At 47.3% G+C, this 144,179-nt stretch overlaps 1 non-coding gene and 1 pseudogene across 1 annotated transcript; both read left to right on the top strand.

The window, feature by feature from the left end:
* Nucleotides 1-28,478: 28,478 nt before the first annotated feature.
* Nucleotides 28,479-122,470, top strand: LOC112872959 (annotated as a pseudogene).
* On the top strand, nt 80,903-80,975 carry TRNAF-GAA. The gene has a single exon. It is a non-coding gene; the product is annotated as a tRNA-Phe (tRNA).
* Nucleotides 122,471-144,179: the final 21,709 nt, after the last annotated feature.

The following is a 144,179-nucleotide window of genomic DNA, read 5'->3' as shown; positions in this document are numbered from 1 at the left end:
AAGCGCAGGGAATGGACCTTCACCATAGTCCAAGTGAAGTATCTGCTTCTCATAGTGGGGCTCAGGTGGTGGTGGGCTTGGGGCGACTGCTGGCTCCGTGTTGTCGGTCAAAACCCACTGGTGAGCAGCGACAGGCAACACGAGGAGCCGGGAGGCTCCCGGGACTGCTAGCGGGCCCCGATTCCTCGGTCAACGGCCTGAGATCCGGCACACGTCCTAGCTTCTAGGTCGCTAGGCGTGCCACCTGACCTTGTACTTGATCAGGAAGGTGTTATGCGTTAGTTTCCTGCATGCATAGACACGTATAAACATTAGTCCGAGCCGTGATCGGCTCATCGGATGATTCCCGGTATCGGCTGTAAAGAGCCGATTGTGTTCAGTACCGGATCGGATCTAATAATATAGCAAACATGTCCAGTGGTAATATGAATCTTGCTTCATGAGCATCGAGTTAATCCAATCTACGATGGTTAAAGCTCTCACAACATAATCGGAACATCCTGTATGTAATCGAGCCTAACAGATACAGAAGGTGAGAAAATAGCAACCTAAGCAGAGGCCTAAAAACCAACTAAAAGCCGATTCCCGGAACAATCCCTTCATACGCTATTATAAAGTACCTAGGACACTGCCGGAACATTCAATCCATTTGCAGGGCCTAATCATGCAGATATTGAACTAAATCCCCAATTGACAAAGATTAACCAGAACATATTAGATCTACTAAACAGATATGAAACAAGGCACTGCTCTTATACCCTAAATTGGGTACAGGGCAATCAAGCGTTTACAAGTAACAAGCAAAGCACGATTAACATGTGGAAAAGCTGATGCTTACTCTATAAATGCTAAGGTAACTAGTGTTACTCGCCATCAACAACGCTTCAGAACGAGGAACACAAAAAGTAAATAAGTAAGAACGATGCTACCGTGATCATGCAGAACGTGATCGGGGTCGCACGGCGCTTACCCGAGAAACCCTAGAATAGGGATGGCAATGCGCCGAGAGTTGTTGATGAATGATTCTATGTCTATTATTTACCCAAGGTACATATTTATAGTCCGTAGACTTGCCTCTCATAACCAATCCTAACTAAACACGACACAAATCTTAACTATCTCTATCTAAACTGTTTAAACATACATGCCTATCTAGATAAACGGCCAACCTTGGCCCCAAACACCTGCATAAGGTCTGATTCGCAAGCCCATTATGACTACCCTTCAAGCCCATCTTGCTCCACGTCAATAACACATGCCCACCTTTCTAGCCCGCCTAAATTATGGAAATAACACATGTCCCCCTGGTTTCGGCAATAATTATTCCGAAACCATTTCCTTTTTAATTGCCTCGTCTCTTCAACTTTCAAAATCCGTACATGTGTGCCTCTTCAACTTCCAGAGGATGTGACTGCTCTGCATCAGGCTCCTTGGAAATTGTTGTGGTGCCGATTCACCTTCCACTTCGCCTTTATAAACCTACCCCCGGTAACTTTCTCTTAATCATCTTCTCTCTTCAGCCATTAGTAACCACACATAACCCAATTTTTCTTCCTCTCATAATGGCCTCTTCTTCTTCCTCTGCCTCTTCTGCCATCTCCTTTGAATCTGAATCCTCCCGAGAGCCTACTCCAGAATATGATCCTATAGCCGCCTACGAGATCCTTGCCACCTGCATTGGGATGCAGGGGAATAGGACTTCAGATCTTGGTCAGAGGATGATGAGTCCCTGACCGATGGCGAAGATCTCCTGCTACTCCTTGGTAACGAGCTGGAGGAAGATGATGAAGATGATGCATCCTGGGAAGAAGACCACTCTTCCTCTTCGGAAGAAGAAGCCGATTCCTCCTCAACTGAGGAAGATTCGATGACAGGAAACTTCCTCCTTGGCGGATCATCAGAAGATGTGTTGAAGACAACAAAGAAACCAAAGATGACGGCAACTTCACCAGCAGCAGCAGCGGAGATGATGATTGCGACGACAACAACAGCAGCGACGATAGCGATGTCAACATGGCTCCGCCAACCAAGCGCCGCAAGACCTCCGGTGTCTATTGGTGGTAGACTGTAGCACCAAACCGATAGATCGGCTCTAGGAGCAATCGGCTCCTCTTTTGTATTTACTCCCTTATTGTAAATAAGATCTTCTTTTCCAACCACGATTTCTTCAAAAGCTGATCCGTTAAAAGCTGATGGCAACGCATCGGTCCGTTCCCTCAAAATATACCGATCCGGATTTGAACTGGTTCTTCAATTCATTTCATTTTCCGCCTAAATCTAGATCCTTCTCCAAAATAGATCTCTGAAGATTCGCCAAATCCAAGTTATTTTCCAAAACCCCTTTGCTCATAAACCCTAGCCACAAAATTCACCCCTGAGCCTCAGAACACGCACTCAATCTTGCACCGCCAACCCTAGATCTATTCCCTGAGTTCTCGACCTTCATCAAGGTTCCCGATGGCGGAGTCTTCGAACACTGATGCGAATGTCTTTGGTCTGAAGATAAAACTCCGAACTTTGTTAATTCAATACAGTAATTACGAGATTCCCTACGCTATTGAATGACCCTTCTTTGATTATTTTGGCTTTCGTGAATTTGTTTAGGCTTCCGATATCCTCCTGCCGCATCCTTCTTCCCCCAATTCTTTCTGTCTTGGGCCTCATTCTTTTGAGAAGCCTGTAGATCTAATTTCTTGCGAGGCTAATCGAATTCCATTCATGACCCAAGACATAGATCTAGACTCCTGGTCTGACAGCCTTCGTGCCTGGCCGAACCCTCCCGAGGGCTAGGTAACTTGGTATAACAGAGTGGTGAACACCTACCAGCCTACATGGGAGTCCATAGGGATAGCCAATGCTCTGTCTCTATCTCTATCCCCTCTTAAAAAGGATGAGAACCTTCTGAAGACCATCGGCTACTTTTGGTCCGATGTTTTGAACTGTTTTCTCTTTGGACACGGTCCGATGACTCCAACCCTTCTGGACGTGATGATGATCACTGGTCTGGACATATCATCAACCTGTCCCTCTGCTTATAGACTATCTGAAGTTCCTTTCAAGCTATCTTCCAAAGCAGAGTGCACGAACTGGGGCGCATACCTGAATCAACACCTGAAAACCAAAGGCCCTGTGACTGAGAAGGAACACACAGCTTTCTTGAACCTTTGGCTAGAACACTACCTCTTCTGTGGTCCTTCCCTTGCTCCAACCAAGAATTATCTTCCTCTAGCGTATGAGCTGGCCAAAGGTCATACTGTTGGCCTTGGTAAATTATTCCTTGGAGAAATCTACAGATACCTTCATCTGATGTCCTTGAGCCTTCTTTCCCAGAAAAAACTTAAAACTGGTGGTCCCTGGTGGTTCATCCAACTGTGAGCTCACCTTTACTTTCAAGATTTTATCCCAAATTTCCCCCCTCTGGCCAACAATTCTTTCCCAGACCAGAGTGGGCGGCAGATCCGATGCACAAGCTTTGGCCAGGCCTTGTATAGTCTCCCTGGCGGCAAGTTGAATCCTTCAGATGCTTCTCAATGGTTTAGAATTTTCTACAAGGGCCTGGACAACCCCATCTTCCTTCCTTATGCTGAGTCTAAAATTTTTGAGAGCCCGGCCACGTTTCAGCTAGCTGACTTTGCCGATGATGTTGACACCCGGCGCTTGTATTCTATCATGATTCGCCGTTGCCTCCTCCCAGTTGGCATGAGCACTTCCAACCGAATCATCAAACCGGGATATGAGTTTTATCAGCCAGTTGCAGCAGCCCGGGAATTTGGTCTTGGGCAAGTCCTCCACACTTCCTTCTTCATCATTTGACATCAAACAGGGTAGACCTACCTGACGCCATCACCACCCAAAGATGCTACAGCTTATTTTCAGATCTTCTCATCCCAATTCCTGTTGACCTCGCATTCATTTCTTAGGCTGTCGGCTTCGAGGATTGGTGGTCGATTTGGAAGACCCATATCTTCCGGAGAGCCCTGGGTCCGATGCTGCAGCAGATTCATGCTGAGTATGAAGTCCCTGAGGAAGAGGTATTACTGTCAGCCCATCAATCTTCCTTCTGACTTCGCTGAATTCCTTTCTGATTCCATTTGCTCCATTTTGCAACAAGAAGATGGTCCAGAGCCCAAGAACGATGATGGATCTAACTTTCAGTTCTTGCTAGTTGCCCCTGTGGTTCTCTTTGGCAAAAACGCACCTCACTGTTCAAAAAGCATCATGCGGATACAGCCCAGCACCACGAAGTTGACCCCCAAACAGAAACAGTCTTCTGATGCTGTTGCCCCCCGAGCCCGTACTAAGGTGAGGAAGATGCTCGTCAGGAAAATTCGGAAGGAAGTTGGGCCATCTTCTACCAGTCAAGAAGCTCCGATTGCTGGCCAGGTTTGGATCATCCCTCTCATAGTTGATCCATTGCGCTTGTACATTTTAACTTGATTTCGCTTCCTTTTATTGCAGTCCGTTGTTGTGGAGATTTCTAGTGGGGAGGAACCCATGTGCCCAAAAGACTCAGCTCCAGAAGCTCCGGAAGATTTTCTGGCACTGGTCAGCGGCCTGGTTACCCTTCAAGATCTGCAGGAGCGAGTCGCTGCCGTGCTGGACGTCGGTCCCTCTCTGGAGGGGCCTGCTATCACTTTGTTGTCTGTCAGCCTTCCTCTGAAAGGGGTACAACTGCAAGAGCCGACCGCTGCTTCATTGGCTGTCACTCCTCCTTCTGAAAGGGTAAATTCCCAAGAGCCGATCATTGCTTCACCCGCTGTCATCATTCCTTCTTCAGAAAAGTCGCGTCCTCAGGAGCGGATCAGTACTCCATCGGCTGTCGCCACTCCTCTTTTATATATGCGGGCTGATTGCACGCATCGGCCTTCTTTCCTTGTTCCTATCTTGGCACATGTCACCAGCTTCATATGTATGGGCCATCGGGTTCTGTCGGTTCATACCCTTCCGCACAGCCTCGGCTCTCTTTTATTCGGGCTCGTTGATCATATCGACTTACAGCCTGATGTATGGCATCGGCTTTACTGCTCACCATCCCACATGCTCGGGAAGTATTTCTTGAGATGTTGACGGTTGACCGCCACCGGGAACTTGACGCCATCTAATTCTTCAAGCATATATGCATTCCCAGATGACTTGGTCAACCTTGTAAGGCCCATGCTAGTTTGGAGACCACTTGCCATACGCCGCATCTTTGGTCCCCAATGGTAGCACTGCTTCCCAAACCAAATCTCTGACTCAGAATTCCTTTGGCTTGACTTTCTTCTTGTATGTGCGGGCTACTTTGGCTTTATTTTCCTTGATCTTTTCAAGTGACCAAAGTCTGAGCTCCATGAGGTCCTCCACATTATCATTAATTAGGGTAGCATACTCTTCAGCTGTTAAGTCATTCTGGAACTCTATGCGCCTTGAACCAACTGTAATTTCCCACGGTAAAACAGCCTCCTGTCCGTACACTAGGTGGTAAGGAGAGGTATTCGTTGCTCCATGGCAGGAGATACGTTATGCCCACAAGGCCTCTGATAAAACCTCATGCCAGCACCTGGGATATTCATCAATCTTTCTCTTGATCAACTTGGTGAGGCTCTGGTTGGATGCTTCAGCTTGTCCATTTGCTTGGGCATAATATGGAGATGACCTGATCAACTTGACGCCCATGTCAGCGGCGAATTTCTTGAATTCTTCTGAAATAAAGACCGAGCCTCCATCTGTTGTAATGGTCTGAGGGATCCCGAACCTATGAATGACATGCTCCTTGACAAAATTGATAACATCTTTGGATGCCACCGACCTCATGGGAACTGCCTCTACCCACTTGGTAAAGTAGTCCGTGATGGCCAAAATAAATTGGTGGCCTTTGCTGGATGGAGGATTAATTTTGCCGATCATGTCCATCCCCCAGCCTCTGAACGGCCATGGTTTGATAATGGGATTCATCGCTGACACTGGTACCATCTGAATCTTCTTGAACCTCTGACACGCTTGACATCCTTTATAATATTTGAAGCAATCTTCAAGCATGGTGGGCCAGTAATACCCTGATCGCCTAATCAGCCACTTCATCTTGTGAGCCGATTAGTGAGTCCCACAAGTTTCTTTGTGGACTTCATGTAAGAGCTGATTGGACTCGATCGGCCGTAGGCACTTGAGCAGCAGTCCTTCCAAAGTCCTGTAGAATATGTCATCTCCTATCAGAACATATCTCATAGCCTTGTAGCGTATCCTCTTGGGTGCCCCCCGAGCCGAATCCTTCAAATAATTGAAGATATCGGCTCCCCAATCTTCTTGGTCCAGTAGGTGCACCTGAAGATCGGTTCCATCTGCTACAGCTTTGTACCCCGAAGCCATCTGTGCCAAATCATTGGCCTCAGAATTTCGCGCCCTAGGTATCCAGTAGAAATTTATGTACCTGAACTGGGTCATCAGCTCTTGACATTGTACCCATAACGGGAAAAGCAACTCGCTCTCACATCTATAATCTTCTGTGAGTTGAGAGATTACCAATTTCGAGTCCCCAAAAATTTCCACTGCTTCAGCCCCGGCCTCCAGAAGCAATTCCATACCTTTACACACCGCTTCATATTCTGCGAGGTTATTGGTGCAAGTGGTGGACAATCTGATTGAAAAAGAATATGTTGCCCCCCGAGGCGATACAAGCAAGATACCTATGCCACATCCATCTCCACAAACTGACCCGTCAAAGTACATGGCCCATGCTCGTACAGAAAGTACCGCTATATTAGTATTAACTCTTTTTGCAATAAGATCCACCAATGCTTGTCCTTTGACCACTTTTGCGGGTTGATACCGGATGTCGAACTCTGACAATGCAAACATCCATTTTCCCAATCGACCTTTTAACATGGGAGCCGATAACATATGTTTTATTACATCCGATTTGCAGATAATAATTACCTCAGCTGATAGCAGGATATGGCGAAGCTTGGTGCATGTGAAGAACAAACAAAGGCACAATTTTTCAATATCAGGATACCTTGTCTCCGCGTCTAGCATCCTTCTGCTGAGGTAAAACACAACCCTCTCTTTGTTATCATGTACTTGTATCACTACTGATGCGATGGAGGTATAACCTACTGACAGGTACACGTAAAACGGCCTATCTTGTTGGGGTGGGACAAGCACAGGTGGTTTTAACAGATACTCCTTGATCTCTTCAAATGCCCATTGCTGCTCTGCCCCCCAGCGAAACTCTTCACTGGCTTTAATTTTCACCAACTCCAAAAAAGGTTCAATCCGCCTGAAAAGATTGGAAATAAACCTCCTAACAAAGTTAATTTTACCAATGAGCTGCTGGAGCTCCCTCTTCGTAGTAGGTGGCACCATTGTGTGCGCGGCTTCCTGACTTTTTAGGCCAATCTTGATTGCCCTTTCATGAACCAAAAAATCCAAAAACTGACCAGCCGATACGCCAAAAGCGCACTTCTTCGGATTCATTCTAAGCCCGAACCTTCTAGTTCGTTCCAAAACCTATCTTAAGTCCTCCAAGTGTCCTTCAATCGACACAGACTTCACCACAACATCATCAATATAAATTTCTACCAACTTACCAATCAAGTCATGAAAAATGTAGTTCATGGCACGTTGATACGTAGCACCAGCATTCTTCAACCCAAAAGTCATAACCACATATTCGAACAGACCCACTGCCGCAGGTACTCTAAATGCAGTTTTGTTTATATCCTCAGGAGCCATAAAGATCTGATTATAACCGGCGTTGTAATCCATGAAACTCAGGATCTTGTGATCGGCAGCCGCATTAATTGACGTCTCTGCTACAGGCATCAGATATTCATCCTTTGGAGTAGCCCTGTTGAGGTCTCAGAAGTCCACGCAGACTCACCATCGGCCGTCCTTCTTCTGCACAGGTACAACACTCGAAATCCACTCAGCATACCGGCAAGGTCTAATAAATCCTGCTTCTATCATTTTCTCCACTTTCTTTTTAACTTCAACCAGGAACTCAGCCTTCATCTATCGTGTCCATTGCTGGAACAGCCGAAATCCACTCGTGAGAGGGAGTCGATGCTCTACTATACTTCTGTCCAACCTAGGCATCTCCGTGTAATCCGAGGCGAAGCAATCTGCGTATTCCTTTAGCAAAGCTATCATCGGCTCTCGTAAACATGGGTGTAACTTTTTGCTGACAAATGTTGGTCGTGGCTTATCCCCAGGACCAATATCTATTTTTTCGAGTTCGTCAGCCGATGTAAACCCATATCCTAGTTTCCCATCATCTATTAAATCTACACTACAGATGGACAAAGAAGATAATAAAAAGAGTTTGGGCCGATCGTCGAGATCGGACGCTTTAATTCCTTCATTGCTTTTTGAAATATTACAGTAATAGTATGGCCGGCCGACAAAGCGGGCCTTCCTGCAACTGCTATGTTCAACACTCAAAATCAAAGGTTTACACTTTATTCCTTGGGGCCGATTGCGGGAATCGGCCTCATTAAGTGCGTCGGAGCATCTCGTCCTCCGTGACTCATCTACTCTGTATGTCCAGTGGATAAGACCAGCCTCGCCCCATTTTTTGTAGCTTCAATGCGGTCGCAGCCTTCCAAACTGATCCCTGAGATCGGCTCCTGGTCCTCCGCGTCCCAAGTTGTGACAGTTCATGTGTTTGTAAACTAGATATAACTTGTTAGTGTGAAGTATGTGTTTGTTTGTATAAAGCTTATGTGTGTTTATGTGAAATTTTTGAAAATTTAAAAGTGTAAGTAAAAAGGGTATTTTTGTAATTATAGAAAAACCTAGGGTTGTTTTTGCAAAATGTATTTGGATTAGGGTAATTTCAAAATAAGAGAAATATATTCTTCTTACTTTATGTCTTGTAAAAATATATATATTTATCCAAAAGTTTCATTGGAAATGTGTATGTTGAAGTGTGTAAAAATTTTGGGTAAAATGGTAAAAACAAGGGTGTTTGTGTAATTTTATAAAAGTACAAGTCCTTTTATGCAAGTTTCTAATTTACAAAAGTAACTTTCAAAATTACTCAGGACTAAAGTGTAAAAGTGCAAGTCATCATGACATATATATCCAACCATTATGACGAGTCTATCTCGTCATTATGACGTGTCATAAATGCTTGCATTTAGGTCCTGAAATTTTATAAATTACATTTCTGGGACAAAAGTAATTCAAATCCGACTTTTGTTCAAAGATTCACGTGTAAAAATATAAATTTTGAGTTTTTGAACTTGAGCCCTAAAGCAATGTTGTAGAGTTTGAAAAACTCTCCAACTTTCGTTTTGGGCATTTATTTATTTGGGTTTTAAATCAACGGGAAATTTTATTTTACAGGCAGGCCCTTGTAGTTTTCTGTATTTACGCAAAGGTCCTTGGGGAAGTCTGTTCATCCTTCTCCTCCTCTGTTTCCTTATCCTGGCGTCTCCCTTCTTCTGTTTTTCTTCTCCATTGGCAGACCTATCCCCTTCTCTTTCTCATCCACTCCTTTTCTCTCTCCACCTCCACTCGGTTCGGCAGCAGGCGGCCCGGGCTCTAGGCGGCGCAAGGCGCCGGGCAGCTCGGCTTGGCGCGGAGGCGCTGCGCAAGGCGCGGTCCCAGGCGCAGGCGCGCGAGCGCTGGCTCGCTGGGCGCGCCGCGCGGCGGGGCCAGAGCCCAAGCGGCGCCGGGCGGAGCCGAGCGAGCGCACGGGCTCGGGCGACGGCCGGAGCTCGGGGGCGCGCGGGAGATGCGGCGCTAGCAGCACCAGCGAGCCCAGGAGTGCGTGGCGCGGCGACGGAGCGCTGGAGGCCAGCGGGTGCGGCTCATGGCGCGGGCACCAGCGCACGGCGGGAGCGGCTGGAGGCGGGCCCAGGCGGCGCGCACGCTGGGCGTTGAGGCGGCAGCAGGCGCTGGGCCAGGCGTGCGGCTCAGGCCGCAGCGGGCCGGGCGAGCGCGGGAGTTGGAGCGCAGCGGTTCGGAAGGCTGCAGTCGAGCGGCGGCGTGGCGTGACACTGCACAGAGGAACGCGCGCGTGTTCCGCAAGCTGGCGGCGTGCGGGTGTAACGCCAACACGTGAGCGACACCGAGCGGGTGACGCAAGCGTGCGCGCGTCATTTAGTTGGCGGTGTGAACAGATGTTGAGCGGCCAGAGCAGAACGGACCCATGAGCGCGAGCAGGCGATACCGAAGTGTGACGTGCCGAGTAACGGCACGCGCAGGAGGAGTTGTGGTGGAGAACTATTGTGCGAGATACAGGAACGCGATGGCCGTCTCGAGGACGCAGCTCAGGTGTTCGACGAAATGTCGATACGCGTGGTGCTGGAGAACGCGAAGGTCCTGCTGTTGAGCGAGGCGTCAAGGGTGCAGGACGCCGTAGGGCGGATGTTGCAACGGCGTGCAGGAAGGTCGCACGTAGTGCGGGAGGTGCGGCGGTGCGACGATTCGGGGCGGACCCGCCCAAGGGGCAGTAGAGCCGCGCGTAGAAGACGTCGAAGGCCGTTGAGGAGAAAGCAGTGGACGAGATCAGGCGGCGCTGTGAACTTTTCGTGGAGGGTTTGGAGGTGGTCAGGTGCAAGCAGACCATGGCCCTCGCAGAGGCAGAGAGGGCGAGTGTGGCGCGGCAAGGCGAAAGCGAAGGTCCGGACGGATTTGGACTAGCACGTCCACGGATACGAGCGAGAGTGCTCTACCGGTGACCGGCTCGACTCGAATCAGCAAGCGCGTGCATATACAAGACAACAGGCCATCTCCCACCCACGGCAACCTTTTCCAACAAGCTTCTTCGTCACTCACGACATCTCGTCATCAGCGAGTTCATCTTATCGCCGATCCTGTTCATCGCGGGAATTCACTTTCCGCCCATTCTTCCTCCACATCCAAAACTACCCCAAGGTTTGCCCTGATTCGCTGAATCCTCTTAATGCCGGCGACTCCTTTGCCGGAATATCGTCGTTAACTTCCTGTTATCTGTTTTCCCGGACCAGGGACTTGATTGCTTTGGTTTAGAAAGTTCTAGGATGCTTTCTGTAAGATTTCCAGAGCTTTCTTTATTTCAAATCGATGAACTTCTACATTTTATAGATTTCCATAAGAAGTTCATAAAAAATGTAAAATCAGTTTTGTTTAAAATCCTAAGTCAAACCCTCCAAGTTTTATGTTGTGCTCCTGAATTGAAAATCTTGATTTGTGGTCTAGGTTAAATGTTAGGAAATGAGTGCTTTATTATACCCTGGGTTGTGTGCATGTGTTGTAGCTAAATATAGATCATAGGATATATGTCTCAAGTGCAGATGTGTGATATCTAGTAATCTTTTCATAACAAATGCTCATATCCTTACCATCAAGACATTGTCCTTGTCTTGATCGCCGTTTCTTTAAGGTCCTTTTTGTATGAGGATCCTTGTTAGTTTGGGTGTATCTGCTGCTTAGTCAATACATCTCGGCAGCTGTGCTTCGTGTCAGGCTATTAGCTCAGCCGCTAAGCATCAGTTTCCTTGAGTCTAGGATGTTTCTGTGTAACAGCTGTCAGTCGATACTTCTACCATCGGCTGATTAGCTGATACGGTTGTTACCTTTCTAGTATCAGCTACTGTCGATACAATTCTTTTATCTGTCCTATATCGACTGCACAGAGTCGATGTATCGGGGAAAACACACACGATCTTAGGGTTTTTGCCATCGGCCGACTCAAGCCGATTTTGGTTGCTTTTCCATATCAGTCAAACACAGCCGATCGATCCTTAGTTTCCCCATCCTTATCCACACACTTCCATCAGTCGATTTATCGACTGAGAGATCGGCTATATATCTATCGACCATATACCCTTAACCATACTCCAATCGGCTATACGTCACTCAATTGTTGTGCTGACGTAATCGAGTCGATATAACCACACCTAGTTAACTAGAATATCACTTAAGCACATCTCAGTTAAGACAACTGCTTTAGAAATCATCCTTCTGCTAAGGTAATCGATGCTTTCATCGATCATCCAGGAAACCGATGCACCTTTCCATCGGCTAAACCTCTGTTGTTTCCAATCGGCTCTGTGGTAATCTTCAACGAGTAGCCGATTCTAGTTAGTTGTCCCTCTAAAGCTCTGTTTAAGTTTAGCTTCAAATCTTTTTGGTTGTTATATGAGTAGTATGTTACATGAATGTTGGATTGCAACTTTATTGTGAAGTAAAATAGTTTTGTGTGCACGCTTGAATGTAATGTTGCATTACATGTAGATACGACTACTTCGGCAACGGTACCTACGAGATCTCCCAGGAGTCTGCGGAGGATATTCCTGAAGATCAAGTGAACGTCACCAAGGAACTGACTGAAGCCCTGAACCAAAGTTCGGAAGATATTGACATTTCTGACTTCAGTCCCACCAGTAAAGGCAAGCCCCGGACATATCCCACTACTTTATGTACACTACAATCTATGTCTATTTATCTTACTATGCATTAAGTCTAGGAGTTGAAATGAAACCCTAGTTGCATGATCTCTTAGGAATCCAATGTATTGAACCCAAGTCCGTATCGGATAGATGCTCCGCTAATAGGACCGGTAGAAGTCGGGTGATTTCCTGTCACTCGCGCGATATAGGAGTTGCCTGTTTACTATTCTGCAACCACTATAAGGATGACGAACAGGGTCATGTGCTGTATCATGACCTGGAAGTTTGCCCTGTCTGTTTCGATAAAAAGTTTTAAGGCCGAAATGTATGGTAGTGGTGGCTAAGTTTTTGAAAGTACTAGCCACATGCCGCGAAATATGGTAAGCGGTAAGCCTAGTACCCGATTGGCCCGGCAAATGGACGCGCTCCCACCACTCGACTTTTATTTTATGTTTACACGCACCGACGTGTGGGAGTACGTTCTGCAAGGCAGACAGGAATACGGGTTTTGTAGTCGCGCTACAGACGTATGTCCTGTACACATTGGGTGTGCGTACGGTCCTGCAGTCGCTTGTGGTGGCCCCGATCCATAACCCAGAATATGAGGGAAACGGTTGCTTCGGAACACCCTGTTGGTATTCCAAGCGTGTGTGTTAGGTTTACCTTGCAAGGTTAAATTCGATTCGAATCGTCCGCCTCTCACGAGGATTGAGACTGCTTATCCCTTCTGCCACATTGAGTAAAAAGTGTAATTGTTGATGAGATAATCTTGATGGATGATAATCACTACCTTGCTTGCTTAGTGTAGGTGCTAATCTAGAATAAATACTCAACTAGAAAATGAAAGCTAAAACTTGAAAATAGTACATACTCTTTGTAACTTTTCAGCTGAAAATAAACCCAGAGCCTTTACAATACCTCCATGAGTCTAGTTATGGGCTAAATTATACCCAATCCCGGGTAAGCCTTGCTGAGTATTAGTATACTCAGCCTTGCTAGTTTTATGTTTTTCAGGCAAAGCCTTTGAAGATCCTACTCTTCCCCTGTCTTGGCCCTGTGCTCTCCCAGATGATTGGTCCGTCGAATGGGATCCGTCCTCGGCCAACACCGATGATTTCGAGTGATGTCGTGCCTGGGCTTAGCATGACATCTGTCTTGACGACGTGCTGTAACCATCGCGTATGTTTTCCGCTGCTAGAAACCATAGCCTTAACAGTTTGTAATGTCTTTTCTAAATTTAAAAATTCGTACTTCTTTTGGAAACTCTTGTAATGTAATTCTCTGTGATGTAAAATGTGATGGTGATTGTATCTCTGGACTCACCTTCGTGTGAGGTAACCTTATTTGATCCTGTATCGGTGGTTTATCGGGACGTTACCCGACAGGCCAAGGGATTATACCATTTGAAGTACGTTGGAGCCCTCTAGAGTGGACTTGCGTACTTGAGCCGGTATAATTCAGATTGGTTCTGCCACACAAGTGCTCATGGCAGCATGTGATATCTCAATCGAGTCATCTGCGTGAACCACCTATACCTCATCTCTGTCCCACTAAATTAGACACTGATGCATTGTGGAAGGGATGCAGCAGTTGGTATGGATCCAATCCCTGCCAAGCAAGACACTGTATGTGCTCTTGCTGTTGATGATGAAGAAAGAAGTCAGGATAGTCTTATTCCCAATGGTCAGATCCACACTAAGAACACCTTGAGCTTCTGATGTCTGTCCGTTGAAATCACTTAAAGTGACGTTGGTTTTGATCAGATCCCTAGTCGACCGCCCTAAACGGCGAAGTACTGAGTACGACGTTATATTAACTGCCACTCCTGTGTCAACCAACATCTTGTTGACGGGTTGGCCGTTTATGTAAACTTTGAGATATAAGGCCTTCAAATGCTTGTAGTTCTTTGCTTGTGGTTTCTCAAATATTACCGGCCGTGGCCCCAAGTCAAGCTGGGCTACCAATAACTCCTCATGGGCTCGAGCGTGGAACTCTTCAGGGAGCACAAATACCATATGTGTATCAGCCGATGTCCTCACATCGGCTCTTGTCGACTTCAGCCACCACTCCTTCCTGGGAGGGCGCGACTCCCTTTTCTACACATGGTGGACCTTATCTGCCAAATCCGGGCACGCCTTTCTTAGTGACTCGAGATATCTAGCCTCAGCTTCTTCCAGGCTGCGCAACCCTGCGTTTCTGAGAACGATTGAGCCCATCAGGGCACCATCGCCGACAATGATATTTATCTTCTTCTTCAAAGTCCACCCTCCTTTGTGGTGATTGAATCTGCTCCTGTTGAGTTGGAACAGGTCCCAAACGCTGGAAAACCGAGACCCCCTTTGCATCTGGTTTCACAGATCTGCACTCTGGGCAGTCTCTGGTAGTAGGTAATCGACTCATGCCAGAATCCCAACAATACCTAAAGAACGGGCAATACCAATGATCACGCGCGTCTTCATGTTTCTTCAAACGCTTTCCGGTATAGCGCTCATACTCCTCTTCCTCTGATTCTCGCCGGAGATGCTACTGGTACTGGTACTAGTACTGGTACTCGTATTTCTTGAGGAGATCAGAAGAAGTTGGCCGCTAATTCCTAACATGCCTCACCTGCTCCTCTGTGATATATCCCTTTTCTCCTTTTTGGGGCCCATCGCAAGGATCAGCCTCTTCATTCTTGTTTTGGTGGTGTGACGCTAACCCGTCCATAATGATTCGGAGCGTGAAATCCAATTGCCGTGTCACAGTGCGGTCATAACCTTCCACCATGTTCACGCTCGGGAAGGGCTGGGTATCGACTTTCATGGCGGTTTGGCCTAAAATTAATCGGCCTTGCTCGATAGCCGATTGGATCTGCCGACGGAGTTCCTTGCAATTGCTTGTGTTGTGGGTAAAAGAGTCATGCCACTTGCAATATGATCTCCCCTTCAGTTCTTGCGCTATAGGAGGCTTATAACCCTCAGGCAACTTCAACTGTTTTTCTTTCAATAACAGATCAAATTCTGTTCAACTTTGCTCATGTCGAAGTTGAAACCTTTCGCCCTCCTTGTTGTTTCACCCACTTATAGGACATGGGGTTTGCACCGCGAGTCCATTCTATGACTGCCACTTCCTGCTCATCCCCAGAGTCATCAGCTTCCTCTGTGTCGATCAATGCCACTTGACGCTTGAACTTATCTTGGTATAGCTCTGGGTGGCGCTGCTCATGCGTTGTTAGCTTTTGCACCAAATGTGCCAAAGAAGTAAACTCCAACTGGAAAGCTAGATCCCTGATCAGCTTTAGTAATCCTAAAGATGCCAACTCGACCGCTTCCTTCTCCAAAATCCGAGTCGAGTAACACCGGTTCTCCACCTCTGTGAAGCGTCGAATATATTCCGCCACGGTTTCCCACGCTTCTGCCGCACTTGCGCCAAGTCAGCAATTCCTGCTTCTGTAGCCTTCGAGTGATACTGAATATGAAATTGTTCTTCCAACTGCTTCCAAGTGCGGATGGAACCAGGGCCTAATGATGTATACCACCCAAAGGCTGGCCCTGTGAGAGATTGCGAGAAAAACCTCACTTGCAAGGGATCCGACACCGAGATCATCCCTAATTGCGTTAAGTATCGGCTCACATGCTTGATAGAGCTGGATCCTTCTCTCCACTGAATTTAGTGAATTCAGGAAGCCGATACTTAGGCGGTAGGGGAATTAAGTCATAATCACTAGGATACGGCTTTAGTATAGCCGATCACCCTCCTCTTTGGTAGAATGCCAAACTGATCTCTCAAGATGGCACTGATCTGTTCCGCCATCTATGTTCCTAGGGCTGAGTGCGCACTATCGTGACTCGGTTCGGTGGCATAGGCTGCTAGCCAAGCTTGTTTGTCTGCATCCATTCCAGGAACTCCTCCAGCCGCCCTCTACACTGAGTGTACCACATTATTGCTAGCTGGTATATAGGCACACATATATCCATGCAGGATCTCCTTGGGCAGCTCACTGAAGAATTGATGATCTACAGGATCACCTGCCGCCTTGTAAACAACATAGGCTGGAGAACCATGTGATTTTGCAGCCGCAAGTGTATAAGGCAATGGTGGCCTGGCCTAGAATGGCAATTCTCCCTTGTAACTCCCCAAGGTAGGTCCTGTTGGAGAGTGTTGATGCTTCATAATTTCCTGGACCACGCGCAGTGCAACACGCTCGAAAGCATTAACCAAACTCTCAGAATGTCGGTGTAGCGAATGGGCTACCACATAGTTTACTTCCTGTCATAGAGCTCTGGTACGATCTTCTGATGGGGTGGACAGATCCACTCCATCAAGGGCGCCTTCGGGTGAAAATCCTTTCCACCTGACGCTGTGGTGGTGGGTCTTCTCGAAGGAGCCGATAAGATCGGCTTCGAAGTGAGCTTTAATCTCATCATATTTCTGCTTATGTTTAGCAGGCAGCTCCTCGTAGGTGATCGGCTCGGCCCTCGTCATCCCCCAACCAAAGTTGATGGAGTTGATGAAGACGGTGAAGATGGCGAAGGTGATGAAGATAGTCACACCGAGCGTGCCAGAATGTGTTGTCGGTCAAAACCCACCGGCGAGTAGCGACAGGCAACACGAGGAGCCGGGAGGCTCCCGGGACTGTTGGTGGGCCCCGATCCCTCGATCAACGGCCCGAGATTCGGCACACGTCCTAGCTTCCAGGTCGCTAGGTGTGCCACCGACCTTGTACCTGATCAGGAAGGTGTTATGCGTTAGTTTCTTGTATGCACAGACACGTATAAACGTTAGTCGGAGCTGTGATCGGCTCATCTGATGATTCCCGGTATCGGCTGTAAAGAGCCGATTGTGTTAAGTTCCGAATAGGATCTAATAATACAGCAAACATGTCCAGTGGTAATATGAATCTTGCTTCATGAGCATCGAGTTAATCCAATCTACGATGGTTAAAGCTCTCACAACATAATTGGAATATCCTGTACGTAATCGAGCCTAACAAATACGGAAAGTGAGAAAACAACAACCTAAGCAGAGGCCTAAAAACCAACTAAAAGCCGATTCCCAGAACAATCCCTTCTTACGCTCTTATAAAGTACCCAAGACACTGCCGGAACATTCAATCCATTTATAGGGCCTAATCATGCAGATATTGAACTAAATCCCCAATTGACGAAGATTAACCAGAACAAATTAGATCTACTAAACAAATATGAAACAAGGAACTGCTCTTATACCCTAAATTGGGTACAGGGCAATCAAGCGTTTACAAGTAACAAGCAAAGCACGATTAACATGTGGAAAAGCCGATGCTTACTCTATAAACGCTAAGGTAACTAGTGTTACTCGCCATCAACAACGTTTCAGAATGAGGAACACGAAAAGTAAATAAGTGAGAATGATGCTACCCCGATCACGTAGAACGTGATCGGGGTCGCACGACGCTTACCCGAGAAACCCTAGAATAGGGATGGTGATGCGCCGAGAGTTGTTGATGAATGATTCTATATCTATTATTTACCCAAGGTACATATTTATAGTCTGTAGACTTGCCTCTCATAACCAATCATAACTAAAGACGACACAAATCTTAACTATCTCTATCTAAACTGCTTAAATATACATGCCTATCTAGATACACGGCCAACCTTGGCCCCAAATACCTACATAAGGTCCGATTCGCAAGCCCATTATGACTATCCTTCAAGCCCATCTTGCTCCACGGCCCACCTTTCTGGCCCGCCTAAATTATGGCGATAACACTCTGGGTCATCATCTGGGTCATCGTCACCGCCATCGGGTGCACCGAAGTCGTCTTCACCATCTTCATCCTCATCTCCACCTGCGGCACCTGGTTCAGCACCGTCTCCTCCTGCAGGGCCCTCATTGCTACCACTTGAGACCTCAGAGTGGTCCTCTGGCAACTCCATGGGCTCCTCCTCAGTGTCGGTATCCACCCATCCCCCATTAGGATGGTTGTAGTAGTAGTCATCCTCCTTGTCAGACACCTCCTGCGGGTGATGGATCGGATGCGGCGGTCCACGGGTGCTTTTGCGGGCGGTTTGCTTGTTTCTAGCGATCTGTAACAAAAGTGAGGGCAGCGCAAGATAGAGGACATTTAGAAAATGCTATGGGTGACCTTAAAGCAAGATTGCATATTGTAAAATATCAGCACACTTGGGAGACAAGCATGAGTTCAAGGAGAAAAAGTAGTGATATAACCAAGAAATAAGCAGTTTTTAAAAGCAAACAAGCAGAAGCTAGGTTACTAAGCAAGATGAGTCTTAAAATTCGACCATTACTAACTAGGCTAACATTCTACAGTCATCACTGCTCTGGTACCAGTTCTGTCACACTTGGTTTGGAAAAGCTAACCGAATGCATTCCATATGTGCGCCAGAATCAAGTTCCGCACATACAGTAGACATCACAAGCGAATATCCAAAATAATGCATTAACAAAATAGAGTATAATAGTACTTTATTACATGACCAACAGTCTTAATCTTAAATGAATAAATAAACATCGATAAATAGTAGCGGACTTCAACTTCATAGGCAGATGACTGGGAGACATACGTCTAGTACTCTTCGAAATCTTCAGGAAACACCAGACAATTATCTTGTTCTGAGCAGCATTGTTTTAATAAAGCATGTGTGAGTACACTTATGGTTGGTACTCAGCAAGTGGAGTAAATTATATGACATACAAGGCTATGATCAAAGAAAAGCTGACATGGTCTGACTGAGATAAGCATTTTTAGTTGGTCAAATTTAAATTAGGCAAGCATTAGCTAAGTATAAATATATACCAACCCTTAAACAAACTATCTGAGGTAAATTAATCCACAACACAAATAAGTAAATAAATAAACAAGAACCATCGATTAGATCATCTTTAAGTTTAATTATCATGTGAGTGTCCAAGCCGCTCTTAACCGTGAGCACGACTGATATATCAGTTTTCACTCTGCAGAGGTTGTACACTTTACCCACAATTTGTGTTTTCCTTGATGCCCGGGTTTGCAAGGCCCTTAAACACTTCCAAGGTGAGTGGTAGGGATTCACTACGAGGCCTTTACAAAGATTCCCTAACTTATGACAATCCGCTAAGGTTTCAAGTCAAAGCGGTCATAACTCTCCCTAATGAGGCAGACGCCTTACCCTGGACATATCACACCCTCAAGAGGACCGAGCTCTACCCCGACGATGCAACCCCTCTTGCCCTTTCAGTAAGATTATCATAATCTAGAGTCTCTAATTAATTAGCCAAGACCAGAGCCATATAGTATTGTGGTTGCACTATTTTTCTTGGTGGTTCTCCATGTTCCAATTAATTCAATAATCTTATTTATCATCAGTCAAATATTTCAGAACATGAGTAAACCAGTGTATCATGATATCCAGGTTATCTAACCAAAATCTAAGTAAAAACAACTAGCGTAACTACAACATAAATATAAATAACCTAGGTTTAATCAAGGAAGTTCAAATGAAACTAGGCATATCCTTAACTTGGGATCCATCATATTCTAGACACATGCATGGATATAAAGTAAAGGTGTATTTGTAATGTTATTGGGATTGAAGCATGATCAAGGACCACTTGCCTTGGTTAACAAACTGCTGCTGCTCGGGGACATCTTTGAAGCTCGGCTCTTGCGGACCCTCGAACTTCGTATCGTCTATCATAGCACATAGATACATACAAGCAAACAAATACAATAAATAAGAAACAGTACACCAATCCATGTAAACAGAGCAAAATAATGTAATAAAGCTACTATATATGTCGTAAGGATCGCGTGAGCGCATGAATTGACGAAAACGGAGTTAAAACGGAGAAATTAGGGCTAAAACATGATCCTAGGGCTTATTTGTAGAAGATTTAAAACTAAAAGTGCTCTAACAGAAGAAACTGAGGACTAGATCATAATTAAACCTTAGACTTAGGGGTTAGATTGTAAAATAGAAAGATCTAGGATTGCGGGTTCTATATTTGAAAAATCAGGGGCCTAATCAGAAGAAAAAGGATCTATTCGTGAATACTTTTGAACTAACATGGACTGCAGGTTGATTTTCGGAAAACTTAAGGGCTAAACCACAAAAAATCCATGGGTTGATCAGTATTAGATCTATTTGACTCGGGTTGAAATGGATCTGGACCGTCTGTGACACTCAGGTAATTAGCATGGTCACATCCTAAAGTCTTGATGTGTTTTTATGTGCAAAGTTTAGCAAAAGGTGTGTTTAATATGTGCAAGGTTATGGAAAAAGTGATGTTTATGTAACTAATTTTAATAGGGGTCCTTTTATGCAAAATGGGTGGAAATAGAGGGAAAAGTTTAAAAGTAAGAGGGTTGTTTTGCAAAAAGTGGTATCTGTGGTTAAATTGCAAAAATATGTAGGATTACCATTGGGTATATATGTAAAAGTATTTTTACCCATGGGATTTACATAAAATATGAGATTTTTACTAAGTCTAAAATATCTTCAAAACTGTTGCTCAAATGCAGATGAACCTTAAAGAGAAGTTGTAGAGTTTGAAAACCCATGCACTTTTGCTTTTTGGACCATCTTCATTTGAGCACTGGTTTAAAAGTTGCAAGCTCTTTACAGTCAGGTCCCTGCTTTTCTCTGAAATTGCAAATCAGTCCCCAGTTCAGTTCCTCCCCCTTCTTCCTCCTGGCGCCTCTGCTCTCTACTCTGCCTCCTGGTTCCTCCTGCCGCCGGCGCAGAGCTTTGGTCTAGGCCACCGCCGGCCATCTCCTGTGCCTCCCCCGCCCACGCGTCTGTCCCCTGCTCAACCACCGCTCTAGCCCCCTCCTGTTGGCGTCTTGCCCGCGCGCCACGGCGTCCGCGCGATGCCAGCGCTGCTCGCCGGCGGCTCTGTCGCCGCCGAGCCGGTGCGGTTCATTCCCCCCCGTAGCTCCCGCAAACCAAGGCTCTGCTCGTTGTGCCCTCCCTTCTCACCCTGTTTGCCTATAAAAGGGGCGCTCCAAACTCTCACACGCGTGCACAGAAACCCGCCGCCCTCCATCAATGCCGCCATGACCTCGGTGCCTCGTGGAGCTTCCCCCTCCGCCCTTTTCCTCCCCAAATTGACAGCACCCCTACCTTCCCCGTCCCCCACCGCACCTCCCTAGCCCAGCCCCTTCTTCCCCTGGATGCCGGAGCCCCATCACCGCCGCACGCCTCCGGCCGCCGGCTCGGCCTTCCGCGGGCAGCCCTCCTCCGGCCGCCTCAAGTCCCTCCAAGACCACCGGTGGGTAGCCCGAAGTCCCCTCGTGCTCTCCCTCCCCTTCCCCCTCACCGCCGGCGACCCCCACGGCCGGAATTTGGCCGGACCCGAGCTCCTCCCCGCCGGCCATGGCCGTGGATCCAATTGCTCTATATATTTTCTTTTCAAGGGGTTATCTGCTAAATGTAGGGGCTGGTTTGTAAGAGGGTAATTGTTATTTCATGTGAGTGTGTTTTCTATCTTGCAAAATTCGTAGTAATTCACAAAAAAATCCAAAAATGGCAAAACTAGTTTTGTTAGAAACTAGATTTCAAACTCTATAACTTTTGTTAATAGAGTATAGTTTGAAACAAAATACTTTTACCTTTATTTTAAACCTAAGATTAAGGGATAGTATATGCTTAACTTTGATATTTCATGCCTTGTTACTTATGATGTTGGCATAAATGTTCTATAAGCTTTAGGTAACTTTGTGCAAAGTTTCAAACTCAAATTTGATTTAAATTTAACTTCTTTTATTTTGAACTTTCAAATTTGAAAGATTAACTAAACCTAATGTATAACCTTTCCTAATTGAAATTTATGGTCATTCTCTAATGTGATATTTTAAAATGTTTAATTTATAATCAAATTTCCAAAACCTATAGTCTTTTATTTAAAAGTTTTGAATTTAAATTTTAGTTCATTTCAAATTTAATTTAAATGATTTAGTTCTTATTTGCAACCAAACTCCGCAATATCTTTGTGATTCCTTTATAAATAGTGTTTCAAATCTAAACCTTCTTATTTTATGAATTCTTGTGTGTTAATTGGATGAGTTACAATATTTGAAATGTGAAATCTTAAATTTAAATTTCACCTTATTTAATTTATTGCATCTCATATAGAATCAACGACGCTCGACGACGGGGACTACGAATTGGTCTTAGGACAAGACCAAAGCTCTCCAGAAAACCCAACGCAAGTCGTCGAGGGACTAACTGAAGCCCCGAACCCAAGTTCGGAAACTTCTGACACTCCTGCCCCCACCCCCACTTCAGAAGGCAAGCCCCGGACATACCCTACTACTTTACTTACGCTGCAATCTATGTCTATCTATATTATACCCTGCATTAAGTCTAGGAATTGAAGTGAAACCCTAGATGCATGAATCCTAGGAATCCACTGTAATGCTCCCAAGTCCTTACCGGATAAATGCTCCACTAATAGGACCGGTAGAAGTCGAGTGATTTCCTATCACTTGCGCGATATAGGAGTTGCATGTTTACATTCCTGCAACCACTATAAGGATGACGGACAGGGTCATGTGTTGTATCATGACCTGGAAATTTACCCTGTCTGTTTCGTTAAAAGTTGATAAGGTCGATATGTGTGGTAGTGGTGGCTAAGCGTTTGAAAGTACTAGCCACATGCCGCGAAATATGGTAAGCGGTAAGCCTAGTACCCGAGTGGCCCGGCGAATGGACATGTCTCCACCACTCGATTTTTATTTTATGTTTACACGCACTGACGTGTGGGAGTACGTTCTGCAAGGCAGACAGGAATACGGGTTTTGTAGTCGCGCTACAGACGTATGTCCTGTACATATTGGGTGTACGTACGGTCCTGCGGTCGCTTGTGGTGGCCCTGATCCATAACCCGGAATATGAGGGAAACGGTTGCTTCGGAACACCCTGTTGGTATTCCAAGCGTGTGTGTTAGGTTTACCTTGCAAGGTTGAATCTCGATTCAGGAATCGTCCGCCTCTCACGATGCATGAGATTGCTTATCCCTTTTACCACATTGAGTAAAAAGTGTAACTGTGATGAGATAATCTTGGTGGATGATAATATCTATCATGCTTGTTTAGTATAGGTGCTAACCTAGAATGGCTAATCAAGCTAGAATCTGAAAGCTAAAACTTGAAAATAGTTTATACTCTCTGTTGCTTTTCAGCTAAACATAAACCTAGAGCCTCTATAATGCCTGCATGTGTCTAGTTACGGGCTAAAGTATACCCAATCCCGGGTAAGCCTTGCTGAGTATTAGAATACTCAGCCTTGCCAATATCTATTTCAGGTATGACCTACGAGAATCCCACGGACAACCTTGTGTGGCCAACGTCCGTTCCTTTTGGCTGGTCCATGGAATGGGACCCGTCCCCGGCCGGCAGTGACCCTCCGGAGTGACACCAGACCCTGGGCTAAGCTTGGTGTCCGCCTTCGCGACGTGTGTGGTCGCGTGAACTTTTTCTTCCGCTGTGAAGTTGGACAAGCTGTTATGCTTGTCAGTTTGAACATGGTTTGTATAAATTTACTTTTTTGTGAACACAGTTTGTAATAATGTATGTGTGGCTGTAAAATTAAAAGTTGATGAACTTTTCTGTGATGTGAACTCGCCTTCGTGCGAGGTAAACCTGCTTCGATCCTGTTGAACCGTGGTTGTATCGGGCGGAGACCCGACAGACCAAGGGATTGTTTCGTTTGAAGTGCGTCGAACTGTTTGCAGTTGTACGGCGATCATTAGCGCACTTGAGCCGGAATAATTCAGGCGGTTCTGCCACACCGTCGGATCTAGATCTAAGGGTGGGGATGCGGCTGCCGGTGCGGGCGGTGGCACGGGGCGCTGGCGGTGAGGTTAGCGCGGCGGCGGGCGACTGTATCTCGCCGGAGAAACACGTTCACGCGTTCCCGGCCATGGCTAAGGTTTGGATCTGGACTGGGAGGTAGCACGCGCGAAGGGGATTCCAATTGGGGGGTTAAGAAGGTGAGACGGCGGCCGGCGGTGAGAGGCGGCCCGGGATCCTCGGTAATGTCGTGCGGGCACGGGGAAGTGCGAGGGAAAGAAGAAGCGGCTGAGCGTCCTCACCACCACATGGAGCTTCTAGAGTACTCATTCGTCGGTGAAGAGCAATGGACCGGCGGTGCGGCGAGCTCCCGAGGCGCGTCAATGGCGGCGGCGGAGCGAGCTCTCGGGGCTAGGGTTTTGTGTGCAAAGGCGGCGGATGAGTGTTGGGGCTGCTAGGGCTCGGATCCGTGCCTTAAATAGGGGCAGCGGTGGCTCCTAGGTGTGCGGGCCCGAGGCGGATTGCGGCGGGGTCGAGCGGGACTCGAGTATCAGTCCGGGTCCGGCGTGGGGGGAGGAAGAAGGGCCTGACAGGCGGGCCCCGCTTATCAGCGTGAGAGAGGGAAGGAAGGAGGGGGCGCGCGGGAGGCTTTGGGCCGGGGGCGCTCAGCTGGGCCCGGAAGAGAGAGAGGGAGGCGCGGGGAGAGACGGGCCGCGCAAGGGAGGGAGAGGAGAAAGGGGCCGGGCTAGTTGGGCCGCGCAGGGCAGAGAAAAAGTGAAGGAAAAATGGGAAAGGGAGGTGGGCCGGCTCAAGAGAGAAAGAGAGGGAGAGAGAAAAAAAGAGAAATGCAAATTCAAATGCTTTTGAATTTGAATTTGAAATTTAAATCCAAATGAACACAACCAATAAAATAATGCAAAGGGCATGAAATGCACAACACCTATGTTTCCTTATATTTCTTTTTATAGATAAATAAAATACTATTAAGTGGAGGTAAATGTTCTAAATTCTAAAGAACTGGAATGAAACCTTTTGAATTCTAATAGAAATCTAGCAAGGTTTGTTTAAACTCCTAGTTTCAAAATTAGGGTGTTACAACTATATTTTTTATTTCTACTCTATAAAATAAGTGTAACACATTAGTCTTCAAAAAATTGCAGTGCCCAAATTAATACATTTTGTCACCCAAGTTGACGATGAGAGCCACAAACTTTTCATCGAGGCCGATATCCACAACTATACTGTCATGGCCAATAGATTTCTTGTTGACCAAAGTATGGGTGAGTATGATCTCTTAGATGTCTATTCCTAGAATATAATAATTTGTAGTATTTAATTTTTTCATTCCATACGCATATAGGATGTTTGTAGTATTTAATCTTTTTAAGCAATGCAAGAGGTTACCCATGGGAATCAACACTAGAAGGTGATTTAGTAGTATTTTATCATTAACTAATTAATTATTATTATTATAATATTATTATTGACTCTCTCTCTATATTTATGTGTGTGGATATCTATATATATGAATTACATATGCTACATCATCAACAGTTTTAGTTTTCTATTGCAGATGTTAGAGTTGGCATGTGTACGGACTCTGTTTTGCGTGATGGCATCAAAGTTGCGGTTGTCGCTCGAGCTGAAGAGCTAAAGAAGTTCCATGAAGTACCACGCTTGGGTGCTGAAGGCCATAAATCTGCAATGAAATACATGTACGAGTACATGAGATGCTGTGCGAGTCTTCATGGAATCAAAACTGAAGAAAGTTCGTACGAGAACATGGATTAGTTTAGATTTAGAATGGAGTGGTTTGCTATGTTTTTAATTATTAATATACAGTTTAGTTCTTTTAGTAGAATTTAGCTGTTTTAGTAGTCTTTACTATTACGATGTAATCCAACTTTGCTTTGTTATATCTTATTAGATTATTATATAATTAGTGCATTTGTTAAACATATATAATTTTGATTTGCACTTATTGTTGGTTGAAGTTGATTGAAGGAAATAAAGTAAAATCTTGGTTATTTATGGAACATAAAATATTCCTTTCCCATCTTACAGACACGCTCCCATATAGAAAATTACTTGGTGTAACGAAACTTTGTTATTTATTAATGAGATTTTTTTAGTAGTATATAGGATGTTTGTAGTATTTAATCTCTTTAAGCAATGCAAGAGGTTACCCATAGGAATCAACACTAGAAGGTGATTTAGTAGTATTTTATCATTAACTAATTAATTATTAATATTATTATTATTGACTCTCTCTCTCTCTCTATCTTTATGTGTGTGCATATCTATATATATGAATTACATATGCTACATCATCAACAGTTTTAGTTTTCTATTGCAGATGTTAGAGTTGGCATGTGTATGGATCTTGTTTTGCGTGATGGCATCAAAGTTGCGGTTGTCGCTCGAACTGAAGAGCTAAAGAAGTTCCATGAAGTACCTCGCTTGGGTGCTGAAGGCCATAAATCTGCAATGAAATACATGTACGAGTACATGAAATGCTGTGCGAGTCTTTATGGAATCAAAACTGAAGAAACTTCATACGAGAACGTGGATTAGTATAGATTTAAAATGGAGTGGTTTGCTATTGTCGGAGGAAATCTCCAGCCGGGTGGCGGAAAGCACCCGCCTAATCCTAGTTAAGGATGGGTTTGGAGGGGACTTAGGAGCGCTCGATCGGTGGTCGGATGAACGCAGGAAGGACGCGGGGATTTAGAGTGGTTCGGGCCGCCGGAGCGTAATACCCTACGTCCACTTTGGTGTTGTATTGACTGTGTAAGCCTGGGTGGAAAACTAGCGTGAGCTTGTCTGGAACTTGTGTTCGTGTGTATGAACCTTGTCTTCTAACAAGTACACTCTCCCTTTTATAGTTCAAGGGAGATGCCTACACTATGCGGGACCCCGACAGGTGGGCCCGGCCAATAGGAGCCTACTCTATGTGATATGGAGATCTCGATCTCCAGCCCCTCACTGTAGTCTTCGCGGTTGGGAAGATAATGTGCGTATTATCAGCCTGGATACGATCACGCGCTGCCTTGCAGGCACAGTGACTGCTGTCAGTGTTACTCAATAGTGGAGCCGTGCCGCCACTGTTGAGTGAGAACCTGTCAGGCAAAGGAGCAGCGCTCACCCGCCGTGCTGTTGCCTCCGCGCACACTGTAGCAGCGCACGCCTCGGCTCTCCTGTTGCAGGTCATCATCACGCACGCACGCAGCGCCGTGACGGGACTGTACGCCGCTTACGCACAGTAACGGTGATACGACGCGCCGCCTTGGAAACAGGCGGGCTTACCGTGGTGTCAGCCTACCTGCCCCGTGTGTCAGGGGCAGGCCACACTTTTTGTCTTGGGCGCGCCCGGCCCAGCTACCGCATTAAATGCTGGTAGGTGGGTTGAAGACCCAAGATGGGCGTCCTGCCTCGGGCACGCGGTAGGGCCAGCCCCGCCCCCACCATGAGGGCGGCACGTGGTGGCACCGGACCCCTTCCCGGGGGAAGGGGAATCCGGGCCCCCGAGGCCAGTTGGAGTAGTGAGACCTGTGATGGTCCGGCCATCACACGCGACGGCCCCGGACCTCCCTGGGGAGTCCGGGTCCGTGGGAGCTACCCGAGAGCTCTCCTGCCTCCCTGGGCACGTGGAGGCCCCAGACCTCTTAGAGCACCGGGAAGGTCTGGAGACCATGGTTCCAGCTGTCAGGCTCGGGCCGTATGCCACGTCACCCAGAAGGCGAGGGGGAGATCACGTATGGTGATACGCTAAAGGGCCTGGACACCCTAGCAGGAGGTACCCCTGTCCGTATGTACTGACAGAGGCCCCCGGGCCCACCTCGGGTGAGGGATGAACCCGCAGGTGGGGCAAGATCCCAGCATTGCACCGGGTGGACAGCTTGTTCCCGCCGGGGAAGGGCATGGATGTCCTTTCCCACAAGGCGGGATCCCCGAGGAGCCCGTCCCCCGCCCACGCCGTGCGTGTCGGGCGGTTCAGATTCTTGTCTTATTCGAGCCTGTCCCGCGGCTCGGGCGGTTCGGATTCCACCTTTCCCCTTTTCTTCCAGCGGTCACGCCTTTGACTGGAGGGCCCGGGCCCACCGGTCATTGGGTGTGAGAGGAGGGGGCCTGGTGCAGGCAACCGTTCGACTTCTCCTCGGTCGTCGCGGAGCGCAAGAGGGCAATAGCCTTTTGCATAAAAGGTAAGCGCTGAAGGGAACGGCTACCTTTTCACTCTTGCCACCAAAAGATGTCGTTGCGCCCCTTCGCCTTCGCAATCTTCCTTGCGATCAGCTCCCTTGAGCTCAGCTTCCTTCTCTTCCCTGCTCCCTTGCGATCCATCCTTAGCGACCTCAACATCCATCGCGATGTCTTCGCTTCCTTTCCCGCGCCGCTTCCAGAGCCAGACTCAGCTGGACTCGGTGCGCCGCCTTCTAGGATGGTCTGTGCCGGTGCAAGCCGGGAAGATTAGGGCTGGCAAGATCCCCCTCCGCGACCTTGCCGCGGGGGAGTTCGTTCTCTTCAACTCATACATCATGTGCGGGTTGGTTCCTCCGATCTCCTCCTTCTTCCTCCTGCTCCTGGAGGAGTTCGGCCTCCAACTTCATCATCTCAACCCCCACTCCATTCTCCTTGTGGCGGTCTTCGCCCACCTTATGGAGATGTTCGTGGGAGTGCGTCCCTGCACCACCATTTTCCGGCATTTCTATGCCTTGGTTGGGACCGGGAGGAGCAAGCACGAGGTCGGCGCTTACTACTTCCAGCTCCGGCACGGGATGGCGAACTCCTACATCGCCGCCTTCTCCAGCTCCAAGTGGGAGGACTGGCGTGAAGGCTGGGTCATCGCGGTAGCCGACCCCCACGACCGCCTGGAGCTGCCAACAGACGCACCCCAGAGTGACCGGAGCACCTGGAAGGGCAAGCCAACGATACCGAAGGACCTCGGCCCGGTATTTGAGGGGGTCAAGAATCTCCAACGGAGCGGCCTGACATCCTTGATGGTGCTGGGCGACTTCCTCAAGCGGCGGCTCGCTCCCCTGCAGCAGCGAACCAGGATGGCCTGCATGTACACGGGGACAAACGACTGCTGCAGGATCGCGCGCGGGCCCGGCACCGAATTCACCAGGGCGGAGCTGGAGGCGGCGCTCCGGGTGATGACTGGTGAGGCATTTAGCCTAGAGTCCCTGGTCCTCCCGAGCGGGGTCAAGGCCCTGTGCGAGGACCAGGCGTTGCGGTCATCAATCCTGGCGTCGATGCCGACCCTGGACGAGGGTGGCCTAGCGGTCCGGCAACTGGGAGGCGACCCCAACCGCGGGCTCCAGATCCCTGGCGCCACACCGAATCGCCAGCAACATACCAGCGAATGTCCCGGGGAGCCAAAACCCGGAGGTCCGGCCCCCGGCAGGAAAGGGAAGGAGAAGGTGCCGGTGCCGGTGCTGGAGCACCGGCACAAGGACAATGCGGGTGCTGCCTCAGCCCAAAGGTGCGATGAGGCTCAGGGGGCAGCACCCGCGCAGAGCAGCTAGGCCGAAGGGAGCAAGTCCCGGAGGCTCCAGCGTGGCGATGGCTCCTTGGTCGGGGAGCCGACGCCCAAGCACCAGAAGTCGGCGGGGGCAGAGGAGCACAGCGGAGCTCCACCACCTCGGCCATAACGCCAGCAACCGGAGAGGAGACCGGAGGAACCGCGACGGCCTCCTCCGTGGTAGCAGACTCCTCCACCACCACCGCCGACACGGCGTCCGGCAACACCACCACCACCATCCGAGCCCAGGCCACAGACCCCTCCACCGCCGCCAGAAGCACCGGTGGCCGGGGACACCCGCCAAAGGTCCAGGGAGTCCTCAGCAGGGAAGAAGGTCCCCCCTTCCGCCCGGGGCAGATGGGAGTGGTACGACTTCGCGTAAGTAGTCTTGTTAGAGTTTTTCATTCTCCCTATTAACTTCTGGGCCTTAACCATATCGGTGATACGACAGGCCCCAATCTTCAAATGCACCAACTAGGGGATCCGGCCCCCAGCCAGTGCCGGAATCTTCGGTGTCGGCTCCAGCAGGACCCCCGCCTGGGACACCTCCAGAAGCCCCCGGACCTAGGGGTCCGGAGCCGGAGGCCACCACATCGCCACGACCCGAAGCCGCCCCCCAGGAGAAGGCCGCCAGACCCGCTGCGGCGACCGAAGCTCCGGCAGCAGCACCGGGTGTTGAGGCCGGGCCCTCTCTAGCTGAGCCAGCAGCAGAGGGGGCCGCTGCCACGGCGGAGGCTGCAGCGCCGGAGGCAGCGGAGGCGGCGGAGACAGCGGCACTGGAGGCTGCTGAGGCCGTCAGCACCGCTACTCCACCAGCGGAGGAGGGGGAACCGGAGGTGGTGCTGGGAAGGCGTCTCCTCCCGAGCACAGCGGAGATCCCTCTCCCCCGGCTCTTTGCCAAATGCCAGCAGGCTCAGGAGGAGCTGGAGGCTGGCATTCGCCGGGAATGGGAGAAGCTGCAGGCGGAGCATCTCCGGCTCTCCAACTGGGAGCACCGCCTAGGGAACCGCATCAAGTCTGCCTCCGCCCGCCACGCCGATGAGCGCGCCAAGCTCATGCTAGAGCGCGAGCTCCTGCAGGAGCAACTGTCACACCCGATTTATAAAGAACATAAATTGAGCAATCATATATGCGCCAGGATCAAGTCACGCATATATACAACAGAATCATCAAGATATCACAACACATATCACGAATAACATTAATATAAATCGTAAATGAATTATTTTATTACAACCGAATCAAGAATCGGTTCAAGAGTTGCGGAAGCAAAAAAGAGATAAACGTAGAGCTGGGTGCCACAGGGACGTCGACTGGGAGACAAACGCCTAGAAGTCATCGAAGCCGCTGACGTAATCCTCCGCGTTGCCGGGCATTGAGCAGCAGTCGAAGATATCCAAGAGAATAGAAGAGTGGAGAGGCAAGTGTGAGTACAAACTCATACTCAACAAGTATAACACAAACTATGAGGCTCTAAGGTTAGCTGACTCAACTGCATTAGCTTTTAGACTTGGCAAAATTTTATTAAAACTAATTACTACAAGTGGATGAATTACCATAAATCTGAATTGCATAAGAAATTAATCAATATTAATTAAGAACTACTGAGAACCATCCAAACCACCAAGATAACCCCACTAATCAGACGGAGGATCTGGGCCGCTCATGACTGTGAGCACAGCTGATATATCAGTTTTACACTCTTGAGAGGTTGCACAACTTTACCCACAAGTCGTGAGCTACGCTAGTTGTTTATCACACTTCCTTAGGTGAGATAGCTAGCAAGCACACTACGAGACCATTACAAAGGATCACGTTGGTAAGCTGTAACCGCTAAGGATTCTGGATCAGCAACGATGGGGCCCACCTCCGGGGGTACAAGCACACAGCACAGACCAAGCCAGAGGAGCAGGGACCATTGAAGCCTACCACCCCTCTTGCCCACGCAGTTAAGTTACTCCCGAACCAACACGACCTAATTAGTAAGTCAAGACCATCCCATTCCAATCTTGTGGTTGCGCGGTTGTCCCAGGTTGTCGCTCTATGAACCGGTCCTTATGGAGAGTGGCGAACCAAGCACTAAGCACCGTGCTGGCCCCCTAAACTATGTTTCTATCAAAAACATCTTTTAAGGAGACGTGAGCCACTCAAGCACACAGCACAGAGGGCCACTCTCAGGATTAAGTTGCATAGATCCATTAATCAAATTTAATTAAAAAGGACCAACATAGGTGAGAGCGCAGCACCTAGCAAAACTAACCACAATGCAACCCAAGGATATATATATAAGGATAAAGGTGGCTAGGAAATCCTTATAGGCATACACAATTAAAATGCAATATGAAATTTGTATTAAAAAGTGATAGGAGGTTCATGTTATACTTTCCTTCCTTGTACTCTCCCGGCTGCTACTCAAACTGCTCGGAAGATGGCTGCTCCTGGTACTGCTTCGAAGGCTCGACGTCTACTCACGATCATCAAGCATGGTCCACACATGCACACATGCACAACAATAGCAAACTATAAGAAAACAGTACACCAATACAGTAGAACAGCACACAAAACTAGCCTAGAACTATTCTATGCATTACAACGATCTCAAGAGCACGAAAACCAACTAAAACAGAGCTAAGACGCGAAAACTAGACTTAAAACAAGGTTCAGGGGCTTTTCTGTAAGAAAGCAGGAAAACCAGGGGTTTCTGCGCAAAAAACTGAGGGCCTAAACCTAATTAAACCATAGACACAGGGGCTAACCTGCAAAAACTCTAGGGAAGGGCTGAAATACCTAAATCTAGAAAGCTCAGGGGGTCAAAAGGGAATAAAAGGACCTATCTGCAAATATCTTTCAACTACGGGTGGGCTGCGGGTTGATTCTTCAAAAGGGCAAGGACTCTTTAGATAAAAAAAACCGGACTGAAAGGGTATCTCCAGATCTGGGCCTTTGGATCGCCATCTAACGCCTCAGATTAGATCTATTACGCGAAGGGGTACGCGCTCACCATGGCCACCCGATCTAAATCGAACGGACCGAACCTATACTTAAATGGATCTAATCCAGACCGCCCATTCTAAATCTGACGGCTCTGCCTCTCACTCAACCTGAACCGGTATCGCTTGACCCGAACCACCGGATCTCGATCGCACGGTCCCGATGAAAAGGCTCTAGATCTAATCCTAGGCATCCATCTTCGATCGAGCGGCACAGGATCCACGCAGGCGCCAGCGGCGGCGGGACTCACCAGAGACTAAGCTCCGTGGCGGCGCGCGGCTCGGCTCGCCGGAGCTCGGCGTTCCCGTCGATCTGGTGGGCCATTCTTCACGACTCCAGGCTGGAAGGCATCACCACGGCCTGGGGAGCATGCCTAGGTGGAACAGAAGCGGCCTACCCTATTCTAGCGACGAGTCGACGGCGAGGGGCGGCTCGGGGCGGCGGATTCGCCGGCGTGCATGCAGTTTAGGCACTGCGGCCAGCTAAGGACCACGACGTCTAGTGCAAAAGAACCAGGGAGCGAAGAGGAAGCTCACCGAGGGCTCGCGGTGCCCGGAGCGTGGCCGAGGACGGCCGGCGGCAAGGTCCTGCGAAGGCGACGCTCGGGGTGATCGCGGACGGGCCGAGGTGGGACTGCTTCAGATCTGCTGGTCCCTCAAATTGGAGCACACGGGCCCTGCAGAGGTGCTCAGGGGGTCAGCCCGGCCGGATACCTACCGACGACGAGAAATTGTTGCGGCGGGGCAACTCACCGGCGAAAGTTCCCTCGGGAAAATCCATCGTTACCGAGGTGTAGAGCTCCAATGCTGAGCTCGAGGAGCTTTAGGATGGCGAGGTGGAGCTTTTGCGGGGGATGCGGTGGTCTAGGGTGCGGCGGAACGGTGGTTCGACGGTGAGGCCGAGGGTGTTTGTGCGGTGGAGGAAAAGGTCGGCGGCGCTAGGGTTTTCGGGGAGCGCTGCGGCTAGGGTTAGGGCACGGGGTAAAAGGGGGGTCGACAGGGGCAATTAAGGGCAGAGGCGGAGGTCTCGGCATGCGGGCCCGGGGAGAGGAGATCGCCGGGGATCTCGGGTAGCCAGCGCGCGAGGAGGAAGAAAGGAAAGGAGAGGGAGGGGACTGACGAGTGGGACCGAGACGGCAGAGAGAGAGACGAAAGAACGGGCACGGCTCGGACGGGGGAAAAAGGGCACCGACAGGCGGGGCCCGCGCATCAGCGAGAGAAAAGAGAGAGGGGGCGCGACCGGGCTGGGGCGGTAGGCTGGACCGGCGCGAAGCCCACGCGGGGAGGAAAAAGAAGCTAGGCCGCGGGAATGACTTTGGGCCGGGGAAATAGGGAGAGAGGAGAAGGGCCCGCGGGAAAAGAAGGGGAGAGAGCCACTGGGCCGCCGGCTCGGCCGCGGGAGAAGGGAAAAGAGAGGGCCCGAGAGAAGAAGAGAGAGGGGTTGGGTTGGGCTGGCTCTTTCCTTTTTATTTTCCTTTTCTACACTTAAACTAAATCAAACAAATCTTTTTGAATTCAAATAAATTTGAATTCAAACCCTATACACTCAACACAATTAAACAATGCTCCAGCATGAATGCACAAACAAGTTGATCTTATATTAAAATTTTATTTTCTTGTGTTATAAAATTACTTTAAATGCCACAAAATTAAAGAAAACCCTGGAAAATTTATTTGAGCCAAAATAAATTCATTAAAATTAGGAAAAATTACATTAGGGTGTTACAAACCTACTCCCCTTACAGGAATCTCGTCCCGAGATTCAGATAGGCTAGCTAGCAAAGAGATCAGGATATGTCTTTCTCAACTCATCTTCTCGCTCCCAAGTAGCCTCATCCTCCGTGTGGTGACTCCACTGAACACAGCACATCTTGATCCTCTTGTTTCTGGTAACTCTCTCGGATGTCTCCAGAATCTTCACCAGATGCTCGATGTAAGTCAGATCCTCCTGCACATCTAACCCTTCTATCGGTGCTTGCTCCTCTGGCACCCTCAAGCACTTCTTCAGCTGGGACACGTGAAACACATCGTGCACCCCTGAGAGGTTGGGAGGCAACTCCAAACGATATGCCACCTCACCCTTCCGTTCCAACACCTTGAACGGACCGATGTATCGAGGGGCTAGCTTCCCTCTCATATTAAACCTGCGAATCCCTCTCATCGGCGAGACCTTCAGATATACATAATCTCCCACTGCAAAGGTCAGATCTCGGCGACGAACATCCGCATAGCTCTTCTGACGAGTATGAGCGACCCTCAGATTCTCTCGCACCTGCTGTACCAGCTGCTCTGCATCCTCAATAATCTTCGGACCAAATACTTGCCTCTCACCAATCTGATCCCAGTACAGCGGGGTCCTGCACTTCCGACCGTACAAAGCCTCAAAAGGAGACTTCTTCAGACTTGCCTGATAACTGTTGTTATACGAAAACTCTGCATAAGGCAAGCACTTATCCCAGCTGGTACCGTACTGAATAGCACAAGCTCGAAGCATATCCTCCAACACTTGGTTGGTCCTCTCTGTCTGCCCATCTGTCTGAGGATGATAAGCGGTACTGAAGCGCAACTTTGTATCCAACGAATCATGCAGCTGCTCCCAGAACCATGAAGTGAACTGAGATCCTCGATAAGATATAATCTTCTTCGAAACTCCATGCAGACAGACAATCCTGGAGATGTACAACTTGGCAAGTCTAGCACCGGAGTAGGTAGTGTTCACCGGGATGAAGTGGGCAACCTTCGTCAACCGGTCCACTACTACCCATATGGAGTTGTACCCTTTCTGAGTACGGGGCAAACCAACAATGAAGTCCATGGTGATCTCCTCCCATTTCCACTCTGGAATCTTCAACGGCTGCAATAACCCTGCTGGCCTCTGATGCTCTGCCTTGACACGCTGACAAGTGTCACAGATAGCCACCTACTCCGCAACGGAACGTTTCATCCCGTACCACCAGAATCGTTCCTTCAGGTCGTAATACATCTTTGTGCTGCCAGGATGGATAGAATATGCTGTATCATGAGCCTCACTCAGAATCAACTTTCTGAGGTCATTCACATCCGGCACACATATACGACCCTTGTACCACAAGGTACCCTGATCATCCTCTCTGAAATGAGGGGCTTTGCCAATCTTGAGCAGCTCACGAATCTCCTGCAGCTTCTTATCATCCTTCTGATGCTGCCTAATCTCTACCTCTAGAGTGGGTTCTGCCTCGAATGCTGCACTCAAAGTATGATGCAAGAAACCCAGACTCAGCTGCTCAAACTCCTCGCATAACTCTGAAGGCATCTGAAAAGCCACGGCCATGTTGACATAGCTCTTCCTGCTCAGAGCATCTGCCACGACATTAGCCTTACCCGGATGATAGTGAATCTCCAGGTCATAATCCTTGACTAGCTCTAGCCATCTTCGATGCCGCATATTCAGCTCACTCTACGTGAAAATGTACTTGAGGCTCTTGTGATTAGTGTAAATGTCACACTGCTGCCCAAACAAGTAATGCCTCCATATCTTCAGAGCATGCACAACTGCGGCCAACTCGAGGTCATGGGTGGGATAGTTTAGCTCGTGCCGGCGTAACTGCCGTGAAGCATAAGCTATGACCTTGCCTTCCTGCATCAAAACACAACCAAGACCATCCCTCGAAGCATCACAATACACTGTGAACCTCTTGCTCTGGTCTGGCAGAATAAGAATCGGCGCCGTGGTCAACCTCTTCGTCAACTCATCGAAAGCTACCTGATGCTCACCAGTCCGAGAGAAATCCACACCCTTCTCCAGCAAAGAAGTCAAAGGCTTCGCAATCTTGGAGAAATTCTCGATGAACCTCCGATAATAACCTGCTAAGCCCAGAAAGGAACGAATCTCCTTCACCGTCTGTGGTATCTTCCACTCGAGCACATCCTTCACCTTGCCCGGATCTACCGCGATGCCTCCCTTGGAGATGATATGACTGAGGAAAGGAACCTCGTCAATCCAGAACTCACACTTACTGAGCTTGGCATACAGCTAATGCTCTCGCAACCTCTGCAACACCAACCTCAGATGCTTCTCATGTTCTACCTCCGACTTGGAATATACCAGGATATCGTCGATGAATATCACCATGAAAGTATCCAGGTAATCCATGAAAACCTTGTTCATCAAGTGCATGAAGAAAGCCGGAGCATTGGTCAAACCAAAAGACATGACCGTGTACTCGTATAGCCCATACTTGCAGGTGAATGCCGTCTTCGGGATATCCTCTGGACGAATCTTCAACTGATGATAACCCAAACGCAGATCAATCTTCGAGAACACACAAGCACCCTGAAGCTGATCGAAAAGATCCTCAATACGGGGCAGTGGATGCTTGTTCTTGATAGTAACTGCATTCAGATCCCGATAATCGACACACATCCTCTTCGCACCATCCTTCTTCTCTACGAGCAAGGCAGGAAAAGCCCAAGGAGAGAAGCTGCGACGGATATAGCCCTTGGCTAGCAACTCATCGATGGTCTTCTTGACTTCCTCGTGCTCAACAGGTGACATACGATAGGGCCTCTTAGCAATAGGAGCTATGCCAGGCAAGAGATCAATAGAAAACTCAATGTCGCGATCAGGCGGCATACCTGGCAAATCATCCGGAAAGACATCCAGGAATTCAGACACCACGCGAATACCATCCGTGGGTCTAGCCTCCATCTGATGAAGAAATTCAGAAGGCTCTGTGGCACCAACAGTGACCTCTTGACCATCCGGTGCTGACAGAAGAACAGTTCTCTGAGCACAATCTATCCGGACTCCCCACTTAGCAAGAGTCTCCATCCCGAGGATCACATCAATGCCCTTGGTGTCTAGCACCATCAGATTCGCACTGACTCTACCCCCCTTATGGCCACACTGACTCTGGGACAGAAGACATGAGACCTCAACTGTCCTCCCGGTGAAGATACTAACATACACCTCTTTAATGTGCTAGTAGGAATATCATGATGCTCAACAAAAGACTGGGTGATGAAAGAATGCGTAGCACCAGTATCAAAAAGCAATGTAGCAGGATGGGTGTTGACCATGAACGTACCAATCACCACGTTAGGAGCCTCGGCCGCTGACTCGGCCGTCACGTGGTTCACCCTGCCCTGAGCTGGGGCCTTGGGCGGTGCTGCACGCCCCTGCTGTCTTGCCTGCGCCTTCCGAGGACAGACGTTGGTGTAGTGGCCAACCTCGCCGCAGTGGTAGCAGGCCCGGGGAAGGGCTGCAGCCTGCTGCCCAGAAGGAGGAGTGGGCGCTCCCTGCCTCTGAGCTGGTGGAGCTGGAGGCGCCGGAAGCCTCTGACCCTGCCCTGCCTGCTGCTGAGGACGGGGAGGATACTGCTGCCGCTGCTGGTACTGCTGGGGGTGCTGATATCGGGGCCGAGTGTTGCTGCCCGACGAAGAGGGAGCCATCTTCCTCTTCTTATCCTCAATCTCCCGGCGCTTACGCTCGGTGTTGAGGGCAGCATCAACCAGATGGTCGAAACTGTCGAAGCGGAGGTTCAGGAGCGCATACTGGATGTGATCATCCAGCCCCTCCTTGAAATACTCCTGCTTATCGCTATCACGAGCGATGTCAGCAGGGGCATAACGGGCCAGCTGAAGGAAACGGTCACGGTACTCCGTCACCGTCATAGATCCCTGAAATAACGAACACAGATAACAAGGGTAAAAATTGCTCAATACGTCAGGCTTACGAAAAGAGATCAAGGATAGATTGAAGCTCGAAAGAAGTTGCAGGGAATTCCATTCAAATTTACCTGCTTAAGGGCACGGAACTCCTTCTGCTTCATCTTCATAATGCCCTCAGGAATGTGGTGGCTCCTGAAGCGCTCACAGAACTGGTCCCATGTCAGAGCCTCATGGTCCTGGGCCGGGTAGGACTCCCACCAGTCAAGAGCGGAGCCTCGCAGCTGCCCTGCTGCGTACAGAACCCGCTCCCGGTCGTCGCACTGGGCAACAACCAACTGGCGCTCCACCGAACGAAGCCAGTCGTCTGCCTGGAGTGGGTCCGTGGCGTGAGAGAAGGTCGGAGGATGACCTCTCAGGAAATCCGCACGCCTGTCATGGGGCTGAGGCGGCGGAGGAGGTGGTGGCTGGGCGTGAATCTGCTGCAGAGCCTGAACGGTGTTGTTCAGGGTCGCCATCATCTACATCTGGAGCTGAAAGAACTGCTCCGGGGTCAGTGGTGGCGGCATCGGCAGCGGCTGACCAGTACCCTGGTTGTTCTGCTCCTACTGGTCAGAACCGGAACCGGTGCGCCTGGTGTTCACCATCTGATTGCAACAAACGAAATTTATGAGAAGAAGATATTGTGCAGCTGCGGAAATGAAATTCCGTCAAGATATGGCAGAGAGAAAAGAATATAGGTGTTACCCCCAACGATCTAACTCAATTTTATTATTTAGTTCAAGTTGGGTTAGGGTTGACTTGCATGAACAAATTTAACTACTAGACTATGCAATCAACCAAAAATCCAAATCAAACACTTGCACAATAACAAGCATTCAATATTCACAACTTAGTCGAGTTTATCACACCACTCGACTAACACACTCGTTCTAGCGTATTTTCATCGGGACAACCTAAACTTATAGCTTATAGGGTTAGATTACTCAGGCCAACGTCTACGGAGACTCAAGCTATTTCTCAGAAAAGTTAGGAGAGATAGCAAATCAAAGGGCTTAGGACTCAAGGAATAGAGGCAGGAAATGATTTTAGGAGGTTTGCGGAAGCAAGCAAGAGAAAAAAAGTCCTAAACTCATCCAGTTCTATCTAAGCTTCGTTCTACAGTCGAACCTGGCTCTGATACCAATTCTATCACACCCAATTTATAAAGAACATAAATCGAGCAATCATATATGCGCTAGGATCAAGTCACGCATATATACAACAGAATCATCAAGATATTACAACACATATCACAAATAACATTAATATAAATCATAAATGAATTATTTTATTACAACCGAATCAAGAATCGGCTCAAGAGTTGCGGAAGCGAAAAAGAGATACACGTAGAGCTAGGCGCCACAGGGACATCGACTGGGAGACAAACGCCTAGAAGTCGTCGAAGCCGCTGACGTAATCCTCCGCGTTGCCGGGCACTGAGCAACAGTCGAAGATATCCAAGAGAACAGAAGAGTGGAGAGGCAAGTGTGAGTACAAACTCATACTCAACAAGTATAACACAAACTATGAGGCTCTAAGGTTAGCTGACTCAACTGCATTAGCTTTTAGACTTTGCAAAATTTTATTAAAGCTAATTACTACAAGTGGATGAATTACCATAAACCCGAATTGCATAAGAAATTAATCAATATTAATTAAGAATTACTGAGAACCATCCAAACCACCAAGATAACCCCACTAGTCAGACGGAGGATCTGGGCCGCTCATGACTGTGAGCACAGCTGATATATCAGTTTTACACTCTCGAGAGGTTGCACAACTTTACCCACAAGTCGTGAGCTACGCTAGTTGTTTATCACACTTCCTTAGGTGAGATAGCTAGTAAGCACACTACGAGACCGTTACAAAGGATCACGTTGGTAAGGTGTAACCACTAAGGATTCTGGATCAGCGACGATGGGGCCCACCTCCAGGGGTACAAGCACACAGCACAGACCAAGCCGGAGGAGCAGGGACCATTGAAGCCTACCACCCCTCTTGCCTACGCAGCTAAGTTACTCCCGAACCAACACGACCTAATTAGTAAGTCAAGACCGTCCCATTCCAGTCTTGTGGTTGCATGGTTGTCCCAGGTTGTCGCTCTATGAACCGGTCCTTATGGAGAGTGGCCAACCAAGCACTAAGCACCGTGCTGGCCCCCTAAACCATGTTTCTATCAAAAACATCTTTTAAGGAGACGTGAGCCACTCAAGCACACAACACAGAGGGCCACTCTCAGGATTAAGTTGCATAGATCCATTAATCAAATTTAATTAAAAAGGACCAACATAGGTGAGAGCGCAGCACCTAGCCAAACTAACCACAATGCAACCCAAGGATATATATATAAGGATAAAGGTGGCTAGGAAATCCTTATAGGCATACAGAATTAAAATGCAATATGAAATTTGTATTAAAAAGTGATAGGAGGTTCATGTTATACTTGCCTTCCTCGTACTCTCCCGGCTGCTGCTCAAACTGCTCGGAAGATGGCTGCTCCTGGTACTGCTCCGAAGGCTCGACGTCTACTCACGATCATCAAGCATGGTCCACACATACACACATGCACAACAATAGCAAACTATAAGAAAACAGTACACCAATACAGTAGAACAGCACACAAAACTAGCCTAGAACTATTCTATGCATTACAACGATCTCAAGAGCACGAAAACCAACTAAAACAGAGCTAAGACGCGAAAACTAGACTTAAAACAAGGTTCAGGGGCTTTTCTGTAAGAAAGCAGGAAAACCAGGGGTTTCTGCGCAAAAAACTGAGGGCCTAAACCTAATTAAACCATAGACACAGGGGCTAACCTGCAAAAACTCTAGGGAAGGGCTGAAAAACCTAAATCTAGAAAGCTCAGGGGGTCAAAAGGGAATAAAAGGACCTATCTGCAAATATCTTTGAACTACGGGTGGACTGCGGGTTGATTCTTCAAAAGGGCAAGGACTCTTTAGATAAAAAAATGGGTTGAAAGGGTATCTCCAGATCTGGGCCTTTGGATCGCCATCTAATGGCTCAGATTAGATCTATTACGCGAAGGGGTACGCGCTCACCACGGCCACCCGATCTAAATCGAACGGACCGAACCTATACTTAAACGGATCTGATCCAGACCGCCCATTCTAAATCTGACGGCTCTGCCTCTCACTCAACCTGAACCGGTATCGCTTGACCCGAACCACTGGATCTCGATCGCACGGTCCCGATGAAAAGGCTCTAGATCTAATCCTAGGCGTCCATCTTCGATCAAGCGGCACAGGATCCACGCAGGCGCCAGCGGCGGCGGGACTCACCAGAGGCTAAGCTCCGTGGCGGCGCGCGGCTCGGCTCACCGGAGCTCGGCGTTCCCGTCGATCTGGTGGGCCATTCTTCACGACTCCAGGCTGGAAGGCATCACCACGGCCTGGGGAGCACGCCTAGGGGGAACAGAAGCGGCCTACCCTATTCTAGCGACGAGTCGACGGCGAGGGGTGGCTCGGAGCGGCGGATTCACCGGCGTGCAAGCGGTTTAGGCACTGCGGCCAGCTAAGGACCACAACGCCTAGTGCAAAAGAACCAGGGAGCGAAGAGGAAGCTCACCGAGGGCTCGTGGTGCCCGGAGCGTGGCGGAGGATGGCCGGCGGCGAGGTCCTGCGGAGGCGACGCTCGGGGTGATCGCGGATGAGCCGAGGTGGGACTGCTTCAGATCTGCTGGTCCCCCAAATCAAAGCACACAGGCCCTGCAGAGGTGCTCAGGGGGTCAGCCCGGCCAGATACCTACCGATGACGAGAAATTGTTGCGGCGGGGCAACTCACCGGAGAAAGTTCCCTCAGGAAATTCCGTCGTTACCGAGGCGTAGAGCTCCAATGCTGAGCTCGAGGAGCTTTAGGATGGCGAGGTGGAGCTTTTGCGGGGGATGCTGTGGTCCGGGGCGCGGCGGAACGGTGGTTCGACGGTGAGGCCGAGGGTGTTTGTGCGGCGGAGGAAAAGGTCGGCGGCACTGGGGTTTTCGGGGAGCGCTGCGGCTAGGGTTAGGGCATGGGGTAAAAGGGGGGTCGACAGGGGCAATTAAGGGCAGAGGCGGAGGTCTCGGCGTGCGGGCCCGGGGAGAGTAGATCGCCGGGGATCTCGGGTAGCCAGCGCGCGAGGAGGAAGAAAGGAAAGGAGAGGGAGGGGACTGACGAGTGGGACCGAGACGGCAGAGAGAGAGAGGAAAGAACGGGCGCGGCTCGGACGGCGGAAAAAGGGCGCCGACAGGCGGGGCCCGCGCATCAGCGAGAGAAAAGAGAGAGGGGGCGCGACCGGGCTGGGGCGGTAGGCTGGACCGGCGTGAAGCCCACGCGGGGAGGAAAAAGAAGCTGGGCCCCGGGAATTACTTTGGGCCGGGGAAAAAGGGAGAGAGGAGAAGGGCCCGCGGGAAAAGAAGGGGAGAGAGCCACTGGGCCGCCGGCTGGGCCGCGGGAGAAGGGAAAAGAGAGGGCCCGAGAGAAGAATAGAGAGGGGTTGGGTTGGGCTGGCTCTTTCCTTTTTCTTTTCCTTTTCTACACTTAAACTAAATCAAACAAATCTATTTGAATTCAAATAAATTTGAATTCAAACCCTATACACTCAACACAATTAAACAATGCTCCAGAATGAATGCACAAACAAGTTGATCTTATATTAAATTTTTATTTTCTTGTGTTATAAAATTACTTTAAATGCCACAAAATTAAAGAAAACCCTAGAAATTTTATTTGAGCCAAAATAAATTCATTATAATTAGGGAAAATTACATTAGGGTGTTACAGCAACTGCAGCAGGCTCGCGACCGGGAGGTGGCAGCGTTCCAACGTGAGAGAGCGGCCACGCGGCGGGAAGCACTAGCCCTCGAGCGGGAGATCGCGGCGGAGGAGAAGGTGCTGGCGGCAGCAGACAGGGAGCAGACCGCCCTGGAGCTAGCCGACCAGGCCAAGAGGGCGGCGGCAGCGGTCAAGGCGCAAGAGACCGCCCTTGCAGAACTGGGGACAGCCGCAGCGAAGAAAGAAGAATGGCTGGCCGCCCGCGAAGCAGAGGATGTGGCCCGGATCCAGGAGCTCCAGAAGCGGGAAGAGGCCGTGGAGGAGGAGCTAGCACCCAGGACCCGGAGGCTCCAGGAGTGCGAGGTGGCACTCCAGGAGAGGGAAGCCAAGGTGGAGGAACTCCTAGCAGAGCGGAGCGCCGGCATCGACCAGATCACAAGATGGGTCGGTGCAATGAACCCTTTGCTAGAAGCACTCGGAGCCAACCCCATCCGGGTGTCGGAGGCTCCTTCACCACTTGGCGCCACCCTCCAGGTGCTAGACTCCACCGCCGAGCGGCTGCGGGACGTGGAGGCCAGCATACAGGACCTCCTGGAGACGGAAGGGCATGCAGTTGCTCGGGGGATGGCAGAGTACATCCTTACCAGCTTCCGGAGCCACGACCCCACCATCCAACTGACTCCTATCCTGGTCGGACCCCTCCGGGCAACGGTAGCCACCGCGCAAGAAGGAGTCATGAGGCGGCCGACATGGTCGTGGCACGCATCCGACGCCGCCCCGAACCTGCAGAGAGTGGGGGTGCCGCCGGACAGTAGTGCTAGTATCTTTTTGTTGTTTCTTTTGTAATATAACTTTTGTTATTGTAAGATAACTTTGTAATGTTGTGCACACTATCAGTAATGCATTTAGGTATTCCGTGTGTCTACTTTTTTGCGAAAAACTTAGCTGTTTTCCTGGTTGTCGATCTGTAAAGGGTTCTTAAGCGCACCGAGGTCCCGTGGCCCCCTGGGAGGTAGTCGTGATAGGTCAGGACTAGCTGCCATAGAATCAAGGTCCTGCACATGACTTAGGATCGACGCTTAGTAGACATCCCCACAAGGTCCCGATCTGGCCAGCGAAGGCTTCCTGAGTTGCATAGCGGGTCAGAGCGCCGGGGCCTAGGTTCAGGGATTAAAGGGCTCCCGGTCCCCGAGTCTATGGTTCGAGGTGCAACGGTACTAGCCCTAGGGGGGTAGGGCATGTAGGCTTAGTGTACGGAACTAGGCTAAGCGGCTACACGACCCTGGACCCCAGCAAAGAACGAGCACGTAGCATATCAACTCAAGAAAGGCCTTAGGCACAACACAGACACGAAAAACCACGTGGGGGGTTAGCGTAATCGCGAAGCAAAGAGAAATAGAATCGCATAGACTTCAAGGACACACTAAGAACAAATTTTTCCTTAATGAATTGGTACAGAAGAGTTGTGCGACGTACGCCAGGTGCCGGGTTTACGAGGGCGGACCTCCACCGCCCTAGTCCGCACGTTGATGCTACCAATTACAAAGGAAAAATTTCCTCTCAACTAGGTCCTAAGGGTAGAACTTACGGAGGTGCTCAATGTTCCATGGATTGGGTAGTTGCATGCCTTCCTCCATAGCCAGGCGAACAGATCCGGGTCGACACACCTTTGTCACCTTGAAGGGCCCCTCCCAGCTGGGGGAGAGCTTGTGCAGGCCCTCTCGGTTTAGGATCCGCCTCAAGACTAGGTCACCGATCCGTAGCTCCCTACTGCGCATGAACCGTTGGTGGTAGCGCCGGAGCGCTTGGTTGTACCATGCGTTTCGGACTGCTGCTCGCCATCTGCGCTCGTCGACGAGGTCCACATCTTGGCGATGCTGCTGTTCCTGCAAATCCTCATCAAAAGACTGGACTCGTAGAGAGCCCATGGTGATCTCCGGGGGAAGGCACGCTTCAGCCCCGTAGACCAAGAAGAAAGGGGTTTCCCCTGTTGCCCGGCAGGGTGTGGTCCGGTTTCCCCACAGCACACTTGGAAGCTCATCAATCCACCTTGCGCCATGTTTCTCAAGATCGCAGTAGGTCCGGATCTTGAGTCCTCTGAGGATCTTAGCATTAGCCCACTCGACTTGGCCATTGCTCCTGGGATGCGCCATTGAGGCAAAACAGAGCTGGATGCCAATGTCCTCACAGTACTCTTGAAAGTACTGGCTTGTGAACTGAGTCCCATTGTCGGTGATGACCTGGTTCGGAACCCCGAACCGGCACACAATTGACTTGAGGAAAGCGGTTGCTGACGCCTTGGTGATGTTGACCACTGGGGTTGCCTCCGGCCACTTGGTGAATTTGTCAATGGCGACATAGAGGTACCGGTACCCGCCGACGGCCCTAGGGAAAGGTCGCAAGATATCCAACCCCCATACAGCAAAGGGCCAAGAGGGAGGGATCATCTGCAGCGCCTGAGCTGGAGTGTGTATCTGCTTTGCATGGAACTAGCACGCTTTGCAGGACCTTAACAACTCAGCTGCATCCTGGAGCGCTGTCGGCCAGTAAAAGCCATGCTGGAAGGCTTTACCGACCAGCGTGCGGGATGAAGAATGACTTTCGCACTCGCCTCCATGGATCTTCGCGAGCAAGTCGCGGCCTCTTCCTGGGTAATGCACTGCATGAGGATGCCATTGGCGCCACGGCGGTAGAGATCCCCTTCTACCACTGTGTATCGCTTAGCCATCCGGACTATGCGTTCAGCAGATGCTTGGTCTTCAGGAAGGAAATTATCTTTCAGGTAGTCCCGGACCTTAGAGATCCATGCATCGGGACCTTCCTGAGAATTTGGGCATGGCTCCCTGAGGTCTTCGGGACCCTCAAGGGAGCACACGACCCTTGGCGGGCTCCACGGATGGAGCGCCGCCGGGACCGCTAGCTTCGTGGTGCTAGTCCGACCCCCTTCGCCCAGGTCGGTAGGCTGGGCGGAAGGCGTCAGCAGACATCTCTAGAAGACGCCCACAGGCACGGGTGCCTGAGTCGATGCGCTCGCGGAGAGTGTGTCAGCTGCTAAGTGGCCCTCGCGTGGAACATGTTGCAATTCCAGCACATCGAAGTCCTTCTCCAGCCTCTTCACATGAATGAGGTAGGCTGCGAGCTGGGGATTGTTGCAGCAACATTCCCCCCTGACTTGCCTGATGATGAGTTGGGAATCTCCTTTGACCAGGAGTTCCCGGACCCCCAGGGACAGAGCCGCCGTGAGTCCAAAGATTAAGGCCTCATACTCTGCCATGTTGTTGGTGGCCTCAAAGTCGAGGTGCACCATATACTTCAGTTGCTCGCCGTGTGGGTCGATGAGGATCACGCCAGCCCCTGCTCCCTTGCTGCGGGCGGACCCGTCAAAGAAGAGTGTCCAGTGGGGTCCAGTGGACACTGGAGCCCTAACTTCTGGACGTGGGGGGTCCGAGCCTTCACCCGGACCCCCAGGGACGCTGGGCGATGGCGTCCACTCCGTGACAAAGTCAGCAAGGACCTGACTCTTGACGGCATGGCGTGGCTGGAAGTCGAGCTGGAATCCAGCGAGCTCAGCTACCCACTTGGCGATATTGCCTGTGGCGTTGGAATGGTGGAGGATGGCCCTCAATGGGTAGGAGGTTACCACCACGATCTTGTGGGCCTGGAAGTAGTGGCGGAGTTTCCTGGACGCAACGAGTATAGCATAAAGAAGCTTATGCGTCTCAGGATACCTAGCCTTTGCCTCATGAAGGGCCTCACTAACGTAGTAGACCGGCTTCTGGACGGTCCTGACTCTGCCAGCCGGAGCGGATCCTTCTGCTTGAGCTGGGGACCCATCGGACCCCATGTTGTTTAGTGCTTTTCTGGGTCGGAACCCGGTCGGACCCTCCCAAGTAGGGCCGGCTGCTGGAGCGGTGGAGGCCGGACCTCCTTCTCCTGCAGGGGGTCCGCGGGGGCCCCCTGCGGGAGATGCTTGGACCTCTCAGTGACCAACACCATGCTGATCACTTCGGCCGTTGCTGCAAGATAGAGAAACAGTGTCTCACCTGGGTCCGGTGCAACCAGGACCGGCAAGGAGGTGAGGTACTGCTTCATTTCTTGGAAGGCACGTTCCGCCTCTTCAGTCCATGAAAATGGACCGGACCCCCTCATCAGTTTGAAGAAGGGAAGTGCCCTCTCCGCCAGCCTCGAGATGAAGTGGCTGAGGGCCGCAAGGGACCCCATCAACCTCTGGACGTCCTTGAGGCGCGCAGGGGGTCTCATTGCCTCGATCACCCGGACCTTGTTCGGGTTGGCCTCGATCCCCCGATGGGAGACCAGGAAACCAAGGAGCTTTCCCGCCGATACGCCGAAGACGCATTTCTCGGGGTTGAGCTTGGTGGAGGTTGCTCACAGCTTGTCGAAGACTTGAGCTAAATTTTCTAGGAGGGAATTTGATTCTCTAGTCTTGACAACGATGTCATCAACATACACCACAACTATTTCTCTAACCAAGTCACCTAAAGTGATGTTCATTGCACAAGCAAAGGTGGGTAGAGCATTAAGCAATCTATAAGGCATTACTATATAACAATAAAGACCATCCACTGTTACAAAAGCTGTATGCTTTCTATCATCTTCAGCCATTTTGATTTGGTGAAAACTAGAATAGGCATCTATGAAGGACAACAAATCACACCCGGAGGTGGAGTCTACAATTTGGTCTATACGCGGAAGTGGATATGGGTCTTTTGGACATGCCTTATTAAGATTGGTGTAGTCGATGCACATCCGAAGCTTCCCATTTGCCTTCGGGACCACGACAGGGTTGGCCAACCACACTGGGTGGTAGACCTCCTCAATGAAACCAGCCTGTAGCAGCTTGCGGACCTCTTCACGGATGAAGTTTTGCCGCTCGATGGACTGCTTGCGTGGCTTCTGCCGGACCGGCCTGGCGTCAGGGTGGATCCTCAGATGGTGCTCAATCACTTCACTAGGGATCCCGGGCATCTGTGACTGTTTCCAGGCGAACACGTCGACATTTGCCCGGAGGAAGGCGATGAGCGCGCTTTCCTATTTCTTTCCCAGGTTCCCACCGATGCAGGTGGTCTGGGAGGCCTCCGCTCTGACCTGGACAGTCTTCACGGGTACATCGTCCGTGTCGGACGGACGGACCTTAGGTGCCTTGGCCAGAGCCTTGGCACGTGAGGTGGAGGGGTTGGACCCTTGGGCGCCATGTTCTCCGGGCAGTCCGACGGCCCGAAGGTGATGGTAGTGTTCTTCCACCGCTGGTGGGGCGCCGCCTTTGGCGTCGCCGGCTTCACCGAGAGGACATCTCGGCGAAGGGTCTTGACGTCCCGCCGGGAGACGAGCTCCGAACTGCCGCCGTACATCACGTACAGCTTCTTGCGGCACTCGTCACCACCGGACTCGGAGTCGGACTGGTGGAAGAGACCCTTAAGGTCCTTGTTGGGGGTTTGGTACCCCAACTCCCTCTCCGCGGCGGCCGCATCAGCGTCGGAGACCTTCTCCTTGCTGGACCGCCTCGGAGGGTTGGAGCCTTCCCTTGAGGCTTGGTCACGCCTCTTGCTGAGGCACTCCGCGAGCTTCTGGATCTCGCGGCACTCGGTGGCGCTGTGGCGAGCCCCAGGGTGAACAGGGCACGACCCGAGGTCGGTGCGCTGTTGCCGTGGGCGCTTGCCACGGGGGTTCTGGCCCCCGGTCGTTGCCGCAGCAACGGCCGGTCCCCCGATCCATGACTTGTCAAAGCCACGGCTCTTCTTGTTCTTCTTCTAGCCGCTGCCAGGGGCAGCGACACTGGGCCCACTCATCTGAGCGGGACCTGCCTGGGTTGCAGAGTGCCATGCACAGCCTTCTGCTGCCCTGACGCATTTGTCCGCCAAAGCGAACAAGGTGGTTACGGTTTCCACCTGGTGGGTCGCCAGCTTCTCCAGCATCTTCTCATCACGGACCCCCTGTCGGAAAGCCATGATAATAGACGCGTCGGAGATACGCGGAATCGTTCCACGTACCTTGGTGAAGCGGGAGATGAAGGCCCGGAGGGTTTCTCCGAGTTGCTGCCTCACAGCGTGGAGGTGGGCCTCCACTCCGTGCTACTGATACGCACTGGCAAAGTTTACCGTGAACTGTGCGCACAGCTCCCCCCAGGATCGGATGGATCCCGGAGTAAGGTTCATGAGCCAGGTCCGGGCTGGCCCGATCAAGGCTACATGAAAGTAACTTGCCATGACGGCATTGTTACCTCCAGCCGCCGTCATGGTGGTGATGTAGACCTGCAGGAATTCTGATGGGTTAGAGGACCCATCATACTTTTCCGGCAGGTGTGGCCGAAACTTGGACGGCCAGGCGGCCGCACGAAGGTGATCTGCGAGCGCGGCGCAGCCCACCCCGGACACCGGTGCCTGGACAGGTCCCTGCGGGGCCGGAACTGTGGCAGAACCGCCTGAATTATTCCGGTTCAAGTGCGCTAATGATCGCCGTACAACTGCAATCAGCTCAACGCACTTCAAACGGAACAATCCCTTGATCTGTCGGGTCCCCGCCTGATACAACCACGGTTCAATAGGATCGAAGCAGGTTTACCTCGCACGAAGGCGAGTTCACATCACAGAATAGCTCATCAACTTTTAATTTACAGACATTCATACGTTATTACAAACCGGGTTCAACATAAGTAAATTTATACAAACGGTGTTTAAACTGACAAGCGTAACATCTTGTCCAAATTCACAGCGGAAAGAAAAGTTTATGCGACTACACACGTCGTGAAGGCGGACACCAAGCTTAGCCCAGGGCCTGGTGTCACTCCGGAGGGTCACTGCCGGCCGGGGACGGGTCCCACTCCACGGACCAGCCATAAGGAACGGACGTTGGCCACACAAGGTTGTCCGTGGGATTCTCGAAGGTCGTACCTGAAACAGATATTGGCAAGGCTGAGTATTCTAATACTCAGCAAGGCTTACCCGAGTTTGGGTATACTTTAACCCGTATCTAGACTCATGAAGGCATTATAAGGGGCTCTGGGTTTATTTTCAGCTGAAAAGCAACAGAGAGTATAACTTACCTTCAAGTTTTAGCTTTCAGATTCTAGTTTGATTAGCCATTCTAGGTAAGCACCTATACTAAACAAGCAAGATATAGGTTATCATCCATCAGGATTATTCCATCAGCAATTACACTTTTTACTCGATGTGGCAGAAGGGATAAGCAATCTCAATCCTCGTGAGAGGCGGATGATCCGAATCGAATTTAACCTTGCAAGGTAAACCTAACTCACACGCTCGGAATACCAATAGGGCGTTCCAAGCAACCGTTTCCCTCATATTCCGGGTTATGGATCAGGGCCACCACAAGCGACTGCAGGACCGTACGCACATCACTCGTGCAGGACATACGTCTGTAGCGCAACTACAAAACCCGTATTCCTGTCTGCCATGCAGAACGTACTCCCACACGTTGGTGCGTGTAAACATAAAATAAAAGTCGAGTGGTGGAGACAAGTCCATTTTCCGGGCCATTCGGGTACTAGGCTTACCGCTTACCATATTTCGCGGCATGTGGCTAGTACTTTCAAAAGCTTAGCCACCACTGCCACACATTTCGACCTTAAGACTTTTATCAAAACAGACAGGGTAATCCTCAGGTCATGATACAGCACTTGACCCTATCCATCATCCTTATAGTGGTGGCAGAATTGTAAACATGCAACTCCTATATCACGCGAGTGACAGGAAATCACCCGACTTTTACCGGCCCTATTTAGCAGAGCATCTAGCCGATATGGACTCAGGTTCAATACATTGGTTCCTAGTATCAATGCACCTAGGGTTTTCATTACAACTCCTAAACGTAATGCAAGATATATAATATAATAATGAAATTGTAATAGATTGAAATACTGGGATATGCACTGGGGCTTGCCTTCTTGAGTGGGGTTGGGGGCAGGAGTGTCAGAGGCTTCCGAACTCAGGTTCGGGGCTTCAGTTAGTCCCTCGACGACTTGCGTTGGGTCTTCTGAAAAGCCTTGGTCTTGTCCTAAGACCAACTCGTAATCTCCGTCGTCAAGCGTCGTTGATTCTATATGAGATGCAATAAATTAAGTAAGGTAAAATTTAAATTTAAGATTTTATATTTCAAACGTTATAACTTATCCAATTAACACACAAAAATTCATAAAATAAAGAGAGTTTACGTTTGAAACACTATTTATAAAAGAATCATAAAGACATTGCTGAGTTTGTTGCAAACAAGTACTAAAACATTTAAATTTGAATTTGAAATGAACCAAAACAAATTCAAAACTTTAAATAAAAGATCATAGGTTTTGGAAATTTGATTATACATTAAACATCAAATAATATCACATTAGAGAAAGACAATCGATCTTAATTAGAAAGGGTTATACAATAGGTTTAGTTAATATCTCAAATTTGCATGTCTAAATTAAAAGAAGTTAAATTTAAAACAAATTTGAGTTTGAAATTTTGCACAAAGCTACGCATAGCTTATAGAGTATACATGCCAAAATTCATGAGCAACAAAGCAAGAAATATAAAGGTTAAGCATAAACTACCCCTTTATCTTAGGTTTAAAATAGGGGTAAAAGTATTTTGTTTCAAGCTAAACTTCATTAACAGAAGTTATAGAGTTTGAAACCTAGTTTCTAACAAAACTAGTTTTGCCATTTTTGAAATTTTCTGTGAATTGCTATGAATTTTACAAAACAGAACATGCACACACATGAAATAACAACCCTTCCTATTACAAACCAGCCCCTACGTTTAACAGATAACCCCCTGGAAAAACTTCAATCGTTGCAATCAAGTCCAATGGCCATGGCCGGCGGTGGGGGCTCGGGTCCGGCCAAAATTCCGGCCATGGGGTCGACGGCGGTAAGGGGCAAGGGGAGGAAGAGCATGAGGAGACCTCAGGCTACCCACCGATGGTCTTGGAGGGGCTCGAGGTGGCCGGAGATGGGCTGCCCACGGGAGGCCGAGCCGGCGGCCGGAGGTGAGTGGTGGCGGTGGTGCTCCGGCGTCCAGGGGAGGAAGGGCCGGGCTGGGGAAGACGCAGTGGAGGATGGGGGAGCTGATGGCGCTACTGGTTTGGGGAGGGAGAGGGCGGAGGTGCGAGCTCCACGGTGGACCGAGGTCTCGGCGGCGCTAATGGAGGACGGCGTGGTTCTGTGCGCGCGCGAGGAGGTCCGGGGCGGCCTTTTATAGGCAATTGAGGTGGGAAAGGGGAGCACGGCGAGCAGGGCATCGATTTGAGGTTGCTACGGGGGGGGGGGGGGGGAGGGTGAACCACATATGCTCGGCGGCGACAGAGGCGCTGGCGAGCGGCGTTGCGGTGCCGCAAGGCGGCGTGGCGCACAGGCGAGGCGCCAGCAGGGGGGGTTAGGGCGGTGGAAGGACAGGGAGGTGACGCGTGGACGAGGGGAGAAACAGGAGGTGGGCGCCGGCGACCAAGAGCGGCTCACTGTGCCGGCGGCAGAGGCACCAGAAGCAGAGCAGAGGGGGCAGGGGCGCCAGGAAGAAGAAGGGGGAAAGAATAGAGCCAGGGACTGTTTCGCAATATCAGAGAAAAGCAGGGACCTCACTGTAAAGAGCTTGCAGCTTTTAAACCAGTGCTCAAATGGAGATGGTCCAAAAAGCAAAAGTGCATAGTTTTTCAAACTCTACAACTTCTCTTTAAGGTTCATCTGCAGTTGAGCAATATTTTTGAAAATACTATAAACTTAGTAATATTTTCAAATTTTATGTAAGTCCTATGGATAAAATTACTTTTACATATATACCCAAGGGTAATTTCTCATATTTTTGCAATTTAACCCCAGTTACCACCTTTTGCAAAACAACCCTCATACTTTTAAACTTTTCCCTCCATTTCTACCCATTTTGCATAAAAGGACCTCTAGTTAAATTTAATTACATAAATATCACTTTTTCCTTAACATTGCACATAATAAACACACCTTTGCCATACTTTGGACATAAAAGCATACCAAAACTCTAGATTGTGACCAAGCTAATTAGCTGAGTGTCACAGGAACCACCGCAGCGAATTCGGCATCGAGGTCGCCACCCTCGATACTGAGCCGGCGACCACGCGCCCGCTCGATGGAGACACGGGCGTCCTGTCCCGCACATCTACGGTTGAGCTCCGCCCGGAGGTCTTCGGTCCGTGCACTCCTCACTGATGGAGAGTGCACAGAACCGGATGCGCCGCCTTGATGGCAGCGCTGCCTGGAGACAGACGCCCCCGCTGAACATGGGGAAGTCTGCGCCAGGTTGAGAAGGCGGTTGACGTCGTCACGCCATTGCCTCTGGGCATCGGGCGAGGCCGCCTCACCAGGGGGGTTGCGAAGCAACTCCCTGGCTGCCATGAGCGGCCCATTCGGTGCAGGCACCGATTGGGCCACAGAGGCCCGCACCGCAGTGCGCTGTGGAGCTGCTCACGCCGCCCTGGATGTAGGACGATGGGAAACGTGTGGCGTGGTGGACGCCACTTCCTCACCCAACTGGGGGTCGTGGTGACAATCTTCCTGCGCCATTGAGGTCGTGAAGGTTGACCGAGCGCAAACCAAACCTAAACCCCCTACCTGGCGCGCCAAATGTCGGAGGAAATCTCCAGCCGGGTGGCGGAAAGCACCCGCCTAATCCTAGTTAAGGATGGGTTTGGAGGGGACTTAGGAGCGCTCGATCGGTGGTCGGATGAACGCAGGAAGGACGTGGGGATTTAGAGTGGTTTGGGCCGCCGGAAAGTAATACCCTACATCCACTTTGGTGTTGTATTGCCTGTGTAAGCCTGGGTGGAAAACTAGCGTGAGCTTGTCTGGAACTTGTGTTCGTGTGTATGAACCTTGTCTTCTAACGAGTACACTCTCCCTTTTATAGTTCAAGGGAGGTGCCTATACTGTGCGGGACCCCGACAGGTGGGCCCGGCCAACAGGAGCCTACTCTATGTGATATGGAGATCTCCATCTCCAGCCCCTCACTGTAGTCTTCGCGGTTGGGAAGATAATGTGCGTATCCTCAGCCTGGATACGGTCACGCGCTACCTTGCAGGCACAGTGAATGCTGTCAGTGTTACTCAACAGTGGAGCCGTGCCGCCACTGTTGAGTGAGAACCTGTCAGGCGAAGGAGCAGCGCTGACCCGCCGCACCGTTGCCTCCGCGCACACTGTAGGGCCAGCCTACAGGGCCAGCCCCGCCCCCACCATGGGGGCGGCACGTGGTGGCACCAGACCCCTTCCCGGGGGAAGGGGAATCCGGGCCTCCGAGGCCAGTGGGAGCGGTGAGACCTGTGATGGTCCGGCCATCACACGTGGCGGCCCCGGACCTCCTTGGGGAGTCCGGGTCCGTGGGAGCTACCCGAGAGCTCTCCTGCCTCCCTAGGCACGTGGAGGCCCCAGACCTCTCAGAGCACAGGGAATGTCCGGAGACCATGGTCCCAGCTGTCAGGCCCGGGCCGTATGCCACGTCACCCAGAAGGCGAGGGGGAGATCACGTATGGTGATACGCTAAAGGGCCTGGACACCCTAGCAGGAGGTACCCCTGTCCGTATGTACTGACAGCTATGTTATTAATTGTTAATATATAATTTAGTTCTTTTAGTAGAATTTAGCTGTTTTAGTAGTCTTTACGATTACGATGTAATCCAACTTTGCTTTGTTATATGTTATTACATTATTATATAATATAATTATATAATTAGTGCATTTGTTAAACATATATAATTTTGATTTGCACTTATTGTTGGTTGAGGTTGATTGAATTTTTTTAAAATATAAAGTAAAATCTTGGTTATTTATGGAACATAAAGCATTCCTTTCCCATATTGTAGACAGGCACATAACTCCCATATATAGAATTACTTGGTGCAACGAAACTTTTTGTTTTATTAACAAGATTTTTTTCATAGTAGTTTGACGCAATCCAATCATTTTTAAATAATTGGACTTTAAACACGTGCCACAGGCACATGCACATGCACATCCACTAGTTTTCTTAGAAAAATGTTATTTTCATTTTAGCTTAGATTTTCATCTTATTTTTGGGGAAAAAGACAAAACTTGTATTGATGTATTCGTGTATATAAGATAATTATTTTTATGTGTTACTTCACAATGACGCACGTGGAGCAAACAGATTAAACTGAAAATAAAAGCAAAAAAATAACTGAAAAAATGAGAAAAAACTAAATTGCATGGGATTTGAACCGTGGTTTGAAGGGGTAGACTTGGAAGCTTTACCACCGCGCACATTTACTTGTGCTTGTATTTAATTCATTTATAGAGCATCAATAAAAAAAGATGGAGAATGACGCAGGCTCAACCCCACTAGGCTACGTCTCCGGTTGCGGCAGATGTGGATGTTATAAACAAAAGCATCATAGTGCTTATGTGGCAAAAATTTGAAGGGCGGGCATAATGGATCCCGCGACCTCACCCACCAGGGAAGCAAGTCTTACCACTTACCACCGAGTCACTAACTTGATTGTGATAAGAATCAGCATTAAAACTTATTTGTACAAACTAAGCCATGTGAATTGAAATGAAGAACACATGTATGCATGATGCATCTCTCTTTTTAATCCGGAATTAAAATTTGTAATTGGTATGTCATCCTCGTATGAACTCCAAATTTGAAGGTTTTTGTTTCTCAATTTTTGTAAAATCATAATCTTTCATTTAATGGTGTTTTTTATGTAAATTGCTATTTCTTAGATATTTTTCATATGGCTTATTTTTCTTACACTTCAAATTTGGTAATAACAATTTGTAGTGTAACTTTATATTTCCTAATATTATGGTAAAGATAAGGTTGTGTCCAAATATGAGATGCATACAAGTTAAAAAATATTACGAGGTATTCAAATCTTAAAATTTGACTTGAGTTATTAGAAACTATGTATGAGACGTATCCTTTTTGAACAATGTATGGTCCGTGTCAGCACCACGGAAATGGGGTCCCCCCAGCGTGGACAAATCAAAGGATAAATGGGCTAAAAGGCCCTCCTGGCCTATTAGCAGTAATGGGCCAAACTGAGGCGCCTCCTAACGGATCCGAAACCGTGGGAGGCCAAAAGCCTCCCCGGGATGAGGCGGTTCCTTCATGGAGAAGGGATCGTCTGATGGTGCATTTAATGTGCCCGCCCTGCTACAACCGGGCGAAGCTCGTGGGCGGCGCGCCTTCCCCATAAAACAACATAATTATGGGGGAGGCGTGCTCTCAGACAGCACGGCGATCAAGATAGAGGGAGCCTCCCCTCCCAAGTCGCGTCATCTGGCGATGGGCGGTGGGGTGGCCCCCACCACTCACACCTCCCGTCACATCGGATAGACATGGAGAGGAGCGCCTACGGCCCCGGTTGTAACACCCTAACGTAAATTTCCTAATTTTTAATGAGTTTATTTTGGCTTAAATAAAATTTCTAAGGTTTTTCTTGATTTATCTTGCATTTAAATTAATTTTATACTATAAGTAATTAAAATTTATTTTAGGTTCAACATGTTTGTGCATTCATGCTGGTGCATCTCTTTTGTTTGATTGAATAGTTAAGTTGAATTCAAGTCTCATTTGAATTCAAATAGAATTGAGTTAGTTTGAAAAAGAAAAGAAGAAAAGGAGAGAGAAAAAGAGAAGTCAGCCAGCCCAGCCCGCAGCCCGGCCTGCCCTTCTCCCCCTCCTCCCTCTTGGGCCTGCTTCTTTTCCCCGTGGCCCAGCAGTCGCCCTGGCCCAAGTCACCAGCCCGAGCGCTCCCTCTCTCCCTGGTCGCTCGGTCCCGCATGTCAGCGCCTCCCCTCCCTTCTCTCCTTCCTTCTTCGTCCCCGCGCACCGGCCGCCCGAAATCTCCGACGAGCCCTAGCGCCAGGCCCGCACGCCAAGATCCCCTGCCCGGCCTTTATCTGGCTCCCGCGGACCCCCCTGCATCTCATCTCCTACCCCGCAGCCGCCCCAAACCCTAGCGCCGCTGCCCCGTCCTGCTCCGCCGCACCAAGCCTCTGCACCACCGTGCACTCGTCGCTCCGGTGCACCCCAGCTGCAGCCAAGACCGCAGCAGCTCCGCCTCGTCGCCAAGAAGTTCCCCGAGGCTTCCACCCTCGACCTCGAGCCCTGCTGCGCCGGAATCGAGCTCGAGGACCGCCGCCGGTATCCTGCCCCGCTCACGCAATTCCTTGACGCCAGTGATCCCCGGACCCCCCCAAGCCCCATAGAACCTTCGAAGGATCTACACGAGTCAATCCACGGTGACCAGAAGGCCGGAGACGCCTGCGTCAGTCCTCCCTGCGAGCACCGCCCGTCCCCGGCGCTCTGCCCTCGTCGCCGGCGAGCTTGCGCTGCTTCTCTGGCCCGTTCAAGCCCTCGGTGAGCACCACATCATCCTCCTAGTCGTCTTGCGCTAGATGTTGTGGACCAAGGCTCGCTCTTGCGGCCGGAACGCGCGCGCCGGCGATACGCCGCCTGAGGCCTCCCCGAGCCCCCGCATTAGCCCTAGGTGAATTACCCATGTCACGTAGGCTATCCCTGACCAGAGCTCGAGTAGTTTTGACCCCCGGAGCATCGGATTTGAGGAGCTCTGGCCAGCTCGAGCCGCGTGCCGCTGCGGGAAGTAGAGTCCGGCGATCTAGCGCCGCCCCCTCCCTCGCGTTGCACGCCAGCCGCCCGATCTACAGCGGATGATGAAGATTAGACCGCGGATGGATAGGGTTCGGATCGTCAGATCGTGATCCAGCGGGCGGGATCTACTCGTACCGGTTCGGCTTGGCTATTTTGTTAAAGACTCCCTAGGTTCTTTCGGAAGCAACCCGCAGTCCACACCTATTCAAAAGAAATTCCAACTAGGTCCTGTTTTTAGCACCGGAGCCCCTTGAGCTTTCTGGAAATTGGGTCCACAGTCCCGCCCCTGTGTTTTCGCGGGTTAGACCCTAGATCTACCCTTTAATTATGTTTAGACCCTCGGTTTTTGCGCAGAACCCCTTAGAACCTCCTGTTTTCTTACAGTTAAGTCCCTGGATCCTACCTAGTTTCCGCGTCTTAGCTCCGTTTTAGATGATTTTCTCGCTCACGCGACCGTTGTAACGCGTAGAATAGTTTTAGCTTAGTTTTATGTGCTGTTTTACTGTATTGTTGTACTGTTTCTTATCTTTTTCCCTTGTTTGCATGTATGTGCTTATGTGGACCATGTTTGGACGTTTCATTCATGAGTAGATGTTGAGCCACCGGAAGAGTATCAGGAGCCACCTTCTGCAGAGCCCTTTGAGAAGCAGCAGGAGAACTTTGAGGAAGGCAAGTATAACATGAACATCCTATCACTTTTAAATACAATTTCATACTGCATTTTAATACTGTATGCCTATAAGGACTTCCTAGCCACTTTATCCTTTGTATATATACCTTGGGTTGCATTTTGGTTAGTTGTGCTAGGTGCTGTGCTCTCACATATAATGGTCCTTTGTAATTAAATTTGATTAATAGTATATGCAACTTGATTCTGAGAGTGGCTCTTTGTGCTGTGTGCTTGAGCGGCTCACGTCTCCTTAAAATATATTTTTGTTAGAAACATGGTTTAGGGGGCCAGCACGGTGCTTAGTGCTTGGTTGGCCACTCTCCATAAGGACCGGTTCATAGAGCGACAACCTGGGACAACCGCGCAACCACAAGACTGGAATGGGACGGTCTTGACTTACTAATTAGGTCATTTTGGTTTGGGAGTAACTTACCTGCGGGGCAAGAGGGGTGGTAAGATTCAATGGTCCCTGCTCCTCCGGCTTGGTCTGTGCTGTGTGCTTGTACCCCCGTGAGGTGGGCCCCATCGTTGCTGATCCAGAAACCTTAGCGGTTACACCTTACTAACGTGATCCTTTGTAACGGTCTCGTAGTGTGCTTGCTAGTCATCTCACCTAAGGAAGTGTGATGAACAACTAGCATAGCTCACAACTTGTGGGTAAAGTTGTGCAACCTGTCGAGAGTGTAAAACTAGTATACTAGCCGTGCTCATGGTCATGAGCGGCCCAGATCCTCCGTCTGATTAGCGGGATGTACCTTTGGTGGTTTGGCTTGGTTTTCAGTAGTCTCATGATTAAATTTGATTAATTATTATGTAACTTGGGTTATGGTAATTCATTCACTTGTAGTAAATAGCACTAATAAAATTTGCCAAGACTAAAAGCTAATGCAGTCGAGTCAGCTAACCCTAGAGCCTCATAATTCGTGTTATACTTGTTGAGTACAAGTTGTGTACTCACACTTTCCTTCTCTACTCTTCTGTTCTCTTCCGGGTATCTTCGACTACTGCTCAGTACTAGGCGACGTGGAGGACTACATCAGCGGACTTGACGATTTCTAGGCGTTGTCTCCCAGCTGATGTCCCTGTGGCGCCCTGTTCTTCAAGTATTTATTTACGCTTCCGCATTCCTTGAACTGATTTTTGATTCAGTTGTAATAAAGATAGTCATTTATGATTTATACGCTTTTATTTCGAGATACGTGTTGTGATATCTAGATGATTCTGTTGTATATATGCGTGACTTGATCCTGGCGCATATATGATTGCTCGGTTTATGTTCTTATAAATCGGGTGTGACAGAATTGGTATCAGAGCCGTGTCGACTGTAGGATGAAGCCTAGATCGAACTGGTTGAATTTAGGACTTCTTTTTCCTTGCCTTGCTTTCGCAAAACTCCCAAAATCATTTCTGCCTCTATTCCTTGAGTCTTAAAACCTTGATCTGCTCGCTCTCTCTCTTGTCCTCTCTGAGGATTAGTTTGATCTTTTCCATAGACGTTGGCCTGAACTCTTCTAACCCCATAAGTTTAGGCTATCTCGATGAAAGTGCGCTAGAACGAGTGTGTTAGTCGAGTAGTGTGATAAACTCGGCTAAGATGTGAATATTGAATGTTTGTGATTGTGCAAAATGTTTGATTTGGATATTTGGTTGATTGCATAGTCTAGTAGTTAAACTTATTCATGCAAATCGACTTTAACGCAGACTTGAATTAAATAATAAAAAAAAATTGAGTTAGATCGTTGGGGGTAAAATCGTACACTCTTTTCTCTCTACTTTATCTTGCCAGAGTTTTCTTTCCAGAATCGTACAATATCTGCCTCTTATAAGCTTTGTTCTGCCACAAATAGATGGTGAACACCAGGAGCACCGGCACCGGTTCTGGCCAGCAGGGGCAGAACAACCAGCCGCTGCCGATGCCTCCACCTCTGACTCCGGAGCAGTTCCTCTAGCTCCAGATGTAGATGATGGCCACTCTGAACAACACGGTTCAGACTTTGCAGCAGATCCACGCTTAGCTGCCACCTCCTCTGCCACAGCAGCACCGCGATAGACGTGCGGACTTTCTGAGGGGTCACCCGCCGATGTTCTCCCATGCGGCTGATCCACTCCAGGCTGACGACTGGCTTCGTTCGGTGGAGCGCCAGTTGGATGTCGCTCAGTGCGACAACAGGGAGCGAGTTCTGTACGCAGCAGGGCAGCTGCGAGGCTCAGCTCTCAATTGGTGGGAGTCCTACCCAACTCGGGACCGCGACGCCCTCACTTGGGTCCAGTTCCGGGAGCGTTTTAGGAACCACCACATCCCTGCTGGAGCGCAAGGAGTTCCTTGAGCTTAAGCAGGTAAATCAGAGTAAAATCTTTCCACAAATTCTTTTTGAGCTCAAACCCACCCTTGTTATAAGAAATGCTAATTAATTTCCATCCTCTTTCTCCGGTGATTATCATTTCAGGGAGCTATGACGGTGACCGGTACCGTGATTGTTTCCTCTAGCTCGCTCGCTATGCCCCCGCTGAGGTTGCCAATGATGGCGATAAGCAGGAGCGCTTCAGGGAGGGGCTGGATGAACACCTAGAGTATGCGCTCATGAACCACTGCTTCGACAACTTCAACCATCAGGTTGACTCTGCCCTAAACACCGAGCACAAACGCCGGGAGATTGAGGACAAGAAGAGGAAGATGGTTCCTGCTGTGACTGGCAGCAACACTCGGCCTCGGTACCAGTACCCGCAGCAGCAGCAGCAGAGGCAGATCTAGTCGTACCAGCAGCGACAGCAGCAGTACCCACCTCGTCCTCAGCAACAGCAGGTGGGACAGGGCCAGAGGCTTCCAGCGCCTCCGGCACGCTCTGCTCCACCGGCTCCACCAGCTCTGCGGCAGGGAGTGCCTACTCCTCCTGCTGGACAGCAGGCTCCAGCATTACCACGGGCGTGCTATCACTGTGGCGAGCAGAGACACTACGCCAACGTTTATCCCCGGAAGGCGCAGTCTGGACAGCAGGGATGCCCAGCTCAGCCCAAGGAGCCATCCCAGGGCAGGGTGAACCACGTGACGGCCGAGTCGGTGGCCGAGGCTCCCAACGTGGTTATTGGTACGTTTATGTTCAATACCCACCCTGCTATCGTGCTTTTTGATACTGGTGCTACGCATTCCTTCATTACTCGGTCTTTTGTCGAGCATCATGGCATTCATACTAGCACATTAAAGAGGGACATGTTAGTATCTTCACCGGGAGGGCAGTTGAGGTCTCATATCTTCTGTCCCAGAGTCAGTGTTGTCATAAGGGGGCCAGAGTTCAGTGCAAATCTAATGGTGCTAGACACCAAGGGTATCGATGTGATCTTGGGAATGGAGACCCTTGCTAGATGGGGTGTCAGGATTGATTGTGCTCAGAGGACTGTCCACTTGTCAGCACCGGATGGACAGGAGGTCACAGTTAGTGCTTCGGAGCCTTCTGGGATTCTTTGTCAGATGGAGGCTAGACCCACGGATGGTATTTGCGTGGTGTCTAAATTCCCGGATGTCTTTCCGGATGATTTGCCAGGTATGCCGCCCGATCGCGACATTGAGTTTTCTATTGATCTCTTTCCTGGCATAGCGCCTATTGCTAAGCGGCCCTATCGTATGGCACGCGTTGAGCATGAGGAAGTTAAGAAGACTGTCGACGAGTTGCTAGCCAAGGGTTATATTCATCGTAGTTTCTCTCCTTGGGCTTTTCCTGTATTGCTTGTAGAGAAGAAGGATGGTGCGAAGAGAATGTGCATCGATTATCGGGATCTGAATGCAGTCACCATCAAGAACAAGCATCCATTGCCTCGCATTGAGGATCTCTTTGATCAGCTTCAGGGTGCTTGTGTGTTCTCAAAGATTGATCTGCGTTCGGGTTATCACTAGCTGAAGATTCATCCCGAGAATATCCCGAAGACGGCATTCACCTGCAAGTATGGGCTATACGAGTATACGGTCATGTCCTTTGGCTTGACCAATGCTCCGGCTTTCTTCATGCATATGATAAATAAGGTTTTCATGGATTATCTGGACACCTTTGTGGTGATATTCATTGATGATATCCCGGTATATTCCAAGTCAGAGGCAGAGTATGAGAAGCATCTGAGGCTCGTGTTACAGAGGCTCAGAGAGCACAAGCTGTATGCCAAGCTTAGCAAGTGTGAATTCTTGATTGACGAGGTTCCATTCCTCGGTCATGTCATCTCCAAGGGAGGTATTGCTGTGGACCCCGGAAAGGTGAAGGATGTGCTTGACTGGGTGGTACAGCAGACAGTGAAGGAAGTCAGCTCTTTTCTGGGCTTAGCAGGATATTATCGGAGGTTCATTGAGAATTTCTCCAAGATTGCGAAGCCTTTGACTTCCTTACTAGAGAAGGGTGTGGATTTCTCTTGGACTGATGAGCGTCAGAAGGCCTTCGAGGAGCTAAAGAAGAGGTTAACTACGGCGCCAGTCCTTACTCTACCAGACCAGAACAAGAGGTTCACAGTGTATTGTGATGCTTCGAGGGATGGTCTTGGTTGTGTCCTGATGCAGGAAGGCAGAGTTATAGCTTATGCTTCACGGCAGTTACACCGGCACGAGCTGAATTATCCCACTCATGATCTGGAGTTAGCCGCAGTTGTGCATGCTCTGAAGATATGGAGGCATTACTTGTTTGGGCAAAGGTGTGACATTTACACTGATCACAAGAGTCTTAAGTACATTTTCACTCAAAGTGAGCTGAACATGCGGCGGAGAAGATGGCTAGAGTTGGTCAAGGATTATGACCTGGAGATTCACTATCACCTGGGCAAGGCCAATGTTGTAGCAGATGCTCTGAGTAGGAAGAGCTCTGTTAACATGGCCGTGGCTTTTCAGATGCCTCAAGAGTTATGCGAGGAGTTTGAGCAGTTAAGTCTGGGTTTCTTGCATCACACCTCGGGTACATCATTCGAGGCAGAACCCACTCTAGAGGCAGATATCAGGCAGCATCAGAAAGAAGATAAGAAGCTGCAGGAGATCCGTGAACTGCTCAAGGTTGGCAAGTGTCACACCCGATTTATAAGAACATAAAACGAGCAATCATATATGCGCCGGGATCAAGTCACGCATATATACAACAGAATCATCAAGATATCACAACACGTATCTCGAAATAAAAGCGTATAAATTATAAATGAATATCTCTATTACAACTGAATCAAGAATCAGTTCAAGGAATGTGGAAGCGTAAAATAAATACATGAAGAACAGGGCACCACAGGGACGTCGGCTGGGAGACAACTCCTGGTACTGAGCAGGAGTCGAAGATATCCCAAAGAGAACAGAAGAGTAGAGGGGCAAGTGTGAGTACATAACTTGTACTCAACAAGTATAACACGAATTATGAGGCTCTAAGGTTGGCTGACTCAACTGCATTAGCTTTTAATCTTGGCAAATTTTATTAAAGCTATTTACTACAAGTGGATGAATTACCATAATCCAAGTTACATAATAATTAATCAAGATTAAACAGGAGACTACTGAAAACTAAGCCACTCCACCAGAGGTACAACCCCGCTAATCAGACGGAGGATCTGGGCTGCTCATAACAGTGAGCACGGCTAGTATACCAGTTTTACACTCTCGAGAGGTTGCACAACTTTACCCACAAGTCGTGAGCTACGCTAGTTGTTCATCATACTTCCTTAGGTGAGATGACTAGCAAGCACACTACGAGACCGTTACAAAGGATCACGTTAGTAAGGTGTAACCGCTAAGGTTTCTGGATCAGCGACGATGGGGCCCACCTCACGGGGATAGAAGATACACAGCATAGACCAAGCCAGAGGAGCAGGGACCATTGAAGCTTACCACCCCTCTTGCCCCGCAGGTAAGTTACTCCCAAATCAAAATGACCTAATTAGTAAGTCAAGACCGTCCCATTCCAGTCTTGTGGTTGCACGATTGTCCCAGGTTGTCGCTCTATGAACCGGTCCTTATGGAGAGTGGCCAACCAAACACTAAGCACCGTGCTGGCCCCCTAAACCAAGTTTCTAACAAAAACATATGTTGAGGAGACGTGAGCCACTCAAGCACACAGCACAGAGGGCCACTCTCAGAATTAAGTTGCATATACTATTAATCAAATTTAATTACAAAGGACCATTATATGTGAGAGCGCAGCACCTAGCGCAACTAACCACAATGCAACCCAAGGTATTATATAAAGGATAAAAGTGGCTAGGATATCCTTATAGGCATACAGTATTAAAATGCAGTAAGAAATTGTATTCAAAAGTGATAGGATGTTCATGTTATACTTGCCTTCCTCGGAGTTCTCCTGCTGCTGCTCAAACTGCTCTGCAGAAAGGGGCTCCTGGTACTCATCAAGGCAGAGCATCAGAGACCAGCAGGTCTATTGCAGCCATTGAAGATTCCAGAGTGGAAATGGGAGGAGATCACTATGGACTTCATCGTTGGATTGCCTCGTACTCAGAAAGGGTACAACTCCATATGGGTAGTAGTGGATCGGTTGATGAAGGTTGCCCACTTCATCCCTGTGAACACTACTTACTCCGGAGCTAGACTCCCAGAGTTGTAAATCTCAAGGATCGTCTGTCTGCATGGTGTTCCGAAGAAGATCATATCTGACCGAGGATCTCAGTTCACTTCACGGTTCTAGGAGCAGTTGCATGATTCGTTGGATACAAAGCTGCGTTTCAGCACCGCTTATCATCCTCAGACAGATGGGCAGACAGAGAGAACTAACCAAGTATTGGAGGATATGCTTCGAGCCTATGCTATTCAGAATGGTACCAGCTAGGATAAATGCCTACCGTTTGCAGAGTTCTCGTATAACAATAGTTATCAGGCCAGTCTGAAGAAATCTCATTTCGAGACCCTGTATGGTCGGAAGTGCAGGACTCCGCTATATTGGGATTAGATTGGCGAGAGGCAGGTGTTGGGTCCGGATATTGTTGAAGAGGCAGAACAGTTGGTGTAGCAGGTGCGTGAGAACATGAGGGTCGCACAGACTCGTCAGAAGAGCTACGCGGATGTTCGTCGTCGAGATCTGACCTTTGCAGTGGGTGATCATGTGTACCTGAAGGTCTCGCCGATGAGAGGAATCCGTAGATTTAACGTGAGAGGGAAGCTAGCCCCTCGATACATCAGTCCATTCAAGGTGTTGGAACGGAAAGGTGAGGTAGCATATCGCTTGGAGTTGCCTCCCAACCTCTCAGGAGTGCATGATGTGTTCCATGTATCCCAGCTGAAGAAGTGCTTGAGAGTGCCAGAAGAACAAGCACCATTGGAAGGGTTGGAAGTGCAGGAGGACCTGACTTACACTGAGCATCCGGTGAAGATTCTGGAGACGTCTGAGAGAGTTACCAGGAACAAGAAGATCAAGATGTGCCATGTTCAGTGGAGTCATCACACCGAAGATGAGGCTACTTGGGAGCGAGAGGACGAGCTGAGGAAGACATATCCCGATCTCTTTGCTAGCTAGCCTATCTGAATCTCGTGACGAGATTCCTGTAAGGAGGGTAGGTTTGTAACACCCTAACGTAAATTTCCTAATTTTTAATGAATTTATTTTGGCTTAAATAAAATTTCTAAGGTTTTTCTTGATTTATCTTGCATTTAAATTAATTTTATACCACAAATAATTAAAATTTATTTTAGGTTCAACATATTTGTGCATTCATGCTGGTGCATCTCTTTTGTTTGTTTGAATAGTTAAGTTGAATTCAAGTCTCATTTGAATTCAAATAGAATTGAGTTAGTTTGAAAAAGAAAAGAAGAAAAGGAGAGAGAAAAAGAGAAGTCAGCCAGCCCAGCCTGCAGCCCGGCCTGCCCTTCTCCCCCTCCTCCCTCTTGGGCCCGCTTCTTTTCCCCGCGGCCCAGTAGTCGCCCTGGCCCAAGTCAACAGCCCGAGCGCTCCCTCTCTCCCTGGTCGCTCGGTCCCGCATGTCAGCGCCTCCCCTCCCTTCTCTCCTTCCTTCTTCGTCCCCGCGCACCAGCCGCCTGAAATCTCCGGCGAGCCCTAGCGCCGGGCCCACACGCCGAGATCCCCTGCCCGGCCTTTATCTGGCTCCCGCGGACCCCCCTGCATCTCATTTCCTACCCCGCAGCTGCCCCAAACCCTAGCGCCGCTGCCCCATCCTGCTCCACCGCACCAAGCCTCTGCGCCGCCGTGCACCCGTCGCTCCGGTGCACCCTAGCTCCGGCCAAGACCGCAGTAGCTCCGCCTCATCGCTAGGAAGTTTCCCGAGGCTTCCACCCTCGACCCCGAGCCCTGCTGCGCCGGAATTGAGCCCGAGGACCGCCGCCGGTATCCTGCCCCGCTCGTGCAATTCCTTGCTGCCGGTGATCCCCGGACCCCCGCTAACCCCCGTAGAACCTTCCCAAGATCTACACGGGTCGACCCACGGTGACCAGAAGCCCGGAGATGCCTGCGTCAGTCCTCCCCATGAGCACCGCCCATCCCCGCCGCTCTGCCCTCATCGCCGGCCAGCCTGCACTGGTTCTCTGGCCCGTTCAAGCCCTCGGTGAGCACCACATCATCCTCCTAGTCGTCTTGCGCTAGATATCGTGGACCAAGGCTCGCTCTTGCGTCCAGAACGCGCGCGCTGGCGATACGCCGCCGTGCCAAACTGCCCCCATCGTCGTGCGCGCTGCCTGAGGCCTCCCCGAGCCCCGCCTTAGCCCTAGGTGAATTACCCATGTTGCGTAGGCCATCCCTGACCCGAGCTCGAGTAGTTTTGACCCTTGGAGCATCAGATTTGAGGAGCACCAGCGAGCTCGAGCCGCGCACCACGGCGGGAAATGGAGTCCGGCGATCCAGCGCCGCCCCCTCCCTCGCGTTGCACGCCAGCCGCCCGATCTGCAGCGGATGATCAAGTTTAGACCACGGATGGATAGGGTCCGGACCGTTAGATCGTGATCCAGCAGGCGGGATCTACTCGTACCGGTTCGGCTTGGCTATTTTGTTAAAGAGTCCCTAGGTTTTTCCGGAAGCAACCCGCAGTCCACACCTATTCAAAAGAAATTCCAACTAGGTCCTGTTTTTAGCGCCGGAGCCCCCTGAGCTTTCTGGAAATTGGGTCCGCAGTCCCGCCCCTATGTTTTCGCGGGTTAGACCCTAGATCTACCCTTTAATTATGTTTAGACCCTCGGTTTTTGCGCAGAACCCCTTAGAACCTCCTATTTTCTTACAGTTAAGTCCCTGGATCCTGCCTAGTTTCTGCGTCTTAGCTCCATTTTTGATGATTTTCGCGCTCACGCAACCATTGTAACGCGTAGAATAGTTTTAGCTTCGTTTTATGTGCTGTTTTACTGTATTGTTGTACTATTTCTTATCTTTTGCCCTTGTTTGCATGTATGTGCTTATGTGGACCATGTTTGGACGTTTCGTTCATGAGTAGACGTTGAGCCACCGGAAGAGTACCAGGAGCCAACTTCTTCAGAGCCCTTTGAGCAGTAGTAGGAGAACTTTGAGGAAGGCAAGTATAAGATGAACATCCTATCACTTTTAAATATAATTTCATACTGCATTTTAATACCGTATGCCTATAAGGACTTCCTAGCCACTTTATCCTTTATATATATATATATATACCTTGGGTTGCATTTTGGTTAGTTGTGCTAGGTGCTGCGCTCTCACATATAATGGTCCTTTGTAATTAAATTTGATTAATGGTATGTGCAACTTGATTCTGAGAGTGGCCCTCTGTGCTGTGTGCTTGAGCAGCTCACGTATCCTTAAAATATGTTTTTGTTAGAAACATGGTTTAGGGGGCCAGCACGGTGCTTAGTGTTTGTTGGCCACTCTCCGTAAGGACCGGTTCATAGTGTGACAACCTGGGACAACCGCGCAACCACAAGACTGGAATGGGACGTTCTTGACTTACTAATTAGGTCATTTTGGTTTGGGAGTAACTTACCTACGAGGCAAGAGGGGTGGTAAGCTTCAATGGTCCCTGCTCCTGTGGCTTGGTCTGTGCTGTGTGCTTGTACCCCCATGAGGTGGGCCCTATCGTTGCTGATCCAGAAACCTTAGCGGTTACACCTTACTAACGTGATCCTTTGTAATAGTCTCGTAGTGTGCTTGCTAGTCATCTCACCTAAGGAAGTGTGATGAATAACTAGCGTAGCTCATGACTTGTGGGTAAAGTTGTGCAACCTCTCGAGAGTGTAAAACTGGTATACTAGCCGTGCTCACGGTCATGAGCGGCCCAGATCCTCCGTCTGATTAGCGGGATGTACCTTTGGTGGTTTGGCTTGGTTTTCAGTAGTCTCATGATTAATTTTGATTAATTATTATGTAACTTGGGTTATGGTAATTCATTCACTTGTAGTAAGTAGCACTAATAAACTTTGCCAAGACTAAAAGCTAATGCAGTCGAGTCAGCTAACCCTAGAGCCTCATAATTCATGTTATACTTCTTGAGTACAAGTTGTGTACTCACACTTGCCTTCTCTACTCTTCTATTCTCTTCCGGGTATCTTCGACTGCTGCTGAGTGCCAGGCGACGTGGAGGACTACATCAGCGGACTTGACGATTTCTAGGCATTGTCTCCAAGCCGACGTCCCTATGGTGCCCTATTCTTCATGTATTTATTTACGCTTCCGCATTCCTTGAACTGATTCTTGATTCAGTTGTAATAAAGATATTCATTTATGATTTATACGCTTTTATTTCGAGATACGTGTTGTGATATCTTGATGATTCTGTTGTATTTATGCGTGACTTGATCTTGGCGCATATATGATTGCTCGGTTTATATTCTTATAAATCAGGTGTGACACCGGTCAACGCACAGGAAAGACCCCGGGTGATGCATATTGCACAGAGCTCAGGAGAGCCCGAGGTCCCTCGAGGAGGACCCAGTGTGACAACAGTCCTGGCCCACGGCGCAGGACCCTGCCTGGCGGGCGGGCACCACTTGCAGGTCGACGCCCCCTCATCGGGCACCGCATTTACACTTAAGGTGGTAAGCCTCTTCCTGGGGCCCACGGGAAAGGCTATAAATAGAATAGACGGGCAATGTGTAAAGGGATCGGATCCAACCAACTTGAACTCAGACTCAGCTGAATACTACCACCAGCTCCACACAGGATGTAGGGTGTTACACTCTCAGTGGCCCGAACCTGTCTAAACCACCTTATCTCCTCATCATCACGCGGTCGGAATCCTACTACGTGTTACACCCCTGGCCGAATCTCTAAATGGGGCTTCCGACGAATCCCTGCTTTCGGTACTCACCCACTATCAGACCTAGACCCACGGGATTGTGCACATGGCCTACATCTTACAGGATAAGGGGTGGAACATGACCCACGCCCTACACAGGTTGTATCTACTCGTAGTGTAGTAGAACTACTCATACAGTCGTAAAACTAGTCGGAGATAGTAGAAAACTACCTGAAAAGAGCTCGGTTAGGACTCCTGGGCTCGTCTCCAACTAAGACTTCCATGTAACCCTGTCCCCCAAACTATATAAAGGCAGACAAGTACCCCCTCCAAACATCAGATCACCCGATCACCACATAAGGCAATACAAACCACACAGGACGTAGGGTATTACGCTCTCGGCGGCCCGAACCTGTCTAAACTTTGTGTTCCCTTCACCTTTGAGTTCATGATCTCGGCGACACCCTACGTACAAACTCAACACCTCGGGAGTTGTGGCAGAACCAACCTGAATTACACCGGCTCAAGTACGCAAGTCCACTCTCAAGGGGTCCAACGTACTTCAAACGGTGTAATCCCTTGGCCTGTCGGGTAACGTCCCAATAAACCACCGAATGCAGGATCAAACAAGGTACCTCGCATGAAGGCGAGTCCAGAGACACAATCACCGTCATATTTTACACCACAGACATTTATATTACATGCATTGTCAAAAGTAATATCAGTTTCCACTGATAAGATTTATTACAAACCGGTTCAATTTTTCAAGTTCACAGCAGCGGAATTTAAACCACAACCACTGTACACATCGCCAATACGGATATAATGCTAAGCCCTGGCATGATATCACTCGGTAGGACCAGTGTTGACCAGGGACGGGTCCCACTCCATGGACCAACCATCGGGCAGAGTGTAAGGCCATGGCATAGGCAGAGCAGAGTCCTCAGGGGGATTACCTGAATAAAAAGTCACAATGCAAGACTGAGTAATCTAATACTCAGCAAGGCTTACCCGTTTCATAGTATACTTAGCCAGGTAACTAGACTTATGAAGGCTTTAAGGGTGATGGGTAAAGTTTTCAGCGGAAAAGCAATAAAGAGTAGATCCTTAATTTCAAATTTTAGCCTTCAAGTTCTATGTGATTATCCATTCTAGATGAGAACCTATAGCTATTCAAGCATGGTTGAATCTTTAGCCAAACATCATCTTTGATAACCATAAAGTTGCTCTTGTTACTCTATGTGGCAAAGGGATCAAGCAGTCTCAATCTCCGCGAGAAACGGACGATTCCTGAATCGAATTTCAGCCTTGCAACGGTAAACCTAACTCACACACTTGGAACATTCAGAGATTGTTCCAAAGCAACCGTTTGCCTTTCATTCCGATTCGTGGATCAGATCCACCACAAGCGACGGCAGGACCATACGCACATCCCATGTGCAGGACGTACGTCTGTAGTGCGACTACACGACCGTACTCCTGGTTGCCCTGCAACACATATTCCCACACGTCGAAGTGAGTGACCGGAAAAACCAAATACGAGTGGTGGGAGGTATGTCCACTCCTCGGACCGATTGGTTACTAGGCTTATCGCTTACCATATTTCGCGGCATGTGGCTAGTACTTTCAAACGCTTAACCACTGCTACCACACACTGCGACCTTAACCAAATTCATCAACACAGACAAGGTATCATCCTGATACATCACATAAATCCCGTCCGTCATCCTTATAGTGATTACATGAATGTAAATATTGCAACTCCTATATCGCGCGAGTGATAGGAAATCACCCGACTTCTACCGGTCTTATTAGCGTAGCAGCTATTCGAACTCAAGTTCTAGTATTCAATACATTGGTTCCTAGGAAAATGCAATTAGGGTTTCCCATACAACTCCTAAGAATTTAATGCATAGATAGGTATAAATAAATATAGATTGCAGTGTAAATAAAGTAGTGGGTTATGTCCGGGGCTTGCCTTCGTGAGTGGGGTTGGGGGTAGGAGTGTCAAAATTTTCCGAACTTTGGTTTGGAGCTTCAGTTAGATTTTCGACGACGTTCCCGGGGTCTTCAAAAATTTCCACTTCTGATTCCGGGATTAGCTCGTAATTTCCATCAGCGAGAGTAGTTGAGTCTATATGATATGCAAAGATGTAGTTTAAGAGATGCATACACTTTCATTTTGCTTCACAATAAAGTTGCAATCCAACGAAAACACAATTCACTCATCACACGTACCATTTACTCTTTTACGGGGCAGTCATTTATCGGGTATAAACTAACCTAATTAGCTTCATTAGACAACACGTTTTATTTTTACAAAATAAACTACCATAGCACTAGGGTTGAAATTTTTAGTAATCACAGATTAATCTATGTCTAAGCTATTGTAAAATTATCAAGATTTTATTTTTACAGAAATTAGGCGACAAGGATAAATAACAATAGTACTAACACATTATGTATTATTTATAACTGTATATACACACAAGATTTTTCTCTAGATTTTTGTGCATAGGTTATACTTCTCAAGAGCAACACTTCAAAATATTTTCATAATTTTTAAGCATCTAGAACTGTAGATATTAAATACACAAGGTTAAATAGGCATTATCCATGATTAAACTCATTCATTATAAAAATATTATACAACCAGTAGGTCAATTATTTTTCCTAAGTACTACATGTCAAAGCAAAACTAACTCAATTGGTTTTACACTTTTACCAATTTTCTATTATTTACTAAGTATTTTCATTATTTACAACTACTTAAACTTAATATTTAAATTAGAGTAAAAACTACTTAGAATTTGAAAGTGAACCTGTAAGGAAAGTTGTAGATCTTAGAATAAAGAATCTAACAAATTTTAGCTTGTATTTTTCGGATTTTTTCACGAATTTCTATGGAATTTCAAAGTCTGCAGCAAAAATAACAAAGGGGTCCTTAATGACACTATTCCCTTGAGTCACTGGCTTTACAAACAGCCCCCTGGGCTTTTGTATCTTTCAACCTGAGGCAGTGAAGAGCAGGGGAGCAGAGGGGTGCCAGAGAAAGAAGAGATGGGGGGTCTCCAGGGACTTGGTTGCAAAATACAGAAATCCCAGGGACCTCACAGTAAAGCAAAATTCTCCATTGATCCAAAACTCTAATGAAGAAGTGACCAAAATAAAAGATGTAGAGTTTTTCAAATCATACAATATTGCTTTAGGGTTCAAGTTCAGAAACCCAAAGTACACAGCTTTAATTTTAAGTTTTGAACAAAAGTTGTATTTAAGTAAATTTTGTCCTTACTCAGGTAGATTTCATGCAGTTTTGGACATAGTTGCAAATTTTCATGCAATTTCATGATGACTTGCATTCTTATATTTTGATCCTAAGTAGATTTTGAAAGTGACTTTTATACTTTAATTATTTTGCATAAAAGGACCCATACTTTTGCATTAATCACATCTAGGTCCTTATTTTCACATAAACACCCAAATTTCATAGAATTTAACATATCTATAACAATTTCTTTCCTATTGTGATACAAATTTGACACCTAGAGTGTCACATTCTTCCTATGTTTTTAATTCTACCTCCCACATTTTTCAAAATTACATAAATACCCTTTTTCCCTTTGTACTTAAATTTGAACATACATACACAAGATCAATCATGCACACTTTACACTAAAATCTAGGGTTTATAATTCTAAATACCTGAATGTCACAGCCTTCCCCCCTAAAAAGAATCTCGTCCCGAGATTCTAAAGCAGAATGGAATCGGGCGATTAGATTTGGGAATTGGCTTGAAAGAAGTTTGGGAAATTTCGTTGAAGATAAGATTCAGTTTCCCAAGTCGCTTCTTCTTCGGTGTGATGATCCCATAGGATCTTATACATCTTAATTTTCTTTCTTCTGGTGACTCTCTCCTTGGTATCCATGATTTGGATAGGTTGTTCGGTGTAAGATAGATCTGGTTCAATCTTAATGGCTTGTGCTTCAATGATTTCAGTAGGTACTTTGATACATTTCTTGAGTTGAGAGATATGGAAAACATCATGAACGGCGGCCAACTAAGGAGGAAGACAAATTCTGTAAACCACTGGGCCACAGATTTCAAGGATTTCGAATGGTCCGACATATCGAGGTGCTAACTTCCCTTTTATGCCGAAACGCTGAACACTTTTGGTAGGAGATACTCGGAGACAAACAAAATCCCCTACTTGAAATTGCAGAGGTTTTCTTCTTTGCTCTACATAGCTTTTCTATATGGATTGGGCTGCTTTAAGATTGGCTTCAATAACCTTGACCTTATCTTCGGCTTCGACAACTAGGTCTGGTCCAAAGATTTTACGTTCGCCAGTCTCAGACCAACTCAAAGGAGTTCGACATCTTCGACTGTATAACGCTTCAAAGGGAGCCATTTGAAGACTAGATTGATAGCTATTATTGTAAGAAAACTCGGCCAAGGCGAGACACTTGTCCCAGCTTGTACCATAGTGAATAACACAAGCTCGGAGCATGTCTTCAAGAATTTGATTAACTCGCTCCGTCTGTCCATCTGTCTGAGGATGATACGCAGAGCTTTGAATTAGTTTGGTCCCAAGAGCATACTGCAGTTGTTCCTAAAAGCGGGCAATAAATTGTGCCCCTCAATCAGAAATAATGGTCTTAGGGACACCATGCAATCGAACAATTTGATCAAGGTAGACTTCGGCTTATTTCTTAGCAGAATAAGTGGTATGCACCGGAAGAAAATGAGCAGTTTTGGTAAGTCTATCAATGATCATCCATATGGAGTCATGTTTTTGGGATGTGTTGGGAAGACCAACGATAAAATCCATACTGATGTCTTCCCATTTCCATGATGGAATAAGTAGTGGCTAGAGTGTACCAGATACCCTTAAATGACTGGCTTTGATTCTCTGGCACGTATCACATTCGGATACATATTTAGCAATTTCTCTTTTCATTCTGGTCCACCAAAAGTTCCACCTAAGGTCTTGATACATTTTGGTACTACCAGGATGAATAGAAAACTTGGATAGATGTGCTTCATCAAGGATTTGTTTACGAAGTTGATGATCTTTAGGTACAACAATACGATTGTTGAACCATAGAACTCCTTGATGATCAGTGTGGAAGCATCTATACTTGGCTTCTCCCTGAGATAGCTTCAATTTGATAATTTTGATACTTTCATCATGTAATTGCGACATGATGATTTTATCTTGAAGGGTGGATAGCTTCAAGTTGATAATTTTGATACTTTCATCATGTAATTGCGACATGATGATTTTATCTTGAAGGGTGGACTCAATAGATAATAGATTCAGACTACCTTAAGGAACGATCTCCAGATTGAGTTTCCTTATCTGATTGCAGAGAGTTTCATTGAAGGTTTCAATGGAGGAGCAATGACAATGTGCCTTGTGGCTAAGTGCATCCGCAACTACATTGGCTTTGCCAGGATGGTAGTGTACCTCAAGATTGTAGTGTTTGATCAGTTCTAACCAACGCCTTTGCCTCATGTTTAGATCAGCTTGAGTAAAGATATATTTGAGGCTCTTATGGTCAGTGTAAATGTTACACTTGGCGCCCATAAGATGATGTCTCCAAATCTTGAGAGCGTGAATAACCGCTGCCAATTCAAGATCATGGGTTGGATAGTTTTGCTCATGATTCCGGAGTGCTCTAGATGTGTAAGCAATGACCCGGTTGTTTTGCATAAGAATACAACCAAGTTCAATTTTGGAAGCATCGCAATAGACATCAAAAGGCTGGTTACTATCTGGTTGAGCTAGCACTGGAGCAGTTGTTAGAAGTTTTCTCAAGGTGTGAAACACGTCTTCACACTTATCATCCCAACAGAACTTAATCTCTTTCTTAAGTAGTTCAGTCATGGGTTTGGCTATTTTGGAGAAGTCTGGAATGAATCGGCGATAATATCCTGCCAATCCAAGGAAACTTCCGATTTGATGGACTGAAGTCGGAGGCTTCCAATCCATAACTTCCTGAACTTTAGTTGGATCAACCGATATGCCTTCACTGGAGATAGTATGTCCCAAAAATTTCACACTACCCAGCCAGAATTCACATTTCGAGAATTTGGCGTAAAGGCGATGATCACATAGCCGTTGAAGAACGACGCGTATATGATTAGCATGATCTTCTTTAGTCTTTGAATATATAAGAATATCATCGATGAAAACTACGATGAATTTGTCGAGTTCCGGCATAAAGACTGAATTCATCAGATACATGAAATATGCCGGTGCATTTGTGAGTCCAAAAGACATAACCAGATATTCATATAATCCATATCTGGTCGAGAAAGCTGTTTTTGGAATATCGCTAGGTTTAATTTTGATATGATGATAACCAGAGCGTAGGTCAATCTTAGAAAAGACCTTAGCTCCAGCGAGTTGATCGAACAAGATGTCAATGCGGGGAAGAGGGTACTTATTTTTTATAGTGACCACATTGAGTGGATGATAATCGACACATAGCCTTAAGCTATTATCCTTTTTCTTTACAAAGAGAGCAGGATAGCCCCAACGTGAAGCACTTGGGCGTATGAAACCTTTGTCAAGAAGATCTTGGAGTTGGATTTTTAGCTCGGCCAACTCATTTGGAGGCATACGATATGGCCTCTTTGAAATAGGAGCGGTGCCAGGTTGAAGCTCAATAATGGACTCGATGTCTCGGTCTGGTGGCACTCTAGGCAAATCATCTGGAAAGACATCGGGATACTCACAGACTACAGGAATATCTTTTACTCTAATGTCTATGATAGCATAGGCACAAGAGTGAAGAAACTCTTGCTGAGGTAGGTAGAGGGTGGTGGCTCCTTGATGTGGTGAGTCAATCTTAATAACTCGGGAAGAGATATCTAACAGTACTCTATGTTCTGTCATCCAATTTGTCCCAAGTATAACATGAATACCCTCTAGATTTAGCAGTACCAAATCAGTTTTGATTAATTTACTTCCTAACTGAATTGGCACACTTTTAACCATTTTGTTAGAGGTAAGCCTTCCTCCAGAGGTAGAAGTCATATATGACCCCTTGGTAGGACAAAGATCAAGTCCTATTCGGGTACCACAGTTGTTACTAATGAAACTATGAGTTGCTCCTGAATCAAATAATGTAACAACTAGGTTGTGATGAATAGAAAATGTACCCGACATGACGAGGGCTCCATCTGGAAGTTCTGCAAGGGTGGTGAAGTTAACTCGCCCTTGCCGGACTTGCACCATCGGCCTCTTGCCCTTGTTCTAGTTATTCTGATTAGAACTTTGCCCTTGATTAGGTTTCCTGGGCCGCGGACAATCTCTGATGAAGTGATCCGCACTCCCGCAATTGAAACAACGATAAGTGCTGCTTCTTTGTTGGACTTGTTGAACATTTGGCCGTGGGCCAGATTGTGGTGGCTGTTGCGGAGGTACGGAAGGTCTATACCCTCCTTGCTGTTGAGGCGGCCTGAACACCAATGTGCCAAGTGGAGCATTCCGCTGTGGCGCTCTAGGCGGTGCATTCTGAACAAATCGATACCGCGGTGGTTGAACACTCGCAGGTCCAGTGGAAATTTTTTGTTTCTTTTCGGCATGATGTGCCGTGATACAATCTTCCTGGGTCAGGGCCATGTTAACCAGCTCACTAAAGGTATTGGCCTTCACAAGGTTCAAGCATTCTTTGAGCTTAGTACTTAAACCCCGACGAAAACGATCTTGCTTCTTAGTGTCACTCTCAGCGTGATAACCCGCGTACTGGCATAGGTGATTAAAAGCCTGTGCATATTGCAATACGGTGCGGGTGCCTTGGGTGAGTGCCAAGAACTCATTCAATTTCCGCTCCATCAGTCCTTCAGGTATATGATGTGCTCTGAAAGCATTCTGAAATTCTTCCCAGGAGATAACATGGCCATCGGCTTGCATGGCACAATAATTATCCCACCAAATACGGGCAGCACCACGTAGTTGTTGGGCAGCAAAGTGAGCCTTGTTGGAGTCCGCACAGGGAATCGTAAGAAGGGCAAACTTGGATTCAATGGTGCGAAGCCAAGCATCGGCATCAAGGGGCTCCTCAACTTTGCTGAATAGCAGGGGCTGAGTACTGAAGAAATCTTGATAGTTTGCCACCTGAGAGTGAGGATCATCACGACCTCCTCGTGATTGCTGGCGTTGTTGGTTCTGCTGTGCCTGTACTAGCAGATTAAGAAGTTCCGTCTGCCGAGCCATAACCTCGGCTAGATTTGGAGGTGGCGGTGGCGGTTTTTGGGAGCCGCTGGCCTGATCTGCCCGGAAACCTTCCGGGGTTCCGCGCGTGGCTCCAACCATCTGAAACAAAGGATCCTTACTCCGATTTCCAGAAGGCATACTACAATTAAAAGATATGTAATTCACATATTCCATTCAAACAACTCATTTCAGAGGCAAAGATATTGAACAAGATGTAGAACACGAGGCTTCGATTACAACACATATACTGGTTGTCCTTAACATCGTACATCAGCGTGGTCCGTACATAGGCCATCTATATTACAACAAATGGCACAAGATCTAGGTAAGCTAATTACTACCTAATTCACTACACTTTACACTGGTTACATCTAAAGAGTCGACGATCCGGACAAAGTAGAAATCGTCGAGGTCGCCTACAAAAGACTGACTACCGGAAGAAGAGTAATCTGGCTGAGGATTGGGTTCTGGATCTCCATGCTCGGAGTCGAGATCCGAAACTCCCTCGACTTCCTCCGGGTCTTCTTCTCCACCTTCAGGTACTACGGGTGCAGCGGGAGGTACTAGTTGCTGTTGCAGATCTTCAATGTGTGCATGGGCATCATCAGCCTCATGGATCAGGTCATGGATTTGCTCCTGGAGGAACTCAATGATCGTGTTGCATTGAGTGATTATAGCATCACTCTCATTGATCTGCTCCTCCCGATGAAGAATAGCCTCCTCACGTGCTGTGATAATCTCCTCCTTCTCCGTGACCAAGGCTTGAAGCCCTACTACCTGAGTAACTTGTTGATCAGCATTTCGATAGTGATCCTAAGCTATGCCAATCAACTGACCCATACCACGGCGTAGCAAGATCTGATAGCGGTGTTGAACGTTCATGAATCTGATAAGACCAGGGAGCGTTTCTTTGGCTGAATCTCCCAACAAGTGGCCATAATGGGCTATCCTGAAATTCCACTCAGGATCACCAGAATCTATTGCAGGGAATAGGCCGATAGGATACCCTCAAGAGCTGCAGTCTCGACGGTGTCGACGAGATGATAGCCAACCACATCGACCTCGATGGGCTGCCACTAAGAGCGGAAAGGGTGCTGAGGAATAGTCATTATGACTTTGCACCATGGAACACCTCCCTCTCTATATTCTACTCCGTCGTACTGGGGAGGCTCGGTGTAGAAGAATAAACTGAGTGATTCCCATAAGAGACGGGGAAAACCCTCCCAGTGCAAGGCATTAGTATGAAGATGCCCCGCATGATCCCAAGAGACGTTCGAAGGAGCTGCCATCTGAAACAAGAATTCAGATGATGAGATTTACTTACCCTGCTGGGAGCTCACAAGGTAAATGGAACGAGACAAACGATTCTGGTAACAACAAAGCTAGAGATCAGATGGATTTTTAAAATACTCCACTAAGGCTACCACAAGGATTCTATTGAAACCACACTAAAGATAAACAACATTTTACCTGTCCTTCAAAGAACAACATATTCAAGCACTCATTTTGTTCATTAATGAATTATGCATGCACGTACTATTCGACCTTACAACCAAACAACTGCCGAATATCTTCGGACTTGCGTGGTTAGTTTCGGTGGCATAATACATACGTCTCTCACTAATAACTAGTCGATAAGTCCTATCCGTCTTAGCCTCTTAATCGTGGTTAGTGTACCTACAGAAAACCACAATATATATCCAATGAACCTTTCATGCCACATGTCATGAAAGTGTTCCCAATCATTACTATTCATTATAGAAATAGCATCTATACAATTACTGCCGTACAGACAACGTTAGCATACGTTATCAAATTAACGTATTCACGAGGGTACCGCAAAATGCGGGGGTATAAATAGTGATCGCCATACCCTGCGCCGAACCATATACTCCCAATATAATCAACCTAAGTTGATATATTGGCAGCATCTCAAGTAGGCCACTGCTTGAGAAACAGCGTTCGGTTCGCATCACCGATGGGAAGACTAACTCCCCAGTTAGCTGAGGATCCTTACCTTCTTACCTTTTTATCGAAGGTGTAGTTACAAAATGTAAAGTTGGATTGTGCATAAGTTTAAATTTTGATAGAAAAGTAATGCTGGTAGTTAGAGTTATATATATACTATAGCCACCTATAACTCCCTTGATAAACATTACCCTAGGGCTTTACGTACTAAGCACAATACTTAACGATACCAACGTAGTTTTTACCAAATACTTTGTTGGCCAAATTTTATACTAAAAATATTTTTAAGGCTAACCATATCTCCAGGGTACACTTGTTAGCTCTGATACCAGCTGTGGTAGAACCAACCTGAATTACACCGGCTCAAGTACGCAAGTCCACTCTCAAAGGCTCCAACGTACTTCAAACGGTGTAATCCCTTGGCCTGTCGGGTAACGTCCCGATAAACCACCGAATGCAGGATCAAACATGATACCTCGCATGAAGGCGAGTTCAGAGACACAATCACCGTCATATTTTACACCACAGGCATTTATATTACAAGCGTTGTCAAAAGTAATATCAGTTTCCACTGATAAGATTTATTACAAACCGGTTCAAGTTTTCAAGTTCACAGCAGCGGAATTTAAACCACAACCACTGTAGACGTCGCCAGTACGGATATCATGCTAAGCCCTGGCATGATATCACTCGGTAGGATCAGTGTTGGCCAGGGACGGGTCCCACTCCACGGACCAACCATCGGGCAGAGTGTAAGGCCATGGCATAGGCCGAGCAGAGTCCTCAGGGGGATTACCTGAATAAAAAGTCACAATGCAAGACTGAGTAATCTAATACTCAGCAAGGCTTACCCGTTTCATGGTATACTTAGCCAGGTAACTAGACTTACGAAGGCTTTAAGGGTGATGGGTAAAGTTTTCAGCTAAAAAGCAATAAAGAGTAGATCCTTAATTTCAAATTTAGCCTTCAAGTTCTATGTGATTATCCATTCTAGATGAGCACCTATAGCTATTCAAGCATGGTTGAATCTTTAGCCAAACATCATCTTTGATAACCATAAAGTTGCTCTTGTTATTCTATGTGGCAAAGGGATCAAGCAGTCTCAATCTCCGCGAGAAACGGACGATTCCTGAATCGAATTTCAGCCTTGCAAATACTCTACTAGGATGATGCACAAGAAAGGGTCAGGATAGCTCAGTTGGTAGAGTAGAGGACTGAAAATCCTCATGTCACCAGTTCAAATCTGGTTCCTAGCACAGAAAAAAAGGATCTACCAAATAGATATTGATACAAATATCTTGAGATGGATTGGGGTACATATTCATTAATAATATAGATACTATAGAGTAAGTAGATAAATCTCTAAACACTTCTTTTAAAAAAAGGGTTAAAATCTCTGGTTATTTTCTTTCTGGTTCTTTTCTTTATGGTATAGATATAGAAAGAGGGGAGATTAGGTGCCCTTTATGGTAAACCTAACTCACACGCTTGGAACATTCAGAGATTGTTCCAAAGCAACCGTTTGCCTTTCATTCCGACTCGTGGATCAGATCCACCACAAGCGACTGCAGGACCATACGCACATCCAATGTGCAGGATGTACGTCTCTAGTGCAACTACACCACCGTACTCCTGGTTGCCCTGCAAAAGGTATTCCCACACGTCGAAGTGAGTGACCGGAAAAACCAAATATGAGTGGTGGGAGGTATGTCCACTCCTCGGGCCGATTGGTTACTAGGCTTACGGCTTACCATATTTCGCGGCATGTGGCTAGTACTTTCAAACGCTTAACCACCGCTACCACACACTGCAACATTAACCAAATTCATCAACACAGATAGGGTATCATCCTGATACATCACATAAATCCCGTCCGTCATCCTTATAGTGATTACAGGAATGTAAACATTGCAACTCCTATATCGCGCGAGTGACAGGAAATCACCCGACTTCTACTGGTCCTATTAGCGTAGCAGCTATTCGAACTCAAGTTCTAGTATTCAATACATTGGTTCCTAGGAAAATGCAATTAGGGTTTCCCATACAACTCCTAAGAACTTAATGCATAGATAGGTATAAATAAATATAGATTGCAGTATAAATAAAGTAGTGGGTTATGTCTGGGGCTTGCCTTCGTGAGTGGGGTTGGGGGTAGGAGTGTCAAAATTTTCCGAACTTTGGTTCGGAGCTTCAGTTAGATTTCCGACGACGTTCCCGGGGTCTTCAGAAATTTCCACTTCTGATTCCGGGATTAGCTCGTAATTTCCATCGGCGAGAGTAGTTGAGTCTATATGATATGCAAAGATGTAGTTTAAGAGATGCATACACTTTCATTTTACTTCACAATAAAGTTGCAATCCAATGAAAAAATAGTTCACTCATCACACGTACCATTTACTCTTTTACTGGGCAAATCGGGTATAAACTAACCTAATTAGCTTCATTAGACAACACATTTTATTTTTACAAAATAAACTACCATAGCACTAGGGTTGAAATTTTTACAAGTCACAGATTAATCTATGTCTAAGCCATTGTAAATTTATCAAGATTTTATTTTTACAGAAATTAGGCCACAAGGATAAATAACAATAGTACTAACACATTAAGTATTATTTATAACTGTATATACACACAAGATTTTGCTCTAGATTTTTGTGCATAGGTTATACTTCTCAAGAGCAACACTTCAAAATATTTTCATAATTTTTAAGCATCTAGAACTCTAGATATTAAATACACAAGGTTAAATAGGCATTATCCATGATTAAACTCATTCATTATGAAAATATTGTACAACCAGTAGGTCAATTATTTTTCCTAAGTACTACATGTCAACGCAAAACTAACTCAATTGGTTTTACATTTTTACCATTTTTCTATTATTTATTAAGCATTTTCATAGTCTACAACTACTTAAACTTAATATTTAAATTAGAGTAAAAATTACTTAGAATTTGAAAGTGAACCTGTAAGTAAAGTTTTAGATCTTAGAATAAGGAATCTAACAAATTTTAGTTTGTATTTTTCTGATTTTTTCTTGAATTGCTATGGAATTTCATTTTCTGCAGCAAAAATAACAAAGGGGTCCTTAATGACACTATTCCCTTGAGTAACTGGCTTTACAGACAGCCCCCTGGGCTTTTGTATCTTTCAACCAGAGGCCCCTGGCCGTGGTCAGAGAGGGAGGCGCGGGTTTGACCAGCCAAATCCAGCGACGGCGATCGCCAGCAGCGAGGGTGGAGGGGCGTGGGAGCATCACCAAGTCTGTGCGCACCTATAGACGCTCTAGATCGGGGTGGGATGGCCTGTAGCGGCGGCGTGATGGGAGCAGGCGGCCGGCGGCGGAGGAGAACGGCGGCGGCGGAGCGACGGCAGTCGTGAGCGGCAAGGAAGGGGTCGGGGAGCTTTTGGGCGGTGTGGGGAAGCTAGTGGTAGAGTCAATTGGAGTCGAGGAGGGTCGGGACGGGGTGCTCCACGGCGAGCAGGGGGCGGCGATCGCTGGCAGTGGCGCTCCAGCCAGAATTGATGGCAGTTAAGGGGCAGGTGAGCACGAGCAGGAGTTGGGGAAGCTTGGTAGGGGGTCGGTGGGGGCAATGGGCGGTCAACGGCGGCTGTCCACGGCGGCCAGTGGCTCACCGGAGGGGAGGGGCTGGCGGCGGTGGTGATCGGGGGTCTGGGGTTGGGGACACGGTAGAAGAACCAGGGGAATGGGTTGCAGGTTCTCTTGTAGTGCTAACGCGCGTGAAGGATATGGCCCTGGGGTTCTGCAGCGAGCTATCCACGGCGGCGTGCGCGAAAGAGGACAGCAAAGAGGGGAAACAAGACCGGGACAGGGGGAGAGTGATGCGTGGAGACCGCCCAAGCAGGAGGTGGGGCGGCACCGGCAGCACAGCGGCGGCGGGGAGGTGCTCTGCACCGGCGGCAGTGAAGAGCAGGGGAGCAGAGGGGTGCCAGAGGAAGAAGAGATGGGGGGGGGGGTCTCCAGGGACTTGGTTGCAAAATACAGAAATCCTAGGGACCTCATAGTAAAGCAAAATTCTCCATTGATCCAAAACTCTAATGAAGAAGTGACCAAAATAAAAGTTGTAGAGTTTTTCAAATCCTACAATATTGCTTTAGGGTTCAAGTTCAGAAACCCAAAGTACACAGCTTTAATTTTAAGTTTTGAACAAAAGTTGTATTTAAGTAAATTTTATCCTTACTGAAGTAGATTTCATGCAGTTTTGGACATAGTTGCAAGTTTTCATGCAATGTCATGATGACTTGCATTCTTATATTTTGATCCTAAGTAAATTTAAGTGACTTTTATACTTTAATTATTTTGCATAAAAGGACCCATACTTTTGCATTAATCACATCTAGGTCCTTATTTTCACATAAACACCCAAATTTCATAGAATTTAACATATCTATTACAATTTCTCTCCTATTGTGAAACAAATTTGACACCTAGAGTGTCACATTCTTCCTATGTTTTTAATTCTACCTCCCATTCTTACCCAATTAACACTAAAGGGCCCACATTTTTCAAAATTACATAAATACCCTTTTTCCCTTTGCACTTAAATTTGAACATACATACACAAGATCAATCATGCACACTTTACACTAAAATCTAGGGTTTATAATTCTAAATACCTTAATGTCACAGGGGTATCCTCGGTGGGCGTGACGGTAAAACACGGACAGCTGGCGCGCCAGGTAGGGGTGTTCATCGAGCATCCACCGGAGAACTCAATGGCATCTCTTAGCTTCACCAGCACTGTGCTTGACGAGGGCACAACTTTCATCTTTGGCTCATGGATCTGCGTTGCCAACGGCTTGGGTGGCTTCAATAGCCACCTAGTCGAGTCTAGGAAGCTGGAGGCCTCTATACCAACTCGAAGCAGCGACCTCGATGAGTTCATGTGACATTCAGGTACTTAGGATTAAACTACACTAGATTCTATTATAAAGTGTGCATGTTTGATCTTGTGTATGTGTGCTAAAATTTAAATGCTAACGGAAAAGGATATTTTTATATAATTCTAAAAAATTTAGGTCCTTTAGTGTTAAATGGGTGAGAATGGGAGGTAAAATCAAAATATATGAAGGTTGTTTTGCAAAAGTCAAGAACTTACTTTTAAACCGCACATAGAGGTGAAACTATGTCAGACCTGGGGCCACGGGACTGGGTACATAACATAGTTTAAGAGATTAAGTCCACCTTATCTCTTATTCATTCTATTTATCTCTTATTTATTCCGTTTAAGTAGGAGATAAGGCTAACCGATACAGGAGGAATCTACTCGTGATATGTTCTGGTACGATTCCTTAGCTGGTGTTGGTTAGTATCTTTGTAACCCTGACCTCTCGGATATATAAGGGAGGTCAGGGACCCCTCTAAAAATAGAAGATCATTAGGTCATTCTACATCAAAAGCAATACAAACCATACAGGACGTAGGGTGTTATGCTCCGTGCGGCCCGAACCTGTCTAAGTCTTGTGTTCCCTCACCCAAAACTTACCACCTTGGGCATATCCCTCGGTGGGCAGCCGGTTAAACACCGACAGCTGGCGCGCCAGGTAGGGGAGCGCATCGAAGATCCATCGGCGAGCTCGATGGCATCGTTCAAATTCATCAGGTCAGTTCCCTCTTAGGGCACGGCATTCGTTTTTGGTTCATGGGTCTGCGTCGCAGATGGTGCGGGCAGTTTCCGGTGATTCCTCGTCGACATGAAGCCAAAAACCCCCGTTGCGGATCTCCCCAGCGACCTCGACAAGTTCGTCGACAGGCTCGACAACTTGCCGCTCCACACTTCCGCAGCACAGATCGAGATGGAGCCCGCTCCAGCCTCGACTTCTTCTGGTGTTGCGGCAATTCCCCCTGGTTTGGACTCGTTCCAATCTAGGGATCTGCTTAGCCGATCTCAACTCGGCTTGTGCGAATCAGCCACTGACCTTCAGGAGGCCAACGCCTCTGGGTCCCTCTCCATGTTAGAGAAGGACCTGGACTTGCTACTCCAGGTCGGAAAGCTTGAAGCCACCGCGTGTCGGGGGGCTTCGGGTTGTTCCGGTACCGGTGATTTGGTGCTCACCTCTCTGTCGGAGGGGCACGTGGTGCACTGGAGGGGCATGCCGCTCCCCAATCTACTCGAGGCAGAGGGTCGACTCGTGGCCCACCTTGAGCCCTTGCCTTTTCAAGAGGGCAGGCCTTTGGCCACTGTGGCGAAGGGGTCGACTGAACTAGTCGACGAAAGTTCTCATGAGCTCTCCTCCCGCCAGGTGCTGATGGCCGAAGAAGGCGAGGGCGATGAGGACCTCCTCATCGTCAACTTTGAAGCGATCTCCGAGGATGAGATCACAGCCGACGCCGCTGACGAGAACGATGCCGATCGCGAAGCGCGGAGGGCCAGGAACAGGGCCCGCGCGATCCGACGGAGGAGGGCCAACGAGCGAAGGCGATCTATGCATCGCGAGCTCGACCCTGAGTTTGCCGCCGTAAGCGAGCGGGGTTTCCGGACTCCGGTGGCCAACATCGCCAGGGTAACGGCCATCCTCGAGCGCAGCCATGATCCGGAAGTGCGTCAAGCGCTCCTTTATGCACAGAGGGCCTGGATCCAGTTGGATCAGCACAACCCAGCGCCCACCATCAGGGAGGAACGCGTGGGTGAGAGCCAGAGTCAGGCTCACAGCCGAACGGCTGGCGGCCGTCCTCGACACCAGCCCAGCAACGACAACGCTCGTGGGAGCCAGACCCCTGGCGGGAGGCAGTAGCCACCGCAAGGGGGTCAGCCACGACAAGCCAATCATCGACTTCCTCCGGAGGATTTGCGCCAGCACATCAATGAAGGCCGCGATGCGCGGACCGTGATTTCTTCCAGGCGCAAGACCCGCGAAGAAGTCGAAAACGAAGGTACTGACTGTAGTGATCGATTTCCTGCTTTCTCTGCACATTTTAGCAGCTACAAGTACCCAGAGGGTTTCAAACCCATTGGCATCACCAAGTACGACGGCAAGCAAGCTCCTCAGCAGTGGCTCCGTTGTTACTCCACGGCTATCGAGGTAGCAGGGGGCTCGAACGTCACCAAAGTCGTCTACTTCCCGATGGCTTTGGATCCTGTGCCGCTCACTTGGCTGGAGAGCCTCGGCAGCAACTCCATCGACTCCTGGGAACGACTTAAGAAGGTCTTCATCGACAATTTCCAGGGAGCGATTGCTCGTGCAGGTACTCGACATGATCTTGCCCAGTGCAAGCAAGAACGCAACGAGCTCCTACGGTCCTACACGCATCGCTTCTTCGACGTCCGCGCCACCATCGCGAACATCTCGGAGGAGGACATCATCGACTGTTTCTACAACGGCATCACCGAACCGAGCATATACAGAGACTTCGGGCGGAACAGGCCGAAAACTGTTGCGGGCCTTCGTGATATGATGCATGATTGGTCCGAGCAGGAGGAGAAGATGCGGGAGCGGTTCCCGCGGCGCCACGATAGTAGTCTGCGGCGCCCAAACGACAACCGCAGCGACAAAGGCCAGCGGGACTTTTTCGGGCCACCCCGGAAACGAAAGCCAGATGATGTCATCGCGGCTCTCGATCGTCCTTCGCGGGGCAAGAAGTCGACAACTCAGGAGGAGTTCGAGAAGCTCCTGCAGAAGAAGTGCCCGTGGCACCCGGGCGCCAGCCACGCCGCCATTGACTGCTACCACCTTCGAAGGACGTTCAGCAACACCGGTGATGGAAAGAAGAATAAGAAGCCTGCTGACAAAGAACCCGAGGATGACGACCACGACGACCAGGGGCGCAATCCGAAGTTCCAGGATGCCTCGAAGGTCGTCAACGTTATCTTCGGAGGAGATGAGGATTTCGGTTCCAGGCGGGACCAGAAGCTGCTTCTTCGGGAGATCTTGTCCATTGAGCCGGCGGTACCACGACCACTCCGTTGGTTGGAGGTCCCCATCTCATTCTCTCGTGATGACCAGTGGACGAGCTTTTCCGAGCCCGGTAAATTTCCCTTGGTCCTGGATCCTGTGGTGGCGGAGGTCAAGCTTACCAAGGTCCTGATCGATGGCGGGAGTGGGCTCAATCTCATCTTCGTCAGCACTTTAAAGAAGATGGGTCTGGATTTCAAGGATATGCTGGTTCCCAGCAAGTCCCCCTTCTATGACATCGTCCCAGGTAATGCGGCGCACCCGCTTGGTACGGTGGTCCTCCCAGTCACCTTCGGCACGCGGGAGAATTATCGTACTGAATTCATCAAGTTCGAAGTGGCTACTTTTGATTCTTCTTACCATGCAATACTACGTCGTCCGGCGCTTGCCAAGTTCATGGCAGTGCCGCATTATGTCTATCTGCTTCTTAAGATGCCAGGACTCGGTGGAGTGCTCACCCTCCGCGGCGACTTGAAGAAGTCGTACGACTGCAATCAGGAGGCGATCCAGTACGCTTCGACTACTCGCGTGCCAGATGCTTCGGGAGAAGTACTCGTGGCCGCGCAGCAGCTCTCCCAGACCGGGCTGGTGATTCCTTCCAAGAAGGCCAACAAGTCGAGCATCCAGTCGACTGATGATGTGGCCCTCAAGACGATCCAGCTCCAGGAGGGAGATTCATCCAAGACCGCCATCATCGGTGCGGGCTTGGGTGACAAATAGGAACTCGCGCTCGTCAGCTTTCTTCGGGCTAACCGAGACATATTCGCATGGAAACCAACGGATATGCCAGGGGTGCCCAGGGAGTTGATCGAGCATGCCTTGAATGTACACCCGAAGGCCACGCCTAAGAAGCAACGCCTGCGGAGGTTTGCCCACGACAAGCGTGAGGCCATTAAACGGGAGATCGCTAAACTTCTCGCGGCTAGATTCATTAAAGAAGTAAACCATCCAGAGTGGGTAGCGAATCCCGTCCTTGTAAAGAAAAAGAACAATGAATGGAGAATGTGTGTCGACTACACCGATCTCAACAAGCATTGCCCAAAAGATCATTTTGGGCTGCCGCGCATTGACCAGGTTGTCGATTCGACGGCTGGATGTGTCCTTCTTTGTTTTCTTGATTGTTACTCAGGGTATCATCAGATTGCACTCAAGGAGGAGGACCAAATCAAGACTGCATTCATCACGCCGTACGGGACTTACGCCTACAAAACAATGTCCTTCTGGTTGAACAATGCAGGAGCAACATATCAGCGTGCGATCCAGATGTGTTTCGCGGATCAGCTGCACCGGAATGTTGAGGCCTATGTGGATGACGTGGTCGTCAAGACCAGGGATTCCGATAACTTGATCGTAGATTTGGAGGAAACATTTAGCAGTCTACGCAGATATCGGTGGAAACTCAATCCCACCAAGTGCGTTTTTGGAGTACCTTCAGAGAAATTGCTCGGGTTCATCATCAGCAACCGGGGCATCGAAGCCAACCCTATAAAGATCACTGCCATTACTGATATGGAGGCTCCGGCCACAATCAAGGATGTGCAGAAGCTGACAGGTTGTATGGCGGCCCTGAACAGGTTCATCTCCCGACTCGGGGAGAGAGGACTACCTTTCTTCAAGCTCCTAAAATGCCAAGACAAGTTTCAATGGACGGAGGAGGCCGAGCGGGCTCTACAAGACTTGAAAATTCACCTCCAGTCGCCTCCGATCCTTACAGCTCCGCTACCGGAAGAGGATCTACTACTCTACATCGCGGCGACAACCCACGTTGTCAGCAGTGCTATTGTAGTCGAGCGAGGCGAAGAAGGCCATGCGTTTGGAGTGCAGAGGCCTGTCTACTTCGTCAGCGAGGTCCTCTCCGAATCAAAGGTACGGTACCCAGCTGTTCAAAAGCTCTTATATGCAATTCTAATTACATCAAGAAAGTTGCACCATTACTTCGACGAGTACAAGATCACTGTGATTACGGATTTCCCGCTGGCGGATATTCTCCATAATCAAGATGCCACGGGACGCATATCTAAGTGGGCAGTGGAACTGGGGGCTTTGTCAATCGACTTCAAGCCACGCACTGCAATCAAGTCACAGGCTCTAGTCGACTTCATGGCTGAATGGAGGGAGAATCAAGTCCCAACCCCAGTGGACAAGCCAGAGCACTGGACCATGTATTTTGATGGGTCCCTCAAGCTCGACGGCAGGGGCACTGGTGTTTTGCTTATCTCCCCGCGTGGCGAACAACTGAAGTACGTCCTTCAGATCCTATGGAAGGTATCCAATAATGAAGCCGAGTATGAAGCCTTGCTTCACGGGATTCGTTTGGCGATATCACTAGGGATCAAGCGACTACTCGTATATGGCGATTCTCTTCTTGTTGTTCAGCAGGTCAATAAGGAATGGGACTGCAACAAGGAGACAATGGATGCATACATACAGGAAGTGCGCAAGCTGGAAAGCAAGTTTTCCGGCTTGGAGGTTCACCATGTGTTACGGGAGCACAATGTTGGTGCAGATATCCTGTCCAAGTTGGGGTCAACGCGCGCTCAAGTCCCGCCGGGGGTTTTCGCCCAGGAGCTCGATCAGCCATCCATCAAGCCTTCTCCGCAGGTAACCATCGACTCGGGTTCCCAACAACCCGATCGAGAGGTTATGGTGCTGGGGGAGGACTGGCGAGCGGCCTTTATCGACTTCATTCAAGACCAACGGCTACCAGCGGGAATTGACGCCAGGAGCACTGACGCGGCTCGCATCTTGCGAAGAAGCAAGGGTTTCGTCCTGGTCGACGGTAAGCTCTACCGGCGTGGCGCTCGGTCAGGAGTTCTCATGAAGTGCGTCACGAAGGAAGATGGTTACGACATACTGCGGGAGATCCACGAAGGCGTCTGCGGCAACCATGCGGCTTCAAGAACGCTGGTTGGGAAAGCATACAGGGCCGGCTTCTGGTGGCCCACTGCAGTCACCGACGAGGAGGATCTCGTGCGCAGGTGCCAAAATTGTCAATTCTTTGGCAAACAGATGCATGTCCCAGCTCATAGCCTCATCACCATACCGCCATCCTGGCCTTTTGCCTGTTGGAGCCTTGACATGATCGGGCCCTTCACGACGGCACCAGGTGGTTTCACCCATGTTCTGGTGGCTATCGACAAGTTCACTAAGTGGATCGAGTACAAGCCGATAGCCAAGCTCACGCCAGACCGGGTCGTCGACTTCATCTCAGATATTATGCATCGCTTCGGCTTCCCCAACTCCATCATCACGGACTTGGGGTCAAACTTCACGGCGAACCAGTTCTGGGAGTTCTGCGAGAATGCTTGCATTGAAGTTAAATATGTCTCGGTTGCACACCCCAGGGCTAACGGACAAGTCGAAAGGGCGAACGGCTTGATCATTGACGGCCTCAAGAAGAGACTTTATGATGAAAACAGCAAGAAGGGAGGCAAATGGGTGCACGAGTTGCCGCATGTCGTCTGGGGGCTTCGGACTCAGCCGTCCAAAGCCACAGGACAAACACCTTTTTTCCTCGTGTATGGATCCGAAGCTATTCTACCAGCCGATATCATGTGGAAGTCGCCAAGGGTCGAAATGTACAGCGAAGGCGAGGCGGATGAGGCGCGGCAGCTAGAGCTCGATTCTGTGGAAGAAGCTCGCTGTACCGCCCTTGTTCAGTCAGCCCGGTACCTGCAGGGGATCCGGCGATACCATGATCGCAACATCAGGGAGCGGTCATTCAGCGTCGGTGATTTGGTCTTGCGCCGTATTCAGGACGAGTCCGGCCTCCACAAGCTCAATTCAAGGTGGGAGGGCCCGTTCGTCGTCAAGCAGGTCACAAGGCCAGGGTCTTATCAACTACAATTCCCCGAGGGTCGCGAAGTCCCGAACTCCTGGAACGTTCAGAACCTGCGCAAGTTCTACCCTTAAGTCGAGGCCCGGTGATCGCTAATTCCCCGGGGGCTCAGAAGATCTCCTTCTCCCGAATCACTTCGGGGGCCATGAGCCACACGACTCGGGTTGTACATGCCTTCTTACTTCCACGATGGCCAGTGTCACGTGCAAACATATATATATCGACTTCTTGTCGCGCATGACGCGGAGGCTACGGCCACGGTCATCCCCCTTCGACTTTCATTTCCGACAGAGCCCTCGGCTCCGGCTAACTCCTCGGCACATCGAGTTCCGCCGCGACCTTCGATGGTCGCATGCGACAGCAGTCGCACTTTTTCCAACACAGTCGATCCGCTCGACTGGCTTACACCTAGTATGTTGGAAAGGCTCGCATAAAGAGCCACATCGACTACATCCTGAGTGGCTGCACTCAGAACAGTCTTGTTTTTGCCAAAAGGAATGGCAAGCTCGCGGCGCTGCCCGCACTCGCTCCTTGCAAGCTTGATCCATCCGTCCGGGTCTTCTCCAGCTTACGGAGCACGCTCACAGCAGGAGCGACCTTCGACTACACCCCGGCCGCCGCACTCGGGACAGTCTTATTTTTAAGCCCTACGCACGGCAAACCCGCGACGATGCTCGCGTTCTTTCCTAACAAGTTTAGACCCATCGAGTTGTGGCTATTCTGTTAGACGAGTACTAGCTGCCCTTCGGGTCGTTGCACCCAGGGAGGCGTCTACTACTTGAGTCTCGTAAGCCTGGATCCCAATTCAGCTGGGACACGCAAGCAAGTAGAGATGTCAAGTAAAGCATTTACATAAGATAATGATTAATTGTTTCATACACCCTAATCCTGCAGTACATTGTGTACAATTTTCTCCGCTACAGGTTGGGCCTCTTGCAAGTACTCTTCGAATCGCTCGTCTGTGCAGTCCGCCGCCATCCCTTGTGCAAAGATGCTCAGCTGCGCATTCGGCACGAAGGACTTTACATAGGCGAGGGCATTACTCACGCACGCAACTGGAGCTTCGGACAGGAACTTCAGCATTTTCTTCGGGGCCTCGCGGAGCCGCTCCAGCAGGGGCCGCGGGCCTGCTTCGCCTTCTTCTGGTGGATCCACCATGTCCACCAGCTCCTGGGCGGCCCCCCGGAGGTCCTCCAGCTCCTTGCGCAGCTGCTCGTCCTTCTCGCCCAGCGTCTTGACTTGCTGAAGGCAGTCGACAAACTGATGTTCAGTGTCGCCGATCACCTTCTGCAGCCTTTCGACGTCATCTGTACGACGATACAGCATATTCTTCATGTCAGTAAGCAGCTCCTCTTTGTGTTTCGTTATTTTCCTAAGCTCTGTGGTAAGGGTACTTCAGCATCTAAGGGAAGTAACTAAGGAAAAGTACTCGAAGGGAGCGAGGGCCTACCTTGGTGCGCCTTTTTCTCTGCCTTGAGCTGCTCCTGGTACTCTGCTTGTTGCTCCTTGAGCTGTTGTTGGAGCTCGGAGTTGGCCTTCTCCATGTTTTTCAGGTCATTCTTGAGCAGCCAGGTCTCTCGAGTCCTTTCTTGCTTCAGTATATCAAGCTCTCGCTGCAGATAGCAATTCTTCGTGATTTCCTCGGAGATGCGCTTGTCCAGGGCAGCTAGCTCTCGCGCGTCACTCACGACCACGCGGAGTTTCTCCGACTTCTTCTGGGATTTGGTGATCACATGCTACGCAAAAGGGGGAGAATGAGTCCTCAACAACTCTCTAACGTGCACATCTGGAACATTACCCGAGTATTACCATAGAGAAGTCGTATAAATCCTTGAAGGTGCTCTTGAAGGTCTTTAGGTTCTTTGCCGACAGCAGGAGGTCATCCACCAGGTCGGTGGTGATGACGTTCTGGTGCCCTGGCCCGGCCCTCAACACCTCACGGGGGCCCCCCGAGGGTCCGGCAGCATCTCCGGACGGTGGCGGCTGGACACCTGCAAGCATACAAAGTGGTCAACACATTATGCCCAGACCTCGGCAGCCAGTCACGGGCGGGTAAGCGCATACCTGTGCCATCGGTATGAGCGGCGTCAGGGATCTCGACTTGTTCTCCGCCACTGGGTCCGGCTCCCTCTTGCTGGGGCTCGGGGGGCGGCAAGTCGGGGAGCACCGCATCCGCCTCAGGGGCCACCTCCGCGGGTACTGGCCCGCCAGGCGCCGAGGGCACGAAGGCTGCAGCAGTCGAGGCAGGCTCCGCACCGGAGGGATCAGCGCGGGTCGATGGCTCTGGGGCCGCTACAGCCGTGCCCGGCTCCAGCTGCAGTTGTACGGCGCTCGCCGCCCTGATGACATCAAAGACATTGTTATCCAAGTGGGCAAAAGCAAGATCTTCAAGCGACAAGAGGACAACTCACAGTGTCGACTTCTTTTTGGCGGCCTTCTTCACCCGCCAGGCCCGTCGAGGAATGCCCGTTGCTGACGGCGAGGCCTGGCCGGCCGATGGAGGGGTCCTCGCCACGGCAATTGTCACCACAGCGGCGGCGGTGGGGCCCGTTTCCACCCCTTCGGGTCCAGTCCCGGGTGGCGGAGCAGGAAGACTGCAAGTGGATACTGTCAGTATTCAGCTCCATTGATACTTGGCAACTAGCCAAAACAACAACTCAGTACCTGGAGGACTCGACTTCTTGGGCCTTGCGTTTGCGCACTTGCCGCTGGCCCTTTGGCACCGGAGGTAGAGCGCCGGCCAACTCCACGCTCTGGTCGGAGGAGTTGTCCCGGTGCGGTTCGCCTTCGGCTCCTCCTTCCGCATGCGAGTCCACGCATTCGGCGGACTCGCTGCTGCCTTGGGCCGCGGCAAGGCGAGCCTTCTTGGCCGCCGTGGCTGCAGCAGGGCGCGGTTCTCCTTCGGCTTCTCCTCCCGCCTGCGAGTCCACGCGCTCGGCGGACTCGCTGCTGCCTTGAGCTGCAGCAAGGCGAGCTTCCTGGACAGCAGAAGGGAGGAGATGATATGCTCGGGGGAGGTCAGGCTGCGGCGGGTAGCTGCAATATAGCTCCGTGTGCCCCTGCAGAAAGTCCTTCTGTTCAGCGCCGGTGTAGTAGCAGATTTCTTCAGTGAAAGAAGTCGAATACTTACCGGCGGGGGCGGATTTCGCGCGGAGAACAAGGTGGGCACGTACGGCACGGCGTTCACGTCCAGCAGCACCCGCTGAACTCGCTGGAGCGCGACTTCGTCTGGCACCTCCTCTGTGCACATGCGAGAAGGGTCAGCGGGGCCGGTGTACTCGAAGCCTAGGCAACAGCGCTGTTGGATGGGTTGGACGCGGCGCTTGTAAAATGAGAACATGACGGAGGCGCCGGTCACCCCCTCCTTCTTCTGCGCCTCGATGGCCTCCAGCAGCTCTCTGACTTGTATCATCTCCATGCCGGAGGGTTCAAGGTTCCATTCCCCCCTCACCACTGGCCGGCCGTGAGCTCCTGAACCTTTCCCCTCACTTCCCCCTCGCCGCCGGTGATCCCCCTTGCCGGAATTTGGACGCCACCGATCAGCTTTCCTCTGTAGCCCGGCCAAGGACCTGATTGCAAAGATTTAAATCTTTCCAAGGGCCTTTCTGTAGGAAATCAGTACCCCCTCTCTAATTCAAATCAGCCAACTTGTAAAATCCATAGGAATTTGTAGACAAATCCAAAAATTACCAAACCAATTTTGTTGTACTCCAGAAGTCTAGCTCTACAACTTTTGTTAGTGGAGTTCAGTTTGAAACCAAATATTTTTAGAGTTATTTTAAAGTTTAACAAAAGGGTATCTTGTGTGTAACTTTTGCATGTTAACTTTATTTCTTGTGAATTTTGGTGAGTAGCTTGTTTAGGGTATAAGTGATCTTGTGTGAAAAATTCACCTATAGTACTGAACCCTAGTTTGAATTAATTTAAACTTATGCAAATCAAGCTAGAAATAGTTTAAATTTATTCCAGCATGTTACTAAGGTTTTCATGCTTAGATCTTTTTACCATGTGATGTTTTGCAATAGAGTAGTCCATAGTAAATATATTGGAAATTTACAATGTGGCAGAACCAATCTGAATTACACCGGCTCAAATACGCAAGTCCTCTCTCAAGGGCTCCAACATACTTCAAACGGTGTAACCCCTTGGCCTGTCGGGTAGAGTCCCGATGAAACCACCTAACTTCCGGGATCGAATAAGGTTACCTCACACGAAGATGAGTCCAGAGATGCAGTCACCATCATATTTTACATCACAAAGAACTATATTACAAGAGTTTCCAAAAGTAGTACTAAGTTTCACATTTAGTAAAATATTACAAACCCTTAAAATTAAGGTTCTTGGCAGCGGAAAACAAATGCGATGATTTACAACACGTCGTCAAGATGGATGTCATGCTAAGCCCGGGCACGACATCTCTCGGTATCATCAGTGTTGGCCGGGGACGGATCCCATTCCATGGACCAATCATCTGGAAGAGCACAGGGCCAAGACAGGGGAAGAGTAGGGTCTTCAAAGACTTTACCTGAAAAATATATAACTAGCAAGACTGAGTATACTAATACTCAGCAAGGCTTACCTGTTTTATGGTATACTTAGCCATGTAACTAGACTTATGAAAGCTTATAATGGTTCTGGGTTTAGTTTCAGCTGAAAAGCAACAAAGAATAGATCCTTAATTTCATATTTTAGCTTTCAGTTTCTAGTTTCTTTAACCATTCTAGGTAAGCACCTATAACTACTCAAGCAAGGTAGAGCCTTTTTACAGCATACCTCAGTATTACTCATCATAAGATTGCTCTTGTTACTCTATGTGGCAGAAGAATTAAGCAGTCTCAATCTCTGCGAGAAACGGACGATTCTGAATCGAATTTCAACCCTTGCAAGGTAAACCTAACTCACACGCTTGGAACACCGATAGGTTGTTCCGAAGCAACCGTTTGCCTTTCATTTCGGGTCATGGAACAGGGCCACCACAAGCGACTGTAGAACCGTACGCACACCAATTGTGCAGGACATACGTCTGTAGCGCGACTACATGACCGTACTCCTGTCCGCTATGCAGAATGTACTCCCGCATGTCGGTGTGTCAGAAAAACCAAATTACGAGTGGTGGGAGGTATGTCCACTTGCCGGGCCGATTGGTTACTAGGCTTACCGCTTACCATATTTCGCGGCATGTGGCTAGTACTTTCAAACGCTTAACTGCCACTACCACATACTGCGGCCTTAACCAAATTCATCAACATAGACAGGGTATCATTTCTTTCCATGAAACTACACATAACCCCGTCCGTCATCCTTATAGTGATTGCAGGATCGGAACAACCAATTCCTATATCGCGCGAGTGTCAGGAAAACACTCGACTTCTACCGGTCCTATTAGCATAGCACTAGTCGAACTCATGTTCTAATATTCAGTACATCGGTTCCTAGGAATATGCAACTAGGGTTTCAATTCAACTCCTAAGAACTTAATGCACAAGTATATATATAAATGTAGATTGCAGTGTAAATAAAATAGTGGATTTATGTCCAGGGCTTGCCTTTACTGGTGGGGCTGGAGTCGGGGATGTTAGTATTGTTATCTTCCGAACTTTGGTTCGGGGCTTCAGATAATCCCTTGGTGACATTTACTTGTTCTTCAGAAACATCCTCTGCAGACTCCTGGGAGATCTCGTAGGTACCGTTTGCGGAAGTAGTCGTATCTACATGCAATGCAATATTACATTCAAAGTGTGCACACGAAACTATTTTACCTTACGATAAAGTTGCAATCCAACACTCACTTAACATATTACTCGTATAACAATCAAAAAGATCTGAAACTAAACTTAGATAGAGCTTTAGGTGGTCAACTAATTAAAATCAGCTATTTTGCTGAAGGTTACAAAAGAGCTGATTGAAAACCAAAGGGTTCAGCCGATGGAATCGGCAAAGGAGGGAGCTGTCTACTTTGCCTTAGGAAATAGGCTGGTTTCCGTTTGAAAGAGAAATCGGCAGGCGCGGTCTCTGTGTATGATCAGAGGGGATTAGCCGATTTGGGTTCACCTGAGGTCAAATCGGCTGATATGGAGAGGAACGTTGAAGGTATAGTGCTTCAAGAATAGAACAAGGAAGGATCTTGCTGATTAGATCTAGTTATTAGCATATTTTTACTTAACTGATGGTTGGTGTATCGGCTTGCCTTATTTGACGAGGGTGCATCCGGTTTAGCCGATTGATGTGCTTAGGTCGTGCCTAACAGAGGCGTGTCTACTGTGCTATCTTACTGATCTAGGGTTGTGTACTTTGGCCTATGTAGCCGATTGAAAGGTGCATCGGTTTCCTAATTGATCGATGAAAGCATCGATTACTTTAGCAGAGAGGTGTTTCCTAAAGCAGCTGTGTCTTAACTGATCTGTGTGAGTATAGGCGTACTTAGCCGATCGCGTGCGTATCGGCATAGCCGATCTATGCTTTAACAAAACTAGCTGATTGGTGAATATCGGCTGAGCCGATTTGTGTAGTGTAATAGTCGATCGGTGAATTGGCCTACTAGCCGATTTAATGCATCGGCATATTAGCCGATTTGCACATCGGGTAGAACTAGTCGAGTGATGTATCGGCATAGCTAGTTGACTAGTGCGAGTAACTAGCCGATGGTGTATTAGTAGACTAGTCGAACTATGTATCCGTACGATCTGGGTCTCGGCGTGTTCAGTCGATTGGTGGGTAAGCTGTGTAGCCGATTTTCATCCCTAATGTTCTCCTATATCTACTGGGGCATATCTGCCGCGTAGCTGATTGTCCTACTCTACACTGACTGTGCCTAACTGAGATGTGCTTAAGTATTATTCTAGGTAACTAGGTGTGGTTGCATCGGCTTGATTACGTCAGTACAACAATTGAGTGACGTACAGCCGATGGGGTTATCTAAACCGAACTCGCTACAAGAACCAGGTGGAACAGAATACTAATATCGGACTAGGCTGATGAGCTTGTGCCGATGAGGATATGTTTTACAGATGTGCAGCCGATTGGAGTGTGGTTGAGGGTATGTGACCGATAGGTATATAGCCGATTTCCTAGCCGATAAATCGGCTGATAGAAGTGTGCGGATAAGGATGGGAAAACTAAGGATTGATCGGCCATATTTGACCGATATGGAAAACAACTAGAATCGGCTTGGATCGACCGATAGCAAGAACCCTAAGATCGTGTGTGCATCTCCGATACATCGACTATGTGCAGCCGATGTAGAACAGAACAAAAGAATTGTATCGGCAGTAGCCGATATTAGAAAGATAACAACCGTATCGGCTAACCAGCCGATGGTAGAAGCATATCAAATGAATTGCATCGGCTAACAGCCGTTACAATGAAACATCATAGATTCAATTGAAACGGATGCTTAGCAGCTGAGCTAATAGCCGATGCTGAAACATAGCTACAGAGATGTATTAGCTAAGTAGCAGATACACACGAACTAACAAGGATCCTTATACGAAAAGGACCTTAAGGAGACTGCAATCAAGACAAGGACAATATCTTGATGGCAGGGACATGAACACACGTGTGAAAGGATTAACTAAACATCACACATCTCTGTCACAAAAATATTGGCTAACACTACCCAACTTATCAACAATGCAACACGAAAGACATTCTATTTATCAAACATCTTATCCACTCTTTTACTGGGCATTCATTTATCGGGTATTATCTAAATTGTTTAGTTACATTAGATAACAGGGTTGATTACCCTAAACATCTAAACTAAATACATTAGGTAGCATACTTGGTTATCTTAAGCAAACAAACTAATTACACTTAACATCTTTATGCAACAGATTAATCAAAATAAATAAGTTAAATAAACAACGTGTAAAACTTAAATGAATTTTATAGAGCAATGGACTTTAAAACTAAGGCTATAAAAATTACTAAACATTTCTTTAGTCTAATTACATTTATTGTAAATTTGTTAGGATTTTATTTAAACAGGAATTATGCCACAAAATTAAACAAGAACACACATTAAATGATTAAGATACATTTATAACTATAGTTCTATACTAGATCTGGGGTTCAAAATTTATGGACATGTTCTACTGTATAAAAGTAGCATTCCAGCATATTATCTTAATTATTCATGAACCAGAACTATTGTTCATGAATTTCCTTTGAATCTAAGCCTATATTCATAACTTTAGTTACACTAAGTTTCTAACTCTCAAAATTTTATCATGAACTAAACATGTTGAAAGAATGCTAAGGTTAAGTTTTAAGCTAGAAACATGAATAGATGCATCTGGAATTAATTTATGAGGTTTTCATCAACATACATAAAAAAATACTCAAACATCATAGCTAAACAAGAGATCTGGCCCTGCAAATTTTACACAGAGCTATTCAAGACATGCACAACTTATGTTCCAAAGTTCAGCTATAGCACAGCTGTGAATTAAAAAGATCTAATTAAAGCATCCATTTTCTACTAATTAAATCACGGCACAAAATACAAAGATTAATCTCATGATCATAACACAAAAGTTGCAGTATTTAACCCAAGGATTCAAACCCAACTGGTTTGAATTTTTCTGATTTTTCTATGATTTACTACGATTTTCCAAAGTTTCAGCCAGAAATTTCAAGAAGGTCCAACGTGACACTATTCATCTGAGCCATGGGTTGTGCAAATAGGCCCCTAGGATTCTTCCTATTGTTGTGTGAAGTCCCTAGTCACGATTTTCAGAATAGAGAAAGCTCAGGGAGCATGATCTCGGCGATGGGGTGCTTTCCGGCGGCGAGGGAGAGGTGGGGAAGCATGAGGGACACGAGAGCTACCTTTGGATTGGCTCGGTTGAAGCCGGGGTGGCCGGAGGAGGGCCGGCGGCGGCAGTCGGGCTTGGTCATGGCGGTGATGTTCTGGCATGTTGAGGGTCAAAGAGGCTCGGTGAGCTGGTCCAAGAGCTTCTTCGAAGTGATGTGGTCCTGCTGGAGTGATCAGTGAGGGGTGGGTGTTGCTGGACGGCCGGGTCGGCGGGGAGGCCGAAGCGGCGACGGAGGAAGATCGACGGCGAACGTCAGTGGGACCGTCTGGTGAGGGGTTTGCACCAGGGTGGGATCAGGGAGCACCGGTAGGAAGTGGAGAAGCTCGGCAGGGGGTCGAGGAGAGCGGAGAGGGGCTGATGATGGCTGCCCACGGCGAACAGGGGCGACGGCAGCCATGGCAGCGGGTGGCTCTGTTCGAAGAAGTAGAAGAAGGCAGGAAGGGAAGAGGAGGACGAGAGCAAAAGAGCAAGCGAGTGTGCGGGTTTATATAGGAGGAGGAGGGGAAGGATAAGGCACGGCACAGCAGAGCTCGCAGAAAAAGAAACAGAAGAGGAAGCAAAGTGGGATGCATCCAGGGACTTTTCTGCAATTACAGAAAATACAGGGACCTCATTGTAAACCAAGTTTTCCCACTATTCTAGAGTTCAAATGAAAAAGTGTTAAAAATAAAAGTTGTGCAACTTTTTAAATCCTACAACTTTGTTTTAGAGTTTAAATTCAAAAACTCAAAGAATGAAGTGTTAATTTAAAACCTTGGACTAAAATTAAAATTATAAGGTTTTTGTCCTAAAGGGTGTAAATTTCATAATATTTAGGACCTAAATGCAAGTATTTATGATATGTCATGATGACTGGATAGACATGTCATGATGACTGGATAGACATGTTATGATGACTTGCACCTTTTTACACTTTAGCCCTTAGTAACTTTGAAAGTTACTTTTACAATTCACCTTTTTACACTTTTCAACACATACATTTTAAATAAAACTTTTGGATATTTACATATTTTTATATTTTTATAATTTTTTATTATTATATTATTATTATTTTTATTTTTTTACAGGGAATAAAGTAAGAAAAACGTGTTTACAAAACCACCCTTCACTTATTTTGAAGTTACCTCCTATCCAATTACATTTTGCAAAAACAACCCTAGTTTTTCCGTAATTATAAAAATATCCTTTTTACGTGCATTTAAATTTTTATAAGCTTTACATAAACACATACAAGCACATACTTCACACTAACAAGTAATGTGCCTAGTTTAGAAATACTTGAACTGTCACATACAACACTGTTTTGCTTAAGGTTTGCATTTAAACTTGAAATTTGAACTTAATTCAAACACTTTAGTGTCTGTTTTCAGAAAATTATGATGAAATCACAGTAAGCTCATCCACTAGAAGATAGCTTACCCACAAAAATTCAAGGCTAAAGCCTTTGTGGATTTCAAAATAAAAATCAAACTTGTTGACTTAATTCTATTAAATCAAGTAATTTGATATTGAATTAAAGTATACTTAGTAAATTTGAATTCAAATATCCTACTTTATGAAGTTGTATTTATCAATTTGTTGGATTGCAACTTTATTGTGAAATAAAATACTTAACTCAAGAACCACCTAATCTAAATTATTGCATATCATGTAGAGTCAGCGACACTCGACGAAGGAGACTACGAGCTAGTCCCGGAAACCGAGCAAAGGATTTTTGAAGATCCTGCGAACGTCGCCGAGCTTATAACTGAAGCCCAGAACCAAAGTTCGGAAGTCTTTGACATTCCCGACCCTAACCCCGCTCAAGAAGGCAAGCACCGATGCATAACCTAGTATTTCACATTACTACATTTATACAATTTTATGCTTATATATTATATCTTGCATTAAGTTGAGGAGTTGAAATGGAACCCTAGATGCATGAATACTAGGAACCTATGTATTGTGCCTGAGTCCGTGTCGAATAGATGCTCTGCTAATAGGACCGGCAAAAGTTGGGTGATTTCCTGTCACTCGCGCGATATAGGAATTGAATGTTTACTATTCCGCAATCACTATAAGGATGATGGACGGGGTCATGTGCAGTATCATGACTTAAAAGGTTACCCCATCTGTGTCGATAAAAGTTGATAAGGTCGCAATGTGTGGTAGTGGTGGTTAAGCGTTTGAAAGTACTAGCCACATGCCGTGAAATATGGAAAGCGGTAAGCCTAGTAACCAATCGGCCCAAGGAGTGGACATACCTCCCACCACTCGTAATTTAGTTTTTCACACGCACCGATATGCGGGAGTATGTTCCACACAGCGGACAGGAGTACGGTCATGTAGTCGCGCTACAGACGTATGTCCTACACATTGGTGTGCGTATGGTCCTACAGTCGCTTGTGGTGGCCCTGTTCCACGAGTTGGAATGAAAGACAAACGGTTGCTTTGGAACAATCATTGGATGTTCCAAGCATGTGAGTTAGGTTTACCCTTGCAAGGTTTGGAAATTCGATTCAGAATCATCCATTTCTCGCGGAGATTGAGACTGCTTATTCCTTCTGCCACATAGAGTAAGAACAGTAACTATTGTTGAAATAATCTTGATGGATGCTAATCTCTACCTTGCTTGTCTAGTATAGGTGCTTACCTAGAATGGTTAATGAAACTAGAATTTGAAAGCTAAAATATGGAAGTTAGATTATACTCTTTGTTGCTTTTCAGTAAAAGAAAACCAGAGCCTCTCAAATCCTCCATGGTCTAGTTATGGGCTAAGTATACCTAAGTATACCCGATTCCGGTTAAGTCTTGCTGAGTATTAGTATACTCAGTCTTGCTAGTCTATTTTTCAGGTATGACCTCTGAGAACCCCACGAATAGTCCAGCATGGCCAATCTCTGTTCCGTTTGGCTGGTCCGTGGAGTGGGATTGTCCCCGGCTGGCAGTGACCCTCCGGAATGACACCATGTTTTGGGCTGAACTTGGTGTCAACCTTCGTGATGTGTGTAGTCGCGTGTTTATTTCTTCCGCTGTGACTCTACTCAAACTTGCATAGCTTGAGGTTTTCAAACAATGTTTGTATAAGTATACTTAACTTTGAAATGGTTTGTAATAATGTTTAATATTCTGTGAATTAAAAGTTTGTGAGCTGTTGTGCGATTGTAAACTCGCCTTCGTGCGAGGTAAACCTGCTTCGATCCTGTTGAACCGTGGTTGCATCGGGCGGAGACCCGACATACCAATGGGTTGTTCCGATTGAAGTGCGTTAAGTTAGTATCGGCTGTATAGTGATGACCAGCGCACTTGAGCCAGAATAATTCAGGCGGTTCTGCCACAGTTCATCGACAAACTCGATGAGTTGCTACTCCCCTATCTAGCCAGGTAGATTGAAAGGACGTCCATTTTTTATGTGACTTCAACTCATGCTACATCAGGACTAGTCGGATCAGACTCAAACCGATCTAAGGGGGCTACACAGTCCAATTTTCTCTCCGACTTGGAGGAGGATTTAGATTGTTCGCTCAAACTCGAGGACGAGTGATGAGGACATCAGATGTGAACCCGCTAGTGTTTGTTCCAAATCTTTCGATGAGAGTTGTGGGATAACTCGATTTATGGAGGAGACGACATTCACAGCCCGACTACATCCTTCCAAGGATGTTGCACCTTAGCAACCGAAACACCAGCTCCTATGGCTGCCGCGATCTTGTGGAGCGCAACACCACGGCCACTAGGGCACATGTCTGCAAGCAATCGAAGAACTAGCAAGAATAAGTAGAACAAATACTGAATTATGAGATGTAAATGAAGGTTTCAACTCAATCTCCAATAAGGTGGAGTTCTGAAGACTGGAAGACGGGCGGCTGATCCAGCACACGCGCTTACCAGCAAGTAGCGAGAGCTAAACTTGATCTAAACAAAACCCAATCTGTTTGTGGCAGCTACGGAGGTACATGAGAGGGTAGAGGATGACCAAGACATGGTGGAGGTCATCCCTAAACCCTAGGACGCACCCCTATTGGGCCCCACTTGATACACAGCCCATCGGGCCAAAATCAAGTGACGCAGCACCGTGGAGAGAAAAGGTCTCTGTATTAAATCCACAATTGCGGCCTCCTCGGAGAAGATATGCATATGATTTGGATCCATATGAATGTAGACTTTATAAGCTTTCCGTGAAGTCCAAGAACTCTCCAATCAGAGTCCGTATGAAGTCGTGGCAGCCATTACAACTTGGTTCTATCCTGCAGTCCGAATCCAACATCCAAAACATGTTGGATTTGGACTCTTTCTTTCCTTGCACCAAAAGTGACGTGGTGGCCTGGTGGAGAATATTGGGAAGACTTGGGCTTGGTCCCCAATTAATTTCTTTGGTCCTCCATATTTTCCATGTAATTTCCACACACGGCTTTATCCAGTCGAGTAATTCTGAAATGAGAATGCACAGAAATCATAGTGCAGCATTAATTGTTCAAATGTATCGAATTTAATTTTAATATAGAGTTGATTCACCTTCGGGCAAGAAGGCACTAATATGGTCATATCCATATTAGTGATTTCCTCATAATTCTCCCATTCTTGACTGCAAACCGTCCTCAGTTTGCCCTTATGAGTGTTGTTCAGTAATGGAGTCTTTTCAAGTTCTTTCAAATATAATCCCGAAACTCCTAATAATATACAAGGCTGCAAGATTTGCTCCCCTTCTTGAAAATTGACCTTCAACATGTTATCAATAGCAAAAATACTCGTTATGGTATAATTAGTTTCAATGCAAGTCATTTGCTGATAGCTTTAAGACACTCTTAAATGAGGTTTCAAATCTGAATAAATATACACCCGACGCACCATGTACTCTCCAAGAGTGTTATATTTTCCAATTCCATAGAATGAACAATGATCAAAACATGGTGAAATGCAATTCCAAAATAATTTCTTCTCTAAAAAATTTAGATTGCAAAGAATATCAAACTCAATGTAACCCAAAGTATTCAAAGATGATATAAGTTTTAGCTCTTCGTTCTCATTATTAACGCAACAAACATGTGGAAAAACAACATGTTCATCATTCAAATCAGATTGCACATGTCCATGTACTAGTTGTGTGGTAGATTTGAGTTAAGTATAATCACACAACTCCTCTTTATCACAAGGATCCACAAGCAAAATCACCATGTAACAAAGACAAATCAGCAATGATTTCCACTATTTTTTGCTCTCTAGTAGCATGATAAGTAGAAAATTGCGTTTGATCTTGATGGCACTCACCTCAAGTATCTGAAGCACTCCATACGTTACCTATATGAGCCTCCTTTGGTAATGATGGCCGAAGAAGCTTGTCTTCTTGGTTATCCATCTATGCATGGGCCAAATTTCCTGCAAATTGTTAGGACCATACACAGTAACGAAAGGAATCTCCTCTGCTGAAAGCACTTCTTCATTGCAAGTATGCAAGGCTAACAAAATCATATTTTCAATAGTGCAAGCTAGTTTTAACAATTGAGGCAATGAAGTATATGTTTCATGAACAAGAATATCATAGATTTCTTTGTTCAACCCTCTCAAAAATCTATTTTCAGTAACCTCTTCGCATTTTATCAAACCACATTGCAATATAAGAATCTGCAGATCTAGGTACTATATTTTAATGGTGTTACCACCTTGTTTCAAACTTTGTAGCTTAGTAAGCAAATGATCAGCATAATATTTAGGAACAAAGTACTCTCTCAAAACAGTTTTCAACGCATTCCATGTTTTAGGTACCTTATCATGTCTACACAAGCATTTCCAAATAGACAAAGCATAATCAATAAGAACTCCAGCAGCAGCTAGAACTTTTTGCTCTTCTGACAAATCATGTTTGCAAAATTCTAAATGTACTGCTAGTTCCTATTTAACATATCCTTTAGGATCAAACTTACCATCATATAGCGGAATGTTGAATGACATCCTAAATCTGAAGGTGTAGTTTTATTAGCTCAAAAATCTCCGTAGCACCAACCATAATTAGGAGAAAACAAGAAACATAAAAATAATATGTATCCTCCTATCAACTACTAGGATGTGTCGGTTGTAAATCTCTCAAGGTCAACTTGTTTAAACAAGCTCTTACAAGTTCTTACCAAGCCAAAATAGGACGGGTCGGCAACCAACAAGTCAAGCACCTGGAAAGAAGCGTATTGGTGCTGCAGCAACAACACCTATCGAACCGTAGTCGGATATGTGGAGCTGTAGGTGGGCTAGAAAAAAAAGAAGCACAAGGAAAAACTAGCACCACATTAGTCACAAAAGCAAGCTGAGTAATCGTTCAACAGCGTTACTGTGCTGGTGCAAGCTTAGATCATGCTAGAGGTGCGAGCCTGGACACAAAGGAAGTCATAACACACCACCAGAATCAAAACGGAAACACAAAGAACAACCCCTTCTTTTTTTTTCCTTTTCTCTTCTTCTTTTTCTTTCTTTTCTTTTCTTTTTTTTTATTTTTTCTCTCTCTTTTTTTAGGGGACTAAAATCTTTTGTTTGATAATCCAAACAAAAGGATTACTGCATACAACCTCTACCAACTCAGAATTACAAATCTTGTTTTAGACAGCCAGACGCACAAATCTCAAAGTCAATTCTAGAGTGCTCAGATGGAGTTTGTGACCAAGTTCAGATCCATTAGAAAGACACTGAGTTAAGCTTTTCAGATTGTATTAAAACTCCCAGATCGGAGACCAAACACAGAAACTATAGCACTTTTCTTCCCATGCTAAATTGAAACTCTGAAAAAAAATGAGGTGATAAGAACTCGAAACTCTAAAGGACTAAACAAAGACCAGCAACTCAGCGCAACTGATGCAACCGAAGACTCAACAAGCCCTAACTAAGCAGTACTAGTAAAAGGCTCAAAAGGTCTATAGGATTGTAGGCAAACTAATCTACTAAAATCCTTTTTGGCTTTTCTGCTCAAAAGACTGGAAGTCTCTCACCGAACAACCTTGTTTTGATTACCAACTGATATGAACCCGCTAGGGTTTATTCCTGATATTTCGACGAGAGGTGTTGGATAACTTGATTGATGGAGGAGGCGACGTTCATAGCCCGACTGCAGCCTTCCAAGGACGCTGCGCCTTAGCAACCGATACACCAACTCCTATGGCTGCCATGATCTTGTGGAGCGCGACACCCCGGCCACTAGGTGTAACACCCTAATGTAATTTTCCCAAATTTTAATGAATTTATTTTGGCTCACATAAAATTTCCAAGGCTTTCTCTAATTTATCCAGCATTTAAAGTAATTTTATAACACAAGAAAATAAAAATTTGTTATAGGATCAACTTGTTTGCGCATTCATGCTGGAGCATTGTTTTAATTGTGTTGAGTGTATAGGGTTTGAATTCAAATTTATTAGAATTCAAATAGAATTGTTTGAATAGTTTGAGTGTGGAAAAGAAAAAGAAAAGAAGAAAAGGAAAGAGCCCAGCAGCCGGCCCAAAACCACCTCTCTCTCTCTCGCGGGCTCCCTCCTCTCTCTCTTTTCCCTGGCCCAAGCTGACCCCGAGGCCCATCTCTCCTTCTTCCCGCATGGGCCACGGCCGGCCCATTCTTTTCACAGCCCGAGCCGCGCCTATCTCCCCTCCCTTTCTCCCGCTGCCAGCAAGGGCCCGCGCGTCAGCTTCTTCTTCCCCTTTCTCTTTTCCCCCTCCTCTGTTCCTTTCCCCGCCGGCCCGGCCGCCCGTCGCTGGCCGTGGCCCCGCTCCGCCGCGCCCCTGGGCCCCCTCCCCCAAGCCGCACATCGGTCCCACCCCGCCTGGATCCTTCTAGAAGCGCGCCGCGCTCGGATTGCGACGGGCCGCAACGACCCGTGAGAAACGGGAGCTTCGTTGCTCGAGCGACCCGCACGCTGAGGCCGCCCTACCCTTTTTCTTGGCCGCAGCCGTTCCTTGTGCTCTCCCTCGGCCGCCACTGCATCCCCCAACTCCCCCCCGTACTCTTGCGCCGCCGTGCCGTCGCTTGGAGCCGAGGGTGCGCCGCCGCCGATCCACCTTGCGCCGCCGCGATTCGACCTCGACACCACCAATCTTCGGCCTCTAACCACCGTCATAGCATCCAGGAGTGGTAAGGACCGCACCGTGCCCCTTTCCCCTTTTCCTTTCCCTCTGCACAAATGGGTTTTCCCCGATGCCGTGAGCTAGCGCCGCCCTCGCCGTGGGGAGCACCGACCCGAGCCCTAATTAGCCTTCTTGAGCGCCTAGATGAGTTCACCGCGTCGTGCTCTACCTCTAGGGCTTGACCTCATCCCAGATGAAGCCCGGATGGCCAAGTTTGCCTAACGCCGGCGAGGCGCCGCCGCGGAAGCCACCTCCGGCGAGCAATCACCGCCGCCGGCCCCTGATCCCCACCCCCCCTTTTGATTCGTACCGATAGATCCCGATCCAACGGCCCTAATTAGAGCATACCGTTTCAGCCTGACCTTTTTGCTAAAGAGCCCTCGGGTTTTCCTGGAATCAACCCGCACTCCTGTGCCGTTCAGAAATATTTGCAGATGGGTCCTGTTTTTGTCTTTTAGGCCCCTGAGCTTCCTTGAATTAGTGCCCGCCATCCTAGCCGTGAGTTTTAGCAAGTTAGACCCCAGATCTAGCATTTAACGTCTTAGCTCCGTTTTAGATGGTTTTTGCACTCACGCGATCGTTGTAATGCGTAGAATAGTTCTATCATAGTTTAGTGTGCTGTTTTTATGTAATGTTGTACTATTTCTTATCTTTTGTACTTGTTTGTATGTATGTGTATGTGCTGGACTATGTTTTGGCGTTGCGATCGTGAGTAGACACTGAGCCTTTGGACGAGTACCAGGAGCCCCTCTCTGCAAAGCAGTTTGAGCAGCAGCAGGAGAACTTTGAGGAAGGCAAGTATAACATGAATATCCTATCACTTTTAAATACAATTTCATACTGCATTTTAATATTGTATGCCTATAAGGATTTCCTAGCCACTTTATCCTTTATCTATATACCTTGGGTTGCATTTTGGTTAGTTGTGCTAGGTGCTTCGCTCTCACACACCTCGGTCCTTTTTAATTAATTTGATTAATGGTTATATGCAACTTAATTTTGTGAGTGGCCCTCTGTGCTGTGTGCTTGAGCGGCTCACGTCTCCTTAAAATATGTTTTTGTTAGAAACATGGTTTAGGGGGCCAGCACGGTGCTTAGTGCTTGGTTGGCCACTCTCCATAAGGACCGGTTCATAGAGCGACAACCTGGGACAACCGCGCAACCACAAGACTGGAATGGGACGGTCTTGACTTACTAACTAGGTTATTTTGGTTTGAGAGTAACTTACCTGCGGGGCAAGAGGGGTGGTAAGCTTCAATGGTCCCTGCTCCTCCGGCTTGGTCTGTGCTGTGTGCTTGTACCCCCGTGAGGTGGGCCCCATCGTTGCTGATCCAGAAACCTTAGCGGTTACACCTTACCAACATGATCCTTTGTAACGGTCTCATGGTGTGCTTGCTAGTCATCTCACCTAAGGAAGTGTGATGAACAACTAGCATAGCTCACGACTTGTGGGTAAAGTTGTGCAATCTCTCGAGAGTGTAAAACTGGTATACTAGCCGTGCTCACGGTCATGAGCAGCCCAGATCCTCCATTTGATTAGCGGGTGTTTACCTTTGGTGGTTTGGCTTGGTTCTTAGTAGACTCATGGTTAATCTTGATTAATTATTATATAACTTGGGTTATGGTAATTCGTCCACTTGTAGTAATTAGCTTTAATAAAATTAGCCAAGACTAAAAGTTAATGCAGTTGAGTCAGGTAACCCTAGAGCCTCATAAATCGTGTTATACTTGTTGAGTACAAGCTGTGTACTCACACTTGCCTTCTCTACTCTTCTGTTCTCTCTGGGATATCTTCGACTGCTGCTCAGTACCAGGCGACGTGGAGAACTACATCAGCGGACTCGACGATTTCTAGGCGTTGTCTCCCAGCCGACGTCCCTGTGGCGCCCTATTCTTCATGTATTTATTTTACGCTTCCGCATTCCTTGAACTGATTCTTAATTCAGTTGTAATAAAGATATTCATTTATAATTTATATGTTTTTATTTCGAGTTACGTGTTGTGATATCTTGATGATTCTGTTGTATATATACGTGACTTGATCCTGGCGCATATATGATTGCTCGATTTATGTTCTTATAAATCGGGTGTGACAGAATTGGTATCAGAGCTGTGTCGACTGTAGGATGAAGCCTAGATAGGAATGGTCGAGTTTAGGGATTTCCTTTCGCTTGCCTTGCTTCCGCAAAACTCAAACATTCATTTCTGCTTCTATTCCTTGAGCTCTAAACCTCGAGTTTGCTAACCCTCTCTGCATTTTCTGAGAATTAGTCGGATAATTTCAGTAGACGTGGCCTGCAATTTTCTGACCGTCCTCATAAGTCTAGGATGCCTTTGCAAAAATACGCTAGAGCGCCTGTTTGTTTTAGTCGAGTGGAGTGATAAACTCGGCTAACGTTTGAATATTGAATGTTTGTGCTTGTGCAAAATGTTTGATTTGGATTTTTGGTTGATTGCATAGTTTAGAAGTTAAACTTGCTCATGCAAATCGATTTTAATACAAACCTGAATTAAATAATCAAAATTGAGTTAGAACGTTGGGGGTAAAACTGTGCATTCTTTTCTCTCTATTTTTATCTTGTCGGAGCTTCCTTTCCGGAAGTTGTACAACATCTATCTCTTATGAATGTTGTTCTGCTGCAAACAGATGGTGAACACCAGGAGCACCGGCACCGGTTCTGGCCAGTAGGGGCAGAACAACCAGAGTACCGACCAGCCGCTGCCGATGCCTCCACCTCTGACTCCGGAGCAGTTCTTCCAGCTCTCGATGCAGATGATGGCCACTCTGAACAACACTGTTCAGACTCTGCAGCAGATCCACCTCAGCCGCCACCTCCTCCACCGCAGCAGCCCCACGACAGGCGTGCGGACTTCCTAAGGGGTCACCCGCCGACGTTCTCTCATGCGGCTGATCCACTCCAGGCTGACGACTGGCTTCGTTCGGTGGAGCGCCAGTTGGATGTCGCTCAGTGCGACGACAGAGAGCGAGTCCTGTACGCAGCAGGGCAGCTGCAAGGCTCAGCTCTCGATTGGTGGGAGTCCTACCCAGCTCGGGACCGCGACGCCCTCACTTGGGCCTAGTTCCGGGAGCGTTTCAGGCACCACCACATCCCTGCTGGAGTGATGAAGATGAAGCACAAGGAGTTCCTTGCGCTCAAGCAGGTAAATTTGAGTAAAATCTTTCCGCAATTTCTTTTTGAGCTCAAACCCACCCTTGTTATAAGAAATGCTGAGTAAATTCCATACTCTTTTCCGGTGATTGTCGTTTCAGGGAGCTATGACGGTGACCGAGTACCGTGACCGTTTCCTCCAGCTCGCTCGCTACGCCCCCGCTGAGGTCGCCAATGACGGCGATAAGTAGGAGCACTTCAGGGAGGGACTGGATGACCACCTGGAGTACGCGCTCATGAACCACCGCTTCGACAACTTCAACCAGCTGGTTGACGCTGCCCTCAACACCGAGCGCAAGCGCCGGGAGATTGAGGACAAGAAGAGGAAGATGGCTCCTACTGCGTCTGGCAGTAACACCCGGCCTCGGTACCAGTACCTGCAGCAGCAGCAGCAGCACCAGAGGCAGGTCCAGCAGTACCAGCAGCGACAGCAGCAGTACCCGCCTCGTCCTCAGCAGTAGCAGCAGGTAGGACAGGGCCAAAGGCTTCCAACGCCTCCGGCACGCTCTGCTCCACCGGCTCCACCAGCTCCGCGGCAGGGAGTGCCTACTTCTCCTGCCAGGCAGCAGGCTCCAGCACTCCCACGGGTGTGCTTTCACTGTGGCGAGCCGGGACACTACGCCAACGTCTGTCCTCGGAAGGCGCAGTCGGGACAGCAGGGGCGCCCAGCTCAGCCCAAGGCGCCATCCCAGGGCAGTTGAACCACGTGACGGCCGAGTCAGCGGCCGAGGCTCCCAACATGGTTATTGGTACGTTCATGGTCAATACTCACCTTGCTACAGTGCTTTTTGATACTGGTGATAGGCATTTCTTCATTACTCGGTCTTTTGTTGAGCATCATGGCATTCATACTAGCACACTGAAGAGGGGCATGTTAGTATCTTCACCGGGATGGCAGTTGAGGTCTCATATCTTCTGCCCCAGAGTCAGTGTTGTCATAAGGGGGGTAGAGTTCAGTGCTAATCTGATGGTGCTAGACACCAAGGGTATCGATGTGATCTTGGGAATGGAGACCCTTGTTAGATGGGGTGTCAAGATTGATTGTGCTCACAGGACTGTCCACTTGTCGGCACCGGATGGACAGGAGGTCACAGTCAGTGCTTCGGAACCTTCCGGAATTCTTTGTCAGATGGAGGCTAGACCCACGGATGGTATTCGCATGGTGTCTGAATTCCCGAATGTCTTTCCGGATGATTTGCCAGGTATGCCGCCTGATCGCGACATTGAGTTTTCCATTGATCTCTTGCCTGGCACAACTCCTATTGCTAAGCGGCCCTATCGTATGGCACCTGTTGAGCATGAGGAAGTTAAGAAGACTGTCGATGAGTTGCTAGCCAAGGGTTATATCCGTCGTAGTTTCTCTCCTTGGGCTTTTCCTGTATTGCTTGTAGAGAAGAAGGATGGCGCGAAGAGGATGTGCGTTGATTATCGGGATCTGAATGCAGTCACCATCAATAACAAGCATCCATTGCCTCGTATTGAGGATCTCTTTGATCAGCTTCAGGGTGCTTGTGTATTCTCGAAGATTGATCTACGTTCGGGTTATCACCAGCTGAAGATTCATTCCGAGGATGTTCCGAAGACGGCATTCACCTGCAAGTTTGGGCTATACGAGTATACGGTCATGTCCTTTGGCTTGACCAATGCTCCGGCCTTCTTCATGCATCTGATGAACAAGGTTTTCATGGATTATCTGGACACCTTTGTGGTGATATTCATTGATGATATCCTGGTATATTCCAAGTCAGAGGCAGAGCATGAGAAACATCTGAGGCTTGTGTTGCAGAGGCTCAGAGAGCACAAGTTGTATGCCAAGCTCAGCAAGTGCGAATTCTGGATTGACGAGGTCGCATTCCTCGGTCATATCATCTCAAAGGGAGGTATTGCTGTGGACCCTGGAAAGGTGAAGGATGTGCTTGACTGGGTGGTACCGCAGACAATGAAGGAAGTTCGCTCTTTTCTGGGCTTAGCAGGATATTATTGGAGGTTCATTGAGAATTTCTCCAAGATTGCAAAGCCTTTGACTTCTTTGTTAGAGAAGGGTGTGGATTTCTCTTGGACTGATGAGCGTCAGAAGGCCTTCGAGGAGCTGAAGAAGAGGTTAACTATGGCGCCAGTCCTTACTCTGCCAGACCAGAGCAAGAGGTTCACAGTATATTGTGATGCTTCGAGAGATGGTCTTGGTTGCGTCCTGATGCACGACGGCAGAGTTATCGCTTATGCCTCGCGGTAGTTGCGCCGGCACGAGCTGAATTATCCCACTCATGATCTGGAGTTAGCCGCAGTTGTGCATGCTCTGAAGATATGGAGGCATTACTTGTTTGGGTAGAGGTGTGATATTTACACTGATCACAGGAGCCTCAAGTACATTTTCACTTAGAATGAGCTGAACATGCGGCAGAGAAGATGGCTAGAGTTGGTCAAGGATTACGACCTGGAGATTCACTATCATCCGGGCAAGGCCAATGTTGTAGCAGATGCTCTGAGCAGGAAGAGCTATGTTAACATGGCCGTGGCTTTTCAGATGCCTAAGGAGTTATGCGAGGAGTTTGAGCAGTTGAGTCTGGGTTTCTTGCATCACACCTCGAGCGCATCATTCGAGGCAGAACCCACACTAGAGGCAGAGATCAGGCAGCATCAGAAAGAAGATAAGAAGCTGCAGGAGATCCGTGAACTGCTCAAGATTGGCAAGGCTCCCCATTTCAGAGAGGATGATCAGGGTACCTTGTGGTACAAGGGTCGGATATGTGTGCCGGATGTAGGAGATCTCAGGAAGCTGATCTTGAGTGAGGCTCATGATACGGCATATTCCATTCATCCGGGCAGCACGAAGATGTATTATGATCTCAAGGAACGATTCTGGTGGTATGAAATGAAGCGTTCCGTTGCGGAGTACGTGGCTATCTGTGACACTTGTCAGCGTGTCAAGGCAGAGCATCAGAGGCTAGCAGGTCTATTGCAGCCATTGAAGATTCCAGAGTGGAAATGGGAGGAGACCACCATGGACTTCATTGTGGGATTGCCTCGTACTCAGAAAGGGTACAACTCCATATGGGTAGTAGTGGATCGGTTGACGAAGGTTGCCCACTTCATTCCGGTAAACACTACTTACTCTAGTTCTAGACTTGCGGAGTTGTACATCTCCAGGATCGTCTGTCTGCATGGAGTTCCGAAGAAGATCATAACTGACCGAGGATCTCAGTTCACCTCACGGTTCTGGGAGAAGTTGCATGATTCGTTGGATACGAAGCTGCGTTTCAGCACTGCTTATCATCCTCAGACAGATGGGCAGACAGAGAGAACCAACCAAGTGTTGGAGGATATGCTTCGAGCCTGTGCTATTCAGTATGGTACCAGCTAGGATAAATGCCTGCCATATGCAGAGTTTTCATACAACAACAGCTATCAGGCTAGTATGAAGAAATCTCCTTTCGAGGCCTTGTACGGTCGGAAGTGCAGAACTCCGCTGTATTGGGATCAGATTGGCGAGAGGCAGGTATTTGGTCCGGATATTGTTGAGGAGGCAGAACAGCTGGTGCAGCAGGTACGAGAGAACCTGAGGGTCGCACAGACTCGATAGAAGAGTTATGCGGATATTCGTCGTCGAGATCTGACCTTTGCAGTGGGTGATCATGTGTATCTGAAAGTCTCGCCGATGAGAGGCATCCGCAGGTTTAATGTGAGAGGGAAGCTAGCCCCTCGATACATTGGTCCGTTCAAGGTGTTGGAACGGAAGGGTGAGGTGGCATATCATTTGGAGTTGCCTCCGAATCTCTCGGGATACATGATGTGTTTCATGTGTCTCAGCTGAAGAAGTGCCTGAGGGTACCAGAAGAACAGGCACCGATAGAGGGGTTAGATGTGCAGGAGGATCTGACCTACACCGAGCATCCGGTGAAGATTCTGGAGACGTCTGAGAGAGTTACTAGGAACAAGAAGATCAAGATGTGCCGTGTTCAGTGGAGTCACCCCACGGAGGACGAGGCTACCTGGGAGCGAGAAGATGAGCTAAGGCAGACATATCCCGATCTCTTTGCTAGATAGCCTATTCGAATCTCGGGATGAGATTCCTGTAAGGCGGGTAGGTTTGTAACACCCTAATGTAATTTTCCCAAATTTTAATGAATTTATTTTGGCTCACATAAAATTTCCAGGGCTTTCTCTAATTTATCCGGCATTTAATGTAATTTTATAACACAAGAAAATAAAAATTTATTATAGGATCAACTTGTTTGCGCATTCATGCTGGAGCATTGTTTTAATTGTGTTGAGTGTATAGGGTTTGAATTCAAATTTATTAGAATTCAAATAGAATTATTTGAATAGTTTGAGTGTGGAAAAGAAAAAGAAAAGAAGAAGAAAAGGAAAGAGCCCAGCAGCCGGCCCAAAACCACCTCTCTCTCTCTCTCTCTCGCGGGCTCCCTCTCCTCTCTCTCTTTTCCCTGGCCCAAGCTGACCCCGAGGCCCATCTCTCCTTTCCGCATGGGCCACGGCCGGCCCATTCTTTTCTCAGCCCGAGCTGCGCCTATCTCCCCTCCCTTTCTCCCGCTGCCAGCCAGGGCCCGCGCGTCAGCTTCTTCTTCCCCTTTCTCTTTTCCCCCTCCTCTGTTCCTTTCCCCGCTGGCCCGGCCGCCCGTCGCTGGTCGTGGCCCCGCTCCGCCGCGCCCCTGGGCCCCCTCCCCTGAGCCGCACGTTGGTCCCACCCCGCCTGGATCCTTCTAGAAGCGCGCCGCGCTCGGATTGCGACGGGCCGCAACGACCCGTGAGAAGCGGGAGCTTCGTTGCTCGGGCGACCCGCACGCCGAGGCCGCCCTACCCTTTTTCTTGGCCGCAGCCATTCCTCGCGCTCTCCCTCGGCTGCCACTGCATCCCCCAACTCCCCCTGTACTCTTGCGCCGCCGTGCTGTCGCTTGGAGCCGAGGGTGCGCCGCTGCCGATCCACCTTGCACCGCCGCGATTCGACCCCGATACCACCAATCTTCGGCCTGTAACCACCGTCTTAGCATCTTGGAGTGGTAAGGACCGCGCCGTGCCCCTTTCCCCTTTTCCTTTCCCTCTGCACGAGCGGGTTTTCCCCGATGCCGTGAGCTAGCGCCGCCCTCGCCGTGGGAAGCACCGACCCGAGCCCTAATTAGCCTTCTTGAGCGCCTAGATGAGTTCACCGTGTTGTGCTCTACCTCCAGGGCTTGACCTCGTCCCAGATGAAGCCCGGACGGCCAAGTTTGCCTAACGCCGGCGAGGCGCCACCGCGGAAGCCACCTCCGGCGAGCAATCGCCGCCGCCGGCCCGTGATCCCCACCCCCCCTTTTGATTCGTACCGATAGATCCCGATCCAACAGCCCTAATTAGAGCATACCGTTTCAGCCTGACCTTTTTGCTAAAGAGCCCTCAGGTTTTCCTGGAATCAACCCGCACTCCTGTGCCATTCAGAAATATTTGCAGATGGGTCCTATTTTTGTGTTTTAGGCCCCTGAGCTTCCTGGAATTAGTGCCTGCAATCCTAGCCATGAGCTTTAGCAAGTTAGACCCCAGATCTAGCCTTTAATTATGTTTAGGTCTTTGGTTTTTGCTCAGAACCCCTTAGAATCTCCTATTTTCTTACAGAAAGGCCCCTGGACCTTGTTTTTGCCCTAGATTTCACGTCTTAGCTCCTTTTAGATGGTTTTTGCACTCACGCGATCGTTGTAACGCGTAGAATAGTTCTACCATAGTTTAGTGTGCTATTTTTATGTAATGTTGTACTGTTTCTTATCTTTTGTCCTTGTTTGTATGTATGTGTATGTGTTGGACTATGTTTTGGCATTGCGATCGTGAGTAGACGCTGAGCCTTTGGACGAGTACCAGGAGCCCCTCTCGGCAGAGCAGTTTGAGCAGCAGCAGGAGAACTTTGAGGAAGGCAAGTATAACATGAATATCCTATCACTTTTAAATACAATTTCATACTGCATTTTAATATTGTATGCCTACAAGGATTTCCTAGCCACTTTATCCTTTATATATATACCTTGGGTTGCATTTTGGTTAGTTGTGCTAGGTGCTTCGCTCTCACACACCTCGGTCCTTTTTAATTAATTTGATTAATGGTTATATGCAACTTAATTCTGTGAGTGGCCCTCTGTGCCGTGTGCTTGAGCGGCTCACGTCTCCTTAAAATATGTTTTTGTTAGAAATATGGTTTAGGGGGCCAGCACGGTGCTTAGTGCTTGGTTGGCCACTCTCCATAAGGACCGGTTCATAGAGCGACAACCTGGGACAACCGCGCAGCCACAAGACTGGAATGGGACGGTCTTGACTTACTAACTAGGTTATTTTGGTTTGAGAGTAACTTACCTGCGGGGCAAGAGGGGTGGTAAGCTTCAATGGTCCCTGCTCCTCCGGCTTGGTCTGTGCTGTGTGCTTGTACCCCCGTGAGGTGGGTCCCATCATTGCTGATCCAGAAACCTTAGCGGTTACACCTTACTAACGTGATCCTTTGTAATGGTCTCATAGTGTGCTTGCTAGTCATCTCACCTAAGAAAGTGTGATGAACAACTAGCATAGCTCACGACTTGTGGGTAAAGTTGTGCAATCTCTCGAGAGTGTAAAACTGGTATACTAGCCGTGCTCATGGTCATGAGCGGCCCAGATCCTCCGTCTGATTAGCAGGTGTTTACCTTTGGTGGTTTGGCTTGGTTCTTAGTAGACTCATGGTTAATCTTGATTAGTTATTATATAACTTGGGTTATGGTAATTCGTCCACTTGTAGTAATTAGCTTTAATAAAATTTGCCAAGACTAAAAGCTAATGCAGTTGAGTCAGCTAACCCTAGAGCCTCATAAATCGTGTTATACTTGTTGAGTACAAGCTGTGTACTCACACTTGCCTTCTCTACTCTTCTGTTCTCTCTGGGATATCTTCGACTGCTGCTCAGTACCAGGCGACGTGGAGAACTACATCAGCGGACTCGACGATTTCTAAGCGTTGTCTCCCAGCCGACGTCCCTATGGCGCCGTATTCTTCATGTATTTATTTTATGCTTCCGCATTCCTTGAACTGATTCTTAATTTAGTTGTAATAAAGATATTCATTTATAATTTATATGCTTTTATTTCGAGATACGTGTTGTGATATCTTGATGATTCTGTTGTATATATGCGTGACTTGATCCTGGCGCATATATGATTGCTCGATTTATGTTCTTATAAATCGGGTGTGCACTAGGGCACTCGTCCTACATGCAATCAAAGAACTAGCAAGAAAAAGTAGAGAAAGTACCGAATTATTAGATGTAAATGAATGTTTCAACTCAATCTCCAATAAGGTGGGGTTCCAAAGATAGGAAGACGAGCGGCTGATCCAGCACGCGCGTTTAACATCAAGTAGCGAGAGCTAAACTTGATCTAAACAAAATACAATCTATTTGTGGTGGCTATGGAGGTATATGAGAGGGTAGAGGACGATCAGGACGTGGTGGAGGTCATCCCTAAACCCTAGGATGCGCCCCTATTGGGCCCCACTTGATGGCAAGGCGAAACGCCTGAACACGTCAGCTTCATCTAACGTGGACTTCCCACGGAGGCAGAGAGAGAACGGAGCCAGTGACTGAAAAAAGCCCGCTCCCAGCCAGCTGCAGGCGCGAGACCGGCGCCTCTTCTTCCTCCCTGATCCTGTGCTCCATCACTGATTCCCACCCAAATTAGCCCTTCTCCTCCCGCCAAATCGATTCCCCGCGCACCAAATCGGCTCCTCGCGCGCCAAATCGAAGCATAATGGCCCCAATCGTGCTAAATCGTCCCCAATCCCCACCCTCCCAAACCCTAGCACACAGCAGTCAGAGGATCTTCGTGAGATGAACCGGCAGTCCAAGTGGACCTCGGCACCACCACCTCCGGCCGTTCCTCCTGTTGGAGGTCAGGCAGGTTAGCCCCCTGCCATCCCTTCCATGGTTAGTCCAGGAGCTTGGTGCCAACCATGTCCGCTACCAAAGCCCATGGCATTGTCCGCTGGGTTCAACTTGCACAACGGATTGCAACAACCAGGCATGGTAGGCTCAACAACGACTCAACTCCCTTGGTGGGCACCTACCGGTGTTGGAGCCTCAGTTGCCGAGGATCTAAACATGCAATCATGGTATATAACCTGCCCCTACCTTCTCTGTTTCATTGTTGTTATTGTTCCTTGAATTAGTAGATCAATTGAACGGCGATGTCTTATACAGGGGGGTGGATTCGCATCCACCAGGTGGTTTTGTTAATTTTTTGAAGCAAAATGCATCAAGCACTGCACAATACATGAGCAAGGCAAGTTCATCACAGCCAATTGATGTCGTTGATGACACAAATTGCGGTAGTAGGACTGAGAAGCGCTTGACATGGACAAAAGAGGAAGATCTTGTACTGGTAATGTATTTTTGCTTGTGTAATAAATTTCATGTTTAACATATATAGCACTATTCTTATCCCTGTATTGGTACTTATTTAGATGGTGCATGGTTGAATAATTCAAAAGATCCAATCCAGTCAAATTACAAGAAGAATGATCAATATTGGAAGAGTGTTACCGCTGCATACAACAATGCAGTTCCTAAAAGCAGGGCAAGGCAACTCAAGCAAGTCAAGGATCATTTTGGGAGAATTAAGAAAAGAGTTGCATGGTTTTGTGCTAGCTGGAAGGAAGCTAATGCCATGTGGGCTAGTGGTGAATCTGATGTGAACTTAATGGACAGGGCAGTAAAACTCTATGGAGATGAATGCAAAAATGATGGTCCATTTATGTTTAAACACTGCTGGGAGGTTCTATGCAAGGAGCCGAAATAGGATGCCTATATAGAACGTCTTGAAGATTTAGAGCCAGACAAGAGAAAATTTCAGGAGGACTTTGGAGAGCATTTCTCTCTGAATAATGTTGTTGATGAACGGCCAATTGGTGGCAAGAAAGCTAAGGAGCAGCAGAAATGGAAAAGAAAGGATCAAGCTTGTATAATAGATATTGAAGATGAACTTCATCCTTTTGTAGGGGCACAGAATAAAGCAAATGAAGGCCGCAAAGAGATGTTAGAGGCACAAAAACATGTCTCCAGTGACAACCTTAAAGCTAGAAAGCCTGCATATCTTGCAGCAAAGGAGAATAAGGAGTCGGGCATGCTAGAAACATATCGAGAGTTGCTGAAACAAGATGCAACTGGGATGCCTGAACATGTTTTAGCATTGAAGTGTCTACGGGAGAAGCTATTTGGAAACTAAGGTACTGCACTGCTCAAACAGAATTTTATTGGAAAATTCTATAGTGTAATTAATTTAGTCTTTGTTGAAATTGTGCGTTGCAAAATTCTGTGCTGCAGTTAATTTAGTCTTTGCTAAAATTGATCATTGGGAAATTCTGTGGTGCAATTAATTTAGTCTTTGCTAAAATTGTGCATTGCAAATTCTGTGCTAGACTTTGCTGATTTTGTGGATTGTTAATTTAGTTTATGCTGATTCAGTCAAGATTACATAACTACAATGCAGTTACATTTATTTAGAATAATAATTGACTTACGTCTCATCTATAAAACATCTTCCTTCTCATCTTCCTGCTCAAACAGAAACACTCTTTCTCCTTCCCTGCAATCTCATCTTCCTTCTCAACCTGTCAACCATGTCGGATTCGTCCACATACTCATATGAATCCGAACTAGCCCCTTCCAAGATCCTTGAGCAGTATGCTACTGAGCAGCGCTGCTTAGACTCCTTTCCTAGTGGGTTGTCATTGAAGATCAAGACTTCCCTCTCAGCCCAGACGTTGAAGCGATGTTTTGGTCCAAGAAAGAGCATCCGAAGGGATCATGCTGCTGCTCATCAGCGCCTTGTGGAGGACTACTTCGCTGAAGAGCCACTCTACCCTGAGAGTATGTTCCGTACAAGATTTCGTATGAACAAAAGGCTCTTCAATCATATTGTTGATGCTCTTGGTCAGTGGTCTCCTTTTTTCACTCTTAGGGAAGATTGTGTTGGTCGAATAGGTCTTTCACCACTTCAAAAGTGTACAGCAGCCATGAGCATGTTAGCATATGGCACCCCTGCAGATGCCCTTGATGAGTACTTGAAGATTGGGAAGAGTACTGCATTGGAGTGTTTGGATAAGTTTGCACAAGGGATTATTGAGGTGTTTGGGGGGAAGTAAATGCGATGCCCCACACGACAGGATCTTGAGCATATACTTCAAGTCAATGAGGCGCGTGGCTTCCCTGGAATGCTTGGATCAATCGATTGTATGCATTGGCGATGGGAGAAGTGCCCCTTATCATGGAGGGGGCAGTTCACTAGAGGTGACTATGGAGTACCAACTATGATCTTAGAAGCTGCTGCTTCCAAGGATCTCCATATTTGGCATGCTTTCTTTGGAATTGCTAGGTCAAACAATGACCTCAACGTGCTGAACCAGTCCCCACTTTTTTTTGATGCTTTGAAAGGGGAAGCTCCTCAGGTTCAGTTTTCTGTCAATGGGAATTGGTATAGCACATGTTACTACCTTGCTGATGGTATATACCCAGAATGGGTTGCATTCATGAAGACTATACCACTTCCACAATCAGATAAGCACAAGTTGTTTGCCAAGTTCCAAGAAGGAGAGAGGAAAGATGTGGAACGTGCTTTTGGGGTATTGCAGTCCCGTTTTTCCATTGTTTGTCATCCTGCGCGTTATGGAAGCGAAAGAGTATCGCTAGGATCATGCTAGCATGTGTGATTCTCCATAATATGATAGTTGAAGATGAGAAGGATGATGACACCATTCATATTAACCTGAATCAAACTCCAGGGACAGCATTTGTTCTACCTCCTGAAGTTAATGTTGGTGGTAATGTATGTTTTGCTGATGTGCTGCGCAGAAAAGCTGCTATCCGTGCTCGTCCACAACTTACCCAGCTCAATTTGATTGAACATATTTATGATAAGTTTAAACATACCCTTCAAAATTGACCATGGTATACTACTACTGCATGTGTGTTTCTATTCCTTTTTTCTTATCAACATGATATCTAATACATGTATTTTTATTTCAGGTCCTTTCCATGATGTGGACTCCGCTAGTGGTACTTCTTGCTGATGAGCAGAAGCTACATATTTGGAGTGCACCTCTTGTCATTTAGATCATTATTTAGTAACTTATTTGCTTGAGAACCAATTTGGCAGTACTTGATCCAATTTCTAATTCATAAAACTTATGTAGTGCTTAGATGTGTGTCATGGTACGTGTCATTTGGTTATGTGAGCAATATTGCTTCAACATAACCTGCTACCTAGTACTCTATGAAATAATTATGCTGCAGAATTTCATCTATTTTGGTTGTATCTTAAAAGTTGGATGAGCATGTGTCTTTCATACTACTATGTTTGTTTGATGGATGGCCACAAGGATATGCTGCGCAATGAATCTAAATACAATACAAGCATTAAGTTCTTGTGTATTTAATTTATAGTCACTTTAATAGTCAGTCCATTGTATGAGAAGACTTAACTGCTGGCTGGAAGTGACATGGAAGGAACTTGCAGCCAGCAGCTGGCTGCACCATAGTACTTGCTCTTAGCAACCGATACACCAACTCCTATGGCTGCCACAATCTTGTGGAGCGCGACACCCCGGCCACTAGGGCACTCGCCCTGCATGCAATCGAAGAACTAGCAAAAACAAGTAGAGCAAGTACCGAATTATCAGATGTAAATGAATGTTTCAACTCAATCTCCAATAAGGTGGGGCTCCAAAGATAGGAAGACGAGCGGCTAATCCAGCACGCGCGTTTAACATCAAGTAGCGAGAGCTAAACTTGATCTAAACGAAATATAATCGATCTGTGGTGGCTATGGAGGTATATGAGAGAGTAGAGGATGATCAGGACGTGGTGGAGGTTGTCCCTAAACCCTAGGATGCACCCCTATTGGGCCCCACTTGATACACAGCCCATCGGGCCAAAATTAGGTGACACGGCACCGTGGCTAGAAAAGATCTCTATATTAAATCAGCGATTGCAGCCTCCTCGATGAAGATATGGACATGAGTCCGGATCCTATGAAAGTAGACTTTATAAGCTTTCCGTAAAGTCCAAGAACGCCCTAATCGGAGTCCATATGAAGTCGTGGCAGCCATTACAACTTGGTACTGTCCTTCAGTCCGAATCCAACATCCAAAATGTGTTGGATTTGGACTCTTTCTTTCCTTACACCAAAAGTGACATGGTGGCCTAGTGGAGAATATTGGGAAGACTTGGGCTTGGTCCCCAATCAATTTCTTTGGTCCTCCATATTTTCCATATAATTTCCACACATGGTTCTATCCAGTCGAGTAATTATGAAAATGAGAATGCACAGAAATCATAGTGTAGCATTAATTGTTCAAATGTATCGAATTTAGTCCTGATATAGAGTTGATTCACTTTTGGGTAAGAAGGCACTAATATGGTCGTATCCATGTTAGTGATATCCTCATCAACATCACTACCAACGATACATCCACACCTACACCAACATCTACTTCACCAACACCACTTGGTCCTATTACTCGCGCTTGTGCTCGTTGACTTACCCATCAAGTAAGTTCACTTTTAAGGTCAGGTTCATCATATTTAGATAATGAAAATACGTGCACTCTAATTTTACTCAGGAATAATGGAGTGGATTAAAAGGAGAGAGGCATCGCACAGGCTGGATTCGGATTGCAGGACAAATGCGACTTGTGACGGCTACCATGACTTCATCCGGACTCCATTTTGGGTGTTCAAGTACTTTCTGGATAGCATATCAAATCTAATTTCTAACGGATCTGGAGTCACCTCCATATCTATTCAGAGTCAACCGCAATCATCGATTTACTACAGAGTCCTTTTCAGCCCACGGTGCTTCGTCACCCTATTTTGTCCCAATGGGCCGTCTATCAAGTTGAGTCCAATTCAGACGCATCCTAGGGTTGGGATACGATCCCAGCACCCTTGTGGTTGTACTCCCACTTCCTTATATCCCTTAGCTGCCGCCAAGAACACTGGGGGGGTTTGTTAGATGCAAGTTTTAGCTTTTGCTACTTCCTTGTAAGTGCGCATGCTGATCTAGCTGCCCGTCCACTTGTTTTCGAAATTCCACCATATTTGAGATTCAATTTGAGACCTTCAATTACATCTCATATTTTCAGTACTTATTCTACTTGTTCTTGCTAGTTCTTCGATTGCTTGCAGGATGAGTGCCCTAGTGGCCGGGGTGTCATGCTCCACAAGATCGCGGCAACCATAGGAGGTGGTGTATCGATTGCTAAGGCGTAGCATCCTTGGAAGGCTGTAGTCGGGCTGTGAACGTCGTCTTCTCCATCAACCGAGTTATCCCACGCCTCTCATCGAAAGATCAGGAACAAACCCTAACGAGTTCACATCAGTTGGTAATTAGAGCAAGGTTGTTCAGTGAGAGACTTCCAATCCTTCGCTATTTTTAATTTCCTACAGTCCAGAAAAAGCCAAAAATAGTAGAAATCCCCCCACCGCAATCCTATAGACCCTTTTGAGCCCTTACTAGTACTGCTTAGTTAAGGTTTGTTGAGTTTTCGGTTGCATCGGTTGTGTGGAGTTGCTGGTCTTATTTGTAGTCCTTTAGAGTTTTGAGTTCTTGTCACATTTGGTCATGTACGCTACCTTTTTAATCACTGTTTTGGTCAAATCAAAATACAATTTGGCTGTCAAGTTCGACTTGGAATCAGTTAAGCGCGTGTTGGCTGAGACCGACTTGGATTCGGTTAGCCTTTTCATCTCTTGATTGGCTGAATCTGAGTGCCTCTTTGTCATCAAGTCTGAGTTGGAATTGGTGCAGGTTAAGTCCGAACTGTGCAATAGAGGCAATAACACTTCATATAGATATTTAACTATTCGGCTTACTCTATAGAGAGAGAGAGAGAGACTGTTTTTGTGGCAAAAGTGTGCATGTGTCTTTCTGGCAAAAGTGTCTGTGGTGACTTGCTCATTTATATTCTTTTGTTCATAGAATCTATTTTTGAGGTTCCCTTGAAGAAAAGAAAATAAAGAAAATAAAAAAAGAAGAAAAGCAAAAAAAGGAAAGAAAAGAAAGCGGCTGATTCATTGCGTTTGTTTTTCCCTTCTGTTCTGGGTGGTGCTTTGTGTCCAGGCTTGCGTCTCTAGCACGGTCTAGGTTAGGACCAGCACAGTCCCACCGTTGAACGATTATTCAGCTTACTTTTGTGACTAACGTGGTGCTACTACTTCTTTGTTCCAGCCCACTTTCAGCTCCACATATTTGACTACAGCTATATAGGTCTTGTTGCTACAGCACTGATATACTTCATTCCACGATTTTGGACTTGTTGGTTGCCGTCCCCTCCTGGCAGCAAGGTAAGAATTGGTAAGAGCTCGTGCAACAGGTTGGGTGTGACCGCCTTGCAGTAGCTACATCCTATTAGCTTTAGGGATTTTACTACTTCACTTGTTTTCTTGTTCTCCTTATTTTTCTCACCATGGTAGGCTCCAAGGAGGAGGATCATAACTTGCAGCAGTCTCCATGTACCAGGGGCATCATACAATATTTTAAAAGGCAAGTGAAGCTGCACACAGATGGACTTGAGAATGATATGCAGGTTAGAAATGACAAGATTGGACAATTGGAGGCCATGCAGATTGCCACCAACACCAAGCTTATGGGACTGGAGACAATGCTCAGCAATATTGACAAGAGTCTCGCTGCTCTTTTGCGACATTTTGATGAGCTCCATGCAAAGACCAACGAGCAGTGTGATCATTGGGAGGATGAATATATTGTTGATACTAAACAAGATGAACGAGACGCTCGCCGTCGCCGACGGCTATGTACTAATCGTAGAGGTATGGGTAGTTTTCGCCGACATGAGGTACACAACATTGATGATGCTTTCAACAAGATTAAATTTAAGATACATCCTTTTGATGGTACATATGTTCCTGATGCATACATTACTAGGAAAATTGTTGTTGATCAAAAGTTTGCATGCCATGATTTTCCTAAGAATGCACGTGTTAGGGCTGCTACTAGTGAGTTCACTGATTTTGCTTCTGTTTGGTGGATAGAACATGGCAAGAAAAATACTGATAACATGCCACAAACTTGGGATGCTTTGAAACAGGTCATGTGGGCTAAATTTGTTCCTTCTTACTATGCACATAATCTGTTACATAAGTTACAACAATTGAGATAGGGCACTAAAAGTGTAGAAGAATATTATCAGAAATTGCAAATGGGTATGCTACATTGTAATTTAGTGGAGGGTGAGAAACCTGCTATGGCTAGATTTTTTGGAGGGTTAAATCAAGAAATTCAGGACATTCTTGCTTATAAAGATTATACTAACGTAACCCGTTTGTTTCATCTTGCTTGTAAAGCTAAAAGGGAAGTGCAGGGACGTTGTGCTAGTACCGGACCTAATGTTTCTGCACGTAAATCTACATCATGGTAGCCACGCACTAATACTTCTATGGGCGAACATGCACCTGCACCAGCTCCTTCACCGAGTCGTGCAGCCACACCTTCTCCATCCAGCGACAAGCCACGTGGTCCTCCCACCACTTCAGCAACCACAACTGTCCAGAAGCCAGCCGCTAGTGCTTCCTCGGTTGCATCCATGAGTAGAACAAGAGATGTCCAGTGTCATCGTTGCAAGAGCTTTGGGCACGTGCAGCGTGACTGTCCTAGCAAGCGCATTTTGGTGGTCAAAGATGATGGTGCGTATTCCTCCAATAGTGATTTTGATGAAGATACACTTGCTTTGTTTACTGCTGACCATGCAGGCAACGAGGGAACATCAGAAGAGCATATTAATGCAGGTGGCGCTGAACACTATGAGAGTCTCATTGTGCAGTGTGTGCTTAGTGCACAAATGGAGAAGGTGGAGCAAAATCAGCGACACACGCTGTTCCAAACCAAGTGTGTCATTAAAGAGAGTTCCTGTCGTATGATGTAGGTAGACCTTGGCAATTTGATACGGGTTGTGTGCATCATGATAGATCAAATTAGTTTTTGCTCTGACACCATGATAAGAAAATTGTGTTGCTTCCTATGTCTCCTAAAGCTATTGTGCATGATGATATTGCTAGAGCTGCCAAAGCTAAAAGTGAGAATAATTAAATTGTCAAGTCAGTTGCTAATAAGAAAGATGAGATAAGATTGAAAGGAACTTGCTTATTTGCTACTAAATCTGATATTAATGAATTGATTGCTGCCATTTTTGTTGCCTATGCTTTGGTGTGCAAAGATGCTTTGATTTCCATTCACAATATGGAGCACTCTTTGCCCCTTGCTGTTGCTAACATTTTGCAGGAGTATTCTGATGTGTTTCCAAGTGAAATACCAGCAGGGTTGCCACCAATACGAGGGATTGAGCACCAAATTGATCTAATTCCAGGTGCATTTTTGCCGAACAATGCACTGTACAGGACCAATCCAGAAGAAACCAAAGAGACTCAGCAACAAGTGCAAGAACTACTCAACAAAGGTTATGTACATAAGTCCCTTAGTCCTTGTGCTGTTCCAATTATTTTAATGCCCAAGAAAGATGGAACATGGTGTATGTGCTTTGATTGTAGAGCTATTAATAATATCACAATTCGATATCGACATCCTATCCCACATTTGGATGATATGCTTGATGAATTGAGTGGTGCTGTTGTGTTTAGCAAAGTTGATTTGCGTAGTGGGTACCACCAGATTCGTATGAAATTAGGAGATGAATGGAAAACAGCTTTCAAAACTAAGTGCAGGTTATATGAGTGGCTAGTCATGCCTTTTGGTTTAACTAATGCACCTAGTACTTTTATGAGATTAATGAACAAGGTTCTGCGTGCTTTCATTGGAAAATTCGTTGTTGTCTACTTTGATGATATATTGATTTACAACAAATCCATGGAGGAACATCTTGATTATTTACATGATGTTTTTAATGCTTTACGTGATGCACATTTATTTGGTAACCTTGAGAAGTGCACATTTTGCATAGAACAAGTATCTTTTTCTTGGCTATATTGTCACTCCACATGGAATTGAAGTTGATCAAGCCAAGGTGGAAGCTGTGGCAGAACCAACCTGAATTACACCGGCTCAAGTACGCGAGTCCTCTCTTGAGGGCTACCTCGTGCTTCAAACAGTATAATCCTTTGGCCTGTCGGGTAACGTCCCGATAAACCACCGAACGCAGGATCTAACAAGGTACCTCACACGAAGGTGAGTCCAGAGATATAAATGCCAATACATTTTACATCACAGGCAGATATATTACAAAAATATACAAAGCATCATTTGCTCCCACTGAGGAGAGATTATTACACGTCGACAATGTACACGTTTAAGTTTCAAGTCAAGCAGCGGAGTTTGAAAAGCGTAGACAATGTACACGTCGTTATTACAGATATTATGCTAGCCCTGGCATAATATCACTCGACGGAATCTGTGTTGGCCGGGGACGGATCCCACTCCACGGACCAACCATCAGGCAGAGGGTAAGGCCACGGTGTAATGAATGTTGGTTCATCAGTGGGATTACCTGAGGTAAATCAACAAAAGCAAGGCTGAGTATACTAATACTCAGCAAGGTTTACCCGTCTCATGGTATACTTAGCCATGTATCTAGACTTATGCAGGCTTTTCAGGTTTGGGTAAAGTTTTCAGCTGAAAAGCAACAAAGAGTAGATCCTTATTTGCAACTTTTAGCTTTCAGATTCTAGTTGATTAACCATTCTAGGTAAGCACCTATAACTACTCAAACATGGTAGAATCTTTAATCAAACATCATCTTTGATAATCGCAAAGTTGCTCTTGTTACTCTATGTGGTAAAGGGATCAAGCAGTCTCAACCATTGTGAGAAGCGGACGATTCCTGAATCGAATTCAAACCTTGCAAGGATAAACCTAACACACACGCTTGGAACACAAAAGGGTCGTTCCGAAGCAACCGTTTGCCTTTCATTCCGACTCGTGGATCAGAGCCACCACAAGCGACTGCAGGACCATACGCACTTCCAAAGTGCAGGACGTACGTCTGTAGCGCGACTACAAAACCCGTACTCCTGGTTGCCTAGCAACACGTATTCCTACACGTCGAACAAAGTAACCAAAAGAAGCAAATACATGTGGTGGGGGGTATGTCCACTCCTCGGGCCGATTGGTTACTAGGCTTACCGCTTACCATATTTCACGGCATGTGGTTAGTTGTCACACCCGATTTATAAGAACATAAATCGAGCAATCATATATGCGCCAGGATCAAGTCACGCATATATACAACAGATTATCAAGATATCACAACACATGTCACGAATAAAAGCGTATAAATTATAAAATGAATATCTTTATTACAACTGAATCAAGAATCAGTTCAAGGAATGCGGAAGCGTAAAATGGATACATGAAGAGCTGGGCGCCACAGGGACGTCGACTGGGAGACAAACGCCTAGAAGTCGTCGAAGCTGCTGACGTAGTCCTCCACGTTGCCGGGCACTGAGCAGCAGTCGAAGATATCCGAAATAGAACAGAAGAGTAGAGAGGCAAGTGTGAGTACAAACTCGTACTCAACAAGTATAACACAAACTATGAGGCTCTAGGCTAGCTGACTCAACTGCATTAGCTTTTAATCTTGGCAAATTTTTATTTAAGCTAATTACTACAAGTGGATGAGTTACCATAACCCAAATTGCATAAGAAATTAATCAGTATTAATTAAGAACTACTGGGAACCATCCAAACCAAAACCACCCGGGGAATCTTCCTAATCAAAGGTTGATAACCCCACTAATCAAAAGGAGGATCTGGGCCGCTCATGACTGTGAGCACAGCTGATATATCAGTTTTACACTCTCGAGAGGTTGCACAACTTTACCCACAAGTCGTGAGCTACGCTAGTTGTTCATCACACTTCCTTAGGTGAGATGGCTAGCAAGCGCACTACGAGACCTTTACAAAGGATCACATTGGTAAGGCGTAACCGCTAAGGATTCTGGATCAGCAACGATGGGGCCCACCTCCGGGGGTACAAGACACACAGCACAGACCAAGCCGGAGGAGCAGGGACCATTGAAGCTTACCACCCCTCTTGCCCACGCAGGTAAGTTACTCCCGAACCAACACGACCTAATTAGTAAGTCAAGACCGTCCCATTCCAGTCTTGTGGTTGCGCGGTTGTCCCAGGTTGTCGCTCTATGAACCGGTCCTTATGGAGAGTGGCCAACCAAGCACTAAGCACCGTGCTGGCCCCCTAAACCTTGTTTCTACAAAAGCATCTTTTAAGGACGCACAAACCACTCAAGCACACAGCACAGAGGGTCGGCTCCAGAATTAAGTTGCATAAGATCATTAACAAATTAATTAAAAAGGACCAAGTGTGTTATAGCGCAGCAACCTAGCACAACTAACCAAAATGCAACCCAAAGGGGTATATATAAAGGATATAAAGTGGCTAGGAAAGTCCTTATAGGCATACAGTATTAAAATGCAGTATGAAATTGTATTAAAAGTGATAGGAGGTTCATGTTACACTTGCCTTCCTCGTACTCTCCCGGCTGCTGCTCGAACTGCTCGGAAGAAGGCTCCTGGTACTGCTCCGGTGGCTCCACGTCTACTCACGATCGTAAGAGCAATACATGGTCCACACGTGCACACACATGCAAACAATAGCAAAATATAAGAAACAGTACACCAATACAATAGAACAGCACATAAAATTGGCCTAGAACTATTCTACGCGTTACAACGATCGCGTGGACATAAAGAGCGCTTAAAACGGAGCTAAAACGCAAAATCTAGGGCTAAAACAAGGTCCAGGGACTAAACTGTAAGAAAAACAGAACTTCCAAGGGGTTCTGGACAAAAACCAGGAACCTAAACGTAATTAAAGGCTAAACGCAGGGGCTAACACGTGAAAATACAGGGCTTGGACTGCGGGTTCAAATTCTATAAAGATCAAGGGCTTCGGTGTAAGAAATAGGGCTAAACTGCAATTGTTATTGAACTGTAGTGGACTGCGGGTTGATTCTTGAAAAGCGCAGGGGCTCTTTAACAAAATGGCCAGGCTGAAGTGGTACGTGCTAATCCGGACCACTGGATCTAACTTCCACGGCCCAGATCAGATCTATTTTGCGAAGGGGTATACGCGCATCGTGGCCGCTGGATCTAGATCTAACAGTTTACACGCGATCCGGTTCGGACGGTCCGATCTAACTGCCGTTTACGGACGGTCCGATCTGACTGAGGGGGTCCGGTCCACTGGATCTTGATCGGAGGGCTGGGATGGAAGAGGTACGCGGGATCTAATCCCGACCGCTGACTTCGGATCGGACGGCTCGGGTCGGGTCGGGGAGCACAAGCAGGGGCAGGAGACGCCGGCGATCAAGCCCGCGGCGGCGCGGCTCGGGAGCTCGCCGGAGACACGCGATCATGCGTTCCCGGGGACATTTCACGACGAGATCAAACCCAGGAGGTAGAGCACAATGCGGGGAACCTAGCTGGGCACTTGAGGAGGTGGATTCGAGCTCGGTTAGGGTGGAACGACGGCGAGAGCGGCTCGGCACGACAAACCACGCCGGCGTGCGCGCGGTCTAGGCTCTGCGGCTAGCTAAGGATCACGACTCCTAGTGCAAAAGAATCAGGGCGTGAAGGGGAAGCTCACTGAGGGGTTTAGATCGACTGGGGAGCGGTGCAGGGGTGCTGGCGAAGACGGCGGCGGTGGAGCACGGACGGAGACAGGCGGCGCTCGTGGGGAAGGCGGCTGTGGGCGCTCTTCGAGCGTCAGGTTTCCTCGGTTCGACACGCGAAGGTCCTGCGAGGGTGCCAGAGGGATTAGGGACGTCCGGGGATCACCGGCGACGGCGAATTGCGGGGGCGGCACAGCTCACCGGCGGTGATCTCTTCGCGAAATCCCGGTGATGCAGAGGCCCGGGGTGAGATTGCGGCCTCAGGAAGCTTCTAGATGGTGAGAGAGAGAGGACACGGGGGTTGCAGGGGGCCGGGGCGCGGTGGAGTGGCCTGACCACGGCGAGGCCAAGATGACCGGGCGGAGGAAGAAAGGGGGCGGCGGCGCTGGAGGTCCTCGGGGCGACGCAGGGGCTAGGGTTAGGGTTCGGATGGGTTGGGGGCTACTCTTTGTAGGGCGGCGGCGGTCCCATTAACGTGCGGGCCCGAGGCGAGGGAGCTCGCCGAAGATCTCGGGGGGAAGTTGAGCGCCGGAGGAGAAAAGGGAGAGGGAGAAGAAGGCGCTGACCGGTGGGACCGCGTTGCCAGAGAGAGGAAAGAGAGGAGCGGGTGCTCGGGCTGGGGAAAACGGAAATGGGCCGGCTTGGCCCATGCGGAAGAAGGAGAGGAAAAGGTGGTGGGCCGGGCTGAGAGAAGGGAACTGGGCTGCCCTTTTCTTTTCTTTTTCTTCTTTCCTTTTTCTTTCCTACACTCAAACAAACTCTTTGAATTCAAATAGATTTGAATTCAAACCCTGCAAGCTCAACACAAGAAAAATAATGCTCCAGCATGAATGCACAAACATGTTGACATTAGTTTTATTTTCTTGTGTTATAAATTGTCTTAAATGCAAGGCAAATTAGAGAAAAAGCTTGGAAATTTCATTTGAGCCAAAATAAATTCACTATAATCTAAAGAAATTACCTTTGGGGTGTTACATTAGTACTTTCAAACGCTTAACCACCGCTACCACACACTGCGGCCTTATCAAGTTCCACAACATAGATGGGGTATCATCTCAACCATGATACCTCCTAAAACTCCCGTCCGTCATCCTTATATTGATAACAAGAATGTAAACATTACAATTCCTATATCGCGCGAGTGACAGGAAATCACTCGACTTCTACCGGTCCTATAAGCAGAGCAGCTATTCGGACTCAAATTCTAGTGTTCAGTACATAGGTTCCTGGAATTATGCAACTAAGATTTCCAAACAACTCCTAAGAACTTAATGCATAAAGATATATATATAAATAGTATAGATTGCAGTGTAATAAAGTAGGGGTTATGTCCGGAGCTTGCCTTCGTTGGTGGGGCTGGGGTTAGTCAAATTAATATCTTCCGAACCTTGGTTCGGGGCTTCAGAGAATTCCGCGACAAGATTCCCGGGGTGTTCAGGATAACCTTCTTCTGGTTCCGGGATTAGCTGGTAATCTCCATCAGCGAGAGTGGTCGAGTCTACATTACGTGCAAAGGGATAAATTATGGAATGCATACACTTTTATGTTATTTCACAATAAAGTTGCAATCCAATTAAAAGAATATTATATTTCAACAAACAACCTAACTACCCTGTACTGGGCAGTCATTTATCGAGTATTAACTAAACTAACTAGTCACGTTAAGCAACAGGGTGGGTTACCCTAAACATCCAACTAACTACATTAGGTAGCATAGCTGGTTGCCATAAGCAACAACTAAACACAATTAGAAATTTCCATTTATTTTATTAATTAAACATTGTAATTAACCTTAGGTTATTATTTAATTATAACCAACTTTGAATTAATTAAGCAAATCTTAAATTAGAAAAATAAATTAATACTTATGAAAATTATCCTAAATGGGTTTAATTGAAATAACATTACTCTAAATATTTATGCAATAGATAATTAGAACAATTCACTTAATTAAACAATATGTTTAAATTGAATAATTTTTACAGAGCAAGATAGTTCAAAACAGAAGCTACAAAAATTGCTGAACATAGACTGGTATTAGTTCTAATTACTGGAGTTTTATTGGAATTTTATTCTAAAAGGAACTAAGTCACAAAATTAAACAAGAATAAGATGGAAATTTCAAGATGCAATTATAACTACAGTTTTACACTAAAACTAGGGTTCCAAATTTAAGGACATCATAAAATTTTCATAATTTTTCATGCATAATAATTATTATTTATGAATTACCTTTGAATTTAAGCTTGAAATTTATAACTCAAGTTATATTAGGTTTCTGATTCTCAAATTTTTATGATGGATCATACATATAAAGATCAAGTTATGGTAGAAATTTCATCCCTAAATATGCACAGATGCTTTTGAAATTAATCTGTGAAGGTTTCATTAACATATAAAAAAAGGTAGCAAAATACTCTAGCTAGAGGGCTAATCTAAGCCTCAAAAATTTACACAAGGCTACTTACACCACATGCAACACATGCTCCAAAAACCAACAGCAGCAAGGCTATAGATCATAAGATTCAATTAAAGCATCCCTTTACTTGTATTTAAAATACAGAACAAACTATGCACTTTCATAGCATGATTATGAAATAAAAGTTGTAGAATTCATCACAGGGATTCTAACCCAACAAGTTTGGTATTTTTCTGATTTTTCTACTGTTTTCTATGCATTTTTAAAGTTCACAGCAGGAAATAAGAAAAACTCAACAAACTTTACAAACTAGTCCCTAGATTTAGCACAAAACCCCCTGAAATTCCTTTATCTTCTCCAATGGAGCTCCTCGCCGTGGTCACGATGGCGAGGGAAGAGAGGGGGATTAGCTAGAGGAGATCGAGGGCTACCTGGGGAAGTGCTTGGTTGGGTTTCTAGGGTGGTGTAGCGGTCTGCCCGTGTGGAGCAGACGGCCGGCGGCGGGGAAGACCTCGACGGCGGCACTCCGGGCAAGCTGGGCGGCGAGGGCCGGGTCCAACAGCTTCAGGGGACCAAGGGACAGCTTCTAGTAGGGTCGGTTTGGGCGGAGGAGGGCTGTAGGGGTGGGTCCACGGCGGCGTCGAGCTCGCTGGGGTTACAGGAGAAATGGCGACGGCGTTCCGGGGTCTAGGAGCGAGGAGATGATGAGCTAATGGCAGGAATGGGTCGAGGGGATGCTAGTGGTACTGATGCGCCCACAAGATAGAGCTCGAGGGCTTCAACGCTTCCTCCACGCGGCGGGGCGGCGAACAGAAGGAGGCCAGCGTTCAGGCGGCGCTGGCAGTACCAGAACATCGTGGCACTCGGTAGGAAGGCCAGCACAGGGGATTAGTAGCGGCAGTAGGGCTATGGAGCGACGCGTGGAAGAAAACTCAGCAGGAGGTGGCGCTCGGGGTGTTGAGCCGGCGGTGAGCGGTGGTGGGCAGAAGCAGAGCAGAGGGGAAGCGAGGATGCCAGAGGAAGAAGAAAGCAGACAAGAGTCAGAAGGACCCATTTGCAAATTGAAAAACTTCCAGGGACTCCTCTATAAAGAAAGATTTCCCATTGATACAAAATCCTAGTGAGAAAAATGTCTAAAACAAAGTTGTACAGAATTTCAAACCCTACAATAATGCTTTAGGGTTCAAGTGCAAAATCTCAAAGGATACAATTTTATTTTGAACTTTTGAACACAACTCAATTTATAAACTTTTTGTTATAATTCAAACAAAATGCTTTAATGATTAGGGTCTTTCTGCAAGATTGCCTGCAGTGTAATCATGACTAGCCTTTTTACACTTTAGCCCTTAAGTAAAACTGAGTTTTACTTTTATCTTTCAACCATTTTACATGAAAACCCTTATACCTTTGTGTTAATTACACATAGGTCCTTAGTTTCATACAAAGTCTATTTCTCTTAGGTTTTAACTTAATATTTGTGCTTTTCTTCTCTATGATCATTTGAATTTGACATTTAATAGCATTTTTACACAATTGCACATAGAGACTAATAAAATTCATAATTTACAAATATGCCCCTAGTTTTCTGTACCACTCATACACATCAAAGCAAACATACATAAGAAATCCAAACTTAGTATCTAGGTTTCTAACTACCTGGATGTTACATCCCCCCTAAAAAGAATCTCATCTCGAGATTCCGAAGCTGAACAGAATCGGATAATTAGATTTGGGGATTGGCTTGAAGGAAGTCTGGGAAATTTCGTTGAAGATAAGACTCTGTTTCCCAAGTCGCTTCTTCCTCGGTGTGATGATCCCATAAGATTTTGTACATCTTAACTGCCCTTCTTCTTGTGAGTCTTTCCTTGGTATCCAGGATTCGAAGAGGTTGTTCGATGTACGATAGATCGGGTTCAATCTCAAGGGCACATGTCTCAATGATTTCCGTGGGTACTTTGACACACTTCTTAAGTTGAGAGACATGGAAGACATCGTGAATAGCAGCCAGTTGAGACGGAAGACGAAGCTTGTAAGCCACTGGGCCACAAACATTGAGAATTTCGAAGGGTCCGATATAACGAGGTGCTAACTTCCCCTTTATGCGGAAACGTTGGATGCCTTTGGTAGGAGATACTCGGAGATAGACAAAATCTCCTACTTGGAATTGCAGAGGTTTCCTCCTCTTATCTACATAGGTTTTCTATCTAGAATGAGCGGTTTTGAGATTGGCTTGAATAACCTTGACCTTATCTTCAGCTTCGACAACTAAATCTGATCCGAAGATTTTGCGTTCACCGGTTTCAGACCAACTCAAAGGAGTTCGACATCTGCGATCGTATAACGCTTCAAAAGGAGCCATTTGAAGACTAGCTTGATAACTGTTATTGTAAGAGAATTCAGCTAGAGCAAGGCATTTGTCCCAACTTGTACCATAGTGAATAATACAAGCTCGGAGCATATCTTCAAGGATTTCGTTAACTCGCTCAGTTTGTCCATCAGTTTGGGGATGATATGCAGAACTTCGAATCAGTTTGGATCAAGAGCTGATTGCAACTGTTCCCAAAAGCGTGCAATGAACTGGGGTCCTCTATCAGAGATGATAGTTTTAGGAACACCATGCAATCGAACGATTTGATCTAGATAGATCTCTGCATACTTCTTAGTTGAATAAGTGGTATGCACAGGGATAAAATGAGCTGTTTTTGTGAGTCTATCAATAATTACCCATATGGAGTCATGCTTTTGAGATGTGTTGGGAAGACCGACAATAAAATCCATGCTAATGTCTTCCCATTTCCATGACGGAATGGGTAATGGCTGAAGTGTACCAGATGCCTTAAGATGACTGGCTTTGACTCTCTGGCACGTATCGCACTCGAATACATATTTAGCAATTTCTCTTTTCATTCTGGTCCACCAAAAATGTTGCCGTAGATCTTGATACATCTTGGTGCTACCAGGATGAATAGAGAACTTGGATAGATGTGCTTCATCTAGGATTTGCTTGCGAAGCTGATAATCTTTAGGTACAACAATTCGATTGTTGAACCATAATGTTCCTTGATGGTCAGTGTGAAAACACTTATATTTGGCTTCTCCTAGAGATAGCTTTGATTTGATGATTTTGCTACCCTCATCATGTAGTTGCGACATGATGATTCTATCTCGAAGAGTAGACTCAATGGATAGTAGATTCAGACTACCTTGAGGAATGATCTCTAAATTGAGTTTTCTCATCTGATGGCAGAGAGTGTCACTGAAAGTTGCTATGGATAAACAATGACAGTGTGCTTTGCGGCTAAGGGCATCCGCAACCACATTAGCTTTGCCTGGATGGTAGTGTACCTCAAGGTCATAGTCTTTAATCAATTCTAACCAATGCCTTTGCCTCATATTTAGGTTAGCTTGAGTGAAAATATACTTGAGGCTCTTATGGTCAGTGTAGATATTACATTTAGCGCCCATAAGATGATGTCTCCAGATCTTGAGAGCATGGATAACTAATGCTAATTCAAGATCATGCGTTGGACAGTTTTGCTCATGAGTCCGAAGTGCTCTCGATGCATAGGCAATCACTCGATTGTTTTGCATAAGAACACAACCAAGGCCAATCCCGGAAGCATCGCAATAGACATCAAAAGGTTGAGTGCTATCTGGCTGAGCTAGCACTGGGGCAGTTGTTAGGAGTTTTCTCAAGGTATGGAATGCTTCCTCACATTTGTCATTCCAGCAGAATTTAACTTCTTTCTTTAATAGCTCGATCATGGGTTTAGCTATTTTGGAAAAGTCTGGAATGAATCGGCGATAGTATCCCGCCAATCCAAGAAAACTTCGAATTTGATGGACTGAAGTTGGAGGGTTCCAGTCCATAACTTCCTGGACTTTGGTTGGATCAACCGATATGCCTTTACTGGAAATAGTATGTCCTAAAAATTTCACACTATCCAGCCAGAATTCACACTTCGAGAATTTGGCATAAAGACGATGATCACGTAGCCGTTGAAGAACGACACATAAATGATTAGCATGGTCTTCTTTAGTTTTGGAGTATATTAGAATGTCATCAATGAAGACCACGACGAATTTGTCGAGTTTCGGCATGAATACTGAATTCATGAGATACATGAAATATGCCGGTGCATTAGTAAGTCCAAACGACATAATTAGATATTCATAAAGTCCATATCTAGTCGAGAAGGCTGTTTTTGGAATATCACAAGGCCTAATCTTGATCTGATGATAACCAGAGCGTAAGTCAATCTTAGAGAAGACCTTAGCTCCGGCTAGCTGATCGAACAAAATGTCAATGCGGGGAAGAGGGTACTTATTTTTGATAGTAACCGCATTGAGTGGACGGTAATCGACACATAGCCTTAGGCTATCATCTTTCTTCTTGACAAAGAGAGCAGAACAACCCCAAGGTGAGGCACTTGGACGTATATATCCCTTATCAAGAAGATCTTGGAGCTGGATTTTCAGTTCGGCTAATTCATTTGGAGGCATGCGATACGGCCTCTTTGAAATAGGAGCGGTGACCGGTTGCAGTTCAATGATAAACTCGATGTCTCTATCTGGTGGCATTCCAGGCAAGTCGTCTGGAAAGACATCGGGGTATTCACATACTATAGGAATGTCCTTGACTTTGATATCTGTGATAGCATAAGTGCAAGGGTGTAGACAGTCTGGTTGAGGCAAATAAAGGGTGGTAATCCCATAGTATGGTGAATCAATTTCAACAACTCGGGAAGAAATATCTAGCCGTACTTGATGTTTAGTCATCCAGTCTGTCCCAAGTATAATATCAATACCCTCCAAACTTAGTAAACCCAGATCAGTTTTAATTTCCTTACTACCTAACTGAATTGGCACACCTCTAATCATTTGGTTGGAAGTAATATTTCCTCCAGGGGTAGAGATCATATATGATCCTTGAGTAAAACAAGGATCAAGTCCTATCCGGTTACCACAGTTGTTACCAATGAAACTATGTGTCGCTCCTGAATCAAATAATGTAACAACTGGTTGATGATAAATAGAAAATGTACCCGACATGACGGAAGCTCCCTCCGGAAGCTCTGCCAGAGTAGTGAAATTAATCCGTCCTTGCCGGACTTGCATCACTGGTTTCTTGCCCTTGTTTCGGTTACCCTGAGTAGAACTTTGCCCAGGATTAGGTTTCTTGGGCCGCGGACAATCTCGGATAAAATGATCCGCACTTCCACAATTGAAACAGCGATAGTTACTGTTTCTCTGTTGCACTTGTTGAACATTTGGCCGCGGGCCAAATGGTTGTGATTGTTGCGGAGGAACAGGAGGTCTATACCTTCCCTGCTGTTGAGGCAGCCTGAAAACCAATCTACCAGTTGGGGCATTCTGCTGCGATGCTCTGTACGGTGTATTGGGAACAACCCGATACCTCGGTGGTTGAGCACTCGAGGGTCCAGTAGGAGTCTTCCTCTTTTTCTCAGCATGATGTGCTATGATGCAATCTTCTTGAGTTAAGGCCATATTAACCAGCTCGCTGAAAGTATTTGCCCTCACAAGATTTAGGCGTTCCTTGAGCTTGGTATTAAGGCCTCGACGGAAACGATCTTGTTTCTTGGCATCGTTATCCGCATGATATCCCGCATATTGACACAGATGATTGAAGTTCTGTGCATATTGCAGGACTGTACTGGTGCCTTGAGTAAGTGCCAGGAATTCATTCAACTTTCGCTCCAGCAATCCCTCCGGAATGTAATGTGCTCTAAAGGCTGCCCGAAACTCATCCCAGGTGATAACATGCCCTGCAGGTTGCATGGCATAGAAATTGTCCCACCAGATCCGAGCAGCACCACGGAGTTGCTGGGCGGCAAAGGAAGCTTTGCTTGAGTCCGCACAAGGTATTATCAATAGAGCGAACTTCGATTCAATGATATGGAGCCAAGCATCGGCATCCAAGGGTTCTTCAGCTTTACTGAAAAAGGGAGGCTGAGTACTGATGAAGTCCTGATAACTGGCCACGGGAGGATTGCGGTCATCACGACCTCCGCGGAACTATTGATGTTGCTGGTTCTGTTGTGCTTGAACCAGCAAGTTAAGCAGCTCAGTTAGCCAAGCCATAACTTCGGCAAGGTTAGGAGGTGGTGGTGGTGGTTGTTGAGAACCGCTAGCCTGATCTGCCCAGAAACCTTCCAAGGTTCCGCGCGTGGCTCCAACCATCTGAAATAAAGGAGATGTCCATCATTAACCATATAGCCTTACTCCCAATTTCAGAAGATATATGACTTAGATAAACAATACACATACTCCATTTAATCATCTTATTTCAGAATCATAAGGATAATGATCAGGATGATAAAATAGGAAACTTATATTACAACAATGGTTCTGATTGTTCTCCGCATCACACATCCGAAAGATCCCTACGCAGGCCATCTATGTTACAACAAATGGCATGAGATCTAGCTAAGTTATTACACTCTCCACAAGTTACATCTAACCTGTCGACGATTTACGAAACTAGAAATCGTCGAAGTTGCCTATAGACGATTGACTGCCAGAGGGAGAGTGATAGGGACTAAGAACAGGATCCCCATGCTCAGAGTCAATCTCTGAAACACCCCCAATCTCTTCTGGATCTTCTTCTTCTTCTTCAGGCATTGCTGGTGCAGCGGGAAGTATCGGTTGCTGCTGCAGTTCCTCAATGTGAGCCTGGGCATCATCAGCCACAAGTATCAGATCATGAATTTGTGTCTGTAGGAACTCAATAAAAGTGTCACGCTGAGTGATAATATGATCACTCTCATTGATCTGATCTTCACGATGGAGGATTGTCTCATCCCTTGCTGCAATGATTTCATCTTTTTGAGTCACCAAAGCTTGCAATTCCACTATTTGGGTCACTTGACGGTCAGCATTCCGATAGTGGCTTTGAGCCACGCCAGTTAACTGACTCATACCGTGACGCAGTAGAATCTGGTAATGATGTTGCACATCCATGAACCTGGTAATGATACGGACGTTTTCTTCAGCCAGATCTCCTAGCATATGACCAAGATGCTCTGTCCGAAAATTCCATTCCGAATTATCAGGATCTATGGTAGGAAATAAACCAATAGGATACGCGGCAACTTTAGTCGGATGCTGATTGCAGAAAAGTTTGATAGCTTCCAAGGCAGCGGTTTCAAGGGTATCAACCAGACGATATCCGACCACTTCCACTTCTATGGGATGCCATGAGGAGCGGAAAGGGTGTTGAGGAATTATCATCTTAACCCGACACCGAGGAACTCCTTCCTCATGATATTCTACCCCATCGTATTGAGGAGGCTCTGTATAGTGGAACAGACTTAAGGATTCCCACAAGAGATAAGGAAACCCTTCCCAATGTAAAGCATTGGTGTGGAAGTGCCTCTCCTGATCCCAAAAGGCATTGGAAGGAGCAGCCATCTGCGACAACAATGCAAATAGTAAGATATATTTACCCTGCGGAAAGCCCACAAGGTAAATGGATTAAGATAGCGGATTCTGATAGCAGCAAAGGCTGGAAATCAGATGAATACTTAAGGGACTCAGCTAAAGATTGCTATTCACCCAAACTAAGAAATACCAACATGTTACCTATTTCTTAAAGCAACAAAATTAAATATCCATTTTGTTGATTAATGTATTATGCATGCACGCACTATTCGATCTCACAAATAAAAATAACTGCCAAGTAATCTTGGTCTTACGTGGTTAGTTACGGTAGCACAATATAAATACGTCAATCTCTATTAACTAGTCGATAAGTTCTATCCGTCCTAATTTCGTAATCGTGGTTAGTGTACCTGCAGAAAACCACAATACTTATATATATATATATATATATATATATCCAATGAACCTTTCATGCCAGCATGTCATGAAAGCGTCCCTATTCATTACTGCTCACTATAGAAACAGCATCTGTACAATTACCGCCATACAGACAACGTTAGCATACGTTATCGAAACAACGTATTCACGGGGGTACCGCAAAATGCGGGGGTATGAACAGCGATCGCCATACCCTGCGCCGAACTATCTACTCCCAATGTAGTCAACCAAAGTTGGTACATTGGCAGCATCTCAAGTAAGCCACTGCTTGAGAAACAGCGTTCGGTTCGCATCACCGACTGGAAGGCCAAGCTCCCTCAGTTGGCTGAGGATCCTTACCTTCTTACCTCACGATCGAAGATGTCGTTACAGAAAGTAAGGTCGGGTTGTACATGAATTTAAGTTTTGGCAAGAAAGTAATGCTGGAGGTTAGATTTATATATATATAGTACAGCCACCTCTATTTTCCCTTAATCATCACCCTAGGGCTTTACGTACTAAGCACAACCTTAACGAATCCAACGTACCTTTTGCAAAATACTTTGTTGGTCAAATTTTATACCGAAAGTATTTTTAAGGCACTTCATATCTCCAGTGTACACTTGTTAGCTCTGATACCAGCTGTGGCAGAACCAACCTGAATTACACCGGCTCAAGTACGCGAGTCCTCTCTTGAGGGCTACCTCGTGCTTCAAACGGTATAATCCTTTGGCCTGTCGGGTAACGTCCCGATAAACCACTGAACGCAGGATCTAACAAGGTACCTCACACGAAGGTGAGTCCAGAGATATAAATGCCAACATTTTACATCACAGGCAGATATATTACAAAAATATACAAAGCATCATTTGCTCCCACTGAGGAGAGATTATTACAAAACAGGTTTAAGTTTCAAGTCAAGCAGCGGAGTTTGAAAAGCGTAGACAATGTACACGTCGTTATTACAGATATTATGCTAGCCCTGGCATAATATCACTCGACGGAATCTGTGTTGGCCGGGGACGGATCCCACTCCACGGACCAACCATCAGGCAGAGGGTAAGGCCACGGTGTAATGAATGCTAGTTCATCAGTGGGATTACCTGAGGTAAATCAACAAAAGCAAGGCTGAGCATACTAATACTCAGCAAGGCTTACCCATCTCATGGTATACTTAGCCATGTATCTAGACTTATGCAGGCTTTTCAGGTTTGGGTAAAGTTTTCAGCTGAAAAGCAACAAAGAGTAGATCCTTATTTTCAACTTTTAGCTTTCAGATTCTAGTTGATTAACCATTCTAGGTAAGCACCTATAACTACTCAAACATGGTAGAATCTTTAATCAAACATCATCTTTGATAATCACAAAGTTGCTCTTGTTACTCTATGTGGTAAAGGGATCAAGCAGTCTCAACCATCGTGAGAAGCGGACGATTCCTTAATCGAATTCAAACCTTGCAAGGATAAACCTAACACACACGCTTGGAACACCAAAGGGTCGTTCCGAAGCAACCGTTTACCTTTCATTCCGACTCGTGGATCAGAGCCACCACAAGCGACTAAGGACCATACGCACTTCCAAAGTGCAGGACGTACGTCTGTAGCGCGACTACAAAACCCGTACTCCTGGTTGCCCAGCAACACGTATTCCTACACGTCGAACAAAGTAACCAAAAGAAGCAAATACATGTGGTGGGGGGTATGTCCACTCCTCAGGCCGATTGGTTACTAGGCTTACCGCTTACCATATTTCACGG

Source organism: Panicum hallii, chromosome 9 (genome assembly GCF_002211085.1).
Source record: "Panicum hallii strain FIL2 chromosome 9, PHallii_v3.1, whole genome shotgun sequence".
Taxonomy (NCBI): Eukaryota; Viridiplantae; Streptophyta; class Magnoliopsida; order Poales; family Poaceae; genus Panicum; species Panicum hallii.
The sequence above is the reverse complement of the archived record's forward strand: the minus strand, read 5'-3'. Positions and strand labels throughout refer to the sequence as shown.